This window comes from Meriones unguiculatus, chromosome 14 (assembly GCF_030254825.1).
Source record: "Meriones unguiculatus strain TT.TT164.6M chromosome 14, Bangor_MerUng_6.1, whole genome shotgun sequence".
NCBI lineage: Eukaryota > Metazoa > Chordata > Mammalia > Rodentia > Muridae > Meriones > Meriones unguiculatus.
The window spans coordinates 69,945,639-70,056,888 of NC_083361.1; the positions used below are offsets into that span (position 1 = coordinate 69,945,639).

Below are 111,250 nucleotides of genomic sequence, written 5' to 3' on the forward strand. Positions count from 1 at the left end.
CACCCCGCCATGCTAGGCTTCCATCCAGTATGGGGATGAAGCTCACTTCTCCAAGCTTGCATGACAAACACTTCACAAAGAGAAATGTACCAGTGTGCTCTGTTGGGAAAGTGATACCTCAGACAGCCGTGGTCAGGGAGTGACATCTACCCTGCACCTAGAAGTGACTGTATGGGTGCTGGAAAAGTACCTTCCATACAGCACTGTCCCCGGATAATACAAAATCTCCCTCTGAACCAAGGCTTAGGGAGTTCTTATCTCCATGAGATTGCTTTGACCACTCAAGTATACTGAGTGACACTTGGCAAAACGCCAGTCACCTGCATGAGGATGTACTGAACACCAGCTGTCCGGAACATGAGTCTATATTTACTGTAGGAATGTTCCCTTAAGAAGACTGAGGGAAGAGTTCTGAGCAACTGCTCTGTTCTTGATCTTATGGGCACCGTGAATGTTATAACTGATTGTGTTTCTTCTTTTGCTCTGGTTGCTAGGAAACCCGGGGCAAAACTGCAGACCTCCACTGGCAACTGCACAGGACCTTTGCAAACCTTCGCACACTCTCCTTTCATCTCCTTCTCTTGCTGCTCTTTTCTACATCACTTCTATATCTGGCACCCCACGTGCTTTCTCCTTTACAGTCAGTACTGAGCATGCTTGGCACTGTTAGGGGCTGGCCTCACAGCAACCTCACCCCCCTTAGGATCCTTATGAATAACTTGAGCCCTCTCAGCAACTGTGGACTTAAGCAGTCATAGGCACTGAGAAAATATTCCAATAGTGAGGTTTAGGGAGGGAGGTGCTGGGTTATTTCCTCCTGACTCTGTCATCTGACAGCGTCCTCATTATCTGCCCTGTGAGTCACATAGCCCTTGCTTTGCTCACCTTCATGCCATTTGCTTTGCCATGGTGTATCCCACAGAGCACGCTAAATGCCTTACACACACTCATGTAGAGCATGTAAGCTTCTGTAAGAACACATATCCAGCGTTTTTTTTCCCCTGTGATACTGGAGCTCAAACCCAGGGCCTTGCATCTGCTAGGCACACGTGCTGTTGCTGACTGACATCCCCAGCCATGCAAACTCAAGTAAAAACAAAACACAAGAGACAGAAAAGGAAGGCCCTGGGGCTAGGGGGCTAAAAAGTGAGTGCTTGGCTGATTGCCATGTAGTTTCCAGAAGACTATTAAGTATACGACCTCATCCCTAGCTGAAAAATGCTTTTTCTTTGTTCCCATGTGATCAAGCTCCTCAGTCTTGCTCTCTTTTCTCCTCACTGATGGAAACAGGTGTGATGAAGGAACCTTCAGTTTAGTTCCCCACTAGCCAGCTGATGAATTGATATCATAGAAATGACAATAGATTTCTATTTCTGTTTTACCTTAAGGATGCTTGGAATCAATCTGGTGCTCAGTTATAGCTATAGTTTTAGCATTCACAGTTTACAGAAGGATTGACACTTCTTTGGAAAAGCAAATTTAAAAATACCTATAAGACAAAAAAAAAAAAAAACACAAAAAAAACAAAACAACTTTATCGCCTGCATGCTTTAAAAACTTTTGGGGTCCAGAAGAGGGTGACAGCCCCCGTGAAACCTCCAACCACTTGCCATTTCTGTTTTCGGCTTCAAGAGAAGGCATTGAAAGCACAGCCCAATGTGCCTGTCATAAACATTAGAGCGTTGTCAGCTCTCATCCCTGGGATGAGTGTTGACTGCTATCAAGGCGGCAGCGCTGGTGGCACGCTCAGGGACCCTCTCAGGCAGCTCCTGTTTGCCCTTCTCTTTGACCTTGCCCCTATGGCGAATACATTGTCCCATGTTCAAGCTCTGCCTCTAGGCAGACGCCACCCAAATTTGTATCTTTGCCTTTGCCTCCTTTGCTGGAGCAGACTAAGACTCCCAACTAATTGCCTTTGGGATGTTTGTAAGACTGTGGTACTGAAAAGCCAACATACCCAGACAAGGCTCTTGTGCAGTCTCCTCTAACTTTGTCCAGTTCTTTCTGGCTTCATTCACATCTGTTTCCTCTTCCCTTTCATTGCCGTTGGCTTTGGTCTGATCCTATCATCTCTTGCCAGGATAAATTGTACAGGCTTCTAGATTGGTCTTCTTGCCTCCTCTTTTTTTCTGGTAGGCAGCTAGGTACACCACAGGCTGATGACCCCTCTCATCAGGTCAGCCCTTCCTCACCCTTACGAGTGTCTTCCTGCACTTGAGGTTCCCTGAGAGGAGGCCTGGTCACCTCCCATCTTCACTCTCCTCTTCTCTGTCCCACAACATTTCAGCATTTCCACCCAGAGGAGGTGATGCATGGTTCATGATGTGGCGTACTCTGTGGCATGTTCCTGTACATTATTTTGTTAGTTGAGACAGAATCTCATATATCCCAGGCTGGTCTCGGACTTGCTGGGTAGCTGAGGATGACCTTGAACTCCTGAATCCCTCTTCCTCCTTCTCCTAATGCTGGGATTTTGGCTGTGCCCCATCAAATCTGGTTTATGAAGTGCTGGATCTGTGTATGCTAGACAAGCACTCTACCAACTACATTCTCAGCCTCCGTGAAATTATTTTCATTAGTATAATTTTGAGTTTAGAATAAATCAAGCATGGATGATAAAGAAAAGTAGAAATAAGGTCCGGCAAGTGTCGGTTGACAGGAAAGATCCAGGGCAGCAGGAGGGGCTCAGGATACGTGGAGAAGACTAAAGAAGCTAGGTATTGGAGGTAAAGGAGGAAGGCTGGGCTGGCCTAGAGGATCACCGGAAGGAGAGGAGGCACTTTGGGGGATACAGGAGGTGGTAAGAGTAAGGAGCAATCATGGAAGGGGGTGCTGTCCAGGGTCCCGCGGAGACTTCTGGGAGAAGCTTGGGCAGAGGCTGTTACCCTTATTTGCCTATTGTTGGCTGAGTTTCAAGAAAGGAGAGGCTGGGAATAGAAGAGCTGGCTTTGGAACAACCGAATGGCCTGGCGCAGGTTATTGCCGACCCGCGGTTCATTTTCCTCACGTTTAAAAGGAACCAAATGACCTGTATGCCTCTGTTGTGAGGACAGGAAGGCAAGCACTCTGGGGCTCCCGCTGTTGCTCTGGAGCCCACTTCTCTTTCCTTCCCCTGGGCCATACCAGCCAGGCTCAGCTCCAGGGGCCTTCCTGAGCACTTCCACCGGAAAGCCAGCACAAGCAGAACTGGGCACCATCACGCCCTACACCCAAAGTCGAGCAATACTCCGAGGGGAGCCCTAGTCTTTCAGTCTTTGCAGTCCTCTGGGACCAGCTGGCTAGCAGCAACCCGGCCTGTAAGAACACTCTCAGGCAAAGAATGACTGCTGTCTCAGTGTTTCACATCAGCGCAGCCCTCTGAGGATCTGCTCTGCTACAAAAAGGAAAGGGAGTGGGAGACCAGGGTGCTGAGCTGTGCGGGGCGGGCACTTCATACTCGTCCATTGGGTTGATTTCCACAGTCATACGATGGAGCAGGCTGACCGCATTTCACAGAGGGTAAAGATACAGAATGCTTCAGTAACTTGATCAAGGTCAAGGGCCAGCGAGCGAGCAGCCAGGGTGGAAAACAAATATTTCCACTTGGCACTGGCACCTTGGTTGCGGCCATTGATGGCTGCTGGAGGGCGCGCGGGGGTGGGCGGTGTTGTACCCAAGGTTCCAGGAGCATCTGTCCCCGCAGGTCTCTGAGAGACCGGATCTCGCGGGCCTGCGGTCTCCGACACCCTCGGGTCTGGCTCCACCCTCCGCTGGACCTTGGCTCAGCCCAGCGCCAGTCCAGCTCGGGGATGCCCAGCTCCCGGCCGCGTCCTTCGTCCCGCCACTCCCTCTACCTCTAAAGCAAGCGTCCCCCGCCGCCTTTCTGTCCCGGTGGCCGCTGAGCCCCAGGGTTGGTTAGCAGGAGCCAGGCGGGGACGCCTGTGAGGATAGCACCGCGGCCCTAGCGCACCCGGGTGGCGCCACTGCGCGCGCGGGGCAGCTGCGGGCGACGGGGACGCGCGGAAGGGGACCCGGCCGGGGGCGCCTTGGAAGGGCGGCGGCGAGGGGCGCGGCGCCACCGGAAGCTGGGGTAGGGGCGCCCCGGGCGCGATGCGGTGAGGGGACAGCGACGCGGCGGTGGCGATGAGTGCCTCTGCGGCCACCGGGGTGTTCGTGCTGTCCCTCTCGGCCATCCCGGTCACCTACATCTTCAACCACCTGGCAGCCCAGCACGAGTGAGTGAGCGCGCGGGGTCGGTCGACGAGTGCCCGCAACTTTTCCACGGGCGCGGGACCGCAGCTTGGGGACCGGGGTAGCGTCCAGGAACGCCACGCCTGCCGCATGAGGGAGGCACTCGGGTCCTCCCCGGGGCTAGGGCAGTTCAAGGTCTGAGAGCTGGACGCCAGCTCCTTGATGATACTGAGTGGGCAGCTAGCATTGCTAAGGTCAATACCGAAATGCCCCTGCCTCCGAGACCTTCAGACACCAGAGGAGTGCAGAGCAACACGGAAGGCACAAGACCGTCCTGTTTGATAGGAGCGCTTTCCATGTATGGACTTTCACTTTTTTTTAATTTTAGAAACTGTCATGAGCAACTAGCAGAAACGGTTATGGTTTTTCTGGGCCTGGCTTTGCTGCTAACAGGGTGTCCTGGCTTTAGTGCTCTGGACTGTCAAAGGGGCAGTATTTGCACCTTAAGGATCTCCTGCGTGCTTTGAGGAGTGGGGCTGGATGCTGGCCTGGAGCAAAGGCACAGTGGTTCAAAGCAAAGGAAAAGGGTGGAGCTGAAGGAGTCTGTAAGGGCTCAGGGTTCCAGTCTGGCCTCCCACTTCTCTAAAGGGGATCCCTGACTGACCAGCCCCCATGGGCAGCTGAAGGCCTGGGTGGTCACTGGAAAGGCGCTAGCGGTGGCCCTGCTGAAGTTGATTGGTGGCTGTCGGAGGAGGAAGTAGCCTGCTGTTTTCCACAGCAGTTGGTGCTGAGGAAATTGCATCAGTCTATTCCCTGCAACCCCCTCTAGACCTCCAGACTGCTAACAGAGTGTGCACAGTCAGTGGATTCTCTCTCACTGCTGTGGCCACCTCATCCCGACAGCACGAGCACTGAGAAGCCCGCTTAGGCACCCGCTGCAGCTGCCTTTGGACCACCCCCACCTTTGGTGCATCCATCTACCGAAGCAGCAGCTCTGAGCAGTCAGATGTTTTGTGCATGTCATTGGAGCGCAGGGACCTTGGCTCCCAAAGCGGTACCATGAACAAGAAGCTCGGTGAACATTCGTTGAACATCTCTGTGCTCGGATCCCTTGCTGAAGTTGGGGACTAGCTGTTAACAGGCCATGGATGGCTCGGGAGTCGTGCATTAAAACAGACATCGGCAGATATATGAACAGAGAGCAGCATGCTGTGAAGACAACCAAACGGGGCGACTAGGAGGGGGGCTAGTGGCCAGGGAAGGTTTCTTGGAAATAGGGACACTTCAACTATGGCAAGATCACAAGGATGGGGCCTTGTGAGCATCGGGAAGGGGGTGAGCATGGCAGGGGAAGGAAGTGGGTGAGATAGGCAGGTATTTGCTGGAAGAGCAGTTTAGAGCTGAGGATTTGATGACATGTCACTGTGTCCTACTGAAAAGTGCTGAGACTTTGAGTGGGTTAGTCCAGCCATCCTCCTATGCTGTTGGACCTGCAAGATAGAATACCAGCAGTCTGTAACAGCTCCCTCAGAGACCCTTACTTTCTTCTTTCTATTGTCCCCTTCCTGGTAAGTTTCAGGGCCACTCTAGTGTCTGTGCCCTCCTCTGACTTCTCTTTGGCACTGCCTTCCTCTGGCACAGTCCCTCTCCTGGCCAGGCCCCCTGTGCATCTCTGAGCCCCGGCTCCCACCCCAGCCCATCCCCCAGAGCGTCAACTGCCTTTGATCTTTAACATCTGGTCCACCTGCTTGCCTGGCTGTTTCTCCTTCGTTCTCCCCATTGCTGGTTGCTGAAGACACACTTAACTCGACAGCCCTGAGTAAATGAAACCGCCACTTCTTCATTTATGGATCCTCCCTCCAAACCAGGGATTTCTGCTTTGAGCCCCCTCGGCCGCATGACTCACTTTCCCCACAGAGTCCCTTCTGTGGCCAGAGCTCACCTTCCCAGGCTGCAGCTCCTCTAGGTACTGGGCTGCCCAGCCTAGCGCCTTGTGTGTAGCACGCTTTCAGTTACAGTCGATTTTCATCACTTGAGCTTCCGTTTCCCCATGCCTTTTATGAAACTCCGAGAAACAGGATGATGAGATAGGTTGAAGGGTCAGGAAGGGGTCAGGAGATCTCACACATGCACCCCCCACATGCTCACTTAGGGTGAGATCTGGAGACAGAGCCTTGCAGGTATTCTGGGGGATGTGTGAGCTAGGTCAGGAAGCAGGGGAGGGGGGGTGGGAGTGGGGGTAGAGCGGCTAGTCTGGGAAGGGCTGTATGGCAGCCCAGAGGGTTCAGGGAAGAGCACCAGTAACTTGGCCCTCCCCCAAGCGGCCCTTCCCCATTACCTGGAGTCCCACTTGGGCCTGTTTCTGCCTGTCTTGGGCGTGTGCTGCTTTCCCCAGAGGGTCTCCAAGGACAGAGCGGGGAAGCAGAAGTGACCTACTGCCCCAGTTTCTCTTCCTCCCTCAGATGCAGAGAGCCTGAGAGGGACAGCCTGCACTAATTCATGCTACCTGTCGTTCTCCAGCCGAACGAGCATGCTGGCTGTGAGCTCAGCCCTTGGTACCCAGGGAGAGGGTTGTCTGCTGACCAGCACCTGCCTCTAGGCTCATCAGTCACACCTTGTCAGATGGCTCAGCCAACTGCTCCTCTCGTCCCTGGGCATCCTAAAGCAGCATCATGCTTGTGATTCACGGCAGCTTCCCCTTCCTCTGCTTTGGGCCTTTGTGAGGAGCATGGAGAAACCAGGCTACTGGCTTCTGGTTTGAGGCATCAAAAAGCTCCCATTTTTTTCCTAGCACATAGACCCAGTCTCTTTTTCATCATATAATAAAATTCATCCATACATCATCCAGTCTTTCATCTACCACCCCTCCATCCATTTCCATGTCTCTTACCCATTCACTAGTCCATCATCTCTTCTTCCATTCCATTCATCTTCCCTTCCCTCCATTCTTCACTGTCTTTCTCTTTCCCAGAGGCATGTGATGATGGTTATCTGGAGATCCCAGTGCCTAGGCCACGGTGAGGATCTGTGCTTGTGGCCGTTGACAGCTGATGGTATAAAGCAGGCTGACAGGGCCATGTAGGTATTTGTCCAGAATAGGAAATGCTGCCAGTGCCGGGCAATCTCGCTACCTCTGTAGGGCTGGGATGACCTTCTGGCAGGCAGAGCTCAGGACCCACGCGGTAAGTCTCTGCCTGTAGACAGAGGCCACTCTTGTTCATCTGGAGTCTCTGGAGGTCAGCAACAGTGTCTGCCACACAGGGAAAACACTGCTCTCTTCTGGGAGGGCATGTGCAATCATCATGAAGCTCAGTCTGAGGGCTCACGGCTTGCCCAGGGCCAGGGGAGGGGGCAGACTCAGTGGTTACGTCTGTTAGCTTCCAGGGTAAAGGGTTAGAGAAACAGGAGCCAGTGCAGTTGCCACCATCTTAGGGATGAGGGAGGGTGAGGAAGAAACGTGCACACGAGAGAGGTGGGAAGGAGAAAAGAATGAGGGGCCTGGGTTTCTGGTCCCCGAGAGCCATGGGGTTGTGACACAGAGATCAATGCGCTGTAGATAAACTGCACCAAGTTTTCAGTGCAGCTCAGGCTGATTCCAGGAGCCTTCTGTAGCCCAAGGAGCAAGAGCCTTCAAATAGCCAGGAAATTCCAGGCACCATTGTGTTCTTTGTGATTTCTGACCACCTCCCTGCTTTGGTCTTTACAGTTCCTGGACCATTGTTGGGGTTGCTGCCCTCATCCTGCTCCTGGTGGCCCTTTTGGCCCGGGTCCTCGTCAAAAGAAAACCACCACGGGACCCTCTGTTCTACGGTAGGTAGGCTTTCTCAGAGGGCAAGGGTTTGTGTCCACTCTTGGGCAGGGAGCTGGGTACACATTCCTTCTGAGCAGTGAGTGCTCTGGGCCAGCAGTGACAGAAACTGGAAGTGTAGGGCTGTTCAGGACAAGGTCTTCCTTGCTAAGCTACCCTCTAGGCAGTGGTGTCCACTTTCTAAATGGAGTTCTGCTGGAGAGTGACTGGCAGGGCCAGGCGGGCCTCCTCCCCGCACCCTGCTGAACCTCCAGTGCTCTCTCACCTCAGCTTCCTGGATGGGCTTCCTGCCCTCAGCTGGCTGCTGGCACGTGGACTGGGATTTACCATGCAGCGTTTGGTGTACCCCAGTGGTCTTTAGCCTTCCTAATGCTGCAGCCTACCAATACAGTTTCTCATGTTGTGGTGACCCCAACCATAAAATTATCTGTGGCCACTTTATAACTGTAATTTTGCTACGGTTATGAATCACAATGTAAACACCTGTGTTTTCCAATAGTCTCAGGGGACCCCCCGAAGGGTGGCAACCCACAGGTTGGGAACCACTGGTCTATACATTTGTGTAAAGAGGAAAATAATAATACCATGGGAGCTGGTCAAACGTTAGTATTTGTTAGAGATTTACAGCGTCTGACCAACACACATGTATGACAAACAAGTAAACAAAATTGCCATTGTTTGAGCATATCGTGTGCCAAGCAAGGCTCTGAGCCCTTCAGAAGTATTATTAATACACAAAGCAAATACCCCATCCACTTGGCTAGCTAGAGATAGATGCCAGAAATGCGGTCAGGGTCCCAGAGATCAACACTGACCCCTTTCATCACACATGCTGCCCCAGGCAAAACTGTAACTGGCTTTGGAGCACTTCCTGTGGCCAGGTATTTTGTTGGGCATTTTTATTCATTAAGTTTCTCCGGATGTCAAACACTCCTCACCTTTGTGTCTCTAGTGGGTTGGCTGCGGCCCCTGCTGCAGGCTGTGGGTAGATTTAAAATTTTACTTGTGTCTCCACCTAGTTCCCCAAAGCATACACTGAGGGATAAAGGAAGGAAAAGGATGTCCCTAATGCCCCGCTTAGAGCTAGCTGCTGTCACTTCCACCTGCGTCCTAAGGTTAGAGCAAGCCATGTGCCCTCGTCGAAGGCATGGGGGGAAGCATTCTCTGCCTACTGTGACCCTTGGCTAAGATGGAGAGGGAAGGAATTATTCATGACCAGTTTCTCCGTTCGCACACAGAGAGAACTGACTGTGTCCTCTCATGTCTGGGTGCTCCTCTCTGACATCAGAGCTGGGTCCTTATTCTTGTCTCACTCTATGGGCTTTGATCTGGTCCCAGAGCAGTCTCCCGCTGTTGTCTACCCCTCCCCTTCTTCCCCTCCCAGGGAGCCCACATAGAGCCCACACATAACCCACTGATACAATCCCCCTTCCTTGAGGCAGGCCAACTTTTGTGTCCTCAGTTCTGTTCGAGCTCTGAGGACCCTTGAACCTGGGGTCAAGCCCTGGCCCAGGTTCCTCACCTCCTAGGAGGCAGAGGCTGTGTCTTCGTCACCTCAGGAGGCAGCCACGGGCCTCAGTGAAGCACACTCAGGAACGCCTCACCCCTGTCGGCTTCCCACTGAGGCAGCTTTCCCACACTCCTTTTGTTTTCTCACAGCTTTCGTATTCACAAACTGGGTTTTCTACCAACCTTTCCCGGGCCACAGTCTCAGACCCCAGTTTATTATCGCTTGAGAAATGCAGTCTTCTTGATGAACTCAAATGTCCTGAGTGGGATAGGCAGCTCTTAAAAGGTTCTGGTCCTTAGCTGTCGGCCACTCATAGTGTTTAAGGCTTAGTTAGGGGTTTTGTACAACTGGGCCGGATTCCAGAGATGCAGCAGCTCCTCTCCACATCCTCAGCTGTACCATCTCATGTGCACTTTTAAAGGTCACTGCCTTTTTTTCCTCAAAGCTATTGGCTGTCCCTTGTACATCAGCCAGCTGTCTTTAGGACCTCCATGGAGGATGAGGTTTGTTTGGCCTTGAATTCTCCACTGAGAAGACCTTCCTTTTCTAGACCACCTGAACACCTCTTTGGCTGCTTGGCTACCAGCATAGCTGCAGCTGCCCAAGTGGAATGTGGGTTTCACTTGAAGGGAGTGAGGATGGTGTGGGTAGCCTGGCAGAGTCTTCTGGGCACTGTGATTGTCTCTTGACCTGAGTTCCCTCAGTGAGATGGGGAGGTCCATGGAGACACGTAAATGTCTAGCTGATGAGGAGATGCAGTCTGCTTGTCTGTGTAGAAAATGCCCACAGCATCTTCTGGAAAAGCATGAGCAGCAGCCCATGATGACTGGTGGACGCCCCATCCTGTTGTCTCCATGGCATGCATTTTCAGCTGCTGCTTCCTTTGTTCTAGTGTATGCGGTGTTCGGATTTACCAGCGTGGTGAACCTCATCATAGGCCTGGAGCAAGATGGCATCATCGATGGGTTTATGACCCACTACCTGAGAGAGGTACAGGGTTGCTCAGGGGTTGCTGTGTGGCTGAAAGCAGGCCGCTGTGGGAGTATTTCCTATCACCTCACGTGGCAGGCTAGGCACAGAAAACAGAAGATCTGGAAACCACTCTTTTCACCTCGCCTCCTTCACTCAGAACTACCTTGTGACCTAGCATTTCCCTTTAAGTAAAGAACTTTAAGTGAATTTAGTATTTGGGTTTTTGCTACTGGATTGCAATCTCAGAAGTCCCTAATCAGTCCTAAACATCTCAGGTTTTGGGAAGCCAAGGCAGGAGGATTGCTTTGAGTTTTAGGGTAGTCTGACAACATGGTGAGTTCCAGGCCAGCATGGACTACATCATCATCATCATCAACAACAACAATAATAATATCAAGGTACTTACTTAAGCTTTCTGAGTCCCTACCAAGTTATTTTCCACTTTAGAGTGGGCTGAATCCAGTCCCAGAGAGGCCAGGGAACCTATACAAGGTCACATAGACAATAAGACACAGAGGTGAAACAGTATTGTCTATTGTCTTTCTGTACTTCAAGTAATGGGGAGCTTCGTGTGTCTCCCAAGCAGTGCTTGAGGGGAGAGTTTGAGCCAGAAAGCTTGTGAGCATGGGGCCTTGTCATGAGGTAGGACATCTGTACGGTGGCTTCTGCAAGGCCAGCAAGGGCATGAGGGTGGCCAGAAGCAGCACAGAGTAGAGAGAGGGTCGAGTTTCAGGGATTATGAGTGGGATTTGGGGTTGAGTTGGGGGTGATGGGGAGGAAGGCCTGGGGTGACATCCTGATTCCTGTTTCGGGGTTTTTAGAATGCTGGTGTTACCAAGTCAGAGGCTTGGGGAGTGAAGTTCTGCAGAGCCACTGAATCCAACCATCTCCTGCCTTCAGGAGTTCACTGTCTATTGTGAAGGGAGGATGGCAGTACCCTGGTGTGACAACAGAGGCACAGCCTTGGCACAGCTAACTGGGCTCTGGGAATGGCTGAGAAGCCTCTTCGAGTTGCTTTCGTTTCCATAGCACATCAGAGTGGCCATGGGAAAGGACCACACATACTTCTGTACGGCGCAAGGAAGGGAAAGCCTTCTGGGGTGAAGGGGCAGCTTGTGCAAAGGTCTGGAGAGGAGGCCTAGTGTCTGTTTTCCCAGGAGTGTTTACAGGGTGACATTGAGTTCATCTGGGGACATATGGAGTTTGGGGTGCTTGAGGGACATCTATAACTCCCCAGCTGGCAGGGCTGGGCAGGTCTGGACCTTGAGGAATGGTTCTGTCAAAGAGATTCAGGAGCCACCTAAATATAGTTGATACTTCCAAGTCCAGAAAGAGAGTTGCTCACAATGGAGAGCTGCTCAAACTCTGGAGACTGGTCAGAAGGGGAGGAGCTTTGGAAATGGACCATGGTTGGTGGACAGAAGCAGAAGGAAAGCCTGGAGAGGGGCCAGTGAGCCCAGAGGAGAGGCCTTCAGGATGGAGGTTGCTGCTCAGGAGTCAAGATATCTACCTGGTAAGGTTGGCAAGACTTGGAGCAGACAGGTACAAGAAAGGAAGCTGGGATGTAACAGTGAGAGCCTAGCGGGGACCCAGTAGAAGTGATGGGGCTTTGGCCACAGGCTTTCGGGCAGAGGGAGGCCGCATGGGTCTTGCACTGCAGCTACAGTGTGGTAGATGGGAAGCGAGGAGAGGTGGGATGCCCATTTGGAAATGTAGCAGTGGCTTTATGCATGACTGAAGGCCTGACCTATGTTGTGATGAACAGGGAAGGTCACCCACGGTGACAGCATAGACCAAACATTGGTGAGATTTGTTTAAAAATTGCTCAGAGCTGGCTGAGCCAGGCGTGGAGAGGCCAGGAAGGGCTTGGCTGAAGGAAAGAGCAGATGAGTTGAAGGAGTTCGGGTGCGTTAGAAGGGCCCTCAGGCATCTGTCAGGCCCCCTGAGGAGGCCAGCGCTGGCTCTCAGAGCCAGGTGTGTAGGCAGGGATGACTGGAGCCATGAAATCAGTTCGAATTATGTAGTCAGAGTGTCATGGGTGAGAGAAAAAGAAGGTGGCCAGGCAGAGGGCTAGAAGTTCAAGTGTGCCTTCCTGAATCTGATTGGATTGTGAGAAGGTGGCTGCTGTCCTTGCCCCAGGAGAGCCACTGAGTTTCATGCCTCCTCAGCGGTGATACACAGTTTGGCTGCTCAGACCCCTCCCAGTTAAAGCCAGGATGGCAGCCATATTTGGTAAATATAAGAAGCAATCTGGGGCTGGGTTGGGTGGCACACGCCTATGATCCCGGCACTCAGAGAGGCAGAGGCTGCTGGATCTCTGAGTCTGAGGCCAGCCTGCTCTACAAAATGAGTTCAGGAGGGCACTGTCTGGGGAGAAGGAAGAAGGAAAACACCATCGAAGAACCCATGTTTGATGGGAAGCGTGCATAGTTCATCATACAATCTTGTGTTCATGAAGCTAAAAATATCTCAGAAGTGTGGTTCTTGTTGGCGATGCACACGTGACTCCATATTAGCTATGATCTCAGGCAAGGCTTGACTCTCTTGAAACATGTTTTCTCCTCTAGACAGTCAGTCCTGACCAGCCCACAAGCCTGCTGGGGAGGTTGAATAAAAGGCTGGGGGGGGTGTGTGTGAGCTCAGTGCTGCCCGTGTGTGTGCGGAACCGGGCATGGGCAGCTAGCTCCCCACGTTCTGCCCAGCCCACAAAAGCAGCATGACTGGTGAAGGCCAGCAGGTGGCACCAGTAAACAGCCTGGCTCCATATGGCTAGGATCGCCCACACAGCCACCTGATGCCTTTGTGTTGTTGAACAAACCTTTGCTGAGTCATGAAATGCCAGTCTGTCAGGAATTCTGTTTGATGCCATGGCAGACCTTGGTTTTGGCAGCCCCAGGGAAAAGTCCTATTTCCACAGTCCCACCAACAGTGTGGAAGCAGTTTCTTCTTAGTGAACGAATACCATTTAGTTCTGTTGTTTTGTTTGCAACCCAAGTACGGTGTCTTGCGTTTTAAAGATTCGAGTCTTCCTTACAATGGGTGTCTTTTTACTGCTTTCTTTAGGGTGAGCCGTATCTGAACACGGCCTATGGACACATGATCTGCTACTGGGATGGCTCTGTTCATTACCTGATGTACCTGGTGATGGTGGCCGCCATAGCATGGGAGTAAGTTAGCTCTCCTGGTGGCCGTGCCACCTTCGCAACTGATAAGGGGTATGTAAGCAAAATGCACGTACAGAGGCGGATACACACAGGTATGCCAGGACAGGAATGTCTATGAGTTGGACAAAGCTTTATCTTCTTTGTGTATCTGTCTTTTTGAAAGCACCACTTTGAGTTGGCTTTCTATCTGGTGGCAGCTCCGGCAGAGACCCTTTAGGTTTCTGCCTATATTTCGTAAGAACAATTTCTCATGGTGTGATGGCACACGCCTTTATTCCAGCATTCAGGAGGCAGAGGCAGGTGGATCTCAGAGTTCTATGTAGCCTGGTCTACATAGCAAGTTTTAGGCTACGGCTACACAGTGAGACCCTATCTCAACAAAAAAACAAACATGAGACAATAAAACTCTTTGTGCGTGCGTGTGGCATGTGCACCTGTGTGGGAGTGTGCGCTCATTCACTTAGGCTTGTATGGAGGTCAGGGGTTGATGTAGTCCTCAATTTTCCTCTACCTTAGTTTTTAAAGTTATGTATGGAGGTCAAAGGATAATTTACAGGGCGGGGGGGGGGGGCTCTCCTTTTACCACATGAGACCTGGAGACCTCACTTAGGTTGACAAGCTTGGCAGCTGGTGCCTTTCCCAATGAATCATCTCACAGGGGCACCATCTTACTACTGCTATTGTTGTTATTATTACTGTATTTTTTTTTATTTTTTACTGAGACAGGATTTCTTTGTGTAGCCTAGGCTGTCCTTGAACTCACTATATAGACCATCCTGTCCTTGAATTTACAGAGATCCGACTGCTGGGATTAAAGGTGTGTACCACCACCCCAGGCCAACCTGGTAGGGTCTCTCACTGAACCCAGAGCTCACTGTTTTGCCTAGCAAGAACCTGGGGCCTTTGTCTCCGCCCTCAGCCTGGAACACATCACCATGCTCAGCTTTTCATGTGAGTGCTAGAGATCTGAACTTGGGTCCTCGTGTGCAGGAAGCACTTTTCCCACTGAGCCATCTCTTCATCTCCTCAATTTTAGGAATCATGTCCAGCACATTGTAATTCAAAGGTTCCATCTCAGTTCGGTTCACCTCAAGTTCAGGTGTGGTTGGAGGGCTGGAAATTTCACAGTCTTGGGTGTCCTTCTGTTCTTTGTAGTGGCCCTCTGGGAGCGTGTCTATGTTATTGGAAAAATGAGGGGAGGTTTTGTGAGAGTTGCTGGTTTGGGGGTACCAGTACCCTCTGCTGTGACAAGCTATAGCTGTATCTCACAGCATATGGACTCTTTGGGAACTCCTGTGGCAGAAAACTTCCTGTGATAGAAGTGACTAGTGACTTAGGCTCAGTTCTCACTCCTTGTCCGCTGTGGCTTGCCATGGCTTCTTCTGGGCCTAGAAGGCAGTCTTGGACTACAGACTATTCTCCAGACAGCTTGAGCTTTCCCAGCCTTTGTGTGGCCCTAAGTTAGAGAAGGTCTTTCAGTTCTGCCAGCGGGAAAGCTGCAATGGGCCCCTGAGCTGTCCCCCCTTTCCTCATCATGCTCTCCAGGACACTCTGGCTTATTCTAGTCTATCCTCCTGTGGCATCCAGGACTAGCCATGGCCCTGGTGGGGTTGGCTCCATTTGGGGGCTGCAGCAGAGCAGACAACACAGTGCTAGCCACTCTGTGTGGAGTCATTTCTGGGTTATCAGTTGAAGGGCCATGTGGCCACCACTGAGATTAGAGCAGCCCCGTTAGAATACAGGGACGTGTAATTTATCCTCACCTCTGGGGCTTCAGCCCAGATTCCATGTTGCCACTCAAAGTCCACTTTAGATTCTAAACTCACAGGGTCCTGCTTCCTTCCATCTTTTTCTTTTCTTCTATGCTGTGATTTTCATACATAACATGTAATACTGTCCTAATCAGTAATGGCTATGTCATAGGTCAACATGTGTTATGTGGAAAGTTTAATTTCCTACTTAAAAGGCCACCAAGGGGCAGGGGCGATAGATAGCTCAATCGGTAGGGTGCTTGCTGTGCAAGCATGAGGACCTGAGTTCAATCCCCAGCACTCATATAAAGATCTGGGTTGTGAGGGCCTACACCTGGAACCCCAGTTCTGGGGGTGCACCGACGAGAAAAAGACAATCCTGGGGACTTGCTGTCCAGCCTGCACAGCTGAACTGTTTAGAGCTTCGGACTCGGTGAGAAACCCTGTCTCAAAAATAAGGTGGAGGATGACTGAGAACGAAACCTGACATAGCCTTCTGGCTCTGCAAGCATGCACATGGATAGGCCTCCACATACGTGTGCACACACATTTGTCACACGTTCGTGTGCCTGAGTGTGCAAACCCATAGGGTGAAGGACACAGCAAGCTTGACTGGCTTCTTATGCTTATGGCTTGATTCAGGATAATTCTGAGGACTTCCTTTTGTATCCCACAAGTACACTGAATCAAAATGTTTTGTTGCAGGGAAAGCTATAGAACCATTGGCCTATACTGGGTTGGATCCATTATAATGAGCATTGTGGTTTTTGTGCCTGGAAACATTGTAGGTAAGATACCCTATTTGTTGGCATTGTTTGTTTTGCAATAACAGGGCTTTTTAGAGAAGTTGCTCTAAAGCTTTATGATAGAGTAGACCCCAAGCTCATAAAACTATTTTCGAAGTTATTCCTATTCCCCTCTGTGCGCTCATCTTTATGGCCAACTGTTGGGCAACATGCAGGGAATCTTATGTAAGAAGTGGGAAACAGTAAGATCTGGAGAGGACAGGAACCCCACAAGGAGCGCAACAGAACCAGAAAATTTGAACACAGGGGTCTTCCCAGAGACTCATTCTCCAACCAAATACCTGGTATGGAGATAACCTAGAACCCCTGCACAGATGTAGTCCATGGCAGTTTAGTGTCCAAGTGGGTTACATAGTAATGGGAAGAGGAACTGCCTCTGACATAATCTGATAGGCCTGCTCTTTGATCACCTTCCCCTGAGGGGGGAGCAGCCTTACCAGGCCACAGAAGATGACAGTGCAGCCACTCCTGATGAGATCTGATAGACCAAGATCAGAAGAAAGGAGAGGAGGACCTCCCCTATCAGTGGACTTGGGGAGGGGCATGTGTGAAGAAGGGGGAGGGAGGATGGGACCGAGAGGGGAGGAGGGAGGGCCTTATGGGGGGATACAAAGTGAATAAACTGTAATTAATAAAAATAAATAAATTTAAAAAAAAGAAGTGCTTTAGGGGCAGTTTTCAGATGTATGTTAGTTAAGCAACTGACATTTAGAGCTCAGATACCACTTACAGCTGTTCGTATTAAATGCCACTCCTCACACTTATGCTAAATGCACTGGGAAATCAAGATTTTTTTCTACAGGCTGAAGTCAAAGAAGTCATTTAGTCATGCAGAAAATTAGGATATATGTGTTAACTATGTTTTTTAATGTTGCAGCTAGGACATCACTGTTGAAAAACATGTGATGTCTTTTTGCTTTTTTGAGACAGGGTTTTTCTGTGTAGCCATGGCTGTCTGGGACTTGGTTTGTAGAGTAGGATGGCCTTGAACGCACAGAGAGCTGCCTGCCTCTCTGCCTTCTGAGTGCTGGGATTACAGGTGTGCACCACTATGCCCAGCTACAGCTAATGGTTGTTGACTTTTTTTGTCTTATATAATACAAATATTTCCTGGTTCATAGAAAATTTTATGATTTGGGTATGATTTGGAGGTACTGTGTTTACATATGCATGAACAAATCTTTGACTATCTTTTCCTCTCTCTTTTAAATAGGAAAATATGGAACACGAATTTGCCCTGCATTTTTCTTAAGCATACCATATACATGTCTTCCTGTGTGGGCTGGCTTCAGAATCTATAATCAGCCATCAGAAAACTATAATTATCCCTCAAAGGTGATTTTCCTGCACTTACTCCGTAGACCAGGCTGGCCTTGAACTCACAGAGTTCGCCTGCCTCTGCCTCCTTGAGTGCTGGGATTAAAGGTGTGCGCCACCACACCCGGCTGCTAGCAACTTCCTTAATGTGGTAGATGGTCTGCTTCTGCCTAAACCCAGAAAGGCCACACTTCAGGGGACTTCCTTTCCAAGGATCGCCTTGGCCCTTGTCACCCTGGTGTGTTAGCATGAAGTGACGTTCAGAGCAGGTAGTTTTCCTGGGTCATTAATGGCCTGTGTGTGAGCACACGGCACCTCCTTCACTATACCATTTACTGCTGAGGTGTTCCAAGTAATCCACACAGACACAGGATCTGATCCCCGGGGATGCAGGCCCCTGGACACTAGTAGCAGGAGCCTCCCCTTCTATTCACTGCTGAGGTGATCAGGTGGAAGCAAGGCCAGCTGGCTCTGTAGGGCTGCTTATGTCTCCATTTCCAAACTAGTGAGATCTTTCTAACTTCTTCAGTTTGTGTATGAGATCCTTGGGTAAGGTCCTTTAAATTTATCTGATATGTGGAAACAAACTACTACTTGGAACATAATTACTCACCTTACAAAGCTATTTTTATTTTAAAATTTATTATTTATTTAATTTACTTACTTTTGAGGCAGGGTCTCACGATGCAGCTAGCCTCAAAATCACAGGGATCCACCTGTCTCTGTCTCTTGAGTGCTTGGATTAAAAGCATTCACCACCACGTCTGGCCAACATTCTTTGTACAGATAGAATTCATTAAAATATGTTCTTAGGGGAGTCCTGGGGCTAAATTCATAGTCATCCATGTGCTGAATCGCTCCACACTGTGATACTCCTCGCTCCATGGACATTATCGCTTAGGTATGGTTGATTTGTAAATATTTAGAAACTGCTGTGTAAACTCAGGCCAACAGCAGCTACACTCAGACATCTCTATGAGGAGAGAGTGGGCGTCAAAAAGAAAAGATAAACAGTAAAAGATAAACAGTAGCCCTTTGCGCTGGCTCTGTGTTTTGAAAGGCCTCCGTGTCAGTGTGTGAAAAGTGTTTGCATAACAAGACACAGAACCATTTGTGTTATTACTTCAAAGCTAAAGCACAGCTATGGGCTTTCTTACTCGGTGCTGGTAAAAACAAATCTCAGAAGGAGCCAAGCTAAGTACCTCAGAATCACTCTGCAAAGCAGTTCAGCCATGCTTCCAACCTGGTTCTACATCAGGGGCCTGTCCTGCTGGAGTCGCTAAGGAGCCTCGGAAGAGGTCTCTGTGCAGAGTGGCTCCCCATCACGGTAAGGGTTGCAGTGGAAAAAATGCCCCAGTGTCCAGCAGTGAGACAAAAGGATGGTCTCCTTATAGTATTTTCAATTTCTAATCACGTGGGGATGTGCTCACAGGCAGCTATTCAGTGAAGAAGCAAAAATGTTTATATTCTAAATTCTGTTTTTGCAAAAAGGCTATGTAAGTATCTGTATATACACATAAAAATGCATTGAAACGTATGAGTCAGGCATGGTGGCGCGCATGAAATCTTATCCTAGCACTTGGGAGGGGAGGCAGGATGATCACGCATGTGAGGCCAACCTGAGCCACACATGGCATCTCAGCCACATGCCTGAGATCCTGTCTCAGAAAAACCCAACCAACTAACCAACCCGTCAGCTCATCAGCCAACTAGCTGACCAGTCAACTAACCAAAAGACCAAACAAAACCGCTGTGTCGACTGTTAACAGCAGTGTGGCAATTTATGGTTTACTATCTAAAATTTCATTTTTCAAATGGATGTAGCTAACTTTTATAATCATGAAAATGAAATTCCAAGGAAAATTATGGACTCGATCTGGAAGGGCCTCAAATCACCTGGCTCAGTAACTCCATTTCACAGAAGAGGAAACACACTGCAGGGAAAGACACTCTGGAAGTTCAGTGGCCAATGGCTTGAGATGTGAACTGTGCATCGCCCGTAGTCGTTATTCATGTCATGGCATTTAGTGTTTCAGACTTGTCTTGGCTTTGGGACAAGTTTGTTATCTAACAACAAATTCTATTTCAGGTTCTCCAAGAAGCCCAAGCAAAGGCCCTGCTGAGAAGACCATTTGACTTAATATTGGTTGTGTGTCTTTTATTGGCAACTGGATTTTGCCTGTTCAGAGGTTTGGTAAGCGTAACATCAAAATAATAATATATTATTCCAAACAGGATATATATATGATATATATATGTATCATATATATATACACATACATACATATATACATGATATACATAGGATATATACAAGATATATATATATATATATATATATATATATATGGAGAGAGAATGTATGTGTATGTTTGTGTGTGTGTGTATAAAATTAAACTGATAAACTCCTCCTGCCATAGCCTGGAGCTCTGGACTAGCTTCCTGCTGCTCTCTTGCCTTCAGCCCCGACACCCCCGCCACTCACAAGGGATGACTCATTCTGGGCTATCTCATCCTTCCTCCTTTGGGTCTTCAGATGAAGCTGTCTAGAAGTACCTTCCTTTCCTTATTTTAGGCAACTAACAAGTTGGCCATTAGGATCTCATTCTTCTGTTTCCTTTGACCCCCCTCCCCCCCCATTTAAAGGCAACTATCTTTGTTCAGGATGATCCTCTAAAACCTTACACAGCTGTGGCCCAGGGCATCCTGCACTCTCAATAGGGGTGATGGGGGCAACAGTCCTCCTTTGTGTAGGGTCACGTGAATTCCTCACTGCTAAGGGTAATGCTGAATTAGGTTCAGGGTTACAATCTGGTAACACAAAGGCCTCATGAGCTTTTTATTTTGTTTTTTTTTTCTTTCTTCGCCCTTTATCATTTTTGCACATAGTAAGTGCTCAGTAAACAACTGTTACTGTCTTGATTCATCAGTGATCCTTCACAATGACCCAGCTTTATAATTTATTCTTAGAAATATTTTACTCTCTCAGAATCATTTGCTAATCATATTCAGCTTCAACAACCACCAACTGTCCTAAACTCACTGGTGTTGTACAAGTTGAGAACAAACCATGGAACCTTTGGTTGCTTTGCTCTCATTCCTAAGTTTAAACACGACATCCAGTTGTACCCTTCCATGTCCTTTTCTCTTGCCCCTGAGAAATGTGTGTGCATGTGTTCTGGGTGGGGCTTTTACACATGAAAATTTGGGCAGAGGTCCAGCTTTACTGCTAGCCTGTAATCTGTGCTGTCATCTAGGTGGAAAACTTCATTTATGGCTAAGGATATGAGGAATGGTGCCTGAGGCAGAAGTGTCTCACTGAGGTGCCAAAGTCTCTGCTGCAGCCTCGAGTGTTCACTGCGGGGACTAAATCTGCTCTTATTCTTTTTCAAAATGGACAGAAGGGGCTTCACAGGAGGACCCTGCTTTTAAATCATTCCTTACTGCCTCCAAAGGCCATATGCTCTGTGAGGCACGGGAGAGAGGCGGATGCTATTTTTGAATCTTGCAAAGTACAGTAAGATTAGTTTGGCACAGAAGTGGCTTTTCTTCCCATAGAGGTTAGTTGGCTAGTTATTCCAAGTGGACCTGGTCATATACCAACAAAGCTGTGCTTCGGCTCACTAAACCTAGGTGCTGAAGCTGTGAGTATCAGCGTCTCAAGAACACTGCCCCGCTGCTAACCTAGGCTTAGTCCTTTAGAGAAGTCTGAGTATTTCTGGTTTTTCTGTTACTGATGATCCTGTAAAGACACATAGTGTATGTCGAGGACTGAAGCAGCTCATGACTAAAGCTGGCGCACAGCCTTATCAGCAAACTGCAGAACCAGACAAGACTATTTATAATGAACTCATTTTATCCTTAGATTGCTTTGGATTGCCCAGCTGAGCTCTGCCGACTCTATACACAGTTTCAAGAGCCCTACCTAAAGGACCCTGCTGCTTATCCTAAAATTCAGGTCAAGTAGTTACAAAGCCTAAGATCTTTCTAAAGCTAATTCTCTTATTTTAAATGGGAAACCAAGGGGCTAGCATTTTATCTTTGAAAATATTTTGTTTTTGCTTTTTGTTAAGGTCAACCTGGTAATTTGCCTTTATTATTTATTTATTGGTTACACAGATGCTGGCATACATGTTCTATTCTGTCCCTTACTTTGTGATTGCACTTTATGGATTAGTGGTCCCTGGATGTTCATGGATGCCTGATATAACACTGGTCCACGCTGGAGGTCTAGCTCAGGTACTGAGATAAGAATATTATTCCCTTTGGAAAAAGTTCATTAGTGCCCTAGCTGTCATCGGGCTTACGAAACCTGCCTCTGCTTGGTGAGTAGAAAATAGTTTTCTAGTTTGTTGGAAGGCATTTCTGACACACACACACACACACACACACACACACACACACACTTAAACCTGACACCACCTTGTAGATATGGTTATCTGGTGAAATTAAGGTTTTTGAAAGTAGCAGTGTTATGAGAATAGCAAGTGGTGCTGTTGTACCATGGAATTGTTTCCCAATCTATGGACATGATGGCTACTGATAAGAGTTGAGAGCTACAACTCTTAAGCTGTCCCCTCTGTCTAAATGAAGAGTCCAGAGCTCTGCTACACAATGCTCAGCAGAACCAGGAAGGCTGGTTTGATGTAAACTCTGTTTCTGGAAAGCTGAGCCTGCCCATTAGTCCCTCACGCTGGCACCTTGCCAAGTCCCTGCCTGACAGCAGGTGTTTAATGAAAGTAACACTGACCTGGAAAGGAGAGTGGGGTCCACCCAGAAGCAAAGCACAGTTAATTACACATTTGTGGTACAGTAACGACGATGGCAGAAAGACCCCAGAATTTATAGGGTTGAAAAACAGAGTACTTATGGGGTCAGTGGGTTAAATCACCCCTGATGTACTTAATTAGAATATTCATAGAAAAATAGATAAAGCCTCCAGAAGAAATGATTCCTGGAGAAACGCTTAGCCACTTTGCTCTCCTTGGTCAACCTCTGAATACTTGATCCTCAAGGCCTTGGCTTGGCTTTTATTTCTCCATCTTTTAATATCAACTGTAAGCTGGTCACCAGTCTCTTCAGCTCTTGACTGCTGACTCCTAAATTTAATTCCCAATGTAATCATCTCACCTAAATATCTCACTAGCACATCAGGTTTTCTGAGACATTTTCAGAAACTTGTGAAGTAAAAGAGAAGCAGCACCATTGTAATGGGAGCAGGTACACTTGAGTTTTTAAACATAGCTGCAAAGCAAGCATCAGTCTATAAAAGAAAACATTTTCTTGTTTGATACAGAAAATGTCTTGGTTCATAGCCCATAGCTAAGATTCTCCTGTCTCCCACCATGCCCAGGCAGCACATCAAATTTAGAGACTAAAATAGCACCCATTTTTTCTGTTGCACAGTCTTTGTAAATAGCCTGCGCTTGCATTGGTTGTCTCAAGCAAAAACCTGGAGTCTCTTGAATTTATTCAATGTACAGGGGTGTTTTGCCTGCATGTGTGTCTATTCACCATTTGGTACCTGGTGCCTGTGGAGACCAGAACAGGCATCTGCTCACCTGGACTTGGAATTACATCTGGTTGTGAGCTACCATGTAGGTGCTGGGAAATGAATTCTGGTCCTCTGAAGAACAGCCAGTGCTCTCTCCATCCATGGAACAATTCATTAAACTCCTCTTCCTGTCACCCACCGCATATAAGCCCATCACCAGGTCAGGCCAAGTCAGTTGTCTCCAGAGCGAGCCTATGGCCACTTCACTTGTCTGAACACCTACTTCCTAACCTCACGCTTTGTTCTACTTGCCTTGTGTGAGGGTAGGCTGCATGCTGTGTGACAGTTAGCAAGTTCTCAGTGGCTTAATGTAGTCAAACTATGTTTCTTGCTTATGCAAAGATCACATGGGAGTTTTCATGGGCCAGATCTTGCAATTTAGCTGCAAGGGAGGTGGGCAAATGTGATACGGAGTCTCTGAAGCAATGGTGTAATGAATGCACAGTACCGTCTTTGTGGTTTTTTAAATTTAAATGAATACCACTTTAAAGGTGAGTCACATCATCACCAAATGACAGAATAGGGCTAAAATCTTCCGTCTGGCTCTAAAGCTCATATGCACAGTATCATCTCCTCCTGCAAACAATCAGCTGAGGCAGAGCCCAAAAGCACAAGGTAGGCCTGTGCATGGCCTGGAGGAGCTGAACTGTTGTGGGGAGCACAGTGGTAGGAAGCAGCGCTGCCTGCAGCCAGTTTTTGAGGGCTGAATGGGGACTTCATTAGGTTGAGCTGCTCCAGGGAACAGGAGGGACATTTAGGCATGGAAACTGGTGGGACAGGACAGAATTAGCTGTAGTTTGTTTCCTTGACTTGGCTCCCCTCTTTTTCTCTTATACTCTCCAGGACAAGGCGTCACACTTACCTCACTCTCACCAGCTATCCTTTGATACGGTTGGACATCCTCTGCATGCCATGGGCATTGGTTTGCCCACTGCCACCACCCTGAGATAGGATTCCGAGTGTCCTCAGCTAGAAGGGTGGCAAAGGACAGGCGTGAGGCCTGGTCAATCACAGAGGACAACTAGAGAACTAGACAGGAGAACCTAAACAAATGTCCAGTTATGTGGAAGAATTGCATGGCTGAGTCAGGAGGCTCAGAAAGGCCCAGCCCAGAGGCAAATATGTTTAGAGCCTACAGTAGTAAGACCAACAGTGGTTCTATGGATGAGGCTGTTGCAAATGGGTTCCTGTGACTGGGAAGGGCTGTAGTTCTGGCAGAGGCAGCTCAACTAGACTTTAAGCTTTGCAGCAATCTTTGGGTCCATCTGTCATAGTCCAGTTTGACAAGAGACTTAAGCCATCATTGCTGCTAAGTACCCAGATCCAGGACACGAAGGCCAGATCCTGTAAATGTCAGTTTTCTCTCAATTGACTGGCCTAAGTGGCATGGTCCAAAGATTACCCTTTCAACATCCTCCTACCTCTTACTTGGGCTTGAGTATCTACTTATTCATAGTGTTCAGTTTAAGTAAAGACTAGAAATGCCACAGCAAAGCAATGCACAAAATCAGAATGTACCTTGTTCTGCATTTGGCAAATACATGCTTAGGAAATGGCCCCTTCCAGAAGGTACACTTGTGGCAGAAAGGATCTCTGTAATCTTTAATCTTGATTAGCATCCCTTACTTTCTACAGCTGTTGTCCAATTTAGAAGCCTTACACAAGTTACGCTCCTACTGATATTGTCAAACCTTTTTGTCTGATCCCCAGCACCAATGGGTCCAGGCTGGTGTTGTAACCTTCCTTCCTCAGCTTCCCAAGTGCTGGAATAACAAACACATACTACCAGGTCTTACTAATGTAAAACATACTATTGAATGATGTAGTAAACTCCTAAGATGCTGCTATTTAATAAGAAAAGAAAACCTTCAAATTTTCTTATTTAGGTCATTGGAAGAAACACTGGGTGGTTTTGGGTCTTCAGTTTCAGATTGTTAGAAACCTGTCATATCTGTTCTCTTCAGAAAGTACAAGCTCAGTCAAACATTTTAAAATAAAAATCAGGCTCTATATTAGGCCAAGTTATTCCACTGGGGAGTTAGAATAAAAATCTCTCCCTTCATATACAGTGCTTGCTATAGGACTAGAGTTGCACGCCTACCAAGAAGTATGACAGACACATCAATTCACTTATTAGTGTTTTCCACCACCCGAAGTACAGTCAGCTCTTTGTTATGTGCAGACTCAACCAAGTTGACAGAAGATGTTGAAGCCATGAAGGTCATCATAACTGAAAAGCAGACTTTGTCTTATTTCTTAAAAGACACAGTACAACTACTTACACCTCATTTATACTGTTTGGTCCCATAAGTCCACACGTAGGATGATGTACATAAAACACAAACATGTCTTATACAAGGGAGTTGAGGCCCCAAGGATTTTGACATATATGAGATATCGCAAGGTCCTGGAACCAAGCCTCCTTGGATGCCAATGGCTGATTCATATTGTGGGAATCATTGAAAATTAAAAACAAAAACCTGAGTTAATATAGTAAGTATGATTAACAGCAAATGATGATTCAAGCCCCTTGTTGCTAGTAGTTAATTCAATGACTGCTGTTACTTTACCTCTCTTCATCACCAATTTTCTCTTCGGTAAAGTTGCTGAGGATTAAATAGGGTACTACGTAAAGGGTTTACAGTCGTGTCTGACATGTAGTCTGACATGTAAAAGCTATGTGACCCGTTTACATAATTATTTTTGGTATAAAGAATTGAGAAAAGGGTCTTCTTAGATTAATTCTACAATTTAACCAAAATGTATCTCACATATAATGATCTTCAAAAACAAACAAGCCTGGGCAAAAGCTTAGGGGCAGAGTGCTAGTGGACAGTCTGTAACCCCACCCCCCCTGGGGCAGCCCAGTCAGCTGACAGCTGTTCCCACTCACTGCTTCTCCCACTCGTGGCTATGCAGGGATCTAAAGGAACGTCTGTGGACAGTCTAGCTGACTTTCTTGGAGTTAAGTCCTGTAGCATTTTTCCTTCACTGAAACCTTTCAGGAGGGTCTTGAAGTTTTAGGAAGCCCTAGATAACCTGCTTCTCATGCTTTATTAACAAGCAAGTTTGAGCTTGGGTTTCACTTTCTTACGTGCTTATCCTTTGATAGACAAGGAGGTAAAAGGTCAAGAAGGGGGTCTAAAAACAAGGAGCCCAGGTTGTCAACAGTGCCATATCATTAACAGGTATTTGAGTTTTGTATGTCTACCCCTCCCCTACCCAAGGTGGACCCCATTACCTGGCTTGTGGTGGAGCCATAGTCCAATTTAGCCACGTGGTATTATCTAGAGTCAATATTATCAACCTCTACACTGTGGATTATCTACTTATATTACATGGGGCCCAAAATAGGGCCCAGCACCTCTGTAGGGGCAAATTGTTACAGAATTCATACACATACATTGTGATTAGGGAGGGTTAGGCTAGATGATCATCTTTTCCCAATTTTCTCTACAAATACGGGGGAGGGAGCTATTACAACTTGTCTTTTGCTTACTTTCACTATCTTATTTTACATTCTAAACACTCAATCTGACCAACAAAGTTAGTATCTTATTTCTGCAAAGTAGAACACTTAGAATTAAGTCAAAGAGAAATGACTAGGGGTGTCAGCCACGTCAATGAATTTTGTCATTATCCTTCAGCAGCACTGCAGTCACCCATTCGCTGGATTCCAGGTTCCCAGGCAGAGCTCCACAGGCCAGGTAGAGAAGCAAGTGTGCTGAGTACTCCTTACCAGTACGTTTGGGAAAGAACCCCTCTTCAGGTGATGGAGCTTTCCCTGAAACCTCAGAACCCTGAGCACCTAGCTCTAGAGGAAGCTTCAGTTAGGGTCCACCCAGCCGGCTGCCACAAACACACCCTTGTGCAGTACCAGGAGCTGCACACAACTGGCAGCAGCATTCTTTTCTCACGTGCATACACTTTTTGGTGAAGAATGCTACAATCTTCACCCCTTGTTAATAATTCTGAGTACAATGCCCTGCTACTATAGGTATAGAAAAATGCTTTAAAGATCTTCCTTGTATTCTGACAGTCACAACACCATTGTTGTTGAACATTTATTGAACTCTAACAATGTGATAGGTGCCACACAAAACATGAGACACATTATCTGCCCAGCTGGCGTACAATCTAATCTGAGGACACAAATCATTTTTTAATGTTGCCATGAGCTTACTGTCCATGAAAATGAGGTATTAATTGCACTGTTAGGTGCAGGAAAGGGCCCACAGAATCGCTGACCTTTCAGGCAGGTTTGTCTACACAAGTACACGCAACTGCTCATGTTACTTATTCTTGAAAGCTATGGACGGTATTTTTCTGGTCGTTTTATGATGTGCACAATAATCTATAAGTATAGAATCACTAAACCCACAAATATGACAAAACCAGGATTCAAAACTGGCCTCTAGTCCAGAAGAAAATTGTTATATATTCAGAAAAACAGCTATTTAAAGTAGGTCCTAAAGAAAAAGTGTTAGGAGCCAATTTTTTGTTCACAGTTCCCACACTGTCCACAACAGTGGCTCCTCAAGGCGGCCTCCATAGTCTCTTTTGTTCTCAAGGTCTTTGTCTGTACAGGCCCAAGATGCAAACGCTGGCTGGGACTTTGGCTATCTGCCCTAGGGAGGTGTGTCTGAAGGCAGAGCCCTCTCAATGCACGTGGATCACAACGTAGGTAAAGCCACTTGTTGGTCCTTGTCAACTTACCACAGGAATTAAATTTTTATCTCCAGAGTAGCAAAAACATATTAGAGGTATGCAGAATGTATCAGTAATTTATAAATTGTAGCCCATTAAAATATCTGCCATTGATACAAATTCGTAAACATGCTGCTTATAAAAGCTTGCCCTTTTCTTGTCAAACCAAATGCTAAGTAACACTTTTATCTGTTAACCACTTAACACAACTGATTTCACATGGAAGGAAGTATAAGGTAACAAATACATTAGAACAAATTCTCTAGTGAGTCTTTGTTACCTCTTTGGATTGCAGTGTTCCTTATCTTTTCACTTTGATCATAGTATACCAATAATTTACTCTTTACTGCATTTAAATCCTTAGTCTTTACACGTGTATCTTGAATTTCAGCCAAACATAAAAACGGAGACTTGGGGTTTGCATATTACAATGTAAGTTTTCTGAGAAAATAGTCTCTTGGTTCTCAACCCTACTATACTCTGTATTCTTTTCTAATAGTTTTTCTCTGTGCTTATGAAAAGTATAGAAAAACAAATGATCCAAGCAAAATTCAACCAGCACATTCTAAACAGAGTATGTGTGTGCACACACACATACATACACACACACACACACACACACACAATCAGAGGCGGGTGCTTGCCATTCTGCTCCGAAGCTTCAGTTACGCTGACCAGTCACAATTCTAAGTAGATTTCTGCCTGATCTGGAAGGTTGTCATTTTATTATCATAATGCTATCCACAGCCAAACTATTAACAAGTGTATCTTACAACAAACCATTGTGTTATTAAGCTGAACCTACCAAATACACAAACAAAGCTACATGATGATGGGGCTCTGAGCTCTTGCTTCTGGTTATCAGTCTGATAAATGATACTGAGGTCCTCAGGGCTTCTCTTTAAATAGCTTATTACACTAACTACAGTTTAGATTTTAAAAGTCAACTTTATTTGTAATTTGAGCCCAATTTGTGTATGTAGTCAGAGTTCCTAGAATTCAAATTTTAAAAGAGTAGAATATTTTATTAAAAAAATTTTTTTTTGTTGAATTGAGCCAGTAATGTTTGGTATTGGGCACTGGATAGGTTAAAAAACACAATTGGAATGATAAAATCACACTTTGAAAAGGATACATTATTTGAATAGTTATATCAAGAACAACCTTAAATTTAGTGCAAGATTATATATTAAGATTGGATTATCTAAAGGTATTTTGCCTTTAAGTCAGATTTTGAGGGCACACTGAGTGAGACACTCAGAATTCATTATTAATCTAAGTGAACAGATCTCATGCTTACACTGTTTTTTTGTTTGTTTTAACGTAAACAGGCTCAGTTCTCTCACATTGGTGCTTCCCTTCATGCTAGAACTGCTTATGTCTACAGAGTACCCGAAGAAGCGAAAATCCTTTTTTTAGCATTAAACATAGCATATGGAGTTCTTCCTCAGCTCTTGGCCTATCGTTGCACCTACAACCCTGAGTTCTTCATAAGAACAAAGGCAGATGAAAAGGTGGAGTAAACATACCTCATGTCCTTTCCGACCCTGTTAATGGAACACTACTTCCCTTCCATACATGAATACTCACGAGCAATTCACATTCTTGCTCTGCAGCTTATGTGTGAGTGAAAATAATATTATTGTATGGGCACATTTTCATTTTTGAAGGGAAACTGAAGTTGAGAAACAGCTTGTCTAAAAAAATGTATCAAAATTTTTTTTTGTGAATGTGACCATTGATTTTAACATCAATGGTGTGAAAATTACAACTCTAGTGCCTAAAAAAAAAGCACAAAATGAAACTCTTCAGAAGTGACTAACCATATCCACTATGCATAGGAAATAATTCAAAACAGCAATTACAGGTTGGAGAGATAACTTCTTCATGTGAAATGTATGAGTCATTGACAATCTTAATATAAACAATCTTAATATAAAGCATCAGGATATTTTTAAGTTGTCTAAAGTGTCTTCAACAAGGAAAACATTATTTATTGCTGTCAAAACTTTTATTATGAATTTAAATAGTTAAAATGACACAAATCAACTTCATTAGTTGCCTTAATGAACAATTGTTTTACTGGTGGCTGGCAATAATTTTCTTGTGTTTCTGTGTATATCGTCAATAAAATTATTTTTGGTGTTTTATAAAGATAAACTTTATTAACTTTGAAGCATTTCATGAATACATTTTTTCATGACAAATTTTGAACTTTTATTTAAGAAACCTGTGCCAGGTGGCGGCGGCACACGCCTTTAATCCTAGCACTTGGGAGGCAGAGGCTGGCAGATCTATGAGTTTGAGGCCAGCCTGGTCTACAGAGAAGGTTCCAGGACAACCAGGGCTACAGAGAAACCCTGTCTCAAAAAACAAAACCAAACCCTGTTGTATGTTCCAATTTAAAATATTATAAACATTCTCCATATGCTTTACTGTAATCAATGGCCTTTTGATGAATTTCATTAATTTTAAAATAAAATATTAAAAACCTGATGTGGCAGTCTGTCTTTTAATGAACTTTCAACACTTGAATCTGTGCGAGTACAATCAATTGTTACATGACAGAAAAAACACAGTGGCCTCCTCAGTATACCTAAGGGCTCAGAGAGTGGTATGTTTAACCTCCAGACCCCAGCATCACCTTCTTCACATAACGACACTGGCCTTTAGGTCTTCTTATAGTTTCTCTTCATTTTCATTAGTTCTTCAACAAAGTAAGAAAACCAAATGAAAATGGAATGCACACAAGGCTGTGTGTAAGCATAGGGTCCACTGAGCTGGTGTTTGCTTAGATGTGCAGACAGATCCTACTGATACTCCCTCCCATCCCTCAATTAACCTAACAACCAGAATATTTAAAAAGAAAAAATGACAGAAAAAAATCTTCACCTGCACTTAATTCTAATGTCAACTTGCTGTCAATCTTTGCTTTAATATAGTAATTACATTAATATTTCACATTACACGTATAAAGCCAAGTAACACTAACTCGGTTCTTTACAACCTCAAACCTTACTCCCAGTACACATTCCAATAAATTTATTCTGTAAAAACAATACATTTTTTTTGTCTTTGATTTTTTTTTTTTTACAGTAAACTTTTCAGCTACAAACCTTTAACATACACAAAAGATGTTCCAAGGACAAGCACAGCAGGGTTGATGAAACCCAAATTGACTAAGTGTTCTCACAGTATAAGCTGGCATAAAAATAAATAAGACTCTATTATCACAATAGCAACAATAATGTACACATAATAATGGCTTGTGGATGAATGTTAACTACTCTAATTCTAGTTTCAAAAGAAAAGCTTATTTTAAAAGCCTATATTCAAGAGTCAATGCTTTGTCTAGTTTCCCATAGTGCTCCTGTGATTTCAGCTTTCAAGTGTGAAGTGACCATCTTGAGTGATCAGCTCAAATCATATTGGCATTGGGAAAAAAATAAATCCTTGCTTTATTTTGGTATAACACAAAAAGACTCACTAGGTTCACATATAAACTCAGTTGTGTACACAGCAACATGAGTTTTGAGAAGTATAGGTTTCAACTAGCTATTTCTAATACAGAATAGGTACTTTACAATATGGTCGAACTTTACACATGGCCTTAGAACTGAAAGATGATTTTAATTTCATCTCCAATATACCAACAGTGTGTATCTAGGAGTTGGTTCTTGGGTTCTGCTAGAAAGAAAATCCCATCCTGAAGTATTATGTTGAGCAGTCATCTAAAAATAGGAATTACTATTTAACTGAGTAAATTACTATTTTCCTGATGGTGGGGTAGAGGCGGGAAGCTGATGACCAGAACTGCCTTGGCAAAGAAGCCTAGATATGGAGAAGTCTGTGCAAAAATCTTGATAATTCTTAGTGGTTAAGGGCAACTTCATGCAACCAAGTAACATAAAATTAAGTCAGTAACCTTAAAAAAGGTTCAAATGTCTCTTTTTCTCTTCAACAGAACAGAGAGGAATGTGAATAATGTACACACATACTGGGCTTCTGTCAATGACAACAAAGACTATGTGTTGGTTCATATCGAATCCAAGAATGAGACAATCAAACATTTAACCTTCTTGTGGTGTCTCTCAATATGCAGCATTCATTACGGTAGTTAGGTCTGTAAGAAAGCAAATAAAACAAGCCTTAGATGAGCTGGGGGTACTCACACGGGAAGCCGTCCACACCTCTGGAGCACAGCACTGCTTTTTCTGAGGTCTGAAACAGCATCAGCATTTATGGCGGCAGCAAGACTTAGCCAAACAGCATCAGAAGCTTTGCTTTTTAAAATCCACAAAAAGTTAAATGCTAGTTTTAGTGTTCTGCTAAAAACACAAAAACAAATCCTGAAGAGGAAGCTTTGTCTACTCGCTGACAGGGGGAAGGTGTGCTGTGTCACAAGCTCCACCACTCGAGCTGTTTGCTGCTGGTACGCACAAAGCTGCTAAAGTGACGGTAACCTGCACCTAATGTAGGGCTGTACTGTCTGAAAGAAAGGTGAGCTGGATAAAGCTGAAAACCACACAGGCGCACACACAGGTGCAAAATATTTACGACTTTAAAATACTTACAACTTTAGTTACTCGTGACACACATGGCACAAGCAAGTACAAAAGTTAACGTCAGTATGTCCATTCTCTGACTTTGTACTTTTGAAGAAAAAAAAGAAAAAAAAGAAAAGAAACAAAGTCCAGATTTCTTTTAAAATTTGTGTGGGATACATGTGACAAAGACAAAAATTTCCTGTTTCATAAAAACAATCAAAAATTTAATTGTTTTATATTTTATGCTTTAAAATGTGTGTTCATTTGTATATGTGTGGGTGCATGTCACAGTGCACACGTGACGGTCAGATGGGAACATGCTCCAGCTGGTTCTCTCCTGTGTGCACGTTAGGATCAAGGCTCAGGTCATCAGGCTTGGTGGCAACTTACTTACTTTATCCACTGAGCCATCTTACAGACCAAGAATTACATTTCAATTTAAATTCCAACTTTAAACTGTGTCAGGTTGTATTTCCCCAAGGAGATGCTATTTTTGTTTTCTGTGTCATTAACCTAAATATATTAATTACTTCTAGTTCTCATGGGATGGACAAAAAAAAAAAGGAACTCGGGCCCCAAATGTTTTCCTCTAAAACAGCTTGAGTATCTTATAAGTAACCCAATCAACACATGTGCCTGTGGATGATCCCAGTTACCCAAAGCCAGTCATACTGACCCTATCAAATCACCACAGGACCAGTACCAGAAAAAAAGGCATCACACTTACCATTCCCCATAGAAGAGCAGAAACAGATTTTACTTTCTCTGTCCCTACCCCAAACAAGGAGGCTGGCAGACCTTTGATTTTTTTAGTCATATTTACAACCTATGAACTTGAAAAATGAAATGTCTAGTAACTGATTTATGAATAAATGAAAATACTAGCTTTATGATTATACTCAGATACTTTGGAGGACTCTCTTCTCTTGGAAGGAAGAAAATACCCAAATCATGAAAAATTGTTAATCAACCAAAGAAACCTTCAGTAGTATATTTTATTAATATTATGCGAAAGGTAATAAATTCTATGTTTATCCTGGCAGGAAATTCACTCAACAGCTCAATTAATATTAAAGACTATTCTGGAGCAGATCCAACAGTTGCCTCAGAGTACTGTCAATGCACAGAAGAGACAGTGTCTCCAACGTGACCTTTAAGAGGACACTTCCTTATTTTTAAATAAGGTGCTGTCAAATGGGTGCTTGTAGAGCAACTGCAGAGTCTGTGACTTTTAAATGTTTAACTACTGTATTCACATGCATTAATTTCTAATTCATAATGGTGTCTGCATACAGACATATAGCTCTGGGTATCTGCGAGGCCTGATGCTCCCTCTACCTAGAGAGCAAGGGTGGGATTCATGCTCTGTGCTCATGTTTCATGCCTTACATGGGTATGCTGGCTGGCATGTGGAGGGTACCATCAGAGTCCACCTTGAGCTATTTTAATTTTAGACATGCTAAAAGGCCTTAGAGAACAGGGAGGCTGACGATACCCAACATATGGCAGGTAGAAGCCGAAAGGATTTCTTCACAGAATACCCTTTTCATATAAAAATTTATATTATGATCTGTATGTTTGGTGAGTTGGGCGATGAGATTAAAATCAAAATTACAGTGAGAGTCCATCTCACCCCAGTAGGAATGGCTATCTATAATCAAGAAAACACACATCAAACGCTGCTGAGGACACAGATGGAAAAGGGAGCCCTAACTCTGCTGGGGAGACTGTCTGGCAGAGCCGCTATGAAATCTGTGTGGAGGGTCTCTAAGACTAAAAGTAAGGGCTGACGAGACGGCTCTGTGACTGAAGTGCTTGCCGCTCCAGCCAGAGGACCCGACTTTGGATCCCTAGCACCCCTGTGAGGCTGTGTATGGCAGTGTATATTGGTAACACCAGTGCTTGCAGAGGAAAGCAGAGATGGGAGAGGCACTATACAGCCAACCTAGCAAAATCCGTGAGCATCAGTTCACTGAGAAACTGTCTTCTTTTTCAAAATGGAGAATGATGGAGGATTTTCAATTTTGCCCTCTGGCACATACAAACGCAGACGTGCACACAAATTAAAAAATATCAACAAGACAGAATTACTGCTGATCATGTGCACCAATCCTGAATATATACACAAAGAGTCAAAAGCAGCATACAGTAGAGGTCCGTACTTATATACCCTGTTTATTGTGACACTTCCAATAGCCCAGTTATGGAATCAGGCTAAGTGCCTACAAAAAGATAAAGAAAACATGACACACACAAAGAAACTATGCTGTTTGAAGAAAAATGATTGGCACTAGAGGTCACTGTATTAAATGACATAAACAAGACTTAGAAAGCAAAAGAAAGCTTGTTTTCTCTCATATACAGATTGTAGATTTAAAACAAGAAAGAGATAAGCAGGAGGTGAAAGGGAACAAGGACCAGGCCTGGGTAAATATAATGGTATGTATGCATGTATGTGCATATGTATAGACACATTCACATACATACACACATACATATACACACATGGATGAAAACTTTGTAATCAATCTGTGTAGTTACTATACACCGAGAAAAAGATTTAATATTGGGCACTTTGTAAAAAAACAGAGACTTACTAATTCATAGAAAAAATACAGTATTTGTTGCCAGTGATAAAATTTGATTATTTAAATGAAAATTTTAATTCTAAATCTTCCATGTGACAGTGCCTTGACATTTCAAGATCTAAAAAAACAGTGATACTTAGAAACATTATTAAAATATAATAAAATAAACCAGTATTTGTAGTAGTAAACCAGTATTTCCAAACAAGTTAAAAACTATTTGAACTGCCAAATAGTCTTAATGGATTTTACTGAACTAAAACATAAAAGTTCAGATTCCTCATTAGCATTAGCTGTCAACTTGACACAGCCTAAAATCATGTGAGGGTCTCAAATGAAAGATTACCCAGATCAGATTATCTGTGGCCATGTTTCTGTGGCCGTGTTTGAGAGCAACTGTCTTAACTGATGATTGAAGTGGTTAGGCCCACCGCCGCCAGCACCATCCTTAGGTGGGTGGTCCTGGGCTGTGTAAGGAAGCTAGCTGACCACAAACCAGGGTGAAAGCAAATGTGTGGAGACAACACACAACATTCCTCCATGGTTTCCTCTCCAAGCTCCTGCCTTTCCCGAGTTCCTGCCCTGACTTCCTTCAATGATGGACTCTGACCTGAAATGGAAGCCAAATAAACCCTTTTGGTCAGTGTTTTATTACAGCAACAGAAAGACACTAGATGGATTTGTAATGCAATTACCTTTTAAGACACTACTATACATAAGAAATAATAGGGCTAGAAATAGGAAATAGAAATAGGAAAAGAAATCATCCCTATATGCAGCTGATAATCTGATACTTAAAAGATCTCAAAAGTTTTATCAGCGAATTCTTTTTTAACAAAGCAGCAGGATACAAAAAGAACATACAGAAATAAAAAAAAAACTTGCTATACACTAATAATGAGCTTGCTATACACTAATAATGAGAATCAGAAAAGTAAAATTCCCAGGAATAAATCTAACCAAAGAGGTGGAAGACCTTCACAATGAAAAGCGAAGAAACTGAAGAAAGAAACTGGAAAGCAGGAGATGGAAAGAGTTCCCTGCTCATGTGTTGGAGGGATCAATATTTGAAATGGTTACATTACTGAAAGTGATATGCATGGTGTCAATACAGAAACAGTTATACATTCCAATGGAATATAGAACAGAGGACCTGGAAATAAAGCCACACAGACACAGACACCCAATTTTTATTTTTATAAAAAATATGTATTAGGAGGAAACTACTTCATCAATAAATGGTTCTAGGAAAACCAGATATACACCTGTAGAAAAATAGAACTAAATCTGTATCTCATCCCATATAAAATAAATTCAAAATGAGATCAAAGACTTTTATATAAGACCTAATACTTTGAAAATACTAGAGAGAAAGGAATGTGAAGTTGAGAGGGGAAAGTGGTGGTAAGGAATAGGGGAGGAAATGGAAAGTAGATCTGATCAAAGTACATTATATTTATGTACTTTGTATGTATGTAATTCTCAATAATTTTTACCTTAAAAAGTGAACAAAAACACAGGAAAAGTATTTTAAGACAAAAGCATAGGCAAGGACTTTCTGTTGGCTTTAACAGCATAAGACATAATCCAGTCCTAGGCATACATCCAAAATATGCTCAAGTATACAACAAGGACATGTTCATAGCAGCTTTATTTGAAATAGCCAGAATCTAGAAACAACCCACATGTCCCTCAATTCAAAAATGGATACAGAAATTGTGGTACATTTACACAATGGAATACTACTCAGCAATTAAAAACAGGGATATAATGAAATTTGCAGTCAAATGGTAGGAACTAGAAAAGATCATCCTGAGTGAGGTATCCCAGAAGCAGAAAGATAGATACACATGGCATATACTCACTTATAAGTGGATATTAGACATATAATATAGGATAATCATACTAAAATCTGTATACCCAAAAAAGCTAAGCAAGGAGGACCCTGGGTAAGATGTTCAATCTTCATTCAGAAAGGCAAACGGGATGGACATTGGAAGAAGGTGAAAATAAGGAACAAGACAGGAGCCTACCACAGAAGGCCTCTGAAAGACTCTATCCAGTAAAAGTGGATGCTGAGACTCATAGCCAAACTTTGGGCAGGGTGCAGGGAATCTTATGAAAGAAGGGGGAGATAGAAAGACCTGAAAGTATCTGGAGCTCCACAAGGAGAGCAACAGAAAAAAAAATATCTGGGCACAGGGATCTTTCCTGAGACTGAAACTCCAACCAAGGGACCATTCATGGAGATAGCCTGGACCCCCTGCAAAGAGATAGCCCATGGCAGCTCAGTGTCCAAATGGGTACCCTAGTAAGGGGAACAGGGACTGTCTCTGACATGAACTCAGTGGCTGGCTCTTTGATCACCTCCTCCTGAGTGGGGAGCAGCCTGACCAGGCCACAGAGGAAGACTATGAAACACAGTCCTGATGAGACCTGATAGGCTAGGGTCAGATGGAAGGAAAGGAAGACCTCCACTATCAGTGGACTGAGAAAAGGGCATGGGAGGACAGGAGGGAGGAAGGATGGGAAGGCAGGATTGGGAGGAGACAAGGGTGGGGCTACAGCTGGGATACAAAGTGAATAAATTGTAATAAATAAAAAAATTATATTAAAAAAAAGAAATTTTGAGAGAAGAGAAAAAAAGGAAATAATCCCAAGGATTAAGAAATGGGATTATATAAAATTAAAAAGGTCCTGTTACAGTAAAAGAGAAAGAGAGGTGGAGAGAAAACCTATTGTGGGGGGAAAATCTTTGTCAATTCTACGTTTCTCAGGGGATTAGTATCTACAATATATGAGAAACTACAAAAACAGAACATAAGAAATCTAATTAATAAATGAACATATTTTGGATTTTATAGTTAGCCCCTCCTCCCCCACAGACTCAGATCCCTGGCCTCAACCTCCTTTCTTGTACTTCAGCTGAAATGACTCTGCCCTCACTGTGCCTGCACAACCCCATCTGGATGGAGCAAACTCAATCCTTCTCACTGCTTGCTTTAAACCTGTGCCCACCAGCCCCAAGGAGTCCCACTGCCTCAACAATCACCTTCATTTCTCATCCATTCACTCTTCTGTTCTTCTAAGTAATGTGTTTAAACCACTTCCTTTCTTGTGAAACTTCAGCACTTTTGCCCGCACTCCCTCAAGTGACCCTGGTTTCCTTAGAAAACAGAAGCAACCACACAAGAATTTTTATAAGCTCTCATCCCAAGTACCCACTAATCTGCATCTCTGCCCTAATACCCCTCACGACGTGTACTCATCTTATGCTTTCCTGCCTTTTAAAGAACACAGCTCCAGCAACTTTTCCTTTTGATAATTCATCTGCTGAACCATTCGTAAGAGATTTGTGCATCAAGAAGACAAAGCCCCTGCTGACATTCTATTATAGCTCATGAGTAATAAGTACTTAAATAAGTTTAATATCAGGTTATTAACTTTATGAACTATTATGATTATGTAGAAAGTTACTATAGTTTAGGGTGGGTAACTGACCAAATAAATATAAGTGAGTCCAGGCAGAAACCCATGATAGGTAACAGACCGTCTCAGTAAGATGTTTGAAATGATCATGCTTAAAGGCAGAAAATGATAATCACAAAATAAAAGTGAACAGATGACTATAATAAAACTTAAAAAGTATGTTTTCTAAAAGAAAAAGAAAGTGAACAGAGAAGACACAAACTATTAAATAGTATCCTACAGAACAAGTGAAGCCCTATAAACCAGCTAGAAAAAAAATTCTAGGGAAAACAGGCAAAAAAAAACCCCACAAAAAACAAACAAACAAACAAACAAACAAACAAACAAACAACCCTGGAAATGTGTACCATAGAGAGGGAACATGATAAACATAAGAAACCTTGATCTTAGCATTGACCACACTGCATTACAAATACATACTGTAATAATTATTTTAGACCAACATACTGTAAGAAAGTCAGATGACACCAAGTTAACTACAGGAGCTTTGCTGTTGGTCTGAGCATACATGGTCCAATTCCTCCAGAAAGTGACTTGGTAAAAATGAAACCCATAAATTTGTACTTCAGCATTTTCAGTTGTAGCTACATACCTAAAAAAACTTGAGCATGTATACTAGGAGAAAAAAATTCTTATAGCAATATAGTTCTAAATTGTCTAAGCTAAAAATAGCCCACGTACCCATTAACAGTCTGAATAAGTAAATTGTGGCATATTCATATAGCATTATATATGCTTTATAAACTGAGCATTATACAACATTGAAAACTGAGTAAGGGCTGGCAAGCTGGCTTGATAAGGAAAGCATGCTCTGCTAAGGCCAAGACCTGAGCTGGATCCCTAGGACTCATGTGAAGAGTATGGATTTTCAAAAGTTGTCCTGGGACCTCTACACATGCACCTTTGCAAGCTGTGACAGCCCCCACCCACCAAGTAATCATTTTTTAATTAAAAAAAAATCAAATCTGCTACTACATATAAGCAAATGAATTAACTTCACAAGCACAGTGGTGAGTAAATGCCATCATTAGGAGTACACAGAGACAAGTCAAACTGAACAGTGTTGGTAAGATGGATATGGGAATTCTAAGGAAGTGTACCACACAGACTGAAGAAGGAGAGCTCTAGGAAACAGGGAAGAAGAGAATGGTGACTGGTAAAGACAGTCAGAAGGAGAAACTGCCTCATGATATTAAATGCTGCAAGAGAAGAAGATAGGCCAAGAGTGGCGATGCACCCTGCGACCCAGCCCTCAGGAGGGTGAAATGAGTACCATAAATTTGAGGCCAGCCTGGGCTACATGGTGAGAACTAGGCCAGACAGGGTTACACAGCAAGACCCTGTCTCAAAAACCAAGGGGAGGGAGGAGGAGGAAGTTGAGGAAGGCTAACCTGAGTGACAGGAGCAAGACAACAACTAAAATCATACTTTGAAAGTAAGACAGAAAACTGAGGTGAAGGAAGAAAAAGCAGAGAGGCAACTGGGACAGGTGAACAGACAAAGTTAGAGTTCAACAGAAGAGTAACAATGTACCCATGGGTACACCATTCACCCACACCTTCAGTCAGTGTCGCACTGGGAGCTAACCCTGTTAGGCAAGCACTGTCCCTCAAGTGCTCAGTCTCCACAGGTAATTATTTGAAGACAAGTGAGCCATACAGAGAAGATGCTAAAGGAAATGCCTAATTACAAAAAATTATCTTCCTACCACTTTATGAGTGTGGACCTGCCTATAATGCCAAAGTCAACAAGAACCAAAATAAGTGACTCTGTTCACATGTGTATTTTAAATTTCAGTATTCAAACCTAGCTTGAACACTTATATTCAATTTTGGACATGCCATTGACTTTACGATAAAAGAAACAGAACTGTTGAATTTCATAGTATCAATTATTTGCAACCTACTTTAAAATACTCTGAAGTTGCTAAAGTAGTAAATAATAGTCAGGGCTCCAATTTTCCAGGAAGGTGTACTTTCCATATGGCCCTCTCTTGTTCTCAGATTCTAAACATCTGCCCATTCTTTCAGGCTTTGTGAATGGCCATCACAAGCTGCATGTTTACTAATGCTAATTCATGGACACAGATTCCAAGGTGAAATGTCTTGTAGGTTAAGAGGAAATAAGGAAAGCATCAGCACAGCCTCACCCCTTCACCAGCTTTCTGCAAGTCTGAAGTCGTGTTTCTTGTGTCATTGCCAGCATCTCCACCCTCAGAGCTGCTTTTGTTTTCCTCTTCTTTGCAGTCTTTATCATCTTCATCTCCTGGAGATTTCCGGGACTGTTTAGAAGACTTCTAAACATTTAAACAAGTTAAAAATTAGAGTCAAAAGCAGAGCTCCAAATGCACAAATGTAAGTAGAGAGGTGCATAAAGAGCTGGTGTGTATGTGGTCTGTGCAACTTGACAGTACATATAGAGAACACAAGCTGAGGCTGGGCTAGGTGATGATGGACAGATCACTTCTCTGGGCTTCAGATAACTAGCTGGAAAGGAAGCAGATGTGGGCTAGATGACCACCTAATTCTTGTAAGAACTGCGGTATTAAAAACTGGACAAAACAGATACCCACCACTAAATACAACTGGCTGGGTACCTGCTGCCTCAGCACACATTAGCACTAGAAGGCATGCTCATCCTTTCCTTTTTTGCCACTATTTTATAGGAACAAAAACCAAGGTCCAGAGAAGTGAGGTGGACTTTCTAAGACAACACATGGCACTCAACACAGAATACCTCTTCCAGCTGTCTGGCTCAGGGTATAACAGAAAGATCCTGACAAAGCTTTTGTATCACAGCACAACACAAACAATTTAATCGTTAAACTGTGAGTAATTACTAAACACCAAGGCTATACTGGTTAACCAGTCATTTTCTTTGTCATCCTGCATTTTGAAATGAGCTTGTAGCCAAAGTCACCTGGCAGAACAGAATTAAAGTTAGGAAAAGATGGCTCCAATTAATTGTATGTCTTATATATATATATATTTATAATGATGACATGCAGCATTTTTAAACATTTCCTTTCAAAAGACTTTTTTGAATTTTTTATAATTATATTTACTTACTGTGTGTATGCATTTGTGTGGGTGCATGCACCCGCCATGGCATGTGAGGAAGTCGGAGAACAACCTGTGGGAGGCAGTTCTCTGTTGCAATCAAGTGGTTCCTGCGTCTAACTCTGGTCATCAGGCTTAGTGGCAAAGTGCCTTTGCCCAGAGTGACCTTGATGACTGCTCGTAAGTGCTCTTTGTTTCTAAGTAAAAAATTAGTTTAATTTCAAGTATATACACAATGACTAATGGACTCATGTGAATGTCCACTGGGTAGAAAACATGAAAGCTAAGCAGCTTGTCCTAATGCAGTCCCTTTAATAGGTTTTGAACTTGACCCACTTATCTTTTTTCTGTTAAATCCACATTTCTCTAAAGTTTCATGGGCTGGGATTATAGCTCAGTTAGAATGCAGAAAACCCTGGGCTGGATTCCCCAGCACTATATATGCTGGGCATGAGGGTCCATGTCTGTAATCCCAGACCTCAGGGGAATAGAGTGAGGATGACAACAATTTCAAGGGCATTCCTGGGCTACATAATGAATTAAGTCCAACCTGGGCTATATGAAATCATTTCTCTAGGAAAAGTAGTATGTACTAGAGAGGTAAATTAAAAAAAAAAAATTAAGCTTCAAGTACTTTGCAAATAAAAAACTAAGGTAAACTGACTCAACCAAATCATTTTTTGGCCTTTCAGAAATGAATTAGTGTATTTTAGACCCCTCATCCAATCAGATTTTAAAAATAATTTTAGTTCTGTTTGTGCATGTGTATGTGTGTCTACGGTGTAGGTATAAGCAGCAGTTGTGAGCAGTTTGATGTGAGTAATGACCAAACTCTGCTCCTCTACAAGAACAGTAAGTACTTTTAACTTCTGGGCCATCTCTTCAGCCCTTTACATACATAATCAGTTTTTTTTTTTTTAAATGCAAAGATGGGCTGAAAAGATGGCTCATTGCTTAAAAGAACTTACTTGTAGAAGACCTAGGTTCATTTCACAGCACCAATATAATGACCCATAATCATTCATAACTCCAGTTCCAGGGGATCCAATGCCCCATTCTGGTCTCTGCAGGCGATACACACGTGTTGTACATACAAACATGCAGGCAACATACACACATAAAATAAATAATTCTAAAATACAAAGAGATTTAGTTACACGATAGTAACGTAATTAGACTGCTTCTATTTTACTTGACTAAAACTACAAAACACACCCAAAACGTTAGTTTAAAATGTTATAACTTATAGATTAAAAACAGATTTATTAACAAAGTTTGAAGCATATTCAGTTAAAGATCCCATATGCCAATATAAGGGTAACGTTTTCATTTTAGTAAAAATTATGTAGCACTTGAAATGTTCTAAATTCATTATCCAGTCACCCTAAAATAACAGTCCTGATCTGCCACTCTTGGCCTAATGCACAACATCATAATATATCCAATGCCTGTGCAGGGTGTTTGTGAGCAACGCTGAGCTTATGCTTCTTGGCACTTAGCATGATATACATAGCAAGTCTCACATCAATAGGAGCTAGGGCATCACTGGAGTTCTACTAATGGGTAACAATATTTAGTATCTTAGCAGGAAGTCTAGCTGCCAAGCTAACTCTGTGAAGCTCTTCAGATCATAATTCCTGTACGTTTGGTATTTATCATCTGTTTTATCAGTGTGGTCCTAAATTGGTTTTATGCCTAACTGTTGCTTTGTTAACTAAAATTATTACTCTGCCAAACTCCTTACCAGTTAATTTGTTGTAAGGATTTGATAAGCCTTAACCATAACTCACTTGCATACAAAATATTTTTAATCTATATTTTTCTAGTATCTGCTAGTGCTTAATATGAATCAGCCATACCCTTACTGTTCAAAGAGCTGTAATTTTCTTCAGATCTGTTGTATGTTGGCCTTTTGATTATTGCATTTTTTCCCCACACAGGTAAATGAAGTTAGATAAATAGAAGAGAATGGGATGTTACAGAAGATCTTATAGGCTACTAGTTTTCCAGTGCAAAGGCGGACTACTCAACGTTAAGAGAAATTCACCATGTTCAACGAAAAGAGAAGAGTAGGAATCCAGACAGCAACAGGATTATAGGGGAAGTGGTTTCTCCAAGCGTTATTCCTATCAGCAGACTGACAAACCAGATTCCTCGTCCTTTCCTAAAACTTCTGAAATTGCAGTTCTGGGGGCCTTAAGACATGTTAACCACATTGCACAGATTCTGATACCCATGAAAGTTTGAAATGTGGTACTGACAGTAAAGAGCTGCAGTTCTGACTGGCTCCTTGGCTCATACCTGTAATCACATCATTTGGGAGTTTGAGGCAGCAAGACTACCATGAGCTCCAGGGCTAGCCTAGATTATTTCTGTAACAAAAAACAAAAACAAAAACAAAAAACAAAAAACACCCTACCCCACCCCAACACACAAATGTATATAAAAATGTGTATGTTAGAATCTGGGCTGGGCTGTAGCTCAGGTGGCAGAGTATTTGCCTAGTATGCCTGTGTTTAATTCCTAGCATAGTGCAAAAAGACCAACAGAGAAAAAAAAAAAAAAAAAAGGGAGGGGGGAGTAGTGACACATGCCTTTAATCCAAGCACTTGGGAGACAGTGGCAGGCAGGTCTCTGTGAATCTGAGGCCAGCCTGGTCTACTGAGCTAGTTCCGAGTTGGAGAAATAGCTTAGCAGTTAAGAGCACTGGCTACTCTTCCAGAGGTCCTGAGTTTAATTCCCAGTAACCACAGGCTGGCTCACAACCACATTTAATATAATATGATGCCTTCTTCTGGCATGCAGGTATACATGCAGATATACTTAAATAAATAAATCTTTAAAATTAAACATAGTTTTTAACTGATTGTAGATTAAACGATCATTTAAGCAGATAAACTTTATCTCTCACCTTCAGTGCTGTAAAGTGTTAAACTTCATCCTAACTATAAGTCTTGTAACTGTTGATCTTTGAAACATGTAATGAAATAGTGACATTTAAAGGTCACATATCCATTGTTAAAAGTCTACAAAGCCTTATGTAGCTTTTTCATAATTCAGGGTTGCAAATACATTCCATAGGTGCTCAGCAGGCAATCAATTGAATAAAAATAACTCAAATGGATGTTTAAGTGAAACCTAAAATAAATTCAGTCTAAAAATAACTGCAATGGAAGAAAACAGTCTGAGTGGGATAGTCTTTTCTTTTTATCATTTATAAACTATCTCCATCAATGACAACTGTCTGCTTGTTTGCTAATTGTGGTATACATGAGTATCACATGTGTCTAACTCCCTCCCCACCCTTTTTTCCTCCCAGCTGCATGTGCTTGTGCTTCTTTTTTGACTGTTTCCTTGCTTTGAATATTTTTAGTTTTTCTTAGGTAAGTGTGTGTGTGCTTGTGTGAATTTATGTGTACCATGCATATACAGGAGCCTGCGGAGGCTCAGATCCCCTGGAACGGATGTGATGATGGTTGTGAGCTCAGGTCCTCTGGAAGAGCAGCCAGCGCTCTTAACCACTGAGCCGTCTCTCCAGCTTGTGCTTCGTTTTAAATTTAATACTCACTGTGTCCATTTAGTGTGGCCCACATGTTCATGGGTATGGGACTATCCACCACAGCATGGATGGACTCCCAGGGCCTGAATCTACCTAGTAGTTTTAGATAGCGTCTCTCACTGAACCTGGAGTCCCACAGTGAGGATGACCAGCAAGCCCCTTCCAGGATCACCTGTTTCAGCTGGCTGCCCAGCTCAGGGGTTACAGCCACTCGGGCCCACATGTGAGGTGAGTGCTGAGTTATCCAAACTTGGCCCTCATGCTTGTGCAGTAAGCACCTTACCCACTGAACAACCTCCCCAGTCCTAGCAATTGTGTTCATAATCAACAGGTACACAGAGAACGACAGTTAGGTACACAGGAAATAACAATGCACGCACACAATTTTGCCTGTGTGTTAGGTGAGTTTTAAAGATTGCCAAAAATGAATTTTAATAGTCTGAGAAGCTCTTGGTACTTGTTTTCTCAGGTGTTTCCTAAGTATATTCAGCTACTAAATACAAGGATCTAAATACAAGTAATTTTTCAAGTATTCAACCATGTAATAAACCTCAGGTCTTCAAGGCTCCATTTATCTTGCTTTTAAGTTTCTAAAGGACAAACCATTTTTACAAATCTCATGATTTTTTTATTGCACATTTGAACTACTATGTAACAAACCTAGTCTTTCCTTTTGTAAATCTACCATCATGTTACTGGAACAAAATCCAAACTCATTAATGTAGCTTACTAGGCTGTACTATTTAGCATTACCTCTTTCCTTACTCAACATCTGGAGATGCCTGTGCTGAGTTTACAAGCACGATAAGACCTTTCCCTTCTCACTTTTCCTGCTCTGTTCCTTTCCCTCTGCCACACAAGGCTCCTCTCCTACAGCCTTCTTTAGGATAAACTCTGCCTTCACAGAAAGGCCTGTCCACTTTCCTACTATGTGCTTTCTTGATCTCATTCATTTCCCTCCTGACCCCTTTCACAATTTACATTCATCATTTACTTATTATTGTCTCCCCTCTCCCTTTTTATGGAGTTGAATTTCCTTATTCCTGCTCACCCAGTTCAATTCAGCACCTGGTTCAGCCTGATGTTTAACCTTCTTCCTTCAACTAAGCATCTATGGAAGACTTTCAGGGCAGGTCAGCCTTGACGAGTCAGTAGTAACTCCCCTCGTACCTCAAGGTTTTTGACTTTCTCTCTCTGGTATACTACTGCCTCTGTGTGTTGGGGGGTGCGGCTGAATAGCATGTTTTAGGCAAGTACTTTGCCAAGGAGCTGTACCTCCCACCCAATCTGAACACCGTTAGTGAATATGCAGGAAACATTAATAGTAGGAGGGAGATTTTCAGTGACCTTTGAAGTGTAGGACTTTTTCCGTTTTGAGCCTCCTTTTTCATTCTTTCTTTTGCCTTTTCCATCTTCTACTCTATCACCTTCTTCCTCACTGCTTGCATCTGCAGTGTTGCCACCTTCTCCCTCAGTTTCTGAAGAGCTCTGTTGCTGAATTGTCTAAGGAAAAAAATAGCCAATTACATTTTCAAAAAAGAGCAAGCACACAAACTGAAAAACAATCACTATGTTTTAATTTCAAAGACTTTGGCCTACTTTGAACATTTTCAAAATAAAGGACCGTGAGAGTCAGGCATAGTGGCACACATCTCTCATTCCAGCTACTAGGAAGGCTGAGGTAGGAGTGTTGCTTGAAGCCAAGATAGTAAAGCTAACCTCAGCAGCATGTGAAATCCTGATTCAATTAATGTACCCAATAGCTGTCACAGTCAATTTTTCAATGTCTACTTAATTCAAACTGGGCAAGAGTTGGTACTTAATCAAAGAATGCTGCTATAGCCAAAGAACAACTCTGGCTTCAAATGAATGGAAGGAAAAGTACTAACATGAAGAACACGTTACGAAGATGCGTAAGAGTTAAAAGCAAAGAATGAGAAACAACAAGAGACTGTGATGCAGACTATTACCTGGTACCCAGTAAATTTCACTCCTGGATTATTTTCAATTTCCCATAATCCTTCATTAAATCCTTTCCGTTTGTTTGACTTTCCAAACTTGTCTTTGTATTCCTTATATGGGAAAAGGTCTTTAGGACCTAGAAATGCACTGCAGGGATAGATCAGAAATAAAACTGACATGCTGACCTTCAAATACAGGTATTTTAAATATCAGAATCAAATATGATGTCTGAGCACATTACAATAAACATATTTAAAGTATACATAAACCCTGTGGGTAAAGCATATATCACAAGATACTTTAGAAACATATTTCAAGGCAATAAAAATGGGTATCTGAGTATGTAAGCCAGCAACTCTGGACTGTTCTATTTGACTTCACATTAACATTAACAATATGCTTTGTTTAAAATTAATTTCTAGTTACTTGAGTAAAACTAAAGCTATTTACTTTGATTGCTTCAATCATCGCTTTAAACTAGTATTTACGTTAATCTTGCTGTAGGTAAGGGTTTGTGAGATTTATAATAAGAATTTACATACTGGAATAAAATAATTTAATTTTGTATACTACTTGAGAATAGTTAGCCAATATTCTTTCTGTAAATTGGGCAGCAAAAGGAAAAAAGAACAACCCCCCCAAGTAAGCAAAATCATATCTAATTTAAATCTTACTCTAAAGAAGCAACAACTGGCGCACCCCAAACAGAGTCCACAGCGTCATCTGTGACCTGACTCTAGTGAGGGAGTCAGACTACTGAGGCTCACTTTGGCTGACACTCTTGAGACTTGTATTTCAAACTAGGGTTTACGTATTTATTAATTTGACAAACGCCAGTCAAACACCTATACTGTGTCAGGCATTGATGCAATTGTATTGAAATTCCACAGAGAACAAGCCACACTGCTGCCTTCATGAAGTACAGGTGCTGACAGCAGAACAATTAAAACTGTAAACAAACTTACATTTGTTTATTCAGATAAGGACAGTGTCTAAGTTTCTTTTCCTATTTCTGTGATAAAACACCCTTAAAAAAGCAACTTAAGGAAGGAAGGATTTATTTGGTTTACAATTTAGGTTATCATCCATCATTGTAGCAGAGTCAAAGTGGCGGGGATTTGAAGTAGCTGGACACATTACATCCACAGTCAAGAGCAGAGAGCAATGAATTAATGCATGCACATTGGTGCTCAATTCACTCCACTCATGTAGTCAGATCCATCTGAGGGAATGGTGTTATCACAGTGGGTAGGTCTTTCTAGCTCAATCAACACGATTAAGAACCCCTCTCCCAGACATACCCATAAGCAACTTACTCTAGATGATCTCTCATTGATACTCTCCCTGGAGATTCTAGATTGGGTCAAATTGACAAATTACAACTAGCCATCACAGATGGATAGACTAGGGATGACTTTTACAATTTTAACTATAAAGACTGGGGAAGGCATCACCAAAAAGGGAGGTGAAGGAACCATCTGTGCTGCTACATGGGTGAGAATAATGTGTCTGAGAAACACAAAAGAGGCCAGGGCAGCTAGAGTGAAAAGAGTAACAGTACAGCAGCATAGGATAAGCTTAGAGAGGTAACATGTTAGTGACACAGATTATTTAGGGCCTGGGAAGTCATTGCAAAGGTACTAAATAAGATGGGAAGACATGAAAGGTTCTGCGATGTGTCAATAGCATCGTTTGGCTATTGTGTCGAAAACCAAGTGAGGTTAGGTACAAGGATGTAAGCAAGAAGCAGCAGAAGGCTACTGAAGTAAGGCAATGAAGGCAACTTGGGCCAGGGTGTACATTGTAGCTGGTGAAGAAACAGTCAAAACCAGAACTCATTCTTAGGAAAGAACCTTTGATGGAGAAACTGGACTTGAGGCTATCTTTAAGATTTCAGAATGGAAATAAGAAAGCTGTAAAATCTAAAGTTTTAGTTAAGGCATTCATGTGAAGATATCAAATAGAAAGTTAGAAGATGACTCTGGAAAATAAAGGAGGTTGTGAGCTAGAGATAGAAATTGAGAAATCAGCAAAAGATGATACCGAAACTTTTCAGTCAACATGTTAACAGTAATTCATAAATTCTGTTTTCTGACTGGGTGGAGCAATGACCTCTCACACTATCCAGCTAATTAAAAAAAAAAAAAAACAACAAACTAACAAATCTATTTATACTAAGCATGCTGATACACACATCTAATGCATTTGGGAACTGGAGGCAGGAGTTTGAACTCATTCTGGGCTATCAGGAGACCCTGAGAAGACAGTTTTATCTAAGAGTGTACCCCTGGTAGTCAGCCATACGCAGGAAGACCACACATTCAAGAATATTTGGGAAGCACAAATTGGTCTCGGTGGCTTAAAAAGAGAAAATACAAAATTGAGTGAATAGAGAAGTGTGGGTACAAGAAGAACTGGGGGAGGAAAATGAGTATAATCAAAACAAAACCAAGAACTAATAAAGTTTTTGTGGGCTAAGCTGAAGTCTTATTTTACAAACAACATGAACATAAGAAAAAATAAACACTGTACGTAGCTAGTTCACTTTCAAGAAAACTTGACAGGAATTATTACTCTGGCTTTTGTCTTTCTGCAATTACTCTATGCAGAGAAAGTAACTGCGGGTTACTTTCCAGCTGGCAGGATTTTAAGGACACTTTTCTACTTCCAGTGACTTCCAGAATGCCTAGAAAACAAATATTTATGAAGGGAATAAAAGTAATAAATGGTACATAGTGTAATTTATTTTAAAAATTAACTTCTGCCTTGTCCCACAAATGCAACCAGATAATCTGCAGACAGATTATTCTAAATAAAAGTCAAAACAATGATATTCACATAAAATATGGTCAGGAGTGAGATAAATAAAATATGTATCACAAAGCATTGTGTATTTATAGGGAAAACATATACTTTTAAGCTTTCTAGAAACCTAAAGAAGAAAAGGCATATACAGTGTTTGTTAGATGAAAATTGGGCTTGGGTATAGCTTAGCTGTAAAGTTCTTGCCTGCATGAGGACTTGCAGCTAGTTCAGCAACAAACACAACATACACGAAAACAAACAAACTAAAAAACCCAAAACACAAAAACAACTAAGCCAAAACAAACCAAACTCAAAACAATACAAAAAAGTCCTTATAAAATATTTCTTGAAAGAGACACAATTATTTATCATATAAGAAAAGAAATCTATCTTCAGGACTTTATCCTGGTACTTTCAAGACCAGAATGAGATTCATGCCAAACTGCCAACATTCAAATGAAAATAAATGAAGTGTGGGTCCAGGAATATGGCAGACGACCAGTTGTCTCCCAGTGTCATTCTCTTATTTTTTTCTTCTCCCGTATTTTAGAACTGCTTATCTGGAGGCTATTTCCCAGCTTCCCCACAGCTCTGTGTGGTCTCATGTTCTTGACAATGGAATGAATGCAGGAAGAGTCATCTATGCACCTTGTTTGCCATCCTTACAAGGCATCTCTTGTTTACCACTCTCTGTCCTTCCCTGTCCCTGGGAAATGCACAGATATAATTGCAGTATAATAATTAAAAAAAAATAATCAAACAAGCTTGGTGTGGAGGCACATAAGAGGTGCAGGTGATCTCTGTGAGTCCAAGGCCAATCTGGTCTTCACAGTGACACTTTCACAAACAAGCACACAAAAGTAACACCAAGGACTGGTAGGGTCTAACAGAGGACACCGGGTTCTTAGAGGAGATCTGTCTACTCACCCTAACCTGTGTCCATTTCATATTATTGAGAAAGAAGGAAATGAATGAAGACATTCAACAAACATAATTAGAAAACCTTAAAAGGCTGTACCTTTATTATTGGTCTAAAATTGAAAAGGCTTAAGAGAACTTTGTCCTAAAAAATTGGTGGAAGAAGCTTCTCTACAGGGGAAATACACAGAGTTTAAAGGGTGTTATTAGGTGTGGTAAGCCTACCACTCTAGAACTTTATCAGTGTCCTAAAGGGTTACCGTGGGTTAAGAACCAATAATTAAGAAACAGAAACAGAATTCAAAGAAAAGATGTTCATTCAGTAATCAGGACTTCTATGAATGAAAACTTATTTATGGTTTGAATAAGAAATAAACCCCCACCTCCCCACGCATGTGTTTGAACATTTAGTTCCCAGATGGTGATGTTAACTTGGGAAGTTATGGAGGTGAGGCCTGAATGATACGTCACTAGAGATGGGTCTTTTAAGCTACACCTAGGTCTGTTCCTGATTTGCCTCTTCTATAGGTCCTAGTCTACCATGTGAAAACCCATTACCAAACGTTCTTGCCGACAGACTCTTATCATGCCTGCCATGCTATGATGCACTGAGATCCCCTGAGACCATGAGGGGAAATAAACACCTTCTTCCTAAAGTTGCTTCTATTATGTATTTTGTTACAACATGCAAAAAGAACTAATACATTAATAAAAATAAACTGGTTTGACTACTTTATAAATGGAATAATGAATAACAATATATAAAATAGTAGAGTACATAATCGAGTGGATTCAAATTAGAATTGTTGAAACTTTAAGCTATTTTGTTAACTTACGTTTCATGGGTACCAAAAAAGAAGATAGGGTACTTGTTTGCTGGAGGCTTCACAGCTCCCTCTGGGAGTTCATCAATCTATTAAAGATAAATTCAGTTATTAAATAATGCTGTAAACAGAATATAAACATTGTTTTGATAATTTATTGCTAATTTCAAAATAAAATGTATATTAAAAACTAATAGGTTTTTTTCCCTCAAACTTAGCAAAATTAGAATAGAATAAATTATTCTATTCTAAGTCCTATTTGGCCTACTTAAAACTGTAAATTGGTTATATCCATCATAACAATTTATTGAGCCTAAACTATTTATTTCTTTTGACTCAACAGTTACTCCTAGAAAATTGTTCTAGTGAATTAAACAGAGAAACAAAAGCTGTATTTTTTGTTTTTTAATGTGTAACAGATTATTAACACCTCTCAAGTTCCATCTATGATATTTTATTAATAACATAATATTTTTATTTTTGGGAATCTAACATTTTGAACCCTGATTGGACTCACTCCCAGTCCTCCCATGTCTGGCCCCCACCCGCTATTACATCCCCCCGCCAAAAAAAAAAGAAAGGAAAAGGAAAAAGAAAAAGCAAGTCCATGGACAAACTCCTCGTGGCCAGCCCCACAAGAGAAGCCGAGTCCTCCACCTGTACCCCTGCCAGAAGCCATCTGCTGTGGAGAGCTACACTGTGTCCCAGCATTTTTTTTCTCCTAGATGGCTTCCTTTTAGGCTGTCACTTTTTGAGGATGGGGTGGAGTGGAGGTAGGGGTTGTCACGAAGTCTTTTATGCTCCTCTTTCTCAGCTGCATCTGTCATTAGTAACACTGCAAGAGCAGCATCCTTGCCCTTCAGTCAGCGGGAGCAGGATCCTAGGCTGCCACATGGTTTCTAGCCATAGCACAGACCCCGAACATCTACTTTTCAGGCACCAGTCTCAGCATTCACCCAGGAACTGTGGCTGTACAGCCCAAGAACACCAACATAGCCCTCTGCTGAAGCATGGGCCACTGACTAGCATGGCCTCTGCAAGGAGGCACGGATCATAGAGGTCTTTTGAAGAGGTCTAATCCAGTAAACGAACCATTCTCCATCTTGATCATGTTGCTATTCAGAACCAGGGCAACCTGTCGGGGGCTGAGTCCACGCAAGCTTCAGGCTGCTGCACACTCTCCTGCCAACCCTACTGGGTGACAACTTGCTCATCTGTCTACCATGGCTGTCAAGACTCCAGTTCTTCTGTGCATGCACTGCTGAGATCCTCTGTCTTTCCCACCTCTCCATCATGCACTCGTTCATAACAACAACACTGGGAGCTGTCGTGTGTCACACAGTAGGTATATCCTTTTGCCCAAACAGCTTTATATGCAAATGTTTGTTGCGAAGAGTTGTTGGTCTGATTCAAGGCCACTGGCTTCTGCTTTACCATCAATACTGGATCCTCACTGAGACTGCTCTTGGATATCCCTATATTATCCAGAGGCATGGAGATCCTGTGGCCATGGTTCTGCAGGACTGGCCCCTCTGAGTGCTCACAGATAGAGCAGATGTTGGGGTGGGCCAACTCAAAGCCCCAGGTCTGGGTGGTAGCCTAGTTGGTTAGACTGGATCTCCACCAGTCCTGTGGTGACTAGCGGGGTGGGACTAGACCTCCTGCCCATGCCACCACTACTGCCATAGTGGCTGGTGAAAAGCTGTACTTTTAAAATGACATATACCTTTAGAACAGGCTTCAACAAAGGAGAGTTCTGAGAACTATCAACGATAGCATTATCATGTACTCATTGATCTGAATCACAGGGAGTCTCTCTCCATCCATGTGAGTCTTCAAGATGGACAAACACTTCCATGCTCCAGATTCTATAGCTCTTTGTTGACTATATCATTCCTAGTTAGGTATCTGAACCCATCTAGGGTTTTTAAAAATAAAAACAAGTCAGCTTTTCCCAAGACCTACCAGTTCTTATGTACTGCTGAGGTTGAAAACTTCAGATAGGATAAGGTCCAAATTCCTTAGATTGTTATAAAAAAAAGTCATTCTTCTCCCCGAGTCATGATTTGGTAACGAGAAATGCCATGTTTTACTTTTGTTGTTGCTGAAACACAGTTCACACTGCAGTCTGGCCTGGAACCCACTATGCAGCCCAGGCCATGCTGCAACTTGCAATCCTCTAGCCCCTGCCTCCTGAGTGCTGGGAGTGTATTCTGTTCTTTCAGTCTTCTCTGCTGGCTGAATTTCCCAGTTTTCAGAGACTATTTTTTTTTTTTAGATTTATTTATTTATTATTTATACAGTACTCTTCCTGCATGTAGGCCTACACACAGAAGAGGGTGCCAGATCTCTTTACAGATGGTTGTGAGCCACCATGTGGTTGCTGGGAATTGAACTCAGGACCTTTGGAAGAACAGCCAGGGCTCTTAACCTCTGAGCCATCTCTTCAGCCCCCAAGAGACTATTTTTGTCAATTACAAAAATGAGTTATTTGTTTACAAAAACAAAATAACCTACAAGAAATCACCAGCAATTTCCCAAAATGCTTATATAGAAATGGTTTCTAGTTAGCTTTCCAGGTCTACCTTGAACAGTTCAACGTCTGAATTGAGTAACATGGTAAATTTACCTGTTCGCCATGCTTTTCTCTGGAATCTAGATATGGGTACAAGTCATGGTTCTGTCACTTAGTGGCTGTGTGGTCTTGGGCTAATTACCCAATTGTAGTTTCTTCATCTCTTCACATGACACAAATGTTGTTGCTATGACTATCAAATGAAAGGCAGTTCAGAATCCCTAACACCAGGTGCTCAATAAATAAAATGTAGGTAGTTATCATTACATTCAACCTGTGAAACTTCCTAGGGGCTCTATCTTGGCTTTGCGCATGTGTGTGTGTGCACACGCAGAGGCCCGAGGCGGCTATCAGATATCGTTCAATTGCTTCCCACCTTTATTTTTTGAGACATGGTCTCTCCCTGAGCTTGAAGCTTATTGATTACACAAGGCAGGACAGTCAATGAGTTTCAGGGATCCACCTGCCTGTTTCTAGTCCACCAGGATCGAAACTCAGGCCGCCATGTTTCCTCACCAATAGTCATTTCCCTAGCCACTGTAAGAAATAATCGTATTTAAAATTTTATCCCTAATGCTATTTAAATATGGGTTGAGACTGGTTCATCTGTTGACAGTTTGTGTAGTGTAGTGATGTGTAATGATGTGAAGAAATATGGTACCTCTATTGGAGGCTACTGGGAGGTTGTCCTAGGAGGAGATTACAGCAGCTCTCACAGGATCCCTGAGTTAGTTCTCCTAATAGTGAACTTTTTATAAAAGCCAAAGCCCAAATCCTAAATTACTCTCTTATTTTCTATCTTTCTATGTATTATTTCCCTCTTGATAAAGTTCTACCGCAATGTGATGAAGGGAAGGGGGCCCCACTAGAACTGGTGACATACTGTTTGGACTGTCAGCAATCACCAATAAACTGACTAATTCATTTATCTAGGTATGGCAAATAGTGGTTATCAATCTTTTTTGTTATAAAGGAAAAAAATCTCATGACTTTTTAAGAAAACAACAAAAAACACTTTATGTTCATAATTGATTACATTTATATTCATGTAGTTTTAAAGACAGGTACTAAAAAGTAATAGAAAAATATAAACATTAGGGGTGAGGTCAGTGGTATTAAAGGAGAAAAATTCTCCCTTTTCATAATTTGCAAAAAAATCTTTATATCAGAGGACTAGAATTACCATATATAAACAGAAAATTTCTTCTATTTCTTTGCTGCTGCTTTAATCATACCCTTAAACATCAAAACAAGTCCTTTCAGTATGAAAAATTTTGCCTCAGGTTTATTTCTGAAAATAAAAAAAATATGAGCAGATTTTCTAATCATAACATGTTCCAAAATTAGTCTGCTGACTGTAAAAAAACTTAGAACTGGTAAACACATGTATGTTCTTAGACACTGGACAACAGAGAGCACAGGACTACAGTCCCCAGGAGCCAGTGTTTTAAGAGGTCCCTAGGCGATTTTGACAAACACTGTAAGATTTGCTGGCCTCTTGTGCTTCTGGTAGATGGGCTACGATGTTTGTATGAACATCAAAGTACTCTTCAGGCTTTCTGTATTCAGACTGCAAAGAAATGTATCAACCCAACCTTGTTTTCCTAATTCTTTAAGAAAGCACTGTTAAATATGTAGTCTTTTAGAAAAAACTTTTATAATTCCTGGAAACTCACAAGCACTTAAAAAATAAGAAGCAAGGAGTCCCTACCATTTGCCTGCAAATTTCAAATTTGTTTTAATTGCTGAGTAGCATTCCACTGTGTCAATGTACCACAATTTCTGTATCCATTCCTCAGTTGAGGGGCTTCTGGGTTGTTTCCAGGTTCTGGCTATTATGAATAAAGCTGCTATGAACATGGTTGAGCAAATGTCCTTGTTGTGTACTTGAGCATATTTGGATATATGCCTAGGAGTGGTATAGCTGGATCTTGAGGTAGCACTATTCCTAATTGTCCAAGAAAGCACCAGATTGATTTCCAAAGTGGTTGTACAAGTCTACATTCCCACTACCAATGGAGGAGAGTTCCCCTTTCTCCACATCCTTTCCATCATGTCACTTGAGTTTTTGATCTGCCATTCGATATTCCTCTAGAAAAGACAACCTGAGTGAGGTATCCCAGAAGCAGAAAGACACACATGGTATAAATTCACTTATAATTGGATATTAGACATATAATATAGGATAAAAATACTAAAATCTATACACCTAAAGAAGCTGAGCAACAAGGAGGACCCTGGGGGATAAGTGATCAATCCTCACTCAAAAAGGCAAACGGGATAGTCATCAGAAGAGGGAGAAAAGAGGGAACAGGACAGGAGCCTACCACAGAGGGCCTTTGAAAGACTCTACCCAGGAAGTTATCGAAGTAGATGCTGAGACTCACAGCCAAACTTTGGGCAGAATGCAGGGAATCTTATGAAAGGAGGAGGAGCTAGAAAGACCTGGAGGGGACAAGCACTCCACAAGGAGAGCAACAGAACCAAAAAATCTGGGCACAGGGGTCTTTTCTGATACTCCAGCCAAGGACCATGCATGGAGATAATCTAGAACCCCCTGCACAGATGTAGCCCATGGCAGCTCAATGTTCAAGTGGGTTCCCTAGTAATGGGAACAGGGACTGTCTCTGACGTGAACTCAGTGGCTGGCTCTTTGATCACCTCCCTGTGAGTGGGGAGCAGCCTTACCAGACCACAGAGGAAGATAATGCAGCCAGTCCTGAAGAAACTTGATAGGGTTAGAGGGAAGGGGAGGAGGACCTCCCCTATCAGTGGACTTGGGGAGGGGCATGGAAGGAGATGAGGGAGGGAGGGTGGAACTGGGAGGGGATGAGGGAGGGGGCTACAGCTGGGATACAAAGAGAATAAACTATAATTTATAAAAAAAATTTAAAAATTCAAGGAGTCAAAGTAAATTATGGAACAGATCAGACTGGTATGATTCAAAAATAGCTATCTGTCTGAACAGAATCACTATGGAGTGTAATATGAATATATTCTGCTATTTAAAATAAGGTGGCTTTGCTTTCTTGTGATGACAGTAATTACATTTGAACTTTTCAAAGTTTTTACACTACTGTGAAGCTGACATTTCTTCCACACAATGTTTAAGATTAAGGAAAATGTAAACAAATTACAATTCTGAGGTTTTGTTTTGCTTTTTCTTTGTAGGTCTCATTATGTAGCACACACTGGCTTCAAACTCAATATCCTCTTGGTTCGGCTGTTATAGGCATGCTCTACCACACTTAGCTCCTCACAAATCTTTTCCCATGGATATAACTGCACACCTGTGCAGAGGCCAGGAGGCCACTAGGGATCTTTATTGTTCTGTTTTATCCATTCCTTCTAAACAGGGTCTCTTACTGAACACGAGGTTCTCTGTTTTGTTTTTGTGGAGGGGTAGGATGCAGGACACTCCTGACCCACTCCCATGCTGGGCTTTTGTGGGTGCTAAGGATGCACACTCAGGTCCTCACGCTTGTATTAACCAGGGCTCTAACCTGCTACACAACCTTTACAATGTAACAAGAATTACTTTCTGATTAGTCATAACTACCAGTGTTTAAGTGCCATTCCACTAGCATTAAACTGAGTTGACTAATAATCTTTGCAAAAATTGATAATTTCTAAGAGAAAATACTAATTTACTGGTTACCAAATTTGTTTGGTTCTGAGACACTGTCTTGTGTCCCAGGCTGGCCTTAAAATGACTTTATGGTCAAAGATGACTTTGAAGTTGACCCTCCCACCTCCACCTCCTGTACTGAAACTCCAGGTGTGAGCCATCACAGTCATTACAGCTCTGAGGCTGAACTCAGGTCTTCCTGCATGTCAGGAAAGCACTCCAATGACTAAGTTACATCCCTAGCCCCAAATATAGTTTCCGTACATAGAGCTTTGCCTTTAACTGTTACATGTTAAGCAGTGGCTACTTTATCATGTTTAAGAGGGCACAGGAAGGATATGTGCTATTTATATCAATGACAAATATTCCCATGTTACATTGGTTAAATACTGAGACAATACTAAACGTGGTATAAATTTAAACTGTCTTTACAAGACAAATGAATGTATTTTTATTAATGAGAAAAGATCAGTCTTTAAAAGTAATGAAATAGAAATGAGGATAATGGACAGCAGCAAGTAAGAGGAGCATTGTGGAAGGGAATTCTCTTTGGAGTACTACAGTACCTTTGAACAGTCTAAAAAGAAGGAACAAAACATTAAAATTTTGCTGAAGCTGGTAGTGTTTAACAATTTATTGATAAGGTTAAGACCAAAAGCTTTGATTCTATTAATGTCAATTATTAAAAAGAACAGTCTTGATTCTTGGCAAAGATAAAGATGCCATCAAATATTAATATAAAACAGGAATTTGGTTTTTACTGTGCTGACATCAATTGGTTTTAAATAAAGTTTTCTGTGCTCTTAACAAGGTGCAATAAGCCAGGCATGGTGGTACTCGCCTGTAATTTTAGCATAGAGCATGGTGGCAGAGGCAGGTGGATCTCTGTGAGTTTGAGGTCAGCCTGGTCTATAAATAAAGTCCAGGACAGCCAAGGATACACAGAAAAACCCTATCTCAAAAAAAGAAAAAAAAAGAAAAGAAAAGAAAGAAAAAAGAAAAGAAAGAAAGAAAAGAAAGAAAAGAAAAGAAAGAAAAGAAAAGAACAAACAAAAACCAAGGTGCAGTAAATGACTGTATGGGAATATAGACAGGTAGAAGAGATGAGCCATTTAGGAAATGACGTCTGTGATTTTATACTGATTCTGTCACACTTATTCACATATTTGTTTGTTTGTTTATTGTGGCAGGTTCTGTGTAGCCTCTGCTTTCCTGGAACTTTCCAGTTCCAGTCTGAGACCACCCTGGCCTCAAACTCAGAGATCCTTCTTCCTCTACCTCCAGAGTGTTAGGACTCAAGGCACACATTACCACATTCAACCTTAAGTCTGTTTTTTAAACAAAACACTCACTTCTGAAAGTTGTCCTTCTATATGTGAAACCACCACTACTGTGGTGTTCTGACTCATTCACTATTTTCAAGTATCTAAAAGCTCCTTCCTTCTCTGATGCTGCTCGTACAGAGTGTTGCATAGGAACACTCAACAGGAAACTCAAATGGCTTAGAAACCAGTGGTTCTCAGCCTTCCTAATGATGCAACCTTTTCATAGTTTCTCATACTGCGGTGACCCCAACAATAAATTATTTTCATTGCTACTTCATAACTGCAATTTTGCTACTGTTATGAATTGTAATATAAATATCTGATATGCAACCCCTGTAACTGAGGTTGCAACCCACTGTTTGAGACTCACTGGCTTAGATAGTAAGATCTGAAAGCTCAACATTTGATACAATTAGAAGGGCCTCTACTGGACTAGCTGATAGCTCTCTCCACTTGTACCCACGGATACAGTCCTCATACATAAAAATCTCTTCCAATCAAAGGGATTAAGCAGAGCCCCTATTACCCTTGAGTAACAGCATTCAGTTCCAAGTCAACCCCTGAAATTATCCCAACAACCAAACATATCCTCCTATGGTAACCACATGGTACCTGATCCTACTGCAACTATGAACTGTTTTACACTGTCCACTACCATGGGCCCTGTGTAGCCAGTGGTACACTCCAGGCTCTGAATAATGCAATTAATAATCTGTTGCCTGTCACAGCTGCCCAGTGTCGGGGGTTTAGCCATCCCACAACAGTAGAAATTTCTCCCTCACCAATGGAATGAGTTAGTGATTAAAATGCACCAATATGAGGGCAATCCAATCACGACATGGAGATCAAAAGATTCCACACAGTGGCTCAAATTTGTAGATAATGGTGTGCTTACTTACTCTGAAAGTCTAGCTGGTGGTTGAGGGGGATAAGTTGTAAAGGGTCAGAGTCCTAAGGGGCAGGGTCTAGAGAAAGACACTAAGGGTCCTCCTGGGTAAGATCTCTTTTCTCATGTGTTCATGCCCAACTCTTTTACTTCATCCAAATTTCTGCTCAGCTTCATCAGAAAGACTTCCTTTGCAATCTGCTTAAAAAGCACTGCTTTCTCTATCATTGTCCCCCTTTTACTATTTTTAACACCTCTCTGATGTAGGAATGTATGTTTGTAGATATTTGTCTCTTGACACTGAAGTAATCTTTTTTGGAGGACAGTTTTGTTTTCCACACAACTGTAATCCTACTACACACAGCAGTGCCTGGAAGAAAAAAGTTTTAAGTTTAGTCCTAACTCTGTGCTGTGTGTATGAAAAAGGAAACAGAGATAGGAACGAAGTGCTGAATGAGGGTTGGAGACAGCTGAAAGGATAAAAGTGATTGCCGCCCAAGCTTGGCAGCAGGAATTTGAATTCCATCTCAGGAACTCACAATGGAAGGCGGGAGCGGATGTCAGAGAGTTGTTCTCTGATCTCTATATGCATGCTCACCCATACTCACACTTTTGATACAGGGTTTCCCTCAAACTTGTAGTGCTCTCATGTCAGCCTACTGACAGTTAGGACTACATGCACAGGTCGTGTGTACAGCAGACACTATTACATGTGTATTAAAACCACTAATCACTCTTCTTTGTGGATTCTGAGTTTGGATCTTTTTTTCCTTTTCTTTTTTTTTCTTTTGTATCTTTCTTAAAGGGCTTTACCTAGTCCATGATTATGAAAAACATTTCTCACATTTTCTCTAGCATTACTTTCCTTATTTATTTAGAGACAGAGTCTCACTCTGGTCTTAAATTTAACAAACTTCTTGCCTCAGCACCCCAAGTGCTTAGATTAACGTGATGAGCTACTGTGCTAGGCTACTTTTGTGTTTTTAATGAATTAAATTACATTCTTAACCTAGAATTGTGCCTAAAACCGAGTACAGGAAAATGGACAAAACACAGAGAAGTATTAGCAATAGCAATGTAGGTTACTACAGATGGTTAAGAAAGTGGTACCGTTCCTTAAGAGTTCAAACATCCCACACAGTTTAACAATTCCATGCTAGCAAGCCGTCTATCCTGTGGAAGAGCCTCAAGAGCATAAACAAATGTGTTCACTGACGCTCTCCAACCAAAAGAGGCTCATTAGTATAGACAGAAATGATTAGATAAGGAAATGATAAATAGTACATACCCCGATATGTCCTCCTAAATAGTCAACATCTACAAGACCCTGACTCAAGATCCAAGCACAAACCTACACACCTGTGGACACTCACTTTTTGGTAAGCCAGCCAGAAATACACCCTGGGGGAAATCACCTTCAACAAATGGTGTTGGTCAAAGTGGATGACTGTATATAGAAAAATGCAAATAGATTCATACTTATCCCCTACAAAACTCAAGTTTGCTCAAACAGATCAAAGATCTTAACATAACACTAGATACACTGAACTTGATAAAAGGAAGAGTGGTGGCCAAGGACAGCACCCACCCATAATGAGCTTGGCCCTACCACATCAATATGGAGGCATTTTCTCAATTGGGTTTTCCTCTTTTCAGATAATTCTAGCTTGTGTCAAGCTGACATAAAACTAGCCAGCTCATTAGAGAATGCAAATCAAAACTATGTTGATATTTCACCTTACACCCCTCAGAATGACTAAGATCAAATAAGTGACAGTTCACACTGGTGATGATGTAGAGTTAGGGGAACACGCATCCATTGCTGGTAGAAGTATAAACTTGTACAGCCACTATGGAAATCAGTGTGGCAGTTCAGAAGGAAGATGGGAATCCATCTAAATCAAGATTCAGCTATAAACATCTTGGACATATACCCAAGGGATGCTTTATTCTACTTCAGAGATACTTGCTCAACCATGTTCATTGCCGCTCTATTTGTAATAGCCAAAAACTGTAAATAACTTACATGTCCCTCAACAAAAGAACGGATAAAGAGAATGTGGTACATGTACATATTGAAATATTACTCAGCTGTTAAAAAATGGCTTGATGAAATTTGTGGACAAATATATAGAACCAAAACAAACAAACCAAAAAGGAAGTCCTGAGTGAGGTAGATCCAGAAAGACAAATATGGTATGTATTTGCTTAATGTGAATATCAGCTGTGAAGTCAATGATAATCAAGCTAAAATCTGAAGAACCAGAGGTTAGTTATAAAGTAAGGGACTAGGGGAGTAAGCAGATTTTATTTAAAAAAAAAAATAGAATAGTTATAGATTGGGGGGCTGGAATGGCAGGATCAAATGATAGACAGAGAAGGGAATGAGGGAGGGAATAGGGGAGAGACAGCTAAAATTCAGGGCCATCTGAGGGGTGGTGTGTAAACCTAATATAGTAGAAGCTTCACAAAATAGTTAAATATATGAAAGTAATATAAATAACATCGCAAATAATGGGACAGAGCCCCACCTGGCCATCTCATCACCAAATGCAGCTTCTAGTACCAGGATTGGGTTATATCTAATTAGAGTTGTTGGCCAAAGAGGTCCTGTGGGAATCTCCAAACAACCCTGGTTGTTGCCAAAACTATAGGTTGCTCGCCACAAACTCATGGCAAGACCTCACTTCTGAAGACAACACCTACACAACTTATTGAACAGAGAAGCTGAACTGGTGCCTACACTGAGCCTTTGAAGGTACTCTGTATGCTATATAGTCACAGAATGCTACATCTAGTCGTGCTACAATCTAGTCACAGAACGGCTAATCTACAATGGTGTCCTGCCTGTAAAATATGCTGAGGCAATGGTGGCACAAAGCTTGTGGGAGCAACCAATCGACATCTGATTTAACTTAAGGCCCACTCTACAAGATGGAATCCATATCCTTGGGTGATTAGACCTGAGACTAGATAGCTCAGGGACCTAAGATAAAGACAGACTCCTAATTGAATGGAGAAATAAAAAGGAAAAGAAAGGACATGACCGTCCTATGTATGGTGGAGGAGGTGTATTGTAGATAAAAGAAGAGAGAGAGCATAGTCAGAGGCAGACACACCTGGGAGAGTTCAGAGCGGACATGACTAGACTGAGCTGTGCCATGTTGGGAGAGGCAGAGGGGAAGAGAAAGGGTAGAGAAGAGATCCAGGTGCAGCAACCAGAAGGTCCAAAGGTCCTAAGAAAGCAGATAATGAAAAATGTTTGGATTCTGTAGGCCCTAAGCTGGAGAGTTCGGGGTAGGGGTGGGGTATGCCAGCCAGGAAGGCCCTGTAACAAGTAGCGACTGAGGGGCTGCAGGGAGAACCTGGCGGCCAGGTCCACTTTGATATGTTAAACAGGCACTTCAGCCATCTGTCCTGGATTTGCAACCTAACACTAACGGTATTCTGCTATACTTACGTAGTGCCTTGCTCAGCCGTCCTTAGAGAAGTTTCTTTCTGGAGCAGATGGGAACAAACCCAGAGCCCCACAGCTAAATATTATACAGAGAGTGAGAGATCTTGAAACAATATAGCCCTAAACAGGATGTCTCCATCAAACCTCTCCTCTCAGGGTTCAGGGGATCCTATGAATGAGGAGGCACACTGTAAGAACCAGAGGAGACAGCGGACACCAGGAGAACAAGGCTTCTAAGTCTAAATGATCAATGCTAATGCAGACTCACAAAGACTGAGGCAGCATGTACAGGGGCATGCACAGGTTTGCACATATATTATGGCTTCTGGTTTAGTGTTTTTGTGGAATTCCTGAGAGTGTAAATGAGTAGTTGTGCTTTCTTCTCAGGCCCTTATCCTTTTGTTTGCTTTGTCCAATCCCTATGTGTTATACATGTTTTGTTTCATTATACTTATTATTACACAGTTTTTAAAAAAGAATCTTTATTTCTAGGATTAACCTTCTCTTTTCCAGCTCCCCAGGCAGGATTCTGAGCTGGTCCTCTTCCAGTGATATTTTCCTAACCATAGACAAGATTTTCTATGGTATATTTTTTTGTTTCTTTGAGACAGGATTTCTCTGTATACCCTTGGCTGTCCTGGACTCACTTTGTAGACCAGGCTGGCCTTGAACTCACAGAGATCCGCCTGCCTTTGCCTGCAGTGCTGGGATTACAGGCTTGTGCCACCAAGCACACAATATGGTACATTTTAGTAGGAAAAAGAACCTATCTCTGACCTGTCAGTGTCCTCTCACTACAAATTTTAAACAAAGATGACCACATGGAGTTAGTTATTTTACTTGAGACACTTCTGAATTCAGGTAATATTTTGAATCTTTTTTTTAATGTCACATAAATACTGTCATCTTTTAGTTTTATCCAAATATACCTTTCCAATTTGCAACTATTTTTGCATTCTATTCTTTGTTAATGTTAAGTCAGTCTCTTATAAAGATTATACTGTTAGATTTTACTAGTTCAAATAAAAGTAATTTATGCTAGTAATATGTTCCTTTTTAAATACCAGCCTTCTCTCTACTTTATCTATTATGAGGTAGACACCTCATTTAAAATTCTATTAGCAATTAGATTAAAGAAAAACATATCATAATCCAAAATGAGCTATCTGGTGCTTTCTTCTCACCCTGTCTTCCCTTCCTGATTTTTTTTAAAACTTGTCCTTTCTCCCTATCAGGGAGATAGGCAGGATGGAAAGAAATCTTTAGGTTGGCCAAGATTCAAATTATACTATTTTAATTGTGAGAAATATATAAAAATGTTATTTTATTCTTTTAACTAGTGTTTATTTTCATGTTCATTTTGTTACTTTCACTTTCCAATTTTAACCATCACCTTTATTTTGGGTATAAACTAAATAATGTGAGACTAGTAACAAACATGGGAACAATTTAAAAGTTAAATCCACGAACAGCAGCAGTGCTCTTGTAAGTGACACTGAGGGTAAAGAGCCACAAGTCACAAAGAACTGGAAGGAGGCAGATCCCATGAGACAGGGTGCCAACACAAAGCTACCCGAGTGTCTGTTTTAGCTAAAGATCCAAAATGAAAGACAATATATTCCCAAAAGAGGTGAATAATCTCCCACTTGAGAAGAATGCATTCAAAATCCATATACAATTTACTCTTTTTAACAAACAGAAAAGGTGAGAGGGCAAGAGCTGGAGAAAATTCTGCTATGCTGAGGCTGTCCTTTGCCCCAAGGACTTCAACTGTAGAAAGAAGGTTCCTTGAGAACCCAAGGTATGTTTTCCAGATCTTCCCTCTCCCCAACCCCCAAGACAGGGTTTCTCCGTGTAGCCTTGGCTGTCCTGGACTCCATCTGTAGACTAGGCTGGCCTCAAACTCAGAGATCCACCTACTTCTGCCTCCTAGAGTGTGTCTTCTTGATCTTCAGATGACTCGTATCTGAAATCCTTGAGAGAGGCTACAGATAATCATTTGGTTACTCTGATGGCAGCATGAAATCAATGGTGACTGGCAGGAATTCTTGTAAAGAATAACAAACTCCATAGCTTACCCTCAAGACACAGTATGGGAATCTATTAAATCCTGTCCAAGAGAGCCACCTGGAGGTAAGATGGTGATTGCAGGGGGCAGGGGGAGCTGATGATACCAAAAGATGACCAGGGAAAAGGTCACTGAGAGGATGTACATTTTCTTGTATCAAGGAGGTAAGGATGAGGTAACCCTAGAAAAGTTGTTGGTAAGAGAATTATAAGTTGCTTTTAAAATGGCCCCTAGTGATAACTTCTAGTAAAAAGTAATTTTGTGTGAAATTTCCTTTCTAGAGTATAGGCTAGATCTAGCTAAATACTATTAATACGTAAAACATGGCAAAAGTGATTGAACCTTACTTCTAAGGTTATCAAGACAGTGACTTCTGCTGTGATATGAAGTGATTTATTAAACCTGCACGGCATGGGGCACAGGACAACCTCTGACTAACAGCTATTAACTAACTCCCAGCTGGATGTGGGGGCACACACCTTTAATCCCAAGCACTTGGGAGACAAAGACAAATGGTTCTGAGTATAAGGCCAGCCTGGACTACAAAGAGAGTTCCAGGACAGGCAGGACTATACAGAGAAACCCTGTTTTGAAAACAAAAATAAAAAGAAATGAACTCCTTAGGTCAACAAACCATGAGGACCTGAATTCTTCCAACCACTCACATGTCTCGAAAGTGGACCCATCCTCTAGCAAGCCTTCAGATAACTGTGCTCTCATGAAAATGCAGAGCCAAAGGATCCACATCCACAGAAACTGTGAAATAATGTGTGCTGTTTTAAGCTAGAGTAATATGCTATTATGAAGGTATTTAATTTGGAATGGTAACATATTATAACACATCTTAGTAAGTAATATCATAAAGACAATTAGGTAGTAATTAAGAAGAAACTGCAAAAAAAAAAAAAATAGCTTTAAACAATAGCCAAGTCCAGGCAGCAAAAACACTAGCTCACCTGTTGCCAGCCAAGTATGAGTAAGAACTTTAAACAACAGAGAGGGAGTTTAGCATGTAGAAAGCCTAGAGTTCAACCCTCTATACCAAAACAAAACCAAAAGCCTTTCCTGCCATTTCTAACTCAGTTCCACCCTGAGTTGAGTGAGACTGAAGAATACGGCTTGTAGGAATGTGGGGAAAAAGGGTCATTAAGATAGGTAAGGTCAGAAATAATAGTTGACTACTTTCCCGCTGTAATAGGTCAGCATTCAGGAGGCATGTACAAATTACTTTAGACAGGAGAAAGTAAAATGGGAAGTTTTTCATCATTACACAGAACTGACCATATTAATTATTGGTTTGTGCATATTTAACCAGAACTGACTTCAGGACTTTTCATTAGTGAACCTCACCCAAGGTGTCAGGAAAAGGGCCAGCTTCACACAAGTAGAAACAAAACATAGCTTCAACAGAGCAAAGTGAGAGGACAGAGAAGTCATATCAGTTAAATTACAGCTCAACAGCAAATTAAGGACATAAGAGAAAACTAGCTAGGTTTTAGATATACCATTTTATGAATGGTAGTTAGCAACCACACATGTACCCAACATACTGACAGGTGGTAATGCTTATTTCCATTTTGAATTAAAAATTAAATAATAATTTAAATATTTGGTCTCTGAAACCTAACATTATGCTACTATGTGTACTGAACAAATACGTTCAACAGTGGAGAATATCAGATACTCATGTTCACAATTCACAGTTGAGCACTGATAGCTGTGGATTTAACTCTTAAATTGTTCCAATGTTTGTTACTAGTCTCACATATTTAGTTTATACAAAAAATAAAGGTGATGGCTAAAATTGGAAAATGAAAGTAACAAAATGAACATAAAAACATTAGTGAAAAGCATAAAATAATAACATTTCTGTATACTTTTCACAAGAAAAACAGTATGAATTGAACCTTGGCCAATGTAAAGATTGCTTTCCATATACACCACCATTGAAAGGTTAATGAAGAGTAGTGAATACTTAACAGCTAGCATCTTATCTTTAAAGTTCCTTATCACTGTTTCTGTGATGGCTGTCTGTCTGCATCTTCTACATGTGTGCATCCGTATTACACAATGGGACATGTTGATCATGGAAATTCTTTTTCTTTTTGACATAGGCTTACTTTCCTATCTTCCCCTAGACTCGCTCACTCCCAGGTAAATACCATTTATAGCAAAGTATGTTTTCTCCATTTCTATACACACACTTGTAAGCAAATGTCTCAGACAGTGGTGGCATAGGATTTTTTTTTTGAAAGGGGAAAGGTTGGTGTCTGTGATAGTTCTTACATACAAAGAAACAGAAGAAATTTTGTTTTAGAAAATTTTCTTATTATGAAAATTCTTGAAATTGGCAAAGACCAAGTGGCACAGATTCAATTAACTTTTTAATTGACTAATAATCCAATGATTATAGAACCTATACATTCACCTTTCCCTAAGAGATGGACATGTACCTTGTTTTTCAGTACTTTTTGTCCTACATTTATGTGCCAGTGCTTCAGTCTAAATGAAACAGATTGCTAGGAGTTTGTTGTGTCATAGATTAGATCTATTTTTCATTTTAATAAATATTAAAGGAATACAGTAACTCACATTTCTACCAAGATATAAAAATGACCTCCTTTTCCATCTTTGGTAGCATTTGGGTGTTACTTTTCTTTTAAATTTGCATTTTTTTCTGATTGATGGGGGAGATTAAACATCCTTTCATTGCTTTATTGGCCATTACAATATGCCCTTTGACAAATGGTCTATTCATATCATTTTCCCCATTTCTCTATAGAATTGTCTTTTTTTTTATTATTCTCTGTCATATCTTAACCCCACATTTGTTATTTCCATAGCACAGAGCTCCCAAGACAGTCTACGTCTTTGGATAAAGACGTATGTCTTCGAGTTCCAGGACCAGTCTCTCTCTTTCTGGCCCCCCTAATCGATCTCACCAATTTCCTCTTTTCATGAGTCGCCTCTATTTTCACATAAGAGTGATCCTCATAGCTTTAAATACCCAAATGCCAGAGTTTTCTGAGACTCAGATCACATACTGAGGTTGTCCTAAAAAATGTAACCATGTGGCCTAACTTGCTGATGACTATGTAAATAAATGGCATCATTGTCTACTCAGCTCTTTCCTACACTGGGAAGAGACTGTTGATGTGATCTTCTTCAAAGGCATTACACCTTACTCATGTCTAACTTCTTACAATTACATTGCTAAGAAACATCTCCAAACTAGCTACTTCAATCCAAGTCTACTGTTCTCCCCAGTCCTTGTTAGTCATTTAAGGCCTAAACTTGTACAAGTCTCCTAAAAAGGTCCTTTCATTCAACATCCCCAATCCTTACCTTCCCAACTGTGTACCTAGCATTCGATTCTCTGCTTTCTAAATATTGTGCTGCTGTCTGCTCAAAAATGCCCACGGACTTTTTAATCACTTAAAATATTCTAAATGGGTTATAAAATCTAAGAGCCTACATAATAAGGTTTTTGTCTACCTTGCAGAACTCATCTCCTGTGTCTCTTTACCTAAAGAAGAATCTGTATGAGCCTCACTCTCCTATTTGCTCTTTCTTGGCTATTCCAAGCTCATTGTCACTTTTCCTTCTAGGAGTTGTATGGATTTCTCCCAGAGAACAATAAAGTCTGCGAAACATCGGCATTTACAGAAAGGTCTTCCCTTGATCAAGCAGACACATACTCTTTCTCCCTATCCTCAACCCTCATTTCAGCATTACATCATAAGCACCCTCTTAAACATGCTTCATCTCCCGTTCTTCACATGGTTACATTAAATTACATAAAATCACATGGTGATTTTGCCTGCTGGCTTAGCCACAAGTCCCTTCCACATTAAAACATCTCATAAGAACAGAAACATTTTCCATACTGTTCAGTGTTCAATCTCTAGCATCCAGCACAATGTGCAGCGTGATGGCTAATCTTGGTCATTATCTGACTAAATCTAACTGGTATCAACCAAGCAGCTGGGCACCTGTGGATTTTCTGGACTGGATTATCTGAGGTGGGAAGGCCAACACTAAATCTGGACCACACCTTTTGGTGGCAGCCCACATAAAAGGGCGTGGAATGAGGAAGCTTTGCTTTCTGACTGGTTGTTCTCACTCTCATAGGCAATCCCTTCTTTGGGATTGTAACAGACTGCAGACCAACAGTTCTCTATGATTCCTTGCGAACTCTAGCACCAGATTAGGACTGCTAAGACATCCTGTCTCAACTGAACAACTACGGCATCCTTGGCCTATTGGGAAATACCCATTACCAAATTATTGAACCACAGTCTGTATGCCGCTCTAATAAATCCCACACACACACATAAAATTTTTTCATTCTACCAATTAAGCTACATTACTAGTCCTCTAAAAAGTGGAATATATATGCTATGGAAATTATAGATGCTGAGTCAGAAAGCATGCAACATTCAATTCACAATATAAATTGCTTTCTAAAGTGGCTGAACTCTTATACAATCCATCAGTTCTGTTAAAGACTCTTTTCTGAATCACACCATCATCAATCCATGATACAAATTTCTTAATTTCTGGTGTTCCCATAGTGATATTAATTTGCATTTCTGTGAACAGTTTTCATATATTTATAGGCATTTCTTCAATGAAATGGCTGTTCATGCAGTTTTGCTCATTTTCTATTGAACTGCCTTGTCTTTGTCTATTTTATTCATTATATACACCAAAGTGTTATAGGTTCCATGTATTACAAGCATCCTTTCCAATCTGTCATTTACCTTTGAAATTTCATTATGTAATTTTTACAAGTTGATTTTAAATTAACTCAGATTTACCAATCTTTCCTTTTACAGTTCATGTCCTGTGTTCTTGTCACAAAATTCTTCCCTACTCTTGGGACATAATGATGCTCTCACATACATCCTAAAAACTCCTCACACATGCATCTGACATTTGTATATGGTATAGAAACACATGTTTGGTTTTACATAGATGCTATGACAATTAACTTATCTGGATATCTGATGTGATATTAATTTTGTCAACTTTATTAAGATTAAATATGCCTAGGAAATTAGTAAAGCTCTTCTCTTGGTAGGCTTGTGAGGGCATTTTCAGAGATGATTAGATTATGAATTAACTACTAAGACGTAGTGGGATTGTAGAGGGTGTGGGTTAGCTGGAGAAAGTGGGAGGCATGTCTTTGAAGGGTACAACTTGGCCAGGCCCATATTCTTACTCTCTCTTCTTGGTTACAATGAGGTAAGCAGAGTTCTGTTCTAACATGCCCTTTCTACTGTGATATTCTACTTCCTTCAAGCACAAAGGAATGGAACTAGATGACTACAGACTGAAACATCTAAAGCTGTGAACAAAACCAATTGCTCTTTAAACTGTTTCAGTTATTTGTCAAAAAGAAACAAACAAACAAACAAAACACCTGAAACAATGCATATGACAGAGATGAAGAGATGGCTCAGAGGTTAAGAGCATTGGCTGTTCTTTCAAAGGTCCTAAATTAAAATCCAGGCAACCACATGGTAGCTCATAACCATCTATAATGTGATCTGGTGCCCTCTTCTGGCATTCAAGTATACATGCAGGCAGGACAGTATACACATAGTAAACAAATAAATTTAAGAAACAATTCATATGACTAATTAAGCATGTCAGCATTACTTTAAACCCTCCCCTAGCTAATCCTACACTGGTCAGCTACTGTGGATTTTATCATCTGTGGACTAGGTTCTGAATTAAGTTTTTCTGAGCCCAAACTATCTTACCTTATCTTCAAAAAAATTCTATATTTTGCGATCTTGTAAAGTTTCTTTTTCTCAATATTGTTCAGAAATGTTGCCTTAGCCATCTCTTATTTTACATATAGGTCAAAGAATAGAAACAAAAAGAAAATATAACCGAAATATACGTAATATCAGCAAAAATTTTAACAAGACTAAAATGTATTTAAAATAGATGTACAGAAAATTATAAAGACACTGAAAGACCTAAATAAACAGAGAAATACATTCATGGGTAAGAAATTTACTATGTCAATTCTTCCTATATTCATTCACAGATGGAACTTAAACCCCAAATCCCAACACAGTTCATTGATTGGAAATATTTAGAATTATAGGTTTAAGACTTTAATAGCAATGTATTTTGTAAAACATGTTAATGTTACCTAGCTATAACTTCAGGTCTTTATTTTAAAGTAAATCTAGAGCTTTTCCCTGATAATCTTGAATTATCTGCTCTGTCTTTTGGAATTCATGTTTCAGAAAGTTGACTTTCCCACAGTATGCTTCCTTAATTATTCATTTTATCTCTAATTTTTTTTTTTTTTTTTTTTTTTTTTGGTTTTGGCTATTTACCTCAAAGACTGGCTCTGTTGGCCAGTTTATTTTCTGCAGCACTGATTCTATTATGTGTTGGGGGTGTTTATAAACTGCACTCTAGATTTTCTTAATTTATGTCATCATTGTTAACATCCCATTTTTCTTCACTGATAAAAAACATTTTAAGAAGCATAAATACGGTAAGATGCCAAAAAATTGGCTTTGGATTAAGAAGAGAACACAAAGCCTCTAGGCAAGAAGAAATAAGGCAAAGACCAATTAAAGAGATACTCTATATAATTTCAAATTTAGGGCTGCAGCAATTATCTTACAGATCTCTGAAAACAGGACATACCCAATAGATTATACTAGACAAATGGCAAAAATCACTGAAATAATGCACAGGTTTCATCATCTGTCAAACGAACCTACAAACTAAGAAAATGAATCTACAGTAGTAATAACGCCAGTCTAAGGGTTTAATGCACCCCTCTGTAAAGTATCTCTTTTAACGGGTAAAATATAAAGGTAGTTTTGTTGTCTTTCCAAAGCTTTAACACAATAATAAACAAACCAAAACAAAATAAATTATTTTTATGGGCATGTGCTCCTGAAAGAACAAGTAAACAAAGAAATTATCAGTGTATGCTACAGTTTTAAAATCACACAATTCTGAGTACTTTGATTAGGAAGCTAATGTTATTACTGACGTAGTCATGTAATTGTTAGTAAAATAAGGTGTGTGTTGGGGAGTGCAATGAGCTAACCAAATAAACCCTTTACTTCCCAAGTTGCATTTGGTTAGGTGTTTTATCATAGCAATGGTGACGCTGTTATGAAATACTTCATCATAACCATTTCTGTTTGATTTCTAGGGTAAGTGGCCATGCCCATTCTGCTGGACTTTACTAGACTAGGGCCTTTGTCCTAGGATACTAGTTCTTCACTCACACAAAGGAACATTATTTGGTCTTTAAAAGATTCTGACACAACATGGATGAATCTTGAGGATATGATGCTAACTGAAATAAGCCAGTCACAAAACATATATAATCCTACTTATGTGAGATGCCTAGACAGATCACATACAGAGACAGAATGTTGAACAGTAGTTGTCAGGAGTTAGCAGGTAGGAAGTGGAGCTACTGTCCAATGGACAGTTTTATAGCAGGAAGTAGTTCTAGATCTACAGATAAAGGAGGTGACATTACATTACTAAACTGCCCACTTGTGCATGGTTATTGAGCTGGTGCACACTCTATTAACATGGAACTGATGCAGGAAGACTAAAAATTCTAGAACTGAGCCACTGAGTGTAAGAGACATTAAATATGAACTTTATAAAACTTGTGTTTCCAACAAGAAATCCAAGTCTTTTTCTCTCTCCCACCTAGTAACTGGGCAAAATCTTTGTTTACACAAAGGCCATGGTGCATTCTCAGAACTTAAATAAATCAAGTAGCACACTTCAACCAGCTTTTCTTCATTTTTTTTTAAATAGGGATTCTTTTAAACCTAGCTGGTTGTCAAAGACTACAAGATTGGACTCCAACCAATGAGGAACAGGCACAATCACCACCTCCATTAGAATAAAATCTAAATGAAGTGTCTGCCTCCCCACCCCCCACTTTTTGTTCTGCTTTTTGTGAGTGATTAAGAGTCAAGTTTTGCCTTGTTGAGACACTTCAGAATGGTGGTCTTTTTCTTTGCAACCTGGGACACTGCTCTAGTATTGGCAAAATCCTGTCCCAAACAAGTAAGACTTGTTTTGTTTTTGTTTTTTTGAGACAGGGTTTCCTTCTGTAGTTTTGGCTGTCCTGTACTCATTTTGCAGACTAGGCTGGCCTCAAACTCATAGAGATCAGCCTGCCTCTGCCTCCACGAGTGCTGGGATTACAGGTATGTGCCACTGTGCCAGTCTGGTTAAAATGGTTTTATAGTATGTGTATTGTACCATAACTTAAACACACACACACACACACACACACACACACACACACACACAAATTATAAGCATAGTTGACTCAAAGTCTACATTAGCTTTTTATATGACTTTTAACTTTCCTACTTAAATGATTTTAAATTTTATTTAAAATAATTGTGTGCATGTATGTGTGTGTGTTGTATGTGTTGTGTCCCAGCCAGATGTGTAAGTGCTGTCAAGAAGGCCAGAATCAGATGTCAAATCCTCTAAAACTAGTTACAGGCAGTTATGACCTACACAATGTGGGTGCTGGGAACTGAATTTGTGTTCTCTAAAAAAGCAAGCATTCTTAAACATTGAGCCATCTCTCCAGCCTCTAAGTCATGATTTCTAGTTGTTAAAACCAGAGTGATTTCATTTACTTTCACTTCCTCCTTTATGTTACACAGAAAAATAAAGAGCATCAATTTTAGCAATGCACCTTCTATTAACTGACTGTAATCTAGGCAACTCAGCTGGTTGCCTAGATTAATACATTTAAAATTTCTCATCTTCTCTAAAATAACAACACTGGAAATCTTAAATCTTACATTTCAGAGAGTGCCATCATTTAACTTTTTATTAAAGTCTTCAAACCTGCCTATGGGAAGAAGCAATAGAACAAAATATAAAAGGCTCATTCACGACGTAATGATCTCTCTCTTCATGTCATTTTATTGAAGGGGTTTTCTCTGAATATTCAATGTAACACAGAAACATCTACTCTGTACTCCACACACCCGTTAGCACACACCATCTCTCCTCAGCTATTTAAGCAATGCCTGATGTCAGGGTTTGTCAGACGTCAAACACATCAACCCTGCCTCTAGACCAGTACCTGGAGGACAGGAACGCCAGTAAATAGCTGTTGAATGAAAAGATGAGTAAACTTGCATTGCCAGTTGGAAAACACGTAATTTACTGGATAGTTTAAAATATGAACTGGAGAAAGGTTTTCAGTATATCAATTGCTGTAATTGGGCGACTTGGGGGGGACACTTATAATCTCTCTAGAGTTTAGTTTTTTCCATTGGTAGAAGGCGGGATAATATTTATTACATAGGCGTCTGTGCTGCCCAACGGTACACAAACACTATATAAATGCCTCAAAATTTCTCCCTTAAACATTTTTTCTCACATTTACTTAGCACGTGTGAGTGCTCTAGCATTTGTAGAGGTAAGAGAGAAACTTCTGGGAGTTGATTCTCTCCTTCCACCATCTGTATTCCACTAACTTGTCTTGATTTGTCAGTTTTGTGAACAAAAGTCCTCATCCTTAGTCACAAAGGTCTGACACTTTTAACAGTTTAGCCCTGTAAACTCAAGCAAATTCCAGAGCCTCAATATTAGCCAGGAAACATTATATAGTCAGACTCTGCATAAATATGCAATTAGCAAATACATCATACTTATTACTCTTAATAAGTGATAAACATAAAATGATTGAGGTAGTTATAGATATATTGCAGTTCAAAATTAGAAAGAAGAGGAAAGTAGAAACGTTTCAGCCTGTACTTTAAAGCCTTCTGATAACAAGGAATATATAGGCCTGGATGATTAAAGTAACACAGTATCACTTTCATTTCTTACATTTCTATGATTTTGATGTAAGACTGTAGTTGTATAAAAATGCCCAGTTCAGGAATGTGAGCAAATCATTCCTAAAATACAATTATTCCATACAAATACATATAATACACAATCGATAAGCTTCCCTTTAGTCTAATAGACCAAAGCCGTGCTTTCATATTAGTAAAAACTCATTTACTAGTATTCAACCTAATGTTACATCACAAAAAAAAAAAAAAAAAAAAAAAAATCTGGTGTGTGTGTGTGCTGGGAATTGGCATTTATTTTTTCCTATGGAACATAGCAAAAACAAAACAAAAAAGTACCTTAAATAACTACCAATTACTCATCTTTTAGAATCCAAATCTTCAAAACCAGTGAGTTAACCTTCATATAGCAGTCCAATGAAGTAGAAAGTTTTACTTTTTTTAAAAAACACCTGGTCTTGTGCCAGGCACCGTGGCGCTTGTAATCCCAGCTCTTGGGGAAGCAGAGGTAGGTGGATCTCTGAGTTTGAGGTTAGCCTGGTCTACAAAGCAAACTATGCATTGAAACCCTGTCTCGAAAAACAGAGAGAAGGAGGGAGGAAGAGAGGAAGAGGGGAAGGGAGGGAGAGAGAGAGAGGGCAAGCTGGTCTTATATTGAGAATCAAAAACAGGTAGAGAGAAAATTCATTTTCAATCCGTTTACCATGTGAATTTAAAAATTTCACTGCAAGTTTATAAGACTGCTCCCTCTAGATATGCATTTCCTCTAAAATTAAAGATGTCATTAGTGCAAAGTTTCTACTTCAGAATCAAAAAAGGAGAGCTCTAAAGCAGAGTTATTTTCTGATATTCCTGCCTACATATTTTTCAATCTTCTGTGAAGCTTATTTTTAAATGTGCTAAGTACTACTGAAGCAAACTTTTAACAACCTTAATCTTAAGCATATTTTGCATTAAAAACTCACTACTGTGTTATCAAGAATTTTCTAGTGCCCACACAAGAAACATTGTTGCTACCACTGACTGTACCATTCTGTGGAAAGTGAACGTCTGTCTACTTCTGGGTAGCCTTAGAACTATTATCAGAATTTTCATGGAGCTTGAGTCCCAGGGGCCAAAAAGGAAGGTTGACTTGTTCATTCACTGGCCCGTTGGTGCACCAACATGGTCATATATCTTGTCCCCCCCCAAAATTTTTTTTTTCTGAAGCGATGTGGCATCTCTAGAAATGGATCATCACGTTGGAACTCTTACAATGGGAAGTCCCCACAATTCCCAGAACCTAGTGCCAAAATGCTTATCATAAAATCACAAAGACGACTATTGAAAAACATATCCACCAAGCCAGACAAAGTGCTTCCTGAGATTTTTACTAGGCTTTTTGTGTTAGTAAGTAGAGAATCGGGTGCTCTTAGGAGTTAACTAAATAGTCGCTTAATAGTTCTTTCATGCATAACTCCATAGTGACTCTCTAGGAAAAAGATTTGAGAAGTTATCCTTTTTGTAAATGGTATGCTCAACCTAACAAACACAGATGTTTGTCTTTTAAAGCTCAAACTAGTTCCTTCTATTTATCACAGGGCTTCCTCTGTGTCTAGAAGATGTCATTCTGCAGGTCTGAACTTATCTTTCTTGCCCTTTCCTCCTTCCTTCCATGTGGTTCTCTGTAATCACAGTTATTTACCAAACTTACCATAATCAATTCTTATTTGGGTAGGGATGAGACTAAAAAAATCATTTACTAACTCAATTTTAAATAGGCTGAAAGGTTATATTGTTATAGATGCCAGGGAAATTCAGGAAAATGTTCTCAGGATCAGGAATGCAGTAAATTGGTAGAATCTTCATTGGACAGTAGTCAGTCTTATGATGATTTAACTTTATTAAATTTTTATTTTTTTATATTAATTACCATTTATTTACTTTGTATCCCAGCTGTAGCCCCCTCCCTGATTCCCTCCCAATCCTACCCTCCCTCCCTCATCTCCTCCCCACCCTTCTCTAAGTACACTGATAGGGGAGGTCCTCCTCCCCTTCCATCTGACCCTAGCTTATCAGGTCTCACCAAGACTGGCTGCAATGTCCTCCTCTGTGACCTGGCTAGGCTGCTCCTCCCATGGGGGGGGGGGTCAAAGAGCTAGCCACTGAGTTCATGTCAGTGACAGTCCTGTTCCCCTTACTAGGGTACCCACTTGATACTGAGCTGCTATGGGCTACGTCTGTTCTAGGCTCTAGCAAACTAGAAACTTCTAATTACCCTACCTGATGTTCAGAGTACTTGTTCTTGTACAGCTGTAGGTTTTGAAACCTTCACATAAGATAGTACTGTGCAACTAACTCAGAGTTGATTTTAATCGTTCTCTGATTTCTCTAAGTAAACTACTATCTTATTTATTTTTACATTCTCTTGAATCAAAAGGACTTTTAAAAGAGGCAGACTAAAGAAATACAATACAAAACACTATAATAAATGCTCTAATGGCTGTCGGGTCTATTTATCCATCCATCCATCCATCCATCTGCTCTTCTTACATATTGTCAAATATTTCTTTAGTCATTTTATCTAATCTAATGTTATAATTCCTAAGTTCCTGAGGCATTCTTTATTAAGGGATTAAGACAGATGGTAGAATGTTTGCTTGAATCCTGAGGCCCTGGATTTGATTCCCAGCACTCTATAACTGAACATGATAATGAATATCCATAATCCTAACACATAGAGGATTTATACTGAAAGATCAAGTTTAAAGTCATTCATTATTTCATAACTGATTTGAGCTTTGAAAATAGGAGACTCTGTTTCAAAACAAGAAAACTATTTATTGTGTAATCTTGAGTATATTTCTTAGCGGCCTGGGAAAAAAAAGTATTATATTTACCTTGCCCTATTATCAAGATATAGATGTAATATATACTCTCCGAGATAACTTAACCATAACTAAATAACTTAATTCAAGTACATTTATTAAGCTGACAGATTTATTTGTTTATTGGTGCTAAAGATAGAACCTAGAGCCTTATGCATGCTAGACACTTTGAAAAGTCAAGCATTTGCTTTTAATTAATAGGGAAAAAACAGGTATTCCTTTGTCAATAAACATGTGGGAGTTGACACTTCTCTGTTAAAGCAATTATAGCAATTCGACTCCAAAGCTCTAAAATGTATACTTACCCCTTGACTCAAAAATAGAATTTCTACAGGCTCATCAAATAAAATAATGATTTAGCAAAAACAAGTATTTCTGATTCTTGTTATGTAGTTATAAATTGAAATAACACTGGCAGCATAACAGACGCTATTATAATTTGTAACCACACTAAGTGAATATTCAGGTTCATTGTGGCTAGGTGTAGTGACATTAATAGTTCTGAAATGAGTAATATTTGCACAATGCAGCTTTTTACTCAGGAGAGACTAGTGTCTGCGACATGAAACTCAATCCATTTTCTTTAGAAGTTGATATAGTTCAAATAGTTTGTAGTATTGAGTCAACTACTGTAGATGAAAAGACCACTAGTAACTTGACTTTAATAGTCTTTTATAGGTAGCATTTCTACTTTACCTAATGTGCAGGACCACTGGCATTAAAAAAAAATCTATTGGTATTTATAAGGTATAATAAAGATGACTAATTAGAAAAATAATTAAAAGGCACATAAAATTCAATTTTGGTTTAAAATAATCAGATTCACAAACAAAACTATCCTAAATTATTTTCACATTATTTTTGTTTATTCTTTCAGACAACGTTCCTCTGTGTAGTCCTAACTGTCCTGGAATTTGCTTTGCAGACCAGGCTGGCCTCGAACTCACAGTCTGGCCTGCTTTTTGCCCCCTGTGTACTGGGATTAAAGGTGTGGGCCACCACTGTTGGGCTTCATTTTCACATTCTTATTTACAAATAAGTTACAATTTCTTTACCTATTTCACCAATGATAGCTGACAACCTGGAGATCATGTTTTCAGTAGCATGGCTTGAAGTGATCAGAAAAGCCTATGTCAGTAACCATAGCAAACACAACTAATTCTTACCAGCCTTTGGATACTCTTAACGATATAAAACCTTCTGCTTACTAGCCCACACTGCTTTAACACTAATAGACACTTCCAATATGGTTGTCAACAGTTCTTAACTATTAGTCATCTTCCAAGAGTCATAATATCTTATAGCAGAGATCTTACATCAAAGAATTAATGCACAGATTGGTATTAAGGGCTTAAGTAACCTATTTGCTCTTAGTTTACGTAAAGGAACGAGCAGATCTGCCTGTCTTGGCAAGGTCAAAGCGGTCCCTGGGGAAGAGGCTGGAGAAGCCTGTGCTGTTTTCGCCTGAAGGCGGCTTCTCTGGGTGCACACTGGGTAGTGAACACTCTAGAGATCTTACTTTATTTTGAGACTTAAAAAGAACTTCAGTCCTTGAAACCATGCGGCCTGCTCTCCATCAATGACCTCTTATATTCTAGTACTTTACTGCCAAAGGCAGACAAATAATGACCACCACCCAGACAGTGCTAGGGTTAGGAAACCCAAGTGTTTCAAATGTTTACATCAGTAAAGATTATAAAAATGCTTTACATTTATAATTTTATCATGCTAAAAATGGAATCTGAATTTTATATTGCACCTAGCATTGTGCCTTACACAGAATAAACACCTAACAAAATTTCATTAAGTTTAGAATGTCAAGCAATATAGGAGGGTAAAATAAAATGTTTTACGGTAATTTCAAGGGACAGTAGCAGAGACAGATCCAAATATAATTCAAAGTGATTGAGTAAGAAAGGAACAAAAGACAAAAAAGCAGATAAGCTGAAACCAGAACTGAAAGGAGACCTAAGAGCATGTTGTGAAGTGCAAATGAAGCCCCCTACCCCCCACCCTGCCTTTTTTCTTTTCTGTCTTCCAGTGCCTAGGGATGGAATTCAGGGCTTCACACTGCTAAGTGTGCACTAGCACGGAGTTAAATCTCTAGTAGTAAAAGGAAAACAAAACACTGACCATTAAAATGGTGAAATCTAACCCATGTAGCTTACAGGATCACTTTCTGTCTCCTCACATCATATAAATTGTGTGTGAGACAGGGTGCAAAACCACGTTCTGCCCCAAAATGTGTTTCTAAAACTGAGACAGAACTCCATTGCCGCGCAACTTGACAAGCTTTCCTGTGAGCTCTGGCTTACCCAACACCAGCAGATGAAGTACAGGACAGTGGCAGCCCTTCTCCCCACTGCATGCTGACCACCACTGCTCAGCTTTGTTTGTTTCTGAACATTATACAAACAGGTTTATACTCAATACACTGTCATGCTGCCCGGCTTCTTTCACCCAGCTTTTCATTTTTTTTGTGAGTATCGGTAATACATGACAGAGTTGTCTACTCATTTCCTGGGAGGGGACATTTGGTTGCCTTTACTAGTCTATTATGAATAAAAAGCTTGGTACAGACAAGTTTATACAGATCTTTTGCAGGACATAAACACATTTTTTTCCCTTGGTTCTATGACAACAGACTGCTAGGCCACAAAATAGGATTGTGTTCAATTTCAGTCGATAAGGCCAGATTTTGAAACTGAGACATCAATTACTTGTGAAGTGTTTCAGAGTTCACACAAAAATACAGTAATTGAAACGTTATGAGACAGAGACGAGAAGTGTCTCACTATGTTACTTTGAACTTCTGGACTCATGCCATCCTCTTGAGTGGTGGGACTGAAGGCATGGGTTAATAAGCCTGAAAATAGGGCTTGAGGGAAAGGGGAAGAACTAGGGATTAAACTCAGGGCCTCATGGATGCAAAACACATGATTTACCACCTCGTCATATCCATCACATCAAGTTTTTAAATTTAAAAAAGCTCTTCAGTTGAAGCACAAAATCTTTGAAGCTATTCTCCGCACTCGGTAACAGAGTGCTCATAACTAACACACAAATGGGGGGAATATGAAAAGAAAACACTTTTTATTTTAATTTTTTATTTTTTTATCTAAATAGTAAATGTCACTGTCATTTAATACATAAACAAACAGTAATGCCCTTACTCAGGCCAGTTATGTTTATTAACTTTAGGCTTACTGTGATTTTCAGTTGTGAGAGCTTGGTTGAACAGAATTATGGGATATTTAATCAACTAGATTTCATCAAACAGAAAAATGACTAAAAAAAGTTCTACACAGGTCATCCTAATGAATACAAGCAAACAGCTTTTAAAAACAGCTCAACTGGCATGTATAATCTAAAAAAAACAAACAACAACAACAAAAACCCACAAAAAAAAAAAACAACTCTTCAGAAAATTTAAAATTACGGCCAGTTGATAATTGGGAGAAGACCAAAAATATTCTAAAAACTAAGGCTTAAAAGTGTGGATTTAAGACATTACTGTTAGATAATAAAATATTTGAATCATAAAATATCCTTACCTCAAGTCATTCCCTTTGGAATCATTCTGGTGTTTATCTTACAATGTACATAGTAGCAGTAAAACATAAAAGGCATGCATGATTTTAAGGTAAATTTACACTTATTAAGGATGCACTCTCAAATTTTATCAACAAGATACTTAATCAAAAGAATTCAGATCCTTGTTTAGTGCATTTTTTTTTAAAGTATTAAGCTAGTGAATGCACAGATGAACTTCTAGTTTTTAAAGCCTTATACAACAGTCCACTGAAATAGCTGCTATTTGATGTTAAAAATAACACAGGCAAACAGTAGGAGAAAAGGTAGACAGGAATCTGCCTGGAAGAGATATGAGAAACTTCCTAGTTACTGTTACTAATTTATATCCTGGTAGATATTTTTATTGTATCTGTATATATGCTAGTGAAATTCAGTGGATGTAAATTTAAGTTCCCATCTATGTAAATTTTTCCTCATAAGGAAAAAAAAGATTCATTAAATATGCTGACCTCTAATGACAAGCATATTTAACTGTCTAAGAATAAATTATAATAATGTCTACAACTCACTCTGAAATATATCCAATTAAGATGGACTGCTAAATGGATAAAAGATTGATATATGAACAGGAATGTGATAAAATACAGTATTAATAAAAACTTAGGTGGAAGACACGGGTGTGCACTGTCCAACTGAACTTCTCTTACCATTTTCATGGTAAAATACTGGGAAAAATTAACACGTCTACTAAAGAGCTGAAAACTGCTAGATTATTAACTGAAATGGTGTAATGGTGCAAAATAAGTTACAGCTTTATAAGAGAAAAACAGGAACATGTGAGCACATTGCTCGTTCCTTATCCTCTGGGTATGCTTCAAGAGTCAGTGACTGTGTGAAATGGGTGCAGTACCAAACCCTATAAACACTGTTGTGTCTTGTTTTTCTTGAAATGTACATAACTATAAAAAAGTTTAACCTATAGGTGAGGTAAAGTTTAACTTATAAATTAGGTAAGGAGGTTAACAATAACGTAGACTAATTACAACAATCTACTGTAATAAAAGTTATTTGAATTTTGTCTTTCCCTAACTCCCAAAACACTGTATGGCAATGCACTGTGCTTTTGGACTCTGGGAAATGAAAGCACAAATAAAGGATACTAATAAGCTCTTTATGTACTGAGAATTATCCTTGTTTTACAGACTAAACTGAAATTCAGAGAGATTATAGAGGTATAGCCAGACCGCTAAGTGTCAAAGCCTGGCAGGAGTGGAATACATCCTGCATCTTCTTGACCCACATTTCTCACAAGGTTCTTCCCTGAACTAAATATCTTCCTCACTGTCTTCCATTCCTGTATGGACCAGCTTTGGTTTTTCAAAATCTCCTTCCTTCATTGTGAAATAAAACTTACCTTCCCACCTTAGGTTTGGTTCTTTGGAGCCTCATATATTGCAATCGTCACATTACCAGCTTTTATAGAAGGTGAAAGTATTAGACATACAAGCTCTGTTTTCCAGTTAGTGTTTTTAAATATCAACTGACAATGGTAGAAAATGAGGGATAATGCCGCATAAAATTGAGGAGAAAATGAGAACATACGTAGTCAAAACCAGAGCCTCAAATTACCTTTTTCTTCTAACCTTTAACTTTCCTTGGAAAATGAAAAATGTTGCTCATTATAAAACAGTTTCAGTAAGTCTTAGAACCTTTCCTTAAGAAGGTAAATGTGAACGTACGCCTTTTTCTTCCATGCATCATTGTAAATCTGAAAACCTAATGGCTTTTGCTTTCTCATCTCCTTTTTTATCTTGGTTTGGAATTTTAACTTCTAGGAATTTTTTTTTTTTTACAGCTAGATATACAATTAGAAATGCTTCCGTAGAACTTTTGTTTCACTAATTACCACAGGTGGTCAACCTGTGGGATTACGGTTCTAAGTATTTTCTTTCTGACCCTCAGAGGATACTTTTCAAAGGCAAGATTGTATGGCATGACTATGACCTTTCTTCAGTGTATACATGCAACCTCATAGAGCTGTTTATTTACTTGACAAGTACATACAGGGACTCTCTGAAAGACTCAAGTCTAAAATCTTGCCCTTTAAGCATTATACGTTATTTCATAGGATTAAGAAAACCAAAACGGCAACAACCCAAACCAAAACAACAACAACCAGTGGTTCTACTTTGAAAACTTCGCCTTATCTAAGGACCTGGAGTTCATACATGAAGAACTTACCACAGCCTAGCGGAATCTGAGTAAGTCTGTTTTTTTCCACTTGATGCCTGAGGTTGTTAGTGTTGGAAGGAATCCTAGAGATGCTTACTTTAAAGTTGCAGGAATGGATGTGTGCAGGCCGTTAAAACGATTAGTCCCTAACGGTGCCTGAGTCACAGGCCAGATCCCCTACATTCCTGGCCCAGTGTCCTTTCCATAAAACGATGCCAAAACAAACGATTACAAAATGATTATGTCCACCAATTACCTCAACCTCACTAAATTTCAGCCTGCCCCTCCTGATGTCACTTCCTTTTGTGAATGGGTATATTTGCCCCTTGGTCTTGTCTTCACTTCATTACCACACAACACTTGAGCTCACACTCCCAATTTCTGTCAGCGGTTTTCCCTTGGCGATTTTTGTTCCTTGGGGATACCAACATGGTCTCCAAACTGCCTTGGCTATCCTTTAACTATATTTACTTCAGGCAGTCAACTGCCAACTACCGCAAAAATTAAAAGGTAAAGGTGGTTTGTTTTTTTTCGAGATAAAGCACGCACACTCGGTACTGCTTCTTCCCCAGTCGGGGAGCGTAATAAAAACACCGAATGCCATCTATTAAACGCAGATGCTTTCTAGAGAAAACCTAGCGACAGCCTTGCTATTGAGGAAGCAAGAGGGCTGTCGTGGGTTGTGCGGTTCAAGGCCAAGAATAAGGTTCGGGAACCGACCTAAAACAAATATGGAGGTGAAAAGGCTCAAGGAGCTTCCTGAACTCACCAGCCAGGGACAGGCTATTCGCTGTCAATGTCTAAGGAGGAGGGCAGCAGGGAGGCACATGGACAATGAGAGGGCACGCGAGGTGCAGGGGATCGCGCCCAGGAAAAGCTCAACAAGTCTGGAAGATGAAGGATGCGCTGAGGTGGAGGACCGCTGCCACGAGGCTCCCGCTGGCCTCGGCACCACCAGCCCCTTCCCGAGACTAACCATCCCGGGCTGCTGCCGCCGCGGGACGCCCGCCCCGGACCAGGCTGTCCACCCGGGACGGTGCCGGGAGCCGGCGCCTCCGCCCGGGGCCCGCAGCCTTCCAGGAGGAAGGCGACGTCGGGGCCTTCGAAAGTGGGCGCCGGGATGGCCGCCGAGCGCGCAGCCCGGAGCCGTCGCCTCGGCCCCGGGAGCCCCGATGCGCGGCGCGGCTCGGCTCGGCCCCAGGCGGCGGCCAGGCGCGAGGCGGGCTCGCGCGGAGGCGCCGGGGCGAGGGGGCGGGCGCGCCATCATGAAGGGAAGATGGTGGGCGGGCGGGCCCGCGCGCGGCCGCCGTACTCACCCGGGCGGGCCAGTGCGGGTAGCCCTTCATCTTGGCGAAGACCAGGTCCCCCGCTTTGTACTCGCGGGGCCGCGGGCGCGCCATCCCGGCCGTCCCCCTCCGGCCCGCTCGTCCCCGGTCGCCGCGAAGGTGCCGGGAGGCCGTCCCCCGGCCTCCTCCCGCGGGATCCCCGCGGGGCTCGGGGCCGGCCGCTCCGACGGAGGGGAAGCGGCGAGGCGGCGGCCGAGGCGGGCGGTGGGCGCGGGGTACCGCAGGCCCGGCCGATCCCCGCCCGGCTGCGGGGGAGGGGAGCCCGCGCCCGGCCGCGCCGGGTCCCGCCGCCGCCGCTACCGCCGCGCGCTGCCGCTCACAGGGGCCGCGTCGCCAGCCTCATGCCGCCTCCCCGCCGAGCTTCTGGGTTCCGGGCGAGCTCCGGGCCTCGCGCCTCCTCCGAATTCCTCCTCGGGCAGCGACCGCAAACACGATCTTATTATTGTTCTCGCGCGCGCTCAGCATCCCTCCCCCCCTCCTCGCCCGCCCCGCTTCCCTCCCCTTCGCCAGCCGGCCGGTTAATTCCTAGGTGCACGGCCGGCTTTCCGGGAGAAACCGCGCGCGCCGCCCCGGCTCGCTCCGCCGGGCTGACGGTGGGCGCGTCCTCCCGCAGCAGCGAGGCCGGCGCCCGGCGGGTGGGAGCGCCTACTCCGAGGACGCCTGCCGCCTGCTCTCTTTTGTTCTTGGCCGGGAGCTTGCCTGGCTTAGCCCAGCCAATCACCACCCGGCCGCCCCTCTTCCCTCCTGCCCGCGCCCACCCCCCGCGGACTGCACCCCCACCCCACCGCCCCCCATCCGCGGGCCACTTCCCCGGGTGCTCTCGTGGTGAGTGGGGGGGGGAGGTGGGGGACAAAGGCGCCCCAGGCATGGAGATGGTGGCTGGTGGCTCAGGGGATTCGCTGCCTGGAAAGAGCGAGGGACCCCTTTAGGTTCTTTTGCCCCAGGTCTGCCCTAACAATGCAGTGAGAGCCACCTAGGGCGAGCTGCTTCGCTGGAGTCAAGGCCCGTCCTCAGGGACCGGATGGCACAGTGGGGTTTTGAACATGGACCTATATGGTTCAGCGCCCTTAGCCGTCACTGCTTCTCTGTGGCGGGTCTTCGTGGGCCAACAATCTGGGGGAAAGGACTTACCCTGACAAGTCACTGGTTTTCGATTACTGGACATCAGCTTCTGGTGATTTCTTTATACAGGTCAGTAAGGTCCAGAGCAAACGTGTGTGTTGACCGTTGTCTTATTTGGATTTCAGCTGACTTCTTTCAAAGACATTTTGGGAGAATCTTTATAACATTCTCCTTTGTGAGAGGTAAATAAAATAATTCACTTCTTTCTGAATCTGCCCGATGAATGAATGAATGCTCCTCTTCCATCACAGTGAACATACCTCCTTTTATTATTATTATCATTTATTAAAATGTATTCAGTCTGTATCCCGGCTGTGGCCCCCTCCTCAACATACCTTCTTTAAAAGGTCCACTCTGTCGTGCTACTGGGTGGCCTGCACCTAGTTTAGAGAACAGCTCTGGTTTGTGGACTGCTGTCCTCTCTGCCGTTTCTCCCAGTTGTACAAGGTGGGTTTTCTGAGCATCGGCCTCCCTCGCCGGTGCTGGAGAATTGTGTTTTAACGCAGGCTTTCAGTGCTGGGCTTCCAATAACCGGAAGTAGTCTGTAGACTTTCTGTGCAGGGTTTATTTTGTTCATGGTTCTTGGCCATTTCTTTCCTAGTGCATTTTTTTTTTTTTTTGTCTCTTAATTCTCCTGCCTCCAATAGGCTCACCTTTTCTTCTCTTCCAGCAGAGTAAGTCTAGCTCTTCTGCCTTGTCTGTAATAGCCTGATAATGTGCTTTTCACAGCCATCATAGGTACCTGGAATGTTTCCTAGACCCTTATGTCAAAACCACATCTCTTGACAGGCTGCCAGAGCCCTGACTGCCCAAAGCCACAATGGTCCAGTCTCCCAGTGGGCTCAGGGTAGTCATGAGTAGGGGAGAAAATTGAGAGACGGTACTAGTGTGGAAGCCATGGAAGGAAGTTAAGCTGGAGAGTCACATGATCATAGTTGGGTTTAGACAGAGTACTCAGGTGGCCAGTATAGAGGTGGATCTGAATGTCAGAGGCTGGAGCCAGAGCCCTGCCTGAGAGGGCTTTCGCCAGGAGAGAAAAGACATTGTCTCAGCTATCTTGCCGACTCCTGAGTGGCAAGTAGATAGGAAGAATGGTGACTAAAATATGATTCCTTGGTTTTTGGACTAAATAACAGGATTTTCAGCATTTGGAAAGGTTAGGAAGTCTTTGAAGGAATAGGCAGGTTTGCAGCTAAGAGCATGAGTTAGTTTTAGATGTGTTGAGATTTCTGTGGGTCATATTTAGTGGGCTGTTGGTTAAGAAGAATGTAGAGAGTTGAGTCATATCAGTGTACAGGTGGTGATCAAAGCTATGGCAAAGTCCAGGAACCTGTAGACCGAGAGACACAATGGCCAAGTTTGGAGACAAGTCACCAAAAGTTTAAGGTCAAGTGGAAGAAAAATAAGTGTCACAGGAGCCGGACGCATTTCTAGTAGAAAGGAAATGTCTAGGCAGATGGCATAGAGGGTACGTGAGCTGCTGGAGGAGAGGTTCCATTTTATTTTGCTGACTGGGAAGTCACTGGTGAGCTTGTTATGTACTTAATAGTAATGGAAAGATACCAGAGCAAGGTGCATCAGAGGCAGAAATGTGGAAGCAGGAAGTGCAGACGGCTCATTCTCACCAGTGGAGAAAAGACAGCAAGAAAGCAGGGAGAGACTGACCGTTCCATTGTGGTGGTGGGATAGTTTTTAAAGACAGGACAAACTGGAGTTTGTAAAAAGGGGAAACAGATGGCCAAGCAGTCAGAGGCAGGTTAAAAGGGGATAATCGATAGGACTTCGATTATGTTGAGAAGGTAGACATTTCTCCCAGTCTTTAGGTTTCCTGTTTTCAGTTGAGCCTGGCCTTACTGCTCACCACATATCATCAGCCTGACTCTTGTGCCTTAACCAAGCCAGATTTAATAACACGAAAGCAGGGAATCCCCTTATGAGTTGTCTTTGGATGATCATCAGGACTGCCTGGCTAAGAGCCTGTCTGTCTGTAGCCAGGTTGGATGTTGATCTGCTACGGATGAAATAGTGCCCTGCAGTTTTCACAGAAGCTCTGACTGGTTTCTCCACTTTATACAAAGAGCTAATGCTATGGAAATTTCAGAACAATGCTCTATTCAAGCATTTAAAATAATATGAAACCCTCTAGCGGTATCATCAGGACCATGCAAAAAGAACCTGATGTATTTATTACAGTGTGGTAAGTGTGGTTCCAGAAGTTGGTCTGTTTGCTATATTAGCACTTGGGAGGCAGAGGCAGGAGAATCAAAAGTTTAAAACCAACCTCAGGCACAAAATGAGTGTTAAGTCCAACCTGGATTATATGAGGCCATATCTTAAAAAAATATCAATTTTAATTCTGAAACTTGGAGGGGAACCAAGAAATCTGGGCCAGGGATCTTTTCTGAGACTGACAGGCCAACCAAGGACCTTTCATGGAGATAACTTAGAACCCCTGCGCAGATGTAGCCCATGGCAGCTCAGTATCCAAGTGGGTTGCCTGGTAAGGGGAACAGGGACTGTCTCTGACATGAACTCAGTGGCCGGCTCTTTGATCACCTCCCCCTGAGCCTTACCAGGCCACAGAAGAAGACAATGCAGCCAGTCCTGATGAGACGTGATAGGCTAGGGTCAGATGGAAGGGAAAAGGACCTCCCCCATCAGTGGACTTGGAGAGGGACATTGGAGGAGATGAGGGAGGAGGATGGGATTGGGAGGGAATGAGGGAGGGGGCTACAACTGGGATACAAAGTGAATAAACTAATACTAAAAATTTTTTTAAAAAATTGAATGCTGAAAAAAACTGTAATAGTATCCATTTTCTTTGACCACTTTTAACTTCAGAATTCTCAAATATCCTTGGGCTGATGCTTTCCTCTGCCTCTGGCGCCATGGTTTATTTTGTAATCCTTATTTTACTCATGTCCATTATGTACGTTGTTGAGCTCATCTTGCTTTCACCTTCTCCTTCCTATCTTAAGTTAGTATCCAGTAAAGTTTCAGTAGTTCTTTCACATCCTGCCCTTAAATTCACCCATTCCATTGCCCAAAATATATTCCTTTGCCTGAAATTATTTGTGAAGCGGAATATGGGGGTTCTGGGAAAGGTGAATCTAATCTAACGTGCACAGTCACTGCGTTAGAAGAGAGCACTTGTGACCTCGACTCAGTCCATTTCATCCGATTTGGATACTTGAAGCATCTCGTAAGTGCCTGCAACTCAATCCCAAGGTCTCATCCTCCTTGAGAGAAAATGAGCTTGTAGACACCGAGACATCTTAAAACTGCCGTGAGAGAACTCCCTCACCAAGTGTGCATTGGCAGAAGGCACCATAAAGCCTTCGTGGGCTAGAATGGGAGAGGTTAGGGGCCAGACAGCATTAGCAGAGTGGGGATGGGTAACAGAAGCAACCATACCAAGACTGGCAGGCAGAGAAGCAGAGGACTCTCTCAGGATAGTATAGGATATAGTAAAAGCCTCCAAAGATGCTGCTAGGACTTCCTGAGAATATTGCAGGTGTTACAGCAAATAGGAAATATTTGGTGTATATAGCGTTTATCATTAGCCCTAAGATTATCACGGCAGTAATATCTAACCTGCTATCACAAATAATAAGATATAGACACCTGTTAGATTTTATAATTACCTTATTTACCTTGGGCTGGGCAGATATTTCACTTACATAGAATCAATAACCTCACCATCCATCTCCCAGCCCCCACCCAATGCCATCCACCTCAATCATCCTCTTCTAGTCTATCTTCTATACACAATCCCATGGTATTTGCTTGCGTTCTTCATCTGGGCTTTTTCACGCCCTTATTGGAGTCCTTCCTCCTTGAATATGTGGTTCCTTCTCCACCCTATCCAATCATGGCATCCTCCTTCCTCATCCCTTCCAGTCTATCTATAACCCTTGATTCTTTCTTGAATCCCAAAGCCCCTGGGAACCTTAGCCACACCTACCTCATTCTGCCCCTGCCCAGGTAGAGGCTGTAAAATCAACCAATCAGTTATAATGACTTAGGCAGGCTTACACAACAAGGACAGGCTTACACAACGAGAATAGGTTTATGTGAGAATGTGCTCTTCTGAGCAGGGACAAGATGTTGGGGGCCAGGAATTAACATTAGAATACGTAGCACCAGGCCAGTCCCCAACCTGCAGATCTTGGGAATTCTGAGACTGAATTTAAAACCTATTTCATTGAGGTCATTTTAACTTTTACTTCTTCACCGTTCTGTTCCAGACTGAGGAAGAAAGTGGATAAGTTTAATGAATTAATTGCTACTTGGAGAGAAGAGATTCAAGATACAGAATACATCAACACTCAAAGAATCTACAAAATTGCCTGTCATTTTTGCTTGTATTGTTCTAACGTTAGTGTGTATGCTTATGAGGAAAGCATTAGATCAATATTAGTATTCATTCCTTCGTTTATTTATTTGCTGAATACTGGTGTGTACCAGTCATTTTCTAGAAACCTAGGAACACAGAGAAGACAGAGTAATAGTGTCAGATGCAAATCCGTGAAAGTAGTGTCGCAGGATTCTGGGGAGGCCAGGACCTCTGATGTTGGTTATCACAAGGAGATGTGGAGTGAAGGATGTAGAGGAAATGATGTTTTGATGGTTTCAGGCTCAGGCATTCAGAGGCCTAGTGCTTTCACTTTTTTATCCTCTTAGGGTCCCAACATCATATGAAAAATGATGAATATTTTTCTGGTGTGGAGAGGGAGTGGGGCGTATGGAGAGAGATGGTGCTCTGGTCAGCTCTAATGGTCAACTTGACACATCCTAGTCAGTCCCCTGAGAAAATGGAGTCTCAGTTGATGGATTGCAAGTTCAGGTTGGGCAGTCTACATGTTTGTGGGGGATTGTCCTGATTGTTACTTGGTGTGGGGCAAGAGGCATAGGTGGTGGCATTTCCCAGGCACATGGTTCTGGGACATATAAGAAGGTTAACCAAGCATAAGCCTGCCATAAGTCAGCAAGCAGCATTCCTCCATGGTTTCTGCTTCAAATCCTTACCCCAACTTCTCTTTATGACAGACTGTGATCTCGAAGTGTGAGCCCAAGAAATGTTTTGCTCCCCAAGTCGCCAATTACAGAATCAGGAACAGGACACAGTGGCAGTTGTTTAGGGCTCTGAAAGTTTAAAGTGGAGGGGCCTCCCATAAGCGTGAGGAGCTGAATTCAGTTCCCCAGCACCAATGTGATAAACCGAGTGCCATGGCCATTCACTTGTAATTCAGCGCTGGGGCTTGCTAGCCAGGCTAGCCAAAGGAGTGAGCTCCAGATCCCACTGGGAGAGCCTGTGTCAGAAAACAAGCTGGGTGGCTCCTGAGGAACAGCACCCAATATTGACCTCTGATCTTTACCTACATGTGGTCACCTACACGACTGTAAACATACGACATTTTTTTTTAAATGTGGGAGCAGATTGTAATATAGGAAAAGATAACAAAGTCAGCGTTCAATAGCAGTTTAATACAACGAAAGAGTTAACGACCCAAATCGTCAGAAGAAAAAGTTGAAGTGAAACTCCAAGAAAAAAAAAAGACTGAAGGAGAAGTTATCTGTGAGGGATGATTTTTTTTTTTAATATAATATGGAGACCAAGGTGATGAGATAAAGAGAGAACAGGGAGGAAGTAGTGTTGTTCCAAAACAGAAGGTGTCACTTGATTGAATATGTGTGTGTACCCCTCCATTTTGTATGTTGAGACAGTAATTCTCAGCGTGATTGTATTTGGAGATGGGGTTTATTGCCTAGCTTTTCTCTCTGTATTGGAGGATTCCCTCTTAGAGAGAGGCTCCTGCAGACTCGGGAAGCAAACAAAACATACAGGCCCCAGGAAGCTCCTGAAACTAAAAGTTCACAAGAAAACAAAACATACAGGCCCCAGGAAGCTCCTGAAACTAAGAAAATTCACAAGGACCTCCAGGAGAGAGGTTTCTGCAGACTCAGGAAGAAAACAAAACATACAGGTGGCAGGAAGCTCCTGAAACTAAGAAAATTCACAAGGACCTCCAGGAGGTTAAAAAAAGCAATGTGTGCTTATATAAGCAAGGGAAGGCTTTTCCAGTGATGCAGCTGCCTTTGAGAGTTCTCTGTGCCTGTGAAGTCCTCACCCACACTCCTGTAACCATAATAAACTCACTGGATCACTGAGTTAGACTTGAGCAGAATCATTGGTCTGTCTTTGGTGCCCTATTTGGTGTGAGCAGACGTTTGTGCAAGCTTCCTTTAGGGAGAGTCACTTCCCTTCAGGGGCTTTGGGAAGTGACTTAAGGGTATGAGGTGGATCTCTTAGGAGAGGATTAACAATACCTTTATAAGAAGAGATAGCGGAGAGTCCCCCACCTCCCTCCATCGTATGAGATAGAATGAAAAGATGGCTCCTACACGTCAGGGAGAGTGCTCTCACCAGAGCACACCTTGATCTTGGACTTCCCAGCCTCCAGAACTGCAGATAAATGTTTGCGGTTTAACCTATCTGTCTGTAGTATTGTGTTATAGCAGCCTAAAGTGGCTTAGAAATGAAGCCATGGATTAAAAAGTATTTTGAATGCCAATTATGATGGCAATTTCACTTAATCTTATCATAAAATTATTGGAACATGCAGACAGTGTATAAAAAGAGAAGATGGGCAAAAGCTCATTATTTTCAGAGGTATAGCAGCAAGACAAAGTGCTGATTTATCAACAGAAAGAAGTAGCTGCCTAAAGTTCTAAATCAAGTTAGCTTTCAAATAAAGGAGAAGTGAAGACTGCAGAAATAGAAATCCAGAGAACTCATCAACATCAAATTTATACTAAGTGAAATACTAATGAGATAGTCAGGCAAATCCAGCATGCTCCTAAATTGAAGTGGGAAGATTCAGGAGAAAGGGACAATTGAGAAAACAAATACTACAGTAAATCAAAATAAAAATGGAGTGTTTTAATTAGGCAGTGATTACTTATTTGAGCTACATATAAGGAATTCATAAGAAGGGGGCCGCAGAGATGACTCAGTGGTTAAGAGCACCAGCTGCTTTTGCGGAGAACCTGGATCGGATTCCCAGCATCCACAGCAGGGTTCACAACCATCTGTAACTCCAGGATCAGGGGCTCTAACACTGGCTTCTGCCCTCTGTACCAGAAAAGCATGTGGATGGACACAGAAAAAAAAAAAAAAAACAAACAAACCTGTACACGTGAATAAAATTAACTATGAATATTTTTGAAGGATTCCTATGGAGGACTGAGGAGACAACTTGGAATAAAGTGATTGCTGCCCGAGCCAGTGGAGCAGAGCTCGGATCCCTAGATCTATGTAAATGCTGCTGCATTTGGTAATGTGTCTGCAGTTCCAATGCAGACCCCCTGAGCACGCTGGCTGGGTATGCTAGCCACGTCATCAAGGCGGACTCTAAGTTCTGCTGAGAGACCCCGCCCTAATGAATGTGGTAGAGTCATTGAGGGGTACTCTCAAAATCAGCCTTGGGCCTCCACCTGCGTGCACACAGACCTCCATGTAAACCCACACACAGGAGAATACACACACACAGAGGAATTCACAGGGAATATAAAATGTATACATTGAATTAAAATATCACATGGAATAGGGAGGGCTGGAGAGGTGAGTCAGCAGTTAGGAGTTCTGGTTGCTCTTCCAGAGAGACTGGGTTCATTTCCCAGCACCCACAAGGCAGCTCACAACCCCTAACTCCAGTCCCAGGGGACCCGGCACTCTCTTCTGGCCTCTGCAGTTACTGTACACACATGCTATACAGACATTCAAGCAGGCAAAAACACCAATACACATGAAATAAAAATAAAGGTTAAATAAAGCCCATAATCATGTGTAATTTTATGCAGCAATTAAAAATTTAAATGAGGCTGTTTAAGAGTATGTAGTGTTCTCGAAGAGGACATGAGCCTGTTACTCAAACTCCAGAGAATCTGATGTCTCTGGCCTTCATGAGTACCTGCGCCCAGGTGAGCACATGAGCACGCCTGTACACACACACTCACACACACACACACACACACACACACAATTTTAACAATCTTTTAAAATATGAGATTATGATGCAATGGAATAAAGAGGCTTACATTCTTAGAATGTAAGAATTAACAAAAGGTACTAGGGTGCTAAATTTTAACGATACACATGACTTTTAGGATAATTACTAAGGTAGTAATAACTAAATACCCAAGCTAATAAAAACAACTTGTTCTCCAAATGGGAAGAAATGAGAAAAATATCATAGACTATGAAATAATTACACAGAACCTATAAATTCATATATATATATATAAATGATCACACTAAAGATAAAATGACAACTTTTTTGATTAAAAGATTTGTAAGCTGAATTAAAAAGACAACTTTACATTGCTAATAAGAGGTTTCTCCTCTTCTTTTTTGAGGAGGTTTTATTTTGTCGCCCAGGTTGGCCTCGAACTCATTGCAGTCATCCTGCCTCAGCCTCCCAAGTATTGGGATTCTAGATATAAGCCACCACTCCTGGCAAGAGAGATAGCTTGAACAAAGACATTGAAAAGTAAAATGGTAGATAGGCAAAGAAGACGCTTGTAAATTCAAATAGAAAGTGGCTCTCTTTGTATCAAGTAAAGTAGATTATAAGGCACAAAACATTACTATAAATGATTACCCCAAGGAGTGATTACCCCAAGTGTCCACCACAGTGGACATTTGACAGTACCTAGAGATATTTTTGATCTTCACAGTTTGGGTTGAGGATGATATTATCTTGTAGTTTATTGTGGTACTAGATACTCTACAGTGTGCAGTACAGAACCTCTTCATCCAACAAAGAGTTATCCTGCCCCTAACATCAATGTGCGTATTTGAGAAATGCTACTACAAAGAGGAAGTATACAAAAACAAAGGGACAAACAAATAAATGAAATGCTTAATGGGTATAGAGTAATAACATCTCAAAAAATGTAAAGAAGACATGACAGCTAAAAAAAATAGACAGATTTACAATCACAGTTGGAGATTTCCATGTAATTCTCTTAGGAACTGATAGAATACATAAACATTATAAAGTCTGTTGGTATAATGTTCTTGTGGGATGTATACAATTTACCCTTGTTCATTCAAATGCTGATTTCTCTACCCTACTATCTGGTTTCAATCTGGACATTGCATTGTGATGCTTATTCTAAGCATCACCTGCCCCAAGTTTGTATAAACATGCCACCATTTGGTCTCTGTATTGCCCATGAAACAACCAGCCAATGCTGAGCAATGAAGAGAATAGGGTAGGACATCCTGGTCTGGAGGGGAGGAGAGAGACGTGAGTGGGAAGAGAGTTCAGAGAAGAGAGATCTGAGAGTAGAGGACCTGAAAACATCAGGAGAGGTGAACCGGCCCTAAGATATGACTAAAAAGCAAGTATAATGTGGAAAATCTGAGTGAGAGGAATCTATGCAGGCTCGGAAGTTTAGGATGGAATAATTATTGACCAGCATTGTGCTCTATGTTAATAAAATAAATCCTAGTCTCTGTGTGGTGATTTGGGTATACAGCTGGTTTAGGAATAACTGCTGATTAACTAAAAGATAAATCAATGATAAATATTAATAATCAACAACAAAGGTCTATGAGAGAGATAGGTTTTTAGTTCAATAGTAGAACACTTGCTTAGCATAGGACACGCCCTGGATTCAGTCCCTAGGAGAGCAAAAACATTAGTAAGATCATAAATGACTCAAATAACACAAGTAGAGCTGGGAGGACGGCTCAGTGGTTAAAGCATTTGTTGTGCAAGAATAGATGAGTTTGGATCTTTAGAACGCAAAACCAGCTGTAGTAGATTACATGTGTAATCCCGGGGCTCCTGCGGTTAGATGGCAGGTGGAGAGAGGAGCATCCTGGGAAGCTGGAAGGCCAGCTCATTAGTGTGGTAGACACATCGATGAACACTAAGGGATCCTGTCTCAAACAACGTACCCCCAAGGTTGTCCTCTGACCTCCAGTAGTGCTTGTGTTTACCTGAACTCACACACCATACATGAACATGCACACACAAAGATAAACAAGTAATAAAAGTTACTTTATTAATATACTTGGGACCCAATGCCAAATATTTATACATTTCATATGCTTATGGGACATTTACCAAAACTGACCGTATGCTGGGTAGTAAGGTAATTTCCATGATCCTAGAATGTCAGATTTCTAACATTAGACATGTCATACTCTCTGGCTGCAGAGCTGTGCGTCAATAACAAAAACACTAGGAATCTGGAAATTAAACATTATTTTTATTTCCAATTTTAGATAATCTGTGGTTCAAGGAAGAAATAACAATGGAAATTAAAACATATTTTGAACGAATAATAGTGGAAACACAATGTATCTACACTTGTAAAGTTAAGTTAAAGTTATTTAGAGAATTTTAAATTCATATTATAGAAAGAAGGCTAATAAGCAGCGACCTATCTCAAAAAGCCGGGAAATAAAGTAAAACTCAAAAAGGAGAAGACAAATATATGATAAAAATATATCATGTAGAGATTCAACAAAGCCAGAGATAATAAAATGCATATTCTACTATGTAATTTGATCAAGATAGAGAAAGAGTAAATAATAAATGTGAGAGATAAAATTTGGTACATAATTTCAAATCCTGTATATTTTGAATATAAAAGACATTGCGGACAGCTTGATGCCATACATTTTAAAATATTAGCTGAAATGAACAATGTTTTGGGAGAATGCATTTTATAAAGCTGACACAAGAAGAAAAAGAACTGAGAATAAGACTATATCTTCTAGAGAAATGAATTTCATCTGTAATATAAAATTTGTCAAAGAAAATTCCAGGCTAATATAGTGCCACTAGCAAGTCATACTAAATAATTTAGGGTTAAACAATGTCAGTACCATTCAAAACCAGAACATACACAGAGGGTGGATTTACCAAACAAAGAAGTATAGTATTAATATCAACAATTGACAAGTATAACACCAGAAAGGAAAATTTCACACCAGTCTCTCATAGTATAGGTGAAAAATTAACTAAATATCAAACCAAATTCTGATATATACAAAAATAATCCATCACAGCAAAGTAGAATATAAGCTGAAATGATAGTCAGCATTTGAAAACCAATTGGTGTCATCACATTAATAGATTACAGGAGAAACAAACAAACAAACAAACAAACATGATTCTTTAAAGGGTTGCAGGGAAAGCGTTTTAAGTTCAACAAACATCTAAAATATCCCAGAGAACTAGAAATAGAAATTTTATTGTTCAATATGAAGTATCTATAAAATGCCTGCAAAAGTATTACACTTATTAATGGTAAAATATTGAAAACTTTCTCTAGAACAAAACAGGAAAGAGGGCATCTAATATTATTTCTTGTATTTAAGACTATAACTGGAGTTTTTGGCCTGTAAAATATGATAAGAAAAAAGGATAGGGTTGTAAAATAATAAATCCACTGTTTGTTTTTTTTTTTTTTGAGGGATTGCCCAGACCAGATTGACCTGTTAGTATATCTGTGGCGCAGTATTTTGTTAGTTGACATTAGAACCCAGCCCCTGGTGGGTAGAACCATTTCCTGGGCAGCTGATCCTGGACTGTATAAGAAAGCTAGCTAAGCTGGGCCCAGGAGTAAGTTGGTAGGCAGAGTTCATCCAGGATTTCTGCTAAGTTTCTGCTTGAGTTACTGCCTTTCCTTGATGAAGTAACTTTCCTTGACGAAGAATTGTAACCTGTAAGCTTAACCTTTCCTCCCCTAAGTTGCTTTGGGCTAGAATGTTTAATAGCAGCAACAACAACAAAGGAAACTAGATCAACAGGCTAGCCAGATCTGTGTAAAAAGATCTTGTCTCAAAAAGATAAAAAAGCAAACAAACCATGGCATAGATGAATGTTCGGTTTCTGGTAAAGATGGTATTTTGGGAAGAGTACTGTTTTATTTTTTCTAAAGATTCAAGAAAAATTGAAACACTAATACTTCTCTCAAATCTTGATTTTTTTTTTCTTTATCCACAGCCTCTTTTTCTTTAATTGTTGTTACATATATAAATGTATATATTTACATATATTCCTATATACATAAATACAACGTTCTCCATCTGTGGAATGTTACTTGTACGTATATGTTTTCAAAAGGCTGGCCGTTTGTTATTGGAGAGTGAATTGATGTTCTCTTCCCTGCTGAAGACTGTCCCTGCTTTCAGCAGTCATTAGTTGCCTGTAGATCTCTGCTGAGGCCTCTAAGCTTTGCCCTGTCCATGTTAGCATCTGTGTTGGTGGTGTCCTTGTTCAGGTCTTGTTTAGGCAGCATGTGCAACCTCTCTGATGTTAAATCTTGAGGTTTTTAAAAAATATAACATACAAAAATCTTTTGTGTTTAAATGTGAAAAAAAATTGGAAAAACAAATTAATGACCTCAAGGAAGATATAATTTCTAAAACATAATGTATCTCCATCAACATAAAAGCTCTCTAGCCGTAAAGGAAAAGGATGATACAGTATAAGAAGATCTAGTAATTATGATGGTAATTATAAAGGAAAAACAGAGTGCAAGAGACTGTCCTCCCAGACAGAAGTAATAAGAGGATTATATCCAGACTGTATGAAGAACTACGGATTAGTAAGAAAAGCACCAAAAGAAAGACGGGTAAAGAATCAAACAAATTCTTGTCAAAAGATATTAAACGCATGTAAAAATATTAAGTGTTCTTAAGATGCGGGGCACCTGAAGCCTTTTCCCACTTTAGTCACCCTTATTTTTGTTTTTGTTTTTCAAGACAGGGTTTCTCTGTGTAGCCCTGGCTGTCCTGGACTCACTGGTTTTTCCCTACACATACACCGTATGACAAATTTATAAATTAGCCACAGTAAGAGATTAATAGCAGCCAAAGGGTAGAATAAGTATAACACTACACTGTGATAAAAGTTGTCTCAACTTATAAATTATTTATTTCTGAGAAATTTCCATTTATTTTTTCCAACCACAGTTAACCACAGATAACTGAGAGTGTAAGAAAAACTACATATTAAGAAAGGACTCCTCACAACAAATTTGAAAGCATGTGGTCATCTTCCACTAAAGTTGGAGCTATCCACCAGAGCTGAAGTGGTTTACTCTTTATGTTTATAAATGTGAACATATGTGCAACAGGCTTATTAGAAGCGTAGTTCATGGTAGTCAAGACCTGGGAATAAGCCAGCAGCCTATCAGCACTGTGAGAAAATTATATAATAGCATCTGGTAATGCAGAACAAATGGCCACTATATGCATAGCATGGATCATATCAAAATGTTGAACAGAAGAAGCCTGGCATGTGAAAGCATAAATCCCATGCCATTCCTCTGACACTTAGTCCAGATTTTGTCTACGGCATTCGAAGTCAGGACAGTGGTTGCTTTTGGGTAGAAGGATGGATTTTGGAAGGGCATGGGGACTTTAGGGTGCTAAGTCATGTGTATTTCTCCTGTGGGATTGGCTGCACAGGTATGTTCATTTTATGCTAATTTGTCAAGCTGTGCACATGTGTTTTTTTCACTGTAACTATTATGATTGAATAAAGTTTACTTTCTTTATTGAGTTTTGGAACCATGGCTTTCAGATTGTGAACTGAATGCCACACAAGTACTTGCATGTCTAATATCTCTTTGAACAAGTCCCTAAAATAATGAAGGGGATTTATCAGTTTCAAAGTGACTCCAGGAATGAGAGAAAGAATTCTTAGATGACACTCAGAATTTTCTTCAGGCCATTAAAGGTCACTTATCAATAACATTTAAACTTCCCCATAGAGGAAGTGGTTGTATTCGTTTAAGTGTGCTGAGAATCTATCATGACATGTTTTGTCACTCTGCCAATTCTAAGTCATTAGTAAAGGCTGCCTGTAACCTTACAGAAGAATGCATCTTGAAGCTACATGTCAGATCAGCAGGAAATAGTCTGCCTTCTCCTCAGCAATGTATGTAGATACTAAAGCCAGAACAGTGGTGCAGGACACCATTTCAGCCGTCTGAGGCCTAAAACTTCACAATCATAGGATGTTGACGGATGATGCAGATCACTGCATTAAAAGAACCATTGGTACTTTGTACAGATGTTCATTTAGGTGTCATCCACCCAAAGAGCATCAGACCAGTCCGATACCTTTTTCTCAGAGGCGGGACCTGGGGCATCAACCCGCATGCAATCAGACATGCTCTTCTCTGGGTCCAAAGCGGCTGACCCTGAGTGCAGTGCTTAGCCTCGCATCCTGAGCGTATCATTTTAGCTTTTTATGGTATCCAACCATGCTTGGGGAGAATGTCCTGCTTCAATGGCTGTAAAGGCCTGAATGATCATGGCTGCATCACACTGTTGTGAGACTCTAATCTTGCATATATACCACAAAGTCCCAATTTATTTCTAATATCAGAGATCAGACCTCTACTCTTGCCTGATGCGTCTAAAACAAAAAGGGGAACTGTAGAGAGCTGCGGAATGCTATGCCTTAAAGATGGAGCTGGTTTCCGCCTTCCACCTTCCCGATGGTGAGTGCTCTCTGTCACGAACAACTCCACATTTGGCTAAGGTCGAGGATCTGGCTTGCTTCCATGTATGTGGACCTATCTGCATTGCCCCCGTGGCACGCCTGGGTTGGCTACCCAGAGGCTATTTAAGCTGTGGGCTGGCTTTCCCCGGGGTCCGAGGATTGTTCAATGTTCCTGAATAAACTGCATTGAAAAAAAAAAAAAAGAAAAAAAAAAAAGAACCATTGGTCTAGGAGCTCACAGTAGGAGTAAAGGTTGTTGGGCAGCTGGGTAGTGGTAACGCACACCTTTAATCCCAGCACTGGGGTGGCAGAGGCAGGCGGATCTCTGTGAGTTTGAGGCCAGCCCTGTTTACAGATGGAGTTCCAGGACAGCCAAGGCTACATAAAGAGACCCTGTCTCAAAAAACAAAACAAACAAACAAAAAAGATGTTGTGCTAATACTGGATATTATGACAGAAAGGTCAGTGAACTAGTCCATACAATCTGCTGTGAAGAAAATTAAGTTTGATGGAAAGACAAAGAATATTTCCAAGACCCAGGTCAAGGGTGTAAGCTGCAGCCACATAGTATATGAGTCAAAATAACAATGTTAGATAAAATGTATATTATTTAGCTACTTTGACAAGCATGTTCAAAATGACAAAATTTAAGAACATATGGGTAGCATCTTTATGCATCTGAAAGGCAACAGAAATCAATGGTGGTGGATTCAATGATTATTAAGCAGGTGTGGTTATTGAGCAGGTGTGGTTGTACATGCCCATAATCCCAGGCCTTGGAAAATGGAGGCAGGAGGATCAGGCGCTCAAGGCCAGTCTTGGCTACATATCAAGTTGGAGGTCAGCCTGGACCACACGAGACTGTCTTATAAAATAAAATAACCCCAAACATGTCTGACCTCTTATCTGTTGTTGGTCAAGTGATGTTTGGATAAATAACAAAATAAGAGGATGTATGGCTAATTGATTATTTTTTTATTTTTTTCCTCAACATTTACTTCTTTCCCTTCATGTTTGCACAATCAGGATGTATATAGTGTGCATTTTATTGACAGTAATGTAAAAGCAGATATAACTAATGCATGTAATACAGTATTGTAATTCTTCGCTAGTGTGTTGGTTAGCTATTTATCACTAGAATGATATTTCTGAAGGAGAGATTCATTTAGCTCACAGTTTTGGAAGTTTCACGTGAACAGTGTACCAGGTCAGTGCTTGGCTCTGACCCATCAGGGCAGGGAACAGTGGTGGAAGAAGTGTGCATGAGCAAGCAAGGACTTGATAAAGACGAGAAAGAAGAGAGAAGCGGGAGGAACTGGTGCCTACCCGCCTTTCTGAGCGCACCCGACAATAACATAAGACCTCCCACAAGGCCCTCTTTTTGCAAACGTTTCATCCCCTACTGGCAGCTGGTCTCTAATGAGTGGACTGACAGGGAACACAACCTTAAGAGACATTTTCAAAAAGCTCTTTCAGAGTGCAACCCAGTGGCACACACCAGAATTCTTAGCTATTTGGCAGGCTGAGGCAGAAGGATCACTTAGCCTTAGGAGGTCAGGAAGTGACTGTTGAACAAAGCAAGTGGCTGTTTCTTAAAAAACAAACAAAAAAAAACCAGCTAAAAATAAAAGAGGGACTGGAGGGATGGCTCAGTGGTTAAGAACGCTTCTACTCTTGCACAGGACCCGGATTTGGTTCCCAGCACCCCATGATGGCTCACAATGATATGAAACCCCAGTTCCATGGGATCCAATGCCCTCTGCTGGCTGCTGCAGTCACTAGACACACTTGCAGTGCACAGAAATGCAGGCAGGCAGCACACTCATAAACATGAAATTAAAAGAAGGAAAACAAAACAAAAAGCACTGCTTTGCCTGAGCTGTAACAGCTTTAATTGCAAATAATATTTTCAAATAAGATTTAGAAACAAACCAGCAAGTTTATATGCCAGGCACATCATTATAATGGGTTAGCATAAATAAATAGTCATTATCACAGAATATATTACAAAATACTTTAATTTCACTACAAATTATTTTGCACATCATGACTTTTACTATCTCCTAAAACGGTATCTTGATCCATACAACATTTCTAAGTCCTTTTTTTTTTTTTTAACAATTTCTTTTTAATTATATGTGTGTTATGTGGGGGGGGGTGTAATGTGTATGTAAGTCTATTGCAAAGAGTAGTTTCATTGATGGGGTGAAGACTATACTTATTTGTGGGCATCAGGACAAATGTTTATAGATTGTTAATAGGGCTTATGCTGGTTTAGTAAATTAGTGGTTGCGGAGTCTCTTCCAATAACCACGACTTCATTAGCATTGATTAGTTAGCAAGGTTTCCGTTACCTCGTCCCTCTTAAGCCCAATTAGAGAGCCATTGGTTACTATCAAGGTATGTGCACCCCTACTGTACCTATAGGGTTAAATCTGATTTTTGTGAAAAGGAAAGTATTTGCCTCTCTGGCATAAAATGTCCATCTAGTTATCAATGCAAAGTATTGTTGTCACAGGTTACATGATTTTTAGGACACCATTTTAATTGTTCAGTACACAAAATAATTTTTTTTCAACCACCCTGGGTCCACCTGTTGGTGAATAACTTGCTGACTCATAATACAAAGAAAGAACAGAAAAAGAAAGGCTCTTTCTACCAGGAAAAGATACTTGGTTATATAAAGATGGATTTGTTTCCAGCTATCTGAGAAGGGTTTTTTTCTCCATTTTTTTTTTCTCCCTCTTACCTAAGTGCTTTGGCCACTTGGCTTTCCTCCAGACTCCTAGCCAGCTGGGCTCATCCACACTCTCACCCACACACTTTCATTATGTTTTCACACAGTCACCTTGGAGTTTGAGGAGGCAGATGCTAGAAAAATAACGGATGATTGCCTTTCTCTAGGTCCTAAAAACATTTGTCACACGTGGGGCCCAGGGCCAGGATTTCTGTTGCTAGGGCTTGTGATCCCGCTTGTGTTGTCAAGACAGCATATAAATGTAGAACAAAATGAAGTTCATAGCGGAGTTGGAAAAACCATGTACAGCTTCGCAAAAGGTCCCTCACCCACAGAGGTCTGGGAGGAAGAAAGGCGCCCTCCGGGCCCTGTGGCCTTACCTATCCATCAAAGGCAAGCCTGCCAGCCTGGAGAAAGAAGCACCTCTAGCATTTGGGAGAGACTGTAAGGTGAGGCTGCTGGCATTTCTGTATCTGACTGTGTGCTTGCTCTTCACCTGACTTCTCCCTCTACTGTGAGAGGAACACGTGTGGGCCAGGACAGAAAGGCCGGGACAAACTGCCCCGCTTCATAGCAGCTGATGCACAGGAGAGAGACCGTATTTATACCCAGGGGCCCATGGACTGCCAAGGAGAACAGATGACATAAGGAGGGTGAGTCTTGCTGGGACCACCACAGTGGGCAGTGACGAGAGAGAAGACATCTCAGGAATGTAACACAGTGTCACTAGCTGACAATCAACCTGAAGATGTGACTGAGCCTCCTCAGAGCACAGGGCCAGCTCATCCCTAACAGGAATATTTGGAGTTATCACCATCTGCGCCATGTTAACAGACAACCATGTAGATAGATTTGTAGCTAGGTTATCCTAGCTCTCTTCCTGCCCAGGAGAGGGGCATCACCAGGGATCAGTAATGCAGCTAGGTCCATCCTGCTGCTTCCTGTGGGGACTCTGTGTCCCAGCCATGCAGTGAGAGGCAGAGCTTTCCGTCACATTTGCAAAGGACACACTGACTGCGCTGGACTGAGGTTAACTTCAGAGAATTTTATTGAGAGGAGAATCTATCCAGAAGTAAAGGGATCTCCAGGGACAATAAAAAAATAAACTATTGCAGCTTAATAATTAAAAAAAAAACATGAAAATTTGAGGCAGATTCTCTCCAATGAAAGACTGAGTTTCTCCTTTTTATACTGGACGACTGTAAATGTTAATTAATAACTGTGTCTCAATGACGTCTACAGAATGAAGGTTATCAATTCCACGTGGCCATTATGAGCTATTCTTTATACCGGCTGGACACATAGGGAATTTTCGTACAAATGGTTGTTATGAATCAGGGATTTGTGTGGTCTGACACATCTGAAGTGCAAAGAGCTTTAGCCCCAGGGCGGCAGTGAAGTATCACATGACGTGGGCGGGCCCTGCCAGTCCTACCTTGGACTCATGATGCATCTGATTTTGAAGGAATTTTTGGTTGTTGCACATTCGGAAATATTTTGCTGATGAACAAAATGTTATGACACTCCCCCACATATGATTAAACAATCGATACAGGGGACAGGCCCACAGTACGAGAAGCTCAGCTTTGCGGTGATGGGAACCCCTGCCAAAAGGACTGAAGCCCCTAGATGGAAGCCCAGAACTTCCCAGCTTAGCAACTTCTGAATTTCCAGTCTGTAAAAACTGTCAGAGAAAATGAACACTTACAGTTGTTGTCAGTCATTAAAATGGTGCTTCAGTTCACACTTACCCTAATAAAATTTGGCTGCTTTTCCCGCAGTCCTGATGAGCATTTTCCTTGATTTACTCATTTATTTCGGTTTATTTTATTGATACATGAGGAATTTTAACAAGCTGAAGACATTAGTGTTTTGTTACTTATATATATTAGTTTATGTATATATTAGACATTTTCACATTTATTTACTTGGTATGTGTGTGTGTCCCAATCAATGTGTAAACTGTCTTTCTATTGGACTATATTTATTGTTCGTGGTCTGGGGCACGAGGTCAGTTTCTGGATGAAGAACATTGGAATCCCGAGATCCGAGGTTCCATTTCTCCCAGGAACGGCTCGAGCACTTTAGGGCGAGGCCAGTGCACTAGGCAAGGCTTCTTTCTGGTCTCCTCAGGGGAGGTGGAAATGAGTTTTTCCAACAGGTGTTACAGTTAGCTCTTTTAAACAAGATTGTCGGTACCAAATGATACCAAAGTGTTACAGCCCTTTGGCTAAGCGGCTGTACTGATGGCAGGGATTCGGGTGAAAGCGGGTGCCTGGTTGGCTTGCAGCCTAAACTCAGTCAGGCCTGGCGAAGCTCAGGCCCAGCAGTCAGAAGGTGGGGCCAGGCCTAGCAGGTGCTTCCCTGGGTGGTCATGGCAGTCGGGCGGGCTCCAGCGGGCCTGGCTGGCAGCCACGCCCTGGGAATTCATGGGCAAATTTCCAGGAAGGAGGGGAGCCCTTTTTGGCCCAGAATAAAGACGAATGTCAGGTGGCCACAGTGGAAAGCTGATGGTATCACGTCAGGCAGCACACAGCACCTTTATTTAGAGTGGTCTTGAGGGAGGATGTGTTTGATTCACTGGGTCCGGAGATGCTAGGGATACTTGATTTATATGTAGTGGTTCAGGACCTCATTTACATGCAGTAGCACAGTCCTGTCACAAGAAGGAGAACATACGATAGGGGAAAACTATACTATGGGTGGGGGGAAATCTCCAGGCACAACTGAGCCATTGGTGGAAAGCCAAGACACCAAGACATCTTATTAGCCTAAGGCGGTTATCTCCAGGAGTCCCCAGGTGCTCGCTGAGCAGGTTTCTTATGAGGAAGGGGTCAGGCCTGTAATCTTCCCAGAGTGCTATGTGATGCTCCTTACCAGATCTGGGGTTCTCAGATCAGGTGGAGAGAGAACGCTGCTGAGAAAGGGAGGTTGTCGTCATCATCATGATGTCTGTCCACCCCCCCCACCCGCACACTTATAGACTGAGCTCAGAGGCTAACGGGAAATGTCAGACTTTGACCTTAGCCAGCAAAGTCCCACATGTATTTATCTTACGTGTTTTTTAATAAGTAAAAAAAAAAAAAAAAAAACCTTTGAGAGTTTCTTTGTGTAGGTCCCATGTTTTCACTAAGTTTATTCCTAGGGTTGGGTTTAAAACAACTGAGGCATAATAGACAATAAACTGCAGGCTTTAAGGCATATCATTTATTAGATTTTGACAAATTACGTAATCACGGAAGTATCAACACAACTAAGAGGACATATGAACATCTCCATAGTCTCCAAGGTTTCCTCACGTTCCTTTATGGTTACCATCTCCTTGACAACCACAGGTCTGCGGCCTGTCACAATAAATTAGTGTGCATTTTCTAACGGTGCATTTCATACAAAGGGAACCACATAAAATGCACTTCTTTGTTCTGGTTTATTTTTAAGATTCACGTTAAACAGTTAATTTTTTTATTGCTCAGTCGCATTCTATTACATAAACACACAACAACTTGTTTATCCATTCCTCTGCGCATCAATTTTTCATTACTATGATGACATACCCAAGGCAGACGTACTTTGTAAAGTAAATAGGTTTATTTAGTTTGCAGTTTTGGAGGTTCAAGGTTATCATGCTGACATTGGCTCAGTTTTGATGATGGCCTTCTTGTTGGCAGAGCCCTGAAATAGGACATGGCATAGAGAAGTCACATGTCCAAGTCTGCTTCTAGTCTTTGTACTGCTTCCTTCCTTCCTTCCTTCCTTCCTTCCTTCCTTCCTTCCTTCCTTCCTTCCTCCCTCCCTCCCTCCCTCCCTCCCTCCCTCCCTCCCTCCCTTCCGCCCTTCCTTCCTTGCTTTCTTCATTTCTTGCTTCCTTTCTTTCTTTTGAGATGAGGTTTAACCCTGTAGCCAAGACCAGCCTCAGACTTAGTCTTTAGTCTATGCTGGCCTTGAACTTTCTGGATCCTCCTGGCTCTGCCTCTCTGGTGCTAAGATTATTGGCAGAAGCCAAATCCTCTTCTTTTAAAGCCACCAAGCTCCAGTCTTAGGGTTCCATCCTAGTGACTTTATCCAAGCCTGATCACTTTCCACATTCCCCAACAGTAAACAACACAGCTGGATTTAATTTCTGTACTCTTAACATTATTGATCTGGGGATTCCTGTGCAGTTCCAGGAAATAGACCATAGTCAGTCACCGCAGGAGAGACCTAGGGTTTAGCTATCCCAGAAAAACCTGCATTACCTTTGCACTTAGGAAATATGAGCAAGAGCTTCCTTCTCTCCCTGGTGCCTTGGAGTGAAGGATTTGGAAACATGGTTGGGGCATGCCAGACTGACTAAGAAACCGCCAAACTATACTGCAAAGTGCCGTAGCATAGCACATCCCATCAGAGGCATGGCGGGGGGGGGGGTGTTTGGGAGCCCAACTTCCATCTTTACTGCACCTTAGAAACGCACTGGCTGTGCCTTTCGCATACTTCTTTTGAATTTACACAGGTTTTAGTTGGGGCCTTACAAAAGGCCCATTTTTGATAGATGTTGTACTGGAACCTGGAAAAGCAGTGTTCCCTGGGGGTGTTGGATTCAACCTTGTTGGTTAGGAAATGCAGAGCCAACGTGGGCCATTTGTGCTGCTCATCTTCCCCTTGCTGACGTGTGGCGTGCTGAGACGAGTGACAAGTGTCTCCTCCTCCTGCTCCTCCACCGCCTCCTGCTTCTGTGTTTTCTATGCGTTGCTGATAAATTCCCTGCATGCAGCCTTACCTTGTGAATTTCATTTGTTGCACAAAGATTCAGGGTGGCCATACCTTTATCGTGCATTGTATCCTTTAACATTTTAAAGTTACTTTCTTTGTTTTGTAAATGACTTTCTAATTTAGTTTAATCTCTTAGTCATAATAATTTTTGAGTTGTAGTCTAGGCTGTCCTCAAATTTACAGTAATTGTCCTGCTTTAGCTTCCCGAATGCTGGGACTATACACAGGTACTACCAACCACACTTGGCTTGATACTTTTTGTACATGAGAGATTTTATGCCACCACAGCAGTGGCTGTGGACAACTCATTTTTCAAATTAGGTGGGGGACCCACTTACTCTCATAGCAAGGAGCCAATGGGTGAATTCTCTCCATATCAGAATTAGACAGAATTTAGCATCCTTATCCTTTCTGCTCCTCTCAAGGTGCTCGCTGACAGCCACCTCTTTCTTAATCAAATGGTAGAGAGCCCCCTGGGAGGATCAGGGGCAAGGCCTTTGGACGTAAGGATTCTCAAGATTTTATTACTAGTCACAAAAAGGACCTGTGCCATGCTACATAAGTCCCTCAGGATCACACAGATTTAGGAGGGAGATGGGTCTTTCTAGGCCAGTGTGTAAATCTGTTCTTTCACGTCATCAGATGTCAGCTTCTGCCTGGTGCGGATGCTACAATGTAGCACTGCCAAAGGGAACAGGCCCTTCCCCAGAGTGCGTGCTCATGGTGGTGGAGGGCTGACAGCAAAGAGGACACAGCTTGAACCTTCCAGAACAACTATAATCATAAGGGGAGAGGCAACAGGTATTGGTGAGAATATGGAGGAAAGAAAACACTCTTCCATTGCTGGTGGGAATATAAAGTAATTCAGGCATGGAAGAACTGTGGAGGTTCATAAGCACTAACCACAGAGTTATCATGTAACCTAGCCGTTCTCCTTCAGAGAATTTTCCCAAAGGTGCAAGTCGGGATCGAAAGGATCTGAACCTCTCATTTTGATTGCAGCATTGTTCACAATCGCCAAGATACGGTATCTAAGTGTCCATCACAGATAATAATGAAGCGGATAAAGAGAATGTGGTATGTACATACACAATGGGATACTACTCAGCCGTTCCAAAGAAAGAAATTCTACAATTTGTTACAGCAGAGATAGAATTAGAAAATACTCTGCTTAGTCAATTAAGACAGATACGTCGTGGGCTCATTTGCCTGTTGGGTCTAAAACAATAAGCTCCTAGAAACTGCGAGTAGTTGCAGGGGCTAGGGAGACTTTGGTCGAAGGCCACCAAATCTCAGACAGGATCTGAGGCAAATTCTTAAACTATTGCTCAGTTTGCTGGCCATAGTTGAAAGTGCACTGTGAGCCGGGCGTGGTGGCCAACACCTCTGATCCCAGCGCTCTGGACGCAGAGGCAGATGGATCTCTGCTAGAGGCCAGTCTCGCTTCAGAGTGAGTTCCAGGACAGCCGGGGCTACACAGTGAAACCCTGTCTCAAAAAACCACACAAGCCAACCAAACAAAAAGAAAGAAAAGAAAGTGTACTGTGTATTTCAGAATGGCGGAAGGACATTTCAAACACTGCCCCTACAAACACTATCGGAGGTTATGAATATGCTAACTAGCTTGAGCTCTCTACCACCGCCACCCCAGGCCTCTTCTAGGTTTTACCGAGTAGTGCAGGTTGGCCTTGAATGTGGACTCCTGCAGCCTCAGTCTCTTGAATTCTGTAATCACAGGCATGTGCTATTTACTTACGCACAAAGTTGCTTTTTACTGGGTGTAGGCGTATATGTACATATAAATACATGCGTAGTTCATTAATAACAATATGGAAATAACTGAGGGTTAGAGAGATAGCTCAGTGGTTAGGAGCATTTGCGGCTATTGGAGAGGACCACAGTTGGGTTCCCAGCACCTTAGATGCGGCTTACAGCCACCTGTCACTCAAGTTCCAGGGGGATCCAAAGCCCTTTCTGGTCTCTTTAGGTTCCTGCACACACATAGCACACACCCACAATGGAGTCACACAAATAAAATTGTTTTTTGAAAAAGAAATTATTAATTTTTGAAAAATACTTTCTTTTTCATGTGTATGAGAGTTTTGCCTGTCTGCCTGCCTGTGTATATGTATGTATGTATGTACGCATGCATGTATGTGCACCTTCTGTGTGCTTTGGTAGCTGCAGAAGCCAGAAGAGGGTGCTAGATCTCCCTGGAACTAGAGTTACAGACAGTTTTGAGCTACTAAGTAGGTGCTGGAAATCAAACTTGAGTACTTTAAAAGGGCATCCAGTGCTCCTAACTCCCGAGTCAACTCTCTAGGCCCCTGGAAAAAAATTATCTAAAACAATAGTTGAGAATAGCTGTTTCTGGAGAGTAGGAATGGAGTTGGGGAGGCAATGGGAACCAGAAATTTCTAGTGATCGCAAGAGCAACCCTGGCATTCAAAAATAGAAAGTGGATATTCTATAAAATTAAAACAACAAACAGACCAGCAAACAAACAACCAAAGATGGAAAGTAGCATAGAAAGAGAAACAAAATATCCCAGCATCCTCTGCTCCAGCTCCAAAGTCAGGGTGGGAAGGTCTCCCTTCTTAAGGAGCTAAGGCAAAATTATCAGCGCTGACAGCACTAATCCGCTCACACTAGCTGTGGACTGTTTTGCTGCCTTGGAGGCCCTACAGCCTGAACAGCTACATGCCCGAAATCCGCAGAGCAGCCTGTTTCTGAAAACGAACTGACTTCGTTTCCCACTGAGCCCTCACCTGAGGTTGCTGTAGTTGGGAGCTCTCTTGAGAGGGAGCCTAACTGGCTGAGTTTGGCCTCCTCTAG

General features: G+C 41.9%; 2 protein-coding genes across 5 annotated transcripts; one reads left to right on the plus strand and one right to left on the minus strand.

The window, feature by feature from the left end:
* Positions 1–3,486: 3,486 nt before the first annotated feature.
* Positions 3,487–30,255, plus strand: Tm6sf1 (transmembrane 6 superfamily member 1). Of its 4 annotated transcripts, none has more exons than XM_060367459.1 (10): positions 3,489–4,214; positions 7,877–7,980; positions 10,381–10,478; positions 13,524–13,627; positions 16,081–16,163; positions 17,395–17,516; positions 19,588–19,692; positions 21,364–21,456; positions 21,618–21,737; positions 23,896–24,838. In XM_060367459.1, the coding sequence occupies exons 1-10, from the start codon at positions 4,123–4,125 to the stop codon at positions 24,001–24,003; spliced, it is 1,029 nt and encodes a 342-aa protein (XP_060223442.1). In that variant the 5' UTR covers positions 3,489–4,122; the 3' UTR covers positions 24,004–24,838. The 4 variants fall into 4 exon arrangements, with proteins under 4 accessions (XP_021488748.1, XP_060223442.1, XP_021488746.1 ...); XM_021633071.2 differs by lacking the exon at positions 23,896–24,838 and adding an exon at positions 29,091–30,255 and having other exon boundaries at positions 3,495–4,214; XM_060367458.1 differs by lacking the exons at positions 3,489–4,214; positions 23,896–24,838 and adding exons at positions 4,324–4,528; positions 29,091–30,255.
* A 531-nt stretch (positions 30,256–30,786) lies between these two features.
* Hdgfl3 (HDGF like 3) lies at positions 30,787–85,708 on the minus strand. The gene is made up of 6 exons (XM_021633069.2): positions 85,238–85,708; positions 51,520–51,596; positions 46,969–47,107; positions 46,346–46,501; positions 40,530–40,676; positions 30,787–31,882 (listed from the first exon to the last, which is right to left on the minus strand). The coding sequence occupies exons 1-6, from the start codon at positions 85,319–85,321 to the stop codon at positions 31,877–31,879; spliced, it is 609 nt and encodes a 202-aa protein (XP_021488744.1). The 5' UTR covers positions 85,322–85,708; the 3' UTR covers positions 30,787–31,876.
* Positions 85,709–111,250: the final 25,542 nt, after the last annotated feature.

What these genes read in the sequence shown, in the direction of transcription:
- Tm6sf1 (XM_021633071.2), top strand. Translation starts at nt 4,123, where the DNA reads ATGAGTGCCTCTGCGGCCACCGGGGTGTTCGTGCTGTCCCTCTCGGCC. An exon ending in ACGGGACCCTCTGTTCTACG is followed by an intron (nt 7,981 to 10,380) that starts GTAGGTAGGCTT and finishes CCTTTGTTCTAG; the next exon opens with TGTATGCGGTGTTCGGATTT. An exon ending in GTGGCCGCCATAGCATGGGA is followed by an intron (nt 13,628 to 16,080) that starts GTAAGTTAGCTC and finishes GTTTTGTTGCAG; the next exon opens with GGAAAGCTATAGAACCATTG.
- Hdgfl3 (XM_021633069.2), bottom strand. Translation starts at nt 85,321, where the DNA reads ATGGCGCGCCCGCGGCCCCGCGAGTACAAAGCGGGGGACCTGGTCTTC. An exon ending in TTTTTTGGTACCCATGAAAC is followed by an intron (nt 47,108 to 51,519) that starts GTAAGTTAACAA and finishes CTATCCCTGCAG; the next exon opens with TGCATTTCTAGGTCCTAAAG. An exon ending in TGAAATTTACTGGGTACCAG is followed by an intron (nt 46,502 to 46,968) that starts GTAATAGTCTGC and finishes TTTTTTCCTTAG; the next exon opens with ACAATTCAGCAACAGAGCTC.